The 144,179-nt window shown below is 37.0% G+C and overlaps 6 protein-coding genes across 8 annotated transcripts in view; 4 read left to right on the forward strand and 2 right to left on the reverse strand.

The window, feature by feature from the left end:
- The first annotated feature begins 5,314 nt into the window (after positions 1-5,314).
- Positions 5,315-83,450, forward strand: LOC121429391 (serine/threonine-protein phosphatase 2A regulatory subunit B'' subunit beta-like). 2 transcript variants are annotated; one of them, XM_041626370.1, is made up of 14 exons: positions 5,315-5,420; positions 11,960-12,472; positions 33,719-33,913; positions 39,809-39,912; positions 47,340-47,442; positions 48,517-48,591; positions 64,367-64,453; positions 68,799-68,955; positions 69,595-69,646; positions 70,583-70,669; positions 80,223-80,367; positions 80,970-81,119; positions 81,910-82,034; positions 82,823-83,450. In XM_041626370.1, the coding sequence occupies exons 2-14, from the start codon at positions 12,116-12,118 to the stop codon at positions 82,968-82,970; spliced, it is 1,785 nt and encodes a 594-aa protein (XP_041482304.1). In that variant the 5' UTR covers positions 5,315-5,420; positions 11,960-12,115; the 3' UTR covers positions 82,971-83,450. The 2 variants fall into 2 exon arrangements, with proteins under 2 accessions (XP_041482304.1, XP_041482303.1); XM_041626369.1 differs by lacking the exons at positions 5,315-5,420; positions 11,960-12,472 and adding an exon at positions 26,486-28,680.
- An 8,573-nt stretch (positions 83,451-92,023) lies between these two features.
- On the reverse strand, positions 92,024-96,927 carry LOC121429909. Its single transcript, XM_041627169.1, has one exon. The coding sequence runs from the start codon at positions 96,710-96,712 to the stop codon at positions 95,438-95,440; it is 1,275 nt and encodes a 424-aa protein (XP_041483103.1). The 5' UTR covers positions 96,713-96,927; the 3' UTR covers positions 92,024-95,437.
- Positions 96,928-97,037: 110 nt separating this feature from the next.
- LOC121429911 (propionyl-CoA carboxylase beta chain, mitochondrial-like) lies at positions 97,038-113,757 on the forward strand. Its single transcript, XM_041627172.1, has 16 exons — positions 97,038-97,242; positions 100,355-100,474; positions 101,313-101,381; positions 102,352-102,522; positions 102,923-102,983; positions 103,934-103,983; positions 104,410-104,451; positions 105,495-105,561; positions 106,031-106,151; positions 106,808-106,889; positions 107,352-107,475; positions 108,000-108,107; positions 109,072-109,172; positions 109,917-110,015; positions 110,764-110,863; positions 111,671-113,757. The coding sequence occupies exons 1-16, from the start codon at positions 97,048-97,050 to the stop codon at positions 111,790-111,792; spliced, it is 1,632 nt and encodes a 543-aa protein (XP_041483106.1). The 5' UTR covers positions 97,038-97,047; the 3' UTR covers positions 111,793-113,757.
- Positions 113,758-114,510: 753 nt separating this feature from the next.
- Positions 114,511-116,534, reverse strand: LOC121429910. The gene is made up of 2 exons (XM_041627170.1): positions 116,105-116,534; positions 114,511-115,523 (listed from the first exon to the last, which is right to left on the reverse strand). The coding sequence occupies exons 1-2, from the start codon at positions 116,358-116,360 to the stop codon at positions 114,691-114,693; spliced, it is 1,089 nt and encodes a 362-aa protein (XP_041483104.1). The 5' UTR covers positions 116,361-116,534; the 3' UTR covers positions 114,511-114,690.
- Positions 116,535-124,759: 8,225 nt separating this feature from the next.
- Positions 124,760-135,708, forward strand: LOC121429835. Of its 2 annotated transcripts, none has more exons than XM_041627075.1 (4): positions 124,760-124,867; positions 130,027-130,532; positions 134,239-134,320; positions 134,907-135,708. In XM_041627075.1, the coding sequence occupies exons 2-4, from the start codon at positions 130,044-130,046 to the stop codon at positions 135,113-135,115; spliced, it is 780 nt and encodes a 259-aa protein (XP_041483009.1). In that variant the 5' UTR covers positions 124,760-124,867; positions 130,027-130,043; the 3' UTR covers positions 135,116-135,708. The 2 variants fall into 2 exon arrangements, with proteins under 2 accessions (XP_041483009.1, XP_041483010.1); XM_041627076.1 differs by having other exon boundaries at positions 134,239-134,314.
- Positions 135,709-139,888: 4,180 nt separating this feature from the next.
- LOC121429632 (kidney mitochondrial carrier protein 1-like) overlaps positions 139,889-144,179 on the forward strand; it is a 20,035-nt gene continuing 15,744 nt past the window's right edge. Inside the window, exon 1 of the mRNA XM_041626770.1 lies at positions 139,889-140,019. The gene's annotated coding sequence lies outside the window, so the exon portion shown is untranslated. The remainder of the gene's footprint in view (positions 140,020-144,179) is intronic.

Below are 144,179 nucleotides of genomic sequence, written 5' to 3' on the forward strand. Positions count from 1 at the left end.
AACACAAAAAGCGTATTTCACAGCATTTGCGCCGTTACCAAGGACACGAGTTGGATGATGATCGCGTGACGTCACAATGCATCAAAGGCTTATGATGCGCAAAATGCACAATATATATATATCAGACAATTAAATCATCATCATCAATCGGCAGATAAGACTTTTTTTTTTGCTGTTATTTTTTTTTCTCAAATGACATCCCCCTCCCCTAGAATTTTCTGGCTCCACCCCTGGTTTTATTTCACATTATCGTGTTTATATGAATTAAACGTTTCTTCCAGATGTACACTCTTAAAACAAATCAGTCAAATTGACTAGACAAGTAGTCAGCTGGGAGCAACTGATATGGCAATCACTGATATTCACATTTCTGACATATATTGTAGTCAGAAATAACTCTGTTCTAGTAGAATATGACTAGAAAATAGTCAAATATGACTAGAATAACAGTTGCACCCAGCTGACCCTATTAACTAGTTTTTACTGATTTACTGAGTTTTTACTGATTTGTTTTTAGAGTGTACAATAGAAATGGTAATAATTTTATGAAATATTTCGTACAGCGCTTTTCTAAGCGCTGCATACTATTACCCCGGCTTTTAGCACGGCTACCCTGATCGGCGCTCGAGCATTCAAGCAATTTCTTCCTGCCAGATACCCATTTACTACACCTGGATTGAGAGTGGTGTCCTCAATTTTATTTCCTGAATATGCGCTTTGGATATTTCAAATACATAAATGAAATATGATGAATCTGCTATATTACAAATGTGAACAAAATGGAAAAACAACAATAAATGATCAACAAACGAATGAAATATTGAGAGGGGCATAAATACATTCACAAAATAGGGCTCGCAACTCTAGTTGACTCGCTAAACAAACTTATTTTTCTTTGTTCCGTTTTTCTTTACAAGCACCTATTAAAGAAAATCGAACATTCGACTCCCAGTTGATATACGTACGCATCGGAATGTTTGGTCTGTGAGAGAAGAGCGTAGGGGGACCGAGAGTGCCCCCTAAAATTTTTCAGTTAGTAAAAAAGAGATAAAATGAAAAAAGGGGGAGGAAGAAGAGTAGGCCTATTAAAAGGAGAAAATACCCCCTTTATTCAATTGAGAACAATATGACATCACAACTAGGTCGTCATGACCACGCGCCGCCAGCCAACCAAAATCTCAGATAGATTAAATCGCGTATGTGAACTTATCCAAAATCAATGTTTTGGGCCGTGGTACCAAATATTGAAATAAGGGATTAATGTACGTCGTTAAATAGACCTTTGTCTACAGGGGCGGTATTCTGAAAACGTTCTTATCTTAATTTTGTTCTTATCTACGTCACTTTCTTAAATTGGTATTCTGAAAACGTTCTTATCTTTTTCTTATCTTTTGTTCTTATCTTTGTTCTTATCTTGCTCTCCACCCAATGCTGAGCGCGTAAATTTACAACTCGCGCATATAATACCTAAGCGCGCTAAAAGATAAGAACAGAATGTAGATAAGTGGTATTCTGAAAACGTTCTTATCTTTTTTCTTTCTTATCTTTCACGATATTTAAGATAATATTTAAGATAGCTAGAGGGTTATCACATCTCACGATGTCCGCGTTTTTTCTTGCTCAAAATCGATGGCCTCTAGTAGTAACAAGTACCCACAAGTATTCCTCCCACCATTTATTTCATTCACCCTTTATTTTGCCCGTCTCTTTTTTCTATCCCTTCTTTCTTTTCCATTTTTTTTTATTCCTTTCTATCTGTCTGTCTTTCTTCCTATCTGTCTGTCTTTCTTCTTTTCTTTCATTCTTCATTTATATCTTTACTTTTGTTCTGTTTGAATCTTTTAATTTCTATTTTTTTTCTTTTGCTTTGTTTCATTTATACTTCATCTTTCTTCCTTTTTTATTTTCCCTTTTCGTTTTATCCCTTTCTTTTTTTTTCTTTACTGAGTCTTTTTTCTGCTTTCCCCCCGTTTCTCTTCCTTTTCTTTCTTTTTCTTTTTTCTTTCTTTCTTCCTTCACTTGTTTGTAATCTTTATTTTTCTTCCTTATTTTTCTTCCATTCTTTCGTTTTTATACATGCTTTTCCTTTTTTAATCATTCATTTCATTTCCCCCCTTTTCTTCCTTCCCTTTAATAATTCTTAATTTTTCTTATTTTTTTATTTCTGCTTTCTGACACTTTTGTGTCTTTTTTTACTTTCTTTCTTTTTTTCTTTATTTTGCTCATTCTTTTTTCGTTCGTTCTTTATTTACTCTTTTTCTTTACTTTCTTTCTTCTCTCTGTCTTTCTTCTATTAACTTTTTCTTTATTCTTTCCATTGATTTTTTTTCAAAACTTTTTATTTTCCCTTTCGTTTTCTTTCTTTCTTTTTTTTCTTTCTTTCCTTCTTTCTTTCTTTCTTTCTTTTTTTTCCTTCTTATTTCTTTTTTATATGAATTTACCTTTCTTTCTTTAGCTTTTTGTAGTCTTTATATTTGCGTCAAATTTCCTTTCATTTTTTTCTCTCATCTTTATTTCTTTGTTTAATTTTCTTTTTTCTCTCTTCCTTCACTTTTTACATTTTTATTCCCTTTTTTCTCTTTCTTTTTATTTCTTTCTAACTTTCTTTCATTCGTTTTTTTTTTTAGACTTTTTTTTCTTTTTCGGTTCCTTGTTAATTTATTTTATCTTATATTAGTTTGACCTTTTTCTATTTTTGTGTGTATTCCTTTTAGTTAATTTCTTTTTTTTCCTTCATTTTTGTTCCTTCACTTTATCATGGATAATTGTTCTATTTTTTCTTCCTTTTCCTTCTTTTATTCATTCTATTTTCTTTCTTTTTTATTTTTGAATTCTTTTTGCTTGCTTTCTTTCGTTTACTCTTTATTTTTTCATTATTTTCTGCTTTGTCCCTTTCATCTTTTTTTTCTGCTTCATTCTGACCCTTTTCTGTCTTCTTTCTTTCATACCTACTTTCTTTCTTTCTTCATATTTTGTTCTTTATTCGTACCTGCTTTATTTACTTTTCTTACTTTTTTTGCACGTGGACGTCTCGAAATAATAAAATCAGTCATTGCGTATAAAATGCCTATTTCGCGCAATGCGCCAGAAACGGTGAACGCGCAGCGCCCATGATATTCTCTTCACATAAGGAACGCTTCTATTGGTTAAACTGCCAATATAAAGCGCATTTTGATTGGTAAAATCTAAAAAATGGGCGTGTTGGAGATAAGAAGGGGGCAGTCCTTACAGAGATAAGAACGCGTTAAGAAGATTTTCAGAATACCGATTTGCAATGATTTTAGCGTCTTCTTATCTCAGTGAGATAAGATAAAAGATAAGAACAAAGATAAGAACGTTTTCAGAATACCACCCCAGGTTAACGATTTGCCAAAGGACCCGAGTGCACAGGCGGTGCACTCTTAAAACAAATCAGTCAAATTCACTAGACCAGTAGTCTGCTGGGAGCAACTGATATGGCAATCACTGATACTCACATTTCTGACATATATTCTAGTCAGAAATTACTCTTTTCTAGTACAATATGACTAGAAAATAGTCAAATATGACTATAACAGTTGCACCCAGCTGACCCTATTAACTTGTCAATTTTGACTGATTTGTTTTTAGAGTGTGGGAATCGAACCCCAGGCCCTGTGGTCCAGAGTTAAGAGACTTATCCACTGAACCACAACACCTTTCTCTAAAGGTCTTACAATCAATTATTCTAATTAAAGTTTGACGAAAGCTGTATATGGAAAATGGCATCAAACTTTCATCTGAAATCGTTAATCGACTCGTACTTCATGCATGCTCTGGCGTATTAGATAGGGATGACGAGACACTTGAGCCCAAAAAAGTTCCGAGAGAGAAAATGAGAGAGGGGGGGAGGGTGAGAAAAAAAGAGAGGGAGAGAGAGAGACTAAAATGGAAAGGAAACACGTAAAAAATTATATTATTTTCTGATGATTGTGTCAAAATCTATCAGAAAATTAGACTTTAATCATGTTAATTCAAAAAGCTATAGCTTTTACAATTTTATTTTTTTTTAAATCATGAATGGCCTTAAAAAAAACTTTGATCGTTATTGCACGCGTATATACGTGACTTTTTTTGCAAGGAACAAGTAATGGGTATCGCAAAACAATACAAAAATTGAATTTGGCAGAAAGAGGTGGGTTTCTAAATCTTTAAGATTTCACTCTAAAACAATTTATCATTCAAAAAACTTCATTTCAGACAAAAAAGGCTATCCATTTTGTATATGAGATAGATAGATAGATAAATGGTATTTATTGTGATAAAAACTCAATTAGCAGCCAAAGGCTGAATTACATGAATTTGTACAAAGTAAAATTTCAGTAAACAAACAAAACAGTAAAAAATGTAACAAAGCATATTAATGTATAGTATTTGAAAGGGGATGCAAAAAGAAAATATACAGAGGGAGAAGTAATGGCAAAAGCAGGAAAGGGGAAAAGTTAGGAGTAGACTAAATGTATAAACCTTTAACATAATGAACATCTTAACGTAAATATATAGGCAATATGATAAATCGTGTAGATTAATACTTCAAATTTGAGTATCTTTTAGTGTGTGCACATTATCATCAGTACAGTCCACCATATATGAAAAGCACTCTTTCCCTAGACCTCATAACACAAGAATTATAGACCTGCATTGAAATGAAATTGACCGTATACATTGAGCTCAGTTCAAGTTTATTTCATTGATTCCATATCCACACATAAAGGATTACAATAAAAGAAAATCAAAAATTCGTACAATAATCAAACAAAGATTACATTGATAAAAGAAAGTTTGTTTTTCAAAATTAATTTCGCACCTGCACCCTTACGTTAAGATATGTTCGATGAATAATAATTATTGTTTTCTGGGGCTGCCACGCAGTCAAGCTTAGTTTATAGTAGCAACCCCTTCAACCTTCTAACCTTCTAACAATCGATATATATTAATAGAAAATGCAATTGTGTTCAATGATTTGCTTGTCAGTTATACGTATATTATTATTATATTTTCTTTGTTCATTTGTTTATGAAAAAGTGTTGCAGAAACCAATAAATGAAATGAAAATTAATTTTCGTGTTTTTTTTTTTTGGGGGGGGGGCGCCATCCGTATAATGGGAGATTTTTTCCCCCCGAAAGTGGGAGTTCCTCTCTCTATCCCTGGACCACTGACTTGTTTGGATAAGGACCCTTATACATAATTCATCGAACAATAAGAAAAGAAAATTCACCCTGACTGGCCTGACATCAATAGCTATTTGGTTTGATATAGCAGAAAATCGAAAAAGTTCAATTTTCAATGGACTGTGAATGAAGTAGCAGACGACATTTTACCCACAGTGCATTTTCAATACAAAATACCATATCCATTTCCGGTTGCCAAATACAAACATCAACGCCTTTTTAGGCAAGAGGTAAATTAATATGGAATTATTATAGTTTTGAGTAATGTTTTTATGTTCTTAATGATAATTAAATATCCATAATAAAATTATTTTCTTTGAAATACACTTGGTTCCTACCTTATATTTATATTTGCATTGGATTTCATCTTAAGAGTTCGTCATTTTCATGAAAAGTTATATGAGCAGTCCCATACGTTAATATTTGTGTCGGATCACACCGAAATTATTATTATAATTAGACAAGTGGCAAATCAACTTCCTCGGAATTCGACAAGCCAGTAAAAAATTGAAGATTTTCTTTTTTTATTTTCTGATCGTTCCATGTTTCACAATTACTCTGTAAAAATTGAGTGAAATCAATAACGGGAAAGTGATAAAAAAAGCAGTGTTTCTGCTAGACAGCTGGCAGCCGTCTGTTTCGAGGAGTTTTTTAACATTTTTTAATTTCTCCTCGTCGACAGACGGCTCGCTAGCGTGTCCCCGCCATTAGGGGAGGTACAACTAGCCTGGGGCGTTTTGGGGAGTGAAAGTTATATACTGTACGTATGGAGTCACTCCCCACTAACGCCTGGGATTCCTCCCTATACTTCCCCACATACGGGTACAAAACCAGAAACTTTCGCCCCCGAGAATTCTACTTTCCCTCTAAAAGATCTAGCCCTAAAACATGTACATGGGGTCCAACTTCATTTCCAACACTTCAGCGATATTGATTTCATTTTTAAAGAAGAATTCATTAAAAAAACGAGAGATTTGTTTTGAAAAGATGGAAAGAGCTTACTTCCGTGTTTACGTCGCCATCTTGATTTCTTTGTCTTCCGCTTGGCGACAGCACGCAAATCGCGGGATTTGCGTGCTGTCGCCAAGCGGAAGACAAAGAAATCAAGATGGCGACGTAAACACGGAAGTAAGCTCTTTCCATCTTTTCAAAACAAATCTCTCGTTTTTTTAATGAATTCTTCTTTAAAAATGAAATCAATATCGCTGAAATGTTGGAAATGAAGTTGGACCCCATGTACATGTTTTAGGGCTAGATCTTTTAGAGGGAAAGTAGAATTCTCGGGGGCGAAAGTTTCTGGTTTTGTACCCGTATGTGGGGAAGTATAGGGAGGAATCCCAGGCGTTAGTGGGGAGTGACTCCATACGTACAGTATATAACTTTCACTCCCCAAAACGCCCCAGGCTAGGTACAACGCAAAATCCCCCGGCGGGGCTCATCGATTTTTAACTTAATGAAAAAACTATATATAAAAAGAAGCTTACCAAAAATCAAAATGCAGCTTGTTATTTCCTCTAGGCATTAATTGGCATCCAAGTGGTAAAAAATCAATTCGAAAGGAACAAAAACAGTGACTTTCCTCGGCTGTCGTGTAGCTCCCAATTCACTCGTTCCTCCGAAGTCGATAATGTACACAAACATATGAGGTGGGATGAACTTCCGGGTCAACTGCTTATCGAAACCGTTGGCCAATCAGATCATCTCTTTTACGTCAGGCTTATGAATATTAATATTCTTTTCCTTTTCAACGTTTGCTCGCGCTCGCCAGGCAAGCTGATAAAACTTCAACATCCGGGCACTGTATATGTGTGACGTAAAGGTCATGGGGCGGAGTCTAACTTTCGCCGGCCACTTTTCATGAATAATTCATTATCAAGATGGCTGCCCACTCTCCGAGTCGCAAGTGTCAACTTTTAGAGACAATCCTCTGAATGCCAGTTTCAAAGCGGGAATTTAGGGTAAGAAACTGTCGTTACTTAAACATTATCACCTAAAGGTGCATATGAATGCACTGTTTGTGTAAAATATCACGGTATTGAGGAGAAAAACAAGAAATTAGCCGTGGCCATTGAGCCCCCGTACAGACGACGGTTAAACTTCGGTCTATGTATTTGGTGAGTGAAGCCAACGAAGTTCAGCTGAACAACCAACATAACAGAGACCGAAGCTTTTGGTCTATGTTTCTGCAAGTGTTTTTTGGGGGTCAGTTCGAAAATTTGGCACGCTCGATTATTGAATTTGGCTTCATACAAAGCAACGTACACTATTATTGATTGGCTATTCATTTAAAATCTTGTACAGCTGGCGGCTAGTTCGATCGATCGGTTCAATCATACAGTTTTAAAAGAAAGATAAAAAAGTATCTGGACTGGGCGTTGTGGCGTGCGCCTGTAATCCAAGCTGTGGGGAAGTTACAAATTGATGCAGAGGTTCGAGCCCTGGTCACGTCTTTCGGATGGTGGCGTTAAAGGTCGGTCCCAGACATAAATAATGATATCTGATTGATTGATACACGTCTGACGAAACTCAAATACACACACCGCTTTCAATACCTATTTTGAAAGTTTAAAAGGGGGGCTTCTTGACAAAAGTTAACAAACGGGATACAAATTCTAAAGGGTTATTTTTATGGTGATAATGTAACCAGGGAGCGCCTTCATCCATATAATCATGGTAAGTGCATAATTTCTAGGGCCAGTGATTTTCCGCGATTGCGGAAAACGGACGGACTTCACGGAAAGGGCCTTTGAAACGGAAAGTGGCATTTCAAACGGAAAATCACAGAAAAATTTTTTTCTCAAAATACACACAACAGGAACAGAAATTACTCCAAAATCTCAACAAAATACGAATATTAAATGGCCACCAAACCCCAGAAAACACGATCTCACTTCACTTTAATCATGACAATTCACACATCGTGACTGCACTCGATATCACCACACTTGATCGTACCCGGCCGGCCGGGTGGGCGCCGGGTTGGGCTTCACATGCACACATACTTCATACAACACGGTCGTGTGTTGCTGCCCTCTACGTTCTAAGATGTAACAGCACGATATCGAGGTCTCAAAATCCAAAATGGCGGATTGGAGAAAGTCGTTGACTGCGGATAACGATGTCCAAAAAAAAACCAAATTATCGATGAAATTTCATTTAACTGTAAAATAATGCTAATGATGTGAAAGGTGAGGATGTGTTCATGTTAAATATGTTTGTCAAAATGTTTTGTGTACCCGCATAAATCCGATTAGAACGGATTCTATTGCGTTGTTGGTACAGTGGCAGATACAAATTTTGACCAGCGTGAGCGTTGTATTGCTATTCAATTGGTAAACGGAATTGTCACTTTTCCGTGTGTACAAAGTCTATGGGGAAACAGAATTTCCGTTTTCTGACATGCTGAAACAGAATTTGAGATTTTCTGAAATGGAAAAGGCAATTTTTTTAAATGGAAAATCACTGTCCCTAAATTTCTGTTTTCACAATTTATCTTGCTAGATATTTTGACCATAATCTACCCTTGTCCCGTGAGTACTGGTAAATACATGGTGAGCTCCTTTTCGCGGGCCGGCGCTCCCTGGGTTAGTAATAATTGTACCATTTGTGCAGGATCTCTCTGCTGATCTCCGAAGCTAACGGAGGAAGAAGAAGATAGATTGGGGCAGTTCCAAACAAAAGTGGACATTTTCCAAATATTTATATTAGCTCTATTTCAAATTTGGATAAAAATTTTCTATCAAAACTCATGTGGAATTTCATGAATACAAAAGGGGAGCATAATTAGCCACAATTTTTTTCTCTTACGCATCTCCTTACAGGAGAATCCGAACCATACAAGAAATTCTATACATGGGACTACATATCTTGTTTTTTACAATTTAAATTTCACAGAAAACTATTGCCTGTTTTGTGAAATTTTCTTTTGGATAATCTGAATGTCATCATTTTACATCAAATCAAACAAAAATTTTGAAATATTTATAAGTTCATTATATGCTGCCCGTGAGTGGTTATTTCTCATGTCACTCTGGCCAGTTTGCCCTTATGATACCTCATACTTTTCAGGGCACTAAGGCCAAAATCTTTTTCAAAAAAGGGCATCAATGGCCAATTTTTTTTAGCACCAGCCTTTACACAATAACTATTACTAGAAGAATTGCTCTTACTGAAAGGTCCACTCCCCCCAATTAGAGTAAAGTTATGATGTACAGATTGTTTTGGTCAAGCATCCAAGCTTGACCAACACCTGTTAGGCTGGAGAGAGTCTTGACCAGACCAATATAAAAGGAGTTCACTTCTGAACCCAAGTCAGAATAGAGAATTGTTTTAGAGTTTGGTTCCCGCATGCAGATAGATTAGAGATCGAGTTTTAGAGCTCCAGTAGAGTTACATATTATATTACATAAGTTATGTAGATTCGAATCAGTGATAGGTCAATACGCCATCACGTGACCATAGCTGCGAGGATCGCATTTGTTATATTCTAGGTTTTGACGTCACCTCAGGGAATATACTGCGTTGTATTTTCTATTGCGGCGTTATATTCACTAAGGTGACGTCACTCAATGCATACAAGTTGCGTAACGAGGTAGTTTATTTGATGTACGCGCTAATGTTAATGCGTCGATTGCATGAAGAACGCGCCAAAATCTATTATGACGTGGATGGATCAGAGCTGTAGCAAGAATTTCGGGTTTGAGCCAGATGATGAATGCAATTTCTGATGGCGAATCCACATACTATTAAATATAACAGATATTGCCTGGTCTATCGTTTTAAAAATAAATAACATTTCAACTCCCCTCCGAAGCTATATTTTTCCCTCGGGATTATATTTTCCCTCAGTGCTGCGTGCTTCGGGCAAAATATAATCCCTTGGGAAAAATATAACTCTGTCGGGGAGAGGAAATGTTATATTCAAACTCTAGGCAGGCAATATCTGTATAATATTACATCGGTTCTCAGAGTTTATTATCTTCATCTTCAGAGTAGAGTCACCATCAGACCATGGATCCTACTAGGATCCATGATCACACTAAGGGTGTGTTTATGCTTCCATTGCGAGGACAGAATCAGCGAATTCAAACGTCGATTCAAAACGCCGATCGTAAACGTGGTTCTGGGAGTGCTGTTTATGCTTAACTTTTCAGAGCAAATCATGGTCTCCAGCTGGCTTCGCATCGTAAAGCGAGGTCAATTGGGCGCGCCTTTTTTCGAAAGTTTTTTATCCGATTGTTGTTATTACGTGGAGATAACATAGAGCAATACGACTGTATTTGCCCGCGGATTTTCATCTCACCGGAAGCATGTACCAAATGACGTCATTTAAACACGTTTACGATCATGGTTCTGTTTATACTTCCCCAGAAAGCCTGATTCTGGTCAAACGACGTTTACAAACGCATCTTTTTGTGAGTTTACGATCGGCGTTTTGAAACAGCGTTTAAATGAAAGTAAGCATGGACGCAACCGTGTTTTGGACTAATCACGTTTGGAAACGCTGATTCTGGCCTGAAAAGTGGAAGCATAAACACGGCCTTACTCATGTATTTGTCATCAGTTATATACATCCTGCTTTGATTCGTCTCATTGAAGTCTGGTTGAAAGCAAAAGTGCAATATTGACCCAACGTTAACATTACACAAGCTTTAAAAACAGAAATTATTATATTTATTTTTGTTCGTAATGACATTGAGATGTGTGGCAGGCGGCCGAGTTTAATGCCATTGCCAATGTTTTTTTTTTTTTTTTTGCCTATGATGATTTCATATTCGTTTGAATTGGAAAAGCTACTTATTAGTATAGAGATTTTATCGAGTATTTTACTGATTTTATATCTCAACCTACTTTTGTGAAGATTATGTGACTGTGTAAGAAATTGTGGGAAAATAATTATTTGGTTGGTTTTGAAGAACATTAGTTTTGAATTTGACCATCTTTTATCAACATCAAAAGGTTACTTGTACAGTCTTAATCAAGGATATGATTTTGAATTTACAAGATAATTTTACAAGTGTAGTAAGTCACATGAAACTTTTATGGATGTTTATCAAGTAGCAATAATAGATGACTTTAATATATTCAGGTCACTAGGCCAAGGTCATTGCTGGATCAGTATACTTGTGTCACCTTAAAAACATTTTAAAACTAAATCTTAAAAATCTACTAAATTTGAATTGAGTACTTATCAGACTCAGTACTGGTACTTTGAAAAATAATGTATTTCACTCTTTGTTTCCATATTCCATTAAACTGGGTATCAAGTATCGGTCATTTTATATAAGAAAACTCTTAGTTCATTGGATTAATGTAAACACCTGTAAAGATGTTTCCAGGAAAAAAAAAAACTTGGATAAGTTGATATATTTTTTTACTAATTTTAAAAGTATAGTCATAGCCATTCTTTTGATTCGGCCTATGTCTCTCATCTTTTCAACATTTTTTTTTTTTAGTGCATATAAATTTTAAATCAAATTTCAGGCCTTAAACAGTTGCAAGGTGGAAATATACAATGTACTCCATTTTATGCTCCCTCATACAGTGTTCGTCAATAGTGCAAACAATTACACTGGCTTCCTGTAAAATCTTGTATTGAATACAACATATGACTCCCACATTCACCATCTTTTCTTCTTTCTTTTCTTTTTGAAGTAAACAGAGATCAGTGCAGCTATACTGTATATAAGCAATTTTATGAGAACTTCAATCACTTTCAGCATTGTACATGTACATGTATTCACTGAATTTTAAACTTCATATCTTGCAGGTGATCCAAAGATGATGTCACAGAAACACCCCGATCTCCAGGTACCAAGGAATTTACTCACATGTGCCAATTTAACTCAAATTCAACAGCAGAATTGATCTTGGATTGCAGGAGATAAAAAACTTTGCCTTTATATCTTGGTTGCCCCGATACCCGATGGTGCTCCGTCACCAATCATCTGCCGCCATGTCGTCGTTGCGCCCTGTCCTGAAGCTGAAGGTGGATGAACTCTTCTTGAGATGGCTCAGTGAATCGGACACCCAGAAGGCCCTGCGGGAGGACCTCAAGATGGTGGTCAGAGGTGACCCCATCTTGTCCTCGCCAGTGTCCACCGGGTTTCCGTTCAAGAACCACGGGGGCAGCCCCGCCTCGCCTCTCCTGAGGAGCTCTTCGCCGACCTCGACTCCACCCTGTTCCCCGCCCCCGACGCTCTCCGTGAGCCCCAGGAGCCCTAGGAAAAGAAGCAGCAGTTCAAGACTTTCCAGGTCGCTCTCATCGTCATCAGCTTCTCAGGTGAGTGCAGTCCTGCTCCCCCCAAAAAAATAAGGTAAAACTTTTTAAAAAATTGAATTTAATTTGCAATCATTTACTGCTTGTTGTCCCCCCCCCAAAAAAAAAAAAAAACAGTAAACACACAACATAATTCATGAGAACAATTTCTTAATGTTAGAGAGCCATTTTTTTTTAGATGCCAGAACAATTTACAACAGAGAAGAAAATATAATTTGAGACAGATTCATATTTTTTTTACTGGTCAGGTTGGACCAGTAAATCTGTTTCTGTTTATGGTAACTCCCATAGGAACTTGGCAGGACAGCATTTTGCTGGAAAACGCCAAGCTGGTATATAACCAATTACCTAGAAAACATTTTACGTCTAGGTTAATCAGTCATAGTTGCTGACCTTGTATGATAAATATTACATTCGGGCATATTTATCAAAGTGTAAACAATGGAAGAATGGGGATTCAAACTCACAATCTTGCGATTGTGAGTCCAATTTTCTAACCACTGGACCACACGATCCTTAGCTATTTCTGAAAAGTTACTGACCTGACAGCAATTTTTACCGGTTTGGGACTGTCGGACCGGCGCCAGTGTCACGCACTGGCTTGGTTTAGCTCTCTAGACCTGTTTTCAACTGTACACTGTATATCTCACCATAAACAAGAAAGTCGCCAGATTCACATCACACAAAGTTGTTCATATATCAATGGTTCTCTCTGTATTATGATTAAACAGCGCCATCAGTGTTCCAATGCTGTACCTTCCATGGCCTGGATACAGTAGGTGACCAAGGGCAATGGCATTTTGATTGGTTGTGTGTCGCAGTGTGTATCGATATCAAGTGTCAAAATGACTGTCTAATTGACATTTCAACATAACTCTCTTTCATGTGGTATGTGCACACACAGAGAAGTCTTTATAGCGAAACATAGTTTCTCAAGAATGGCGATTAGTCTAACTTTATTTTCATATTCAGTCATTGATATTTTCAAAGGAATTATGAAAAATTTTATTCCAAAGCCATTTTTTCAGGGGGGGAAGGGATGGGATGTTCATTTTATTACATTCAAGATTTCCTTTTCACATTAAACAATAATTTTAGTGTTATTCTGAAAAAAAATTCACAAATTCTAATTTTGTCTTTATACTAATTCAGGATTATGTTAGTGAAGTTTTTTTATTCTTTATTAGCTTTTATCTTTCAAATCTGCAACATTGATAAAATAAAATAATTTTACCTTTTATGGTGGTAATTGAACGTGTATGTATCTGAAATATATACAATATAGATTGATAAAGAAGGTCTTTATTAGTAAAGAAATTTGCCAATTTGGATTGGGAGCAGGGATTTTTTTCCAGATTTTCCAATGCCAATTTTAGGATTTAAAGGGGAATGAAACCTTTGGAACAAGTAGACTTGTGTTTAAATTGAAAAATCAAAGAATAAGAACAAAGAAATTTTGAGATAGATCGGACAAATAATGAGAAAGTTATGAGCATTTGAAAATTGAAATCACTACTGCTAGATGGAGATCCTCCTATTGGCAATGCGACAAGGATATGTGATGTCACATTTGAACAACTTTCCCTATGATGGACTGTAAAATACCCCCCAAATGTCTGTATTTGCTTTTTCTTATGGTGATACAAACTCTTTATCCATGATGTATTCTGTAAAAATCTGTATTACATGCCCTCCTATAGAAAGAAAACATGATCTAATGATAGATGTGATAAAAGAGGCAGTTTAAGTGAAATATATACTAAAGTAATGGGGAGAGTTGTTCACAAGTGACATCACACATCTTTGTCCCATTGCCAATGCGAGGATCTCCATAGCATTAGTGATCGCAATATTCAATTGCTCATAACTTTCTCAAACTTTCATTGATCTGTTTCTTTGATTTTTCTGTTTTCACACAAGCTATTTTGTTCCAAAGGTTTCATTCTCCTTTAAAGAAAGGGAAATTCAAGTGGGCAAAGTACATGCATAGAGCTATAGCTCCATGGTACATTTACAGTGTATGTGTAGTAAGAACTTTTTCTTTCTTCAGAGTTTAGATGAACAGTATATTGCATGATTTTTAGCATCCCACATTTTTCATTTAATTTCATTTATTTTCATATTTCTCTTTGACATTTGACTCGCATAAAAACAACAATAATGCATTTAACAGTTAAATTATAGAAGAAGTACATCAACATGTATAAGTATAACATAATGTGAGTAATTAGTCAAGTTACATGTATATAAAAAAAAAGTTGATTTAAGTCGAAGAAATATGATGGGACCTACTTAAATAGCAAGCTTGTAAAAACGCAGGCCCCAAAGAGATAAGTTGTGAGTAATTTGGATGATTTTTCAGATTTCAGATTTATTTATTTTCACACCTCTTTAAAATACACAAAAAATACATAAATACAAATAAAATTCTTATACAACAGAACAAATATTGACAAGTATAAATTATAAGTAGTCATAAACAGATAGTAAAACACAGTAAATAAAAATGATTTCCGCTGTACGGCGGATGTGGGGGAAAGACAGAAAGCCATTGGCCTATCAAGGTCTATCCCCCTGATTACTGTACAACAGGAAAAGGCTTACACAGTTTACAAATAAAGAGAAAAAACAAACAAAAACAAAAAACAAACATAATGCAAGAAAGGGAAAAACAAAGGAATTAAAATCCTAATTAGGATGTCATACAGGACAATTTGACATTTTATATCTTTTTGACATGAAAATAAAAGAATATTTTTTTGGTTTGATAGTGGTCCTCAAGTGGTATCACAAAGGAAATAAGACCCAATCTGAGTTAACTTGATTGAAATATATTCTTTTTAATTGAAGTGATATATAGTACCATGTCGCAAGATACACAAAATAAAAGAAAAGAAATAAAAAAAGCATGGAATCGCCCATTTGTTTTTCTTTTTACCTCACTATAAGGTCACTGTGTTCTTCATTGGTTGGTGTTGCGCAAAGCACCGAGAGATGATAAGTTCCTGTCCTTCTCATACATGAGCAGGCAGAACTTGCGGACAATCAAATCTAATAGCCTTTTATTAACCTCCCAATCATACCATATCGCATGTACATGTGTTGGCCGACATAATGTAGATCATTTGAAATGAAAATGATATATGATATGAACGAGATACCTTTCACTGTTAACGAACCCGGTCGTAGAAATGTCATATGAAAGGTCATTCCTCTCGTCAATCATCAATGTACACCACAGGCCTGTAGAGTTGCATGAGGATTTTATAAGTAGGGCCTATAGGAGATCTACATTGTACTCAATCGCAATAGATCACACTGATCTACTCATTACTGTTTTAGTGAATAGGCCGACACGTAGATACATATCTTGAAGTGGCTTGTTTTGAAATTAAAGTTTACTCATTTCTCATATAAACAATCTAACATTAAACATATATGTTACTAGACATTGTATGTACGAGAACAAAAATAAAGCCCCAATTAACTGCACGAATAATATAAACGAAGGCTCAACATTTGCATGCACTTGGTACATACAATGTACAAATTATGAAATTTATGATTGTTGATAAAGAGAGAAAATTGTTATATTGCTGACCTGCAAACTGTTACCAGCAAGACAAGTGAATTACAAATTTGAAATCTGATATATAATTCTGAACATTTTTATACTCTGAAAAGAAAGGACCCATTATGTGTGCGAGAGATGGGAAGAGAAAGAAAAGAGAGAGCTCGGGAGAAAGAGTGTATGAGGGCTTGACTAAACAAAACTAGAGATGAGTCATCTTGAAAAAAAAGACTTGCCCAAATGTTTGAAATATAGAACATTCTCAGACTTAAGTCGCTGTCAATTTGCTGTCAAAAAACAATTTGAATCCAAACTAAAGGAACATTGTATTTCAAGCATCATTTACATTGTATAACCAATGGGAACCACAGCTCAGCAAACAAAATGATAATCATTTGAGAAAATACTGTAAATCTATCAATTTTTTTTTCCTTTCGATTTCCAATCAATTGTTAGACAGTTAGAACTTGTTATAAAACTTGTGAAAGGACAAACCCACCCCAACAAAAGGTTGATGTGAATAAAAAGAGCAAATCAGACAGCGCAGTGCTGAAAAAACTTCATCAAAATCTGTTGTCAATAAGAAAGTTACGACTTTTTAAAGTTTTGCTTAATTTCACAAACAGTTTAATACTAGTAATTTGTAGCTGTATGCACATCCTGGTCAGTTTGCAAATGAAAGAACTGATGATGTCATCCACTATTGTTTTCTGTTATATGAAATGTGTAATGTTTTAATTTTCTCATTATTGTAAAATGTTAAACAAATTTTTATTCCTGAACATGAGTAATTGCAAACTTGTTATCTACATGTATTGTGATTTGATTAAGAATTTCATTTTTGTCAAATCTCCAAAAGAAAGTGAAGTATTCTATGATTCAAACAATAAAATACAAAAAATAAATATCGAGTGAGATCATCAAATCTCTCATTTGCATATAGCTTTGTTGTATTGCTGTTTAGGTATTAATTTAAAAATTTCATAACTTTCTTGTTTTAAATCCAATTTGATGAAATACCATCATACAGCATTATGCTAGTTTTATCTTTCTCATTCCAGTTTAATCAACTTTTTGTTGTATACATGTAGGGTAGACTTAACCGTAAAAAGAATCATCATTTTCAAAATTCAATTTGACTTGATGGAGGTATCCTTTTAATCGCAGCAATCAACCACAAATTCCTTTTCTCATTGAACCCTGGGCCCTATGGGAAAAGCACAATCTGCACAATAATGATGATAATAAAAATGGAAATATTTTATATTGTAGACAAAAGAAGTAGTGAGTATGTGACATCATCGGCTTCCTCATTCGCATAGTACTAAACCAGGAGGTGGATATTTCTGTTTTGTGATGAGTGAAAACTAAGAAATATCACTTTGTTATTCTACAAATTCTGATTTAGATGATATTCTCTTTGTAAACACCTTACACATGTTTTACAGTTCTTTTATTTATTTATTCATTTATTTTTTCAATGCAGCCAAAGGGCTGAATTACATTCAGTGTACAATGGCTTACTTACACACACATATATATATATATATATGTATATATAATAAAAAAACATACCCTAGAATGAAATAAGCAAATACCAAAATTAAATGGTTCTTCAAAATAATAATAGATATATGAAATTAATGGAAATACCAGGCATATTTATGACCAGAAGGTCTGATACCCCTTTCATAAACCCAATTACTATGAATTAGGCGGCTAATAGCAGCATAATTTGGTCGTAAAATTGGAGGAGGACAAGAGTTATCCGCATTACTCTGATGCTGCTATTATCCGCATAATAGCGGCATCGGGATAAGATTTTGAGTTTATGAACGCATTTCCAAATAATGCGGATAATTGCCATGGTGCGGTCACAAGGTCACCCTTTTCCAACACAACGGCATCGGAGGGGGCGTGTCCAGTTGTCATGGCGATTATCCGCCTTTTTCAGGACGGGCGCTCGTAAAAATAATGCGGCTTATTTTCGGAATTTATGAACGCAATTTTTATTGAATTATCCGCATTACTCTTAGGCGGCTAATTGGAGGATAGGTTTATGAAAAGGGTATTAGAGGTAGGGCAAAGAAGATAGAGCATGTTACGAAGAAAGAGTCAAAGTGGAAGAAAGGGAGACAGGAATAAAGTGAAAGAGATTGGGTATATAACTAAAAGATGGAGAACAATTATCAGAAATAGTAATTATAATGAAACAAATGGTAAATTAAGAAAGAAACAAATGAGATTGTAATTCGGTACATATTTTCAAGTTTTTGTGCGAATCAACTCTTTACTTTGGTGGACTTGGGTATTTGCGGCACCTGAAGAGGCATCATTTGCTGTCGATACTGATATTACAATATACTGTACGTGTAAGTACTTGAACTCTCACAATTCTTTTCACCAGCATTTTCATAAATGTCTTCTTTGACATTGACAAACATAATTTGTAAACATTTCAATACAAAGTTCATTTAGCTTTATGGCAGTTTGGACAAGAAAAGTTTAAAACTAAAGTGAAACGAGATGTCCCCCATTATAACATAGACACCGTTCTCATTACGCTTTCTAAACCTAGTTTACTGGAAACCGGTTCAGGAAACCAGTTTGGAAGATCACTTTGCTAGCGTTCTCATTTGATCACCGAAAGTGGTTTTCAAAATCACTTCATGAAAAGCGATCTTATTTTCTATGGGAATGCTCTCAGTGAGTTGACACGTTTCATGCAAAAATTGGAACCACAGCGTATAGGCATTCTATATACAGTGTGTGGAGTAGTGCGCTCAAAATGTGCGAAGATCGCTTCCTAAAGAACAGTTGTGTCCTCAAGCTAAAACAAAATTAACGAGCGATCTTGAAAACTACATCGCCAGGTGGTTTTATGAACCGGTTTGGAAGATCGCTTCGACTGTTTTCATTACACATTTAAAGGGGAATGAAACCTTTGGAACAAATAGGCTTGTGTAGAAACAGAAAAATCAAAGAATAAGAATAAAGAAAGTTTGAGAAAAATTGGACAAATAATGAGAAAGTTATGAGCATTTGAATATTACAATCACTAATGCTATGGAGATCCTCCCATTGGCAATGCGACAAGGATGTGTGATGTCACTGATGAACAACTTTCCCTTTGGTGGACTATGAAATACCCTCAAAATGTCTCTTTTTGCTTTTTCTATGATGATACAAACTCTTTATCCATGATGTATTCTTAAAAAAATATGTATTACATGCCCTCATGTAGAAAGAACACATGATCTATGGATAGATGTGATAAAAGAGGCAATTCAAGTGAAATATAATATATACTAAAGTAATGGGGAGAGTTGTTCATGAGTGACATCACACATCTTTGTTGCATTGCCAATTTGCTATCTCCATAGCATGTGTGATCGCAATATTCAAATGCTCATAACTTTCTCATTATTTGTCCGATTTTTCTCAAACTTTTGTTGATCTGTTTCTTTGATTTTTCTGTTTTCACACAAGCTATCTTGTTCCAATGGTTTCATTCTCCTTTAACTAGTTTCCACCAAACTAGTTTTAGGAAGGTAGTGAGAACTGAGAATGGTGTCACTGTTCGTTTTACAGAACTATAATCCATGAATTTGAAACAGCTTGGAGTCTATCAAATAACCTACTTTCTTACTTTCAGTGCTGACATGCAATGATCAAGAGAAAAGAATAGTGCTAGAAATAGACAGGTCAGCAACCTCCTTTGCATGAGTGGCAGTCATAGGGCCTTTTCACACGTGAATCTTGAATCATCATTGTAATGATGATTGCTATTGTTATCGTGCCTGTGATTAGCTTTTGTGATTCTAATCATGTTCTAGTTTGGTTTCACACATGCTAAATGTTCGTCATTAGCCTTATTTTTCACTGGAATCATTATTCAAATTAACGATTTTTACCGTGTGAAAGGGCGAATAGAATGATCAAGGAGATATATCTCACTTAGAGTGATTGGAAGAAATAATTTGACTGTGGTTATAAGAAATATTTTTGTTCTGGTTAAATGTTAATGTCACAAGACTGCCACATTGGGAAACTTGTTTGTGCTAAGAATTTTGAATTTGAATCTCATTTATTCACCTTATGAAAAATAATTTAGAATACAATACATAATAACATAATACATGTGTTCTTACAAATAAAATGCAACAAATAAATAACATAAGAAATCAAGATATGGTATTAAAGAGGCAACGAAAAAGATTAAGATCTTTTAGGCAGGTGCCCCTTGACAAAATATAAAGAAATTGCAATTTTTCATACTTTTCACTATCAAGTATATATGTGAATAATTAATATGTAGGCATGCAAGACTCCAAGTAGTCAAGTAGTCTACACTTTGCATGAGAAATTTAAAATGGGTAATATCACACCAGTACTTTCCCTTTAAAACACAGATGGGTTTTCCAACCACAATCCAATTGTCAAAACTCTTTCTGCTGGATTCCTGATAACAGATTAGATGGTGATGCGTAAACGTAATTTATAATTTATAGCCAGCAACTAATGTGTTTGACAATTTTTTATTGTTTATTTGATAGGAATGAATGAATTTACTGCTAGCCACCGTATGGATGAATCTGTTGACTCACGTTCATTTTTATCATTCTTTGTTTAACGAGGCTGCCAGACCATGGAGTTAATAGCTCTATGGCCAGACTGTGCTGAGCAGTAATATGCTGTGAGATGCTTACTTTAAAAAAAAAAAATTGAGAAGTTTCACATCCATCAGGTCACAGGAAATACCTGTTATTTTCTGATTGGAAAATATACTAAAATCAGAAAATACCAGATATTTTTGCCTGTGTGAAAGAGAAGTACTTTGTAGCTAGTATATAATGTACCCTCAAATAAATGGTAGGCCATATTTCCAAAATTACCAGAAATTTCTGAAAGGTCGCTGGGATATTTGCAGTGTAATTAAAAGCAATATATGAGAACGTGATGTGGAAGACGAAAGATACTCAGCCTGTATGGTATGGGGATGTGGAAGAGTTTTACTTCTGGCTCACAAACACGTTCTCCGTGTCAGGCAGTTGTGACTTCATGAATATATATATCATGGAGCATTTTTAGGTCTGAATAATCAAAAGTGATTTATGGGTATTTTTGTGATTGGATTGGTGTAAAAACTCCTTTTTTATATTGTTGAAATAAAACATTTGCTATTGCAATTAATGTTGTACTTTGGGAATTCTCACCAAGTAGTACATTTTCTAGAGATGTTATTAAATACATTTAAGAATGAAACTTGGAGTTTAATACAATTTAAAGAATTTTTTGCGCAACCCTGATTCCTCTTACATTCTGAAGACTTTTAACTTCTGCATTCCATATCTAGATTTTCCAGTATATTTCCTCCCATTGAAGATATTAAATGTTATTTAGAAATGTGTCTAATATCTTTTGAATAATCTATTGACAATTTGCAGCTTGAGCATTCTGCACAGTGGACATTTTTGCGCCTGATAAAATGCATTTTACCCCAATTATTTATTTATTTATTTATTATTTAGTCATTTATTCATTCATTCATTTATTTTATTTATTTATTTAATTGCTTAGTTATTGATTGTTCATTAATAATGCATGTTTGATTGAACATTTAACTATTAAGTAATGGTAAAATTAAAATAACTGAACTTCACTTTATTAGTTATTTGAAATCTTGGACTGTTTTATGATACACTGTACATTTAGAGGGGACCCATGTACATAGGCCTACATCACATGGTGAGTGTGACTTGGAACATAGGAAAATAGCAAAAGGAAGGATGTAGAAGATCAAAGAAAATTCAATTCAAAAGGCGATTACTAGTACATAAATTAATGAATAAGAAGTTTTGCACATTGATTTAGAGGAGTCAGGAGGAAGGATTTGTGATATACAAATCAAAGAAATGAGAACAAATTTAGATCATAACAAATGAGAAAGAGGTTGAGGCTAGTTTCTGTAGATGCATTACATTCAAAACTGGAGATTTATCTGATTTATTGCAAATGAAACACTTTTCATGTAAATCGAAACCGTTGCATGAATGAATGTCAATCTCACTGCTAGATGGATTAAAAGGAGACTAAAAGGGGTACCCAGCAGAGGCGACCGCTGCGCCCCTACCCAGCTAGTACCACATTCCAGTCTCGTCTCCTTTTATGGTGTTTAGAGACAGCAGGGACCCGCTAGTCTTGCTCCCCAGCCCCTTAAACGAGTTTGCGATTTTGAGGGGAGGGATATTGGTGAATATAGTGTTATCCACTGTTTTTGTGTTATTGGTGTTTTGTAGAATCTAATCTTTGAATACATTAATGTGGGCAGATAACTTTATATGGGGTTGAAAACATGATTTAAAAAAAATTGAATTAGTTATTGTTGTGCAACTTGTGCTCCAACCTATAGTTATTAGTTTGCGATTGTATGTTGGAAATTTGGGAAAGAAGTTGGTGACCTCCCCTGTTTTCGTATTGTGGGTGCATTGCAAATCTTTGTATTCACTCGTAATGTTGTCAAATAACTTTCTTATGTTGTGATTGGATTGAAAGTATGTTTTAAACCGAAGTTTGCACTTAGGAGCAAAATGACTGGAATAATGTGAAGAACTTGTTGGAGAGTCTGGAGTGATAATTATTGTAAACACTTGACTCTAGAGGTTATTTATGTAATACATGTACAGTGTACATGTACATTTGTGATGTACAAATGTTATGTATTAACAACTGCATAGAAACAGAATATTGTCTTTTTCCACAGTATTAAAGCAGTGTTAAGAAATAATATTTGCATTAAAAATGTATGAATGACAGACTTTAAAAACAGCTATTGTTTACAAACACTTCAGATTGGCCATGCACTCTTTCCAAGCCTGAAATACAAGGTTGATAGTTACCACTCATCAAATAATTGTGGTTTGAGTGTCATTCACCTTTGTAACATTTTATTATTGTGAACAATAGAGAATTTATTGAAGCCTTGTTATTGTCCAATGGAGACCAATGCAAACTTATTTGAATAGCAATTGAAAGCTATTGTTGTATTAATGAATGATAATGGAAAAGCTATTTGATGTTTATGAATGCATTTTTGGTTTTGCCTATAATAAAGTTGCATTGTTCAGATGGAATAAGTTGTTGAGGCAAATTGTTTTCATTCAAAATGCAGAATATATAATTAACATTATTAAAACTTGAAAACAGATTATGAAAGAAGGTACATTAAAACCCTTCTTGATATTAAAGACATCATACAGAAAAAGGGCACTGCGCATATTTACATGTATGGGTATACATGTACACTCTATAAATTCCAAGGATTTATAATAAATCCAGATCGACTGTGAATATTGACCAGCCAAATTTTGAATTTACTTTCAATCTTAAGGATTAGCTTTAGAATCTCAAAAGACTTCAATTTAAATCATAGATAAATCAACAAGGTTTAAATCTAAATCTAATATTCGGCTGATCACTATTCACAGCCGATCTGGATATATTTTAAATTCTTGGAATTTAGAGTGTAATTTTTCCTTTGCCAACCCTCTCAATTATGTTCTTATTAAAAGATAGGCCCTTCAAACACCAGAAAGCAATTTACAGTATACTACATTAAAGATTGTGCTGTGAATCGTTTGTCCCAGTGATCATTAAAGGTCAAGTCCACCCCAGAAAAATTGTTGCTTTGGATAAATAGAGAAAAATCAAACCTGCACAATGCTGAAAATTTCATCAAAAATCGGATGTAAAATAAAGTTATGACATTTTAAAGTTTCACTTATTTTTTTTTACAAAACTGTTTATGCACAACTCAGTGCATAAACTCAGTGCATACTGCATACAATATTTCATTTTTTACAGATTTGACAATAAGGACCAACTTGACTGAACCATATACATGTAGTATTAAACAATAATAATTCCATGAGGAGAAAATTAGAATATTTCATATAATATACAAAAGAAATAGTGAGTGGATGACGCCATCAGTCTCCTCAATTGCATATATGAACAAGGCTGTGTATATTAACTGTTTCGCGAAATTATTAAAACGAAACTTTAAAATGTCATAACTTTCTTATTTTACATCCAATTTTGATGAAATTTTCAGTGTTATGCTTGTTGGATATTTCTCTTTGTATTCAAATCAACATTTTTCTGGGGTGGACTTGTCCTTTAAATGTAGGTCTTCTCTGTAGATATTTTATCACAGTTATTCCATACTTAATCTGGCTCTGAGTCCATTCTCAAATGTCAGAGCTGTAATTAATTTTGGTTCAGAGTTATGAAATAAAAAGCAGAATCCAGAAAATGGTAGGCTAATGCTGTGAATAGAGCAGATTAAAGCCTGTCTAAATCTGTGGTAGGGAAACTAGAGATTCAATTTAATGTGAATTATGCGGGTGTATCATTCTAGCTTTCTAACCTTAGAAAAGTACAGTGACCAAGTGTTGTATCCAATTTCATCCAGCAGCAACTTAGAATTTGATTTCTCATGTGAACAGATTTACAGTGTATAGCACCCATTTTTTCCTGGTATTATCCTTATTTCCTTCTTTATAAACCCCTCAAATAAAGTTCTGCAACTCAAGTTTGAGTGCTAATAAATTTCTTAATGTGCCATCATCATATGTAAAAGTGGTATCATTTGAAAGCATGATTATTCTTCTTTACAATCATGTGTCATTTGTAATGCTAGTGTTATCATGAAATACACAGGCATGATAATACGCAGCAATGTTAGAAATTAAATGCGTCGTTTCCAATAGCGAATTTCCAATTGTTTCGAGGATGGACCGAGTGCATTCACTGTCACCTGCATGGTGGAAATTCTATAGAAATGGCATGGACTTAGTAGGTCCATGGAAATGGAGACTCTTGTTAGAAATCAATGCATTTTGCAACATTTCACTTCTAACTTTTCTCAATGTTCAAGGTGATTGCATATTCCATGATTACATAATCACAGCAAATGGCATGTCACTGTTACCAATTTTATCTTTTATACTTCATTAACCAAAAAGATATCATCCCCCAAAACTGAGTTGCAAAACTTTTTTTGAGGGGTTTATAATGACCTTCTACCACCAACTGGATGCACAGATTAAATCCTGAAATGCTTGTCCTGGGCATTCCTTTCTTGAGAACTTGCTTTATTAGCAAAACAACATAACAATTTTCACTATATTGTCATAATATTTCAAGATATATTAACATGTAATTATTGCCAATTTGAAAAATTGTTCAATGATTGATGATTGATTTTCCCCAAAAACAAATTAATCAAGAAAGAATTTGTTATGGCCGCATGATTTGAATCAGTCAATCAAAAAATAGTGCAAAGTGATTAATAAAAGGAACGAACACCTAATGAGCACAAATAGTTTTGAAATTCATTGTGGTTAAGTCTGTGGTTTTCAAAAATATGAAAATGACATATCCAGATTGTTCTGATATTGATAGCTTGCACAGGCGCATTTTGAAGCCTGGGGTTACGTTCTTCAGCAAAAGGCAGGGGCAAAAAGGAAAGGAGGGTCTTTAAACTTTCAGGTTTAAGATAAAACATAACAATACCAGGTTTGGTACACTTCTAAATCATTTAAGTGTTTTTTATATTTACCTTTTTTTATTTTAGGTATTTAAAAAATATATAATCTGAGATGGTATTTACCCCCCTCCTCCTTTTAGTGAAAGTTAACTACATTGGTGTTCAACTATGACAGGGTAGAAAATATTTTTTGTTGGTTTTAGGGGCTAAAATCTTTTTTCCACATTTGGTGCAATCGCAGAATTTTAGGGGCTATTTCGTTCTTTTTCATGGCTACTTATTAGGGGCAACAATCGAATAAACACAGTAAATGCAATTATTATTCTGCCATTGATTTTCTATTAATCTTCAGTATTCTTTATGACGGATCTTGGGGCGACTCAAGCAAGAATGGTTGCCCCAAACATGCGTTTGGGGAATTTTAGGGCAAAATTGCCTGTATTTCCTACTCTGAACTATGAATGAAATATTAAATTGTGAAAGTTTCTTTTTTCTTCACCAAGATTGTTCATAAGAAAATATAAATCGTGAAAATATCAGGCTCCCTCTTTTCTTGCTAACTTTGGTAATTTGGTTAGGCTTAATAGACAGATTTCCACATGATATCCTTTTGCTTTTTCCCAACACTTGATATGACTTTTGCTGTTTTGCAAAGAAAAATTTCTATCACTGACTGAATTACACACAAGAAATGAATAAACTTCTAAATATTTACCCACAGTTATGTGCTGTACATATTTTGTTTAAGTTTTATTTTATATATCATTATGGAAATGAAAATATTGGAAATTCAAGTCCTGTTAAATATAAACATTCGCAAACCAGGTCTGCACATGAGACTAGCCAATGCCTGTTCCAGCGTTTCAAAACACACTTGCACATGTGCACCGCTTCGATTCACAGATGCGTTGTTGGTAGTGTGCTCGGAGCAAAAGCCAGATCACACCAAAAACCTACCAAGCAAAAAGGTCGCTGATGGACAATGCAATAAGAGGATTTACAAATTGGGCAGAGGAGAAAGATCTGCCTCCGCCACCCGCTCTTTCATCTTTGATGTATCGCTAACGACATCGAAAAGAGGGATGTTGCATTCCTTGCGAGATGGTTGCCAGGGGTGATGCGAACTGGCTTGTCGTAAAGGACACAAATTTACCAAAGTGCTGGTGACATTCAATATTTCTTTGGTAAGCGGTTAGGGGATGCACCATTAATCCGAGTGAACTCCAAATGCACCTGTGCATTTAAGAGTCGCGTACAGTCGGAGAAGGGGACATTGACGGTACCCGGGGAATGAACTCGGCGGTGTGTTCAAAAGATTACCCCATCGTCGAGGCACTGGTTGTGAAACCCGAGCCTGATGCTTCGAGGAAGAGGAAAGAGGAAGAAAAAACGTGTGGAGTCGATCTGAGAGAACAATCGTGGGATATCCCCCATTGTCTGGGGTAGTTGATGCAAGGCGGGCTGGTCCTCTCGATTGGAGCGGAGTCCCCACCAGAGAAGTGCGAGGGAGGGAAAAAAAATTAATTACCTCATGCGTCGGAATGCCAGCAGTCTGAGGACTTTATTGACTCATTCTGAGGACTAGATTGAACCATTCAGGGTGATTCTATTTGATTTGTAGAAGAGAGTGTTAGTAGGGGAGAGACCCTGTCGGATACCAATCGCATGACTCATAGCATAAGGAGGATATACACATACATGTGGATATAACAAAATAGTTTTGACATTTCCAAAGGATCATCATATTCTTGGAATATATGTATATGTTGCATGTTTTGGGGCACGTAAGGCGAGAATTTATTGTGTGATGACTGATCCTTATGCATCAGCTTGCCTGCCGGAATCATATCTCTGGAATGCAGGCCTACTTGTGGCGCTATTTTGGATGTCGGAGAAGACATTAATGGCTAAACATCGTGTCCAATTACTGTTAGGATTATTCGGGGGTACTGTTCTGATTTGATTCCAGTATGTGCAGAGTCACTATCTACATCTGTGACTACACTCAATTTCAAATTGACAACTGAAGTCTCGAGCATTGGTCTTTTTTTTATGTCAACATTCTCCTTTCAATTTAGAAAGGTCTATGATTTGTGTTTGGAGATCAAATTTGATCTAAGGAAGGTGTGATCTATTGTTTGTTTAGACTAGCTTGTGTCCCGGAAAATGATATTGCAGGATCTTCTCAACCAACAGAAAAGGAAACATTTGTGCTTGGCGTGACTCAGTGAGAATATCCGTCATGATTCGTCGAAGATATCAATTAATCGTGAAACGAAATATTCTCAAGTGATTTTGATGATACCATTACCTTCATTGAGGATGTGTACATACTCTTTTCTACATGGGTTTAGTATACTTAGCATCTTTTGACTTTTGATATATCCATTTAGAATTTCGTTTGTAATTCTCTTGAAACGGGAGGTTATTGTGAATATAATGCCGAAATGTCACCCGACCCTCAAACCTGCCAGCTACAAACTCGTTGCTTCGCGTGTCATGGTCTACTCGAGCGTGCACGTGGACCAGAGGCATGTCCGTGCCGTCCACAACTGTTTTCTCGGCTGCCCATTCAGCCCAGAGTTTGCCCGCGAATGCGAGACGAAAACCAAAGACCCACGGCCGTCGAAGTTCAATGTGCAGGAGCGTGTGCTCGCCGAGGCGCCCTTCATATGTCGCGCCATCCACTACGGGTTCTGTACCGTTGTCGCGCTACCTCCAGGCATTGTCCCACGAGGTGACGAAGACATCACAGAGAAGCGAAAGAGCGATGAACTCCTCCCAACATGGCGAAGGGACAAACCAAAGACAGAGGACAGGAATTTCCCAGACTTGGCCCTTAAAGCAGAGCCGGCCAAGGCTGAGGTCAAGGTCGTTAAGGAGGTCCCCCTCAGCAATAATCTACCAGACCTTGTTACGTGTAATGACTTATCTGAAATAGAGCGAAAAAAGACAACATCCACCGATCTTGCCAATAATAATGTTGTTCATATTGATGCACCACCTAAAAAACTTGTGAATATTAGCGAGTCAACGAGGGCAAAAGCCGATCTTCATCATTCTCAGGATCTTGCTAAGCCAAAACCAAAGGTAAATCTTTAGAAAATTAAGATTGTGAGAGGTAGAAGTTCTGTTGGGTTTGAACATTGGGGGGTTTCAAGTTGTAAGGACAAACAATTATCTGTTTAGTTCTAATTGAGTAAAAATATAGGTATCAAATGTTTTAAGTTGATGAAAGGTTGCAGCTTATTGAGTTTAAGGGTTTATCAATATTTTATGAACGTAAAGTGATAAAATTAGCAATAAAATTTGATGGTAGAAGAGGAACAGGGGTGGGGGAGAGAGAGAGAGGTTGGGTAATTATTGTAAGGCTTTGTATTAAATTCATTACATACAAAGTACTCAATTTGAACTCTGAAGTTACCTTTTCGAATTTGTTTTGCCAAACAGAACTTCCAATACATGATGCATCAAATTTGACGAATGAGCATGAATGGCAATCTCTATTGAACATTGATCACAAGTTAAATAAGATGAAAAATGTAGTGTCAACTCAAACTATATCAAAGTGTAAAATCGTGCGGAATCTAAGTAGCAAATATGCATGCATGTACATGTAATAGCATTGAGTCAATGATGTAGATGTAATGCACAGTATGACTTGTCAGCTGACATTCAAGATCGAGGAAAAACCCGACTTGTTATGAAGTCTGCACAGTACATACATGAAATATATTCTGGTTTTAAAGGGGGAGTGAACTTTGCATGGTCTCTCATTGACTGTGTGTTGTAAATACATCTAGTCTTAAAATTCACGTTTTCAGATATTTACTAATACCACTGAGAATAAATTGACCTTTAATTGTATTTTTATAGCTCTAGAAATCAAGATGTTTTGAGAGGAAAAGTAATTGTTTTGCTACTTGGTAACATAATTATCGCGGTATAAATGTATTTAATAGTTAGCATGTTATCATTCAAGTGGGTCTATATTAGTAGACTACACTAGCATTATGGGTCAGGAAACTGGCCAGGTATGAGTAGTTGAGGACTCGAGTTGGTGATATTGGATCCTATCTGCTTTAATACTTCAGTGTATATGAACTATTTGGTTGTTTTTTTTAAGTTTAATTAGAGTTCTATAAACAAATGTTTGAAATAATGAAAATTTGTAAACATTGTTCAACTTTTAAACAATGAATATTAGAATTTTAACATTGCTGTTTAATTTTTTTCCTGTAGATTTGATTTAACTCTAATTGCATTACCTGATCTGATGGATTCATAGAGTAAAGTAGGTTGTTTGAAGTGTTTTTAATACAGTTTGGGTAATTTATGGGAAAAAAAGCTGAAAAACTGTGTTTCATGTTTCATTGGTAAGTCTTGGTGCTGTTTCCAGCAATCCACCAACCACAATAGCATTATCATTTGATAGTTAAGGGCATCGGCTTTAAGGCAAATCACATACCTCCGTTCTTCCAAACGAGTTTGAAATTGAATCGGAGGGGAATGTCATGGAGATGCAAGCGTGAAATAGAGACAGTTAGATGCCTCCCCTTCCATCTTTGTTCAAGGTAAATTGGTAAACAGATATGCCAAGGCATAACGGATGACACGTATTGCGACGATTCGCAGGACATGGTATTAAAGTGGTGGTTGTGGGTTTTGTTGTCTATAGGGGTAAATAATATGGGAACTATCTCATTTCTGTATTTTAGAATGGTAAGTCTTGATTTGAAAAAAAAATGATTTCAGAAGTAACAATAAAATGAAAATATTTTCTCTAACTATAGACTTTGAATAAGTTGATTTTAATGAATAGATTTTGATGAGTATATATCATTAATAAATTTTGTTGCATTTTGATAAACAGATTTTCTATGAGTCATAGGGTGTGTTGCAAGAAAATTTTTGCAATCAATCGCAAATATTCCGTTGCAATTTTACATTTCATTGATCACTTTAACTATAGCAAATCAGATTATAATCCTTGTTTCATGGAGCAGATTAGCAATCAATGGCAAATTTGCAATTATTGCATGGCTTATGCTTGTTTTCTGGAACGAAAATATACTTTCAATATAGGCATTTCTTGAGTACTGTACTGAGTGGATCTGCGTTGTATGCAAAATATTATAATTTGTTTTAAAATGGCGGAGTCAAATCTGACTCTTAGCTGGGAGTCATCTCCATTTGGGGGTAAAGTGACCTGGATATCTGACTTTACTTTATTAGCTGAGGATCAATAATTTTTAAAACAAAAAAAAAGACCCACTTGTTAATCTTAGTCACTTTCAGAGGTCATTACACGTTTTAAGTTTGATGACATCTTTCAATCCATAGTGGGATTGAATAAAATGACTTTAGCCAGATCTAAAATTAACTTGGAATGATCATAAATTTGATTGATCTTTATTTTTCACATTACGACCCCTTAACATACAGCAAAACTGAGGGATCAATCATGAGGCTGCTTTCTACTATGATTGAATTGATAATAATGATGATGATAATGATAATAACAATGATAATAATAATAACGATTATAATAATATAATGATAATAATAATAATAATGATAATAACAATGATAATAATAATGATAATGATAATAACAATGATAATAATAATAATGATTATAATAATATAATGATAATAATGATAATAATAATAATGATAATAATAATAATAATAATAATGATAATAGTAATAATGATAATAAGCATTTATACGGTGCCATTCATCTAAAAATCTTCTATTCTGTGGTGCACAAGAAAAAGAAAGAATAAGAGAGTTTGGATGAGTGTCAAAGTGCCAAAAACTATCACTAAGATATGAATTCAACTTCGATTTGAGAGTCTCTGGTGATGATATACATGTACTTCTTATATTGATTATTGTGTATAGTCAATGGTACAAATCAGTCCCGCAATCAATTATTAAGCTTTATGCTACAGGGCCCTTCAGTTTGAACATGAAAGAAATGCACTTGATTATGTACCAAGGAGTTAAATAATCAGTCTTATGGCACTGCTTGGAGGAAGGCTGCCAATAAATGTGATGATGTCATGAAATGTTTGAGAGATGATATCATTGTATTCATGTTTTACACATATGTCATTTTCTATCTTTGTCCCTCTAACACAAATAAGAATAATTTTGATCTGGTGCCAATATAGTTAACTTGTAAAAATGTTTAAATATAGCCTTTAGTTTATATCTTGTTTGTATTTAATATTAGAAATGATATACAGGGATTTTTTTTAAATTTTGAACAAAGATATCATGGTATATTTCCAGAAAAAAATATGACAGAGATGTGCCATGATGAAAATGTTGGAATAATTTTTGACAGAGTTCTACAGGGGATTCATACAAGTTGTATTAAAGATTACTGAATCTAAACAAATCTTAATTTTGAAATTTGGTCAGTAATTCGTGATGCATTCGACAAGCCATTTCTCCACTCTGCCATTATATATTCTGACTACATATATCTGCATTTCTTTCCTGTGCCTTCTCACTTGTTTTACATATGAAGATGCTCATGTAGAAACATTTAGCAAGTCCCCAGCTTTAAGAAATGACCTATCAAAAGCAGAACAGATATGACCTAAAGACCGGCCTAACGTTTTGACGTCATTGGTGAAATTCTTCATCCTACACACAGAGTCAAGTTTATCCATACAGTTGTGTTCACACTCTGAACATGTTTATTCTGATTGAAAAGAGGAAAAAATGAAAGAAATGAATCGTAGAAATGAAAAAGTGAATGAATAAATGCACATGTGAACGGATAATAAGATAAATTGATAAATAATATACCCTATATGAATGAATAAACACATAATATGATTATTGCATTTAAATAAAGTGGTATTTAAAACATACAAAATGGGTTTAATGGATCAATCAATGGATTTGAAACACATTTGTGAATACCATAAAATAACAGTAAAAATCACATTTGTTTTAATAGTGAGTCATGCGATTAATTTGTGAACATTACGTTTTGTTGAACATATTTTTAAAAGAATGTGTTAGTAAGGATTTATTACAGGGATTATCAAATAACTACAAGTACAAAGCAAAAATTCATTCAGAGAAATTTTTCTCATGTATTGAAAACATAGCATGATTCAAAATCAGTCCCCTAGCTCCCCCCATCCTCTGTCCCGCTATTCCCCCACCCCCATTGGTATGGATGCAACCCCTGTCATCATTGGTGGAAGGATGCCGAGCTACTGGTCAGCTAATGTCTGTCATGCCGTGCACCAAATTAACCCTAATTCTTCGTGTCCAAGACGAGATGTTGAGAGAGTGGTGCAATTATAGATAAGTCGTCCATCCGACGCGGCTCCGTCCCCAGGCGGGCCATCAGAAACAATTTCAATGATTATAGATAGCTGGTTGTTAATGATTGGAATGTTTTTATTAGAAATCCGATTTAGAGTTTGATTGTGAAATACATGTATGTTGTGTTGACATGTACATTTCCAATGATCAATAGTTGTAATAATTATCAATTACTTTTCTGTGGATATAGTACCTGTACAGTATAAATGTAGGATATAACGAAGTTTAAAGTTTATTTGCTTATTTGGATACCTTTTGATATTTGGTTGTAAATAATAAGAAAAAAAGAAGAAATTTTATTTTGATCAGGAGTAATCAGAATCCTATAAAGTTCCAAATGGAACACACGTCTGTTTTATGTATTGACATAAATGACATGAATAAAATACCGGTGTGTTGGCTCAGTTGGTAGAGCGTCCGTCTCACAACCGGGAGGTTGGGGGTTCAAATCTCGGCCGCGTCAGACCAAAAGACGTTAAAAGATGGGAGTTGCTGCTACCCTGTTTGGCGTTCAACGATTAAAGGGATAGAGCCTCATCGATCTGGCGCTGCACAGCAGCTGCCGGGCCCACGATCAATCGGGCAAAGCAAATTTTCTGAGTATTTCATTTCATGTCTATTTCGAACAATAAATTATGGATTTTCATTTTTCTTTTTTTTTTCATGTCTTATTCAGTCTGTCATAATACTTCTTATTTCATTTTGTCTATCTAAATTAGATGTGATATTATAAGTTAATAATTGTTAAACTCTGATCCACCATCCTTTTTCAGTTGTTTCAAGAGCAGAGGGAAGCCAACAAACATCAGAAGACCCAGCAGATTGTCAACGTGCCTCAGTTCTATTTTCCCTTCGGCAAGCCTGGAGACAAGGAGGAGAACGAAGCCGTGCTCCAGCGACTGACTGAAATCTTCAAATCACTGCCAGATCAAAAGGCTAGCAAAGAAGACATGGACAAAGTCACTCAGGTAATGTGTATCTAAAAAATGATTTGGGAAGTTTGTCCCTTGTCCATACCCTGTATGCCAAATTATTTTTCTTACTACATTTTCTTCACGGCATCAAAGAATTTGTCATGAATATTCATAAACACAAATTGTAAAGCTACAAAGTAACTGGCAATGACTCGAGCAACTTGTCATCATGACTTTAAAATGGGATAATTCTTGCGCTTACAATGGCAAGGTTGCGGGGTTGAATCCTAATATAGACAAGAACTTAACATGAAAAATTTCTCCTCTTTTTAATAAAAATTGAGGCGAGACTGAACAAACTACAAGTCAAACTCTTGGAGCCTAATACATAAACTCCAAAATGGCTTCTCTGTGGTGCAGAATGATAAAATAGCTGAAAAGTTACATAGAATAAACAATTTTGTACCTCGGATAGCTAGGATTCAAGTTGTTGAATTCCACATTCTAGCTTTTTAGACTTTGCTGCACATAAGAATGTTACAGAGTAGGGGTTGTTTTATAAAGCTGTTTTTTAAGTTAAAGGAGAATGAAACCTTTGGAACAAGATAGCTTGTGTGAAAACAGAAAAATCAAAGAAACAGATCAACGAAAATTTGAGAAAAAATCGGACAAAATGAGAAAGTTATGAGCATTTGAATATTGCGATCACTAATGCTATGGAGATCCTCAAATTGGCAATGCGACAAAGATGTGTGATGTCACTTGTGAACAACTCTCCTCATAAATTTAGTATATTACACTTAAATTGCCTCTTTTATCACATCTATCAGTAGATCATGTGTTCTTTCTATAGGAGGGCATGTAATACTGTGAACAACTCTCCTCATAAATTTAGTATATTACACTTAAATTGCCTCTTTTATCACATCTATCAGTAGATCATGTGTTCTTTCTATAGGAGGGCATGTAATACAGAATTTTAAAGAATACATCGTGGATAAAGAGTTTGTATTACCACAAGAAAAAGCAGAAAGAGACATTTTGGGGGTATTTTATAGTCCATCAAAGGGAAAGTTGTTCACATGTGACATCACACATCCTTGTCGCATTGCCAATGGGAGGATCTCCATAGCATTAATGATTGCAATATTCAGATGATCATAACTTTCTCATTATTTGTCTGATTTTTCTCAAACTTTCTTTGTTCTTATTCTTTGATATATCTGTTTCGACACAAGCCTACTTATTCCAAAGGTTTCATTCCCTTTAAGAGAGTACAAATCTAGAAAACCTAAACTTCAAGAGTCCACCAGATTGGCATAAGATCTTGTTCAGTGGAGAGTAGTTGCAATTAAATCTCTGAAATAGGGGGAAATGCTTGGATAGAGATTTAGTGAAGTGAACTTCCTTTATTTAAATCAATTTGCCAGAACATATTCAATACAATTCTGTTATTTTCTGCTTCAAGGGGTTTGTAAGAAGACAAATTGCTGAGGAAAAATCAAGCAGCCAGCTATTGCCGGAGTTCACTGGACTGTCTCCTTCGATAACCGTGTACCGCGTAACATCATCCATCATCTCGTGCTGCATTTTGAAGCTTATCAAAGCTGATTAATGATGGCATTCTTTCGCTACCCATCGGCTTAAAGTCTGTGCTTGAGCTATCCCAGCAAAAACAAAATTATTAGATCATTACGGCATGGGCCATTTACCCGTCTCCTGTTCAGACTAGCGAATTCCCATCGTAAAGCTAATTAAGGGACCATTTATACTGTCTACAACTCTGTACAGCATTTAGCATGTTCTGGTATAAGATTCAATGTCGTTTAATGATTGCTGGAGCAGAAAATATTTTAATAGGTACGATCAATGGGGATTTAGAGGCGGGCAGAGGAGGAATGCCATGATTATGGCATATTTTTAATAATGATAGCGCTATTTCAATATCCCCCACAAATGAAAATCTGTTAAAGTTAAATCTAACGAGATAGAATGTCCTTCATTGTTTTTTTTTTAAGAATAATTTCTAACTTCGCTTTTGGAATACATCTTTTGGCACCACTACATTCCTTTAGTATTAAGACATTATCAACACCACACAAACAAATTATTTGTGATTAGAATTGGTACAAATTAATCATAAACATATGTTGTTACACATCATATGGGAGAGAGTAGCTTGCCATAGTGCACCACAAATATTAAAAAAGAGATAGACATTGAACAGTAATCCAAATGGAAAAAAAAGAATTTATAAATTGCAGTTAAGTCTCTAATTTTTCTGATGTTCTTTTGTGTCTCTTGATTCTTTAAAATTAAATATACATAAGTTAGATTGAAACTACATACATAATTATACATAATATGAATTGAAACTATTCAATCCAGGCATTCCAGGGTCAACTTCTCCTTTAATGATGATTACATCTCCAAAGAAGATATACATGTACTCTAAAAATTAAAAGGGTATTAATGATTTTCTTCACATCTGTATTTGCTCTGGAGTGTGCTGATACAGGGTATAGGGACCAAGGCAGTTGAAGCATAAAAGTGACATCGTTCTGATAATCACCTTAAATCAGCTTGACGGGGCAACGACGGCCTGACCAGTTCAGATATTTGATTGATGATCGAGGGCGATGTACATGCTTTTCACACTGGCAAAATTTCAGGGGGTTTGATAGCAGTTTCCTTTTTTCTTCGCATTCAGTTTATATACCAAAGTGTACTAAACCTTTGAATACGTTTAGGACTTTTCTCACCAAGGAAAAAGAGCAGAGTCAGCACTCCAATTGCATTGCTAAGCATTTGAATAAAAGCTTTACTTCGGAGAAATACAGTGTATTATTATTCCTTGGAAAAAGACCAATGCCCTGTCTTACAAAGAGTTATGATTGATCCCAATCAACTGTAGCTATATGGAAATCCATTAATGTCGTAATGTCTACTACATGTACATGAAACTTGCACAATGCCCACAATGTAAATTAATAGAAGCACACTGAATTTTTAAGAAAACAATGAATATATAATATTCATCATATCTGGAAAATGTTTTGACCAAACATGCATTTTAGATGTTGACGTTGCTGACTTTCCATAGTTGTGGTTGATTGGATCAATCGCAACTCTTTGTAAGATGAGACCCTGACATTTGGCTCATTTATGCCATGCTCATTTTGCTTCCTCAGAATTTACACAATTTTGAAGCAAAATTTACACAATTTTCCCAGAATCCTTTGCCATGTGTTTTTCGTTCACATTATACAGACACTTATACCCCTTTCATAAACCCAATTATGCGGCTAATAGCAGCATCGGGACCAGATTTTGACTTTATGAACGCATTTCCAAATAATGCGAATAATTGCCATGGTGCGGTCAGAAGGTCACCCTTTTCCAACACCACCGCATCGGAGGGGGCGTGTCCAGTTGTCATGACGATTATCCGCCTTTTTCAGGACGGGCGCTCGTAAAAATAGTGCGGATTATTTTCGGAGTTTGTGAACGCAATTTTTATTGAATTATCCGCATTACTCTTAGGTGGCTAATTGGAGGATGGGTTTATGAAAAGGGTATTAGATGGCCATATTATTAGATTCTGTGCATTCTGGCATTTATCTTTAAGGATGATACAGGGTTGAAGATAATATGGAACGAAGAAAACTGCATGTGAAAAGCGTAGTTTGTTTCTTTGTACACATGCATAGATCAGGTGAATCAGTGGCGAATTAGTGTGGCCTTGCTCGCTAATTCTTTCTCGGTCGTGGGCATCACACCCTCTTAAGACAAGTTCAATCCCCAAATCCATCTCTCAGCTGCTTAGGCCGGGTCTCTCTCCAAGCATTTTAATCTTCATATATAAAAAGAAAAAATTCTAGCAAAGATGAAATGTAAATCTAATCTGTGAGTGTACCCCTTCTCTTATCGCATCTTCACTAGTTCGAATCAGTTCTAAGCTTGAATTAAGTTATGAACTGATGAATTGATGGATTCCTATAAAACAATATCATTTATATTCTGTTTTTCATAACAAATTTAAAGTTCAACATTTAAAAGATTTCAGACAATATTTGAAAAAAAGTAATCTATTGGGAAGCACAGCTTAAATCAAGGTTCCTTGAAATCATAGAATATCAATATTTTTCATATCTTAGTTTTCTTCAAAATTCAAGAATATTAAAATCTAATGTTAAATTTAAGAGCACCCAAAAGCAAGTGACTACATCATTGAATACAAAATCTGGTTAAAGGATATGAATGCATGTTTGTAAATAAAATGTGACTTTAATACTGGATAAAATTATATTCTTCAATGTGTAAAGTTTTGGTATGGTTGAATGGTAACAGGATGCCAATATGTAGGGCATTTGAAATTTTGAGTATTAAATGGTTGTAAAAAGATATAGGCCTTCCTTTTCAAACACTATGTTGGAATTGTTGTTTATACAATATAAATGTTATTCAAATAGAAGTTATGAATAGAAAGGGAACTTTTATGACTGATGTTGGACTTCAACTGTGAATACAGTATTTATGTAACTTATTCAGTCATTATGAAAGGGGTGCAAAATAAATGCGAACATGCGTCTAGGGTCTGCATTACAGATGTTAGCAGTAGTATGAAAGGGGTTGCAGGTGAGTTTATAGATTTCAATGACAAGAAATAACAAACAAGGTGGCTCTCATAACATACAATAATTGATGTTCAATATTTACTCTGTGTTTGATACCTTTGGTATACAGTAAATGCTCATGTAGATAACAGTCGTACATCTCTACATTAGGCTTGTTATCGGCCAGTCTTCATATTACTTGTCATCATTCAGAGATAATTATTTTTTCGTCATTTAGTTACACATTACAAAACTCTTGTTTTTAAAAATTGATACCTGTTATGAATATAAAAAAATAAGAGATATTGAAGAAAAAAAATCAAATTCGTGCATTCACTTTCAAGTAATTTGTGACTAAAAAAAACCCACTTAATTTGTATGTGTTCATTACATTGATCGTAAGAAATGTTATGTATGGAATCGATTTGGGATGTTGTTTGCGGTCACCTTTTATTTTCACCATTTTACAGCATGAAATAATGATTTTCAGATGCAAATTTTTTTCAGGGCTTCTTTTTTCATATCATACCACAGACAGAGGTAACCGCTTTTATTTAACTTTCGATTTCTTGTGAAAGAGCACAATACTTGACAAATTAGTAATTCAATTCACAGGTGAGGATGCACTAAAGGTGGTGCCATAGGATTATTTATTCATAATCCTGTTCAAGTATGGAGCATAATGTGACACCTACATGGTTTTTAATTTCTGTCATTTGCTTTTTTGAAATTCAAATCAACTATTTGTTGGATGGACTTGATATAAATCAAAGCACCACTTCTTCTACTGCAGTTGTACATTTTTTCAAGTTCTTGAATATATTTGCAGAAGATCCCCTTGACTGTGCAGGTAAATGTACATGTAGCTCCCTGAAGAAATGTCATGAAGATGCACTTTTTATTACTGGATGTGTTTCCATGGTTATATCATGATCTTCTGTTTTATTCTCTCTCTGTTCATACCCTCTCTCCTTTCTCTCCTTATGTTTCTCACCCCTTTCTATTCCTCTATCCCATTTCTCTTTCCATTCACCCTCTTCCCCTTCTTTCTTCTTTACTCACTCCGGTTCTTTCCTTCCTTCCCTTTCTTCCTCTCTCCTTTCTGTCTTTTACTCTCTTCTCTCTCCTCACCCTCTCTATGCCCCCCTTCTATCTTCTCACTCTTCCTCTCTCTATCCATCTCCCTCCCCCTCTCTATGCCCCCTCTCTTCTCTTTCTCCCTCTCGCCCTTTCTATTTTCTCCTCTCCATTCCTCTTTCTCCCTCTCATCACCCTTTCTCATTATCTCTCCCCCTTTCTCTTCCTCTCTCTATAATCCATCTCTCCTCCACAGGCCTGTAGATGTCCCAAGTACTGGAGGGTACCCCTCTACAACGCAGCAGGCGGTGAGACGACGGAGTGTGTGTCAGCTCAAGCTTTCATGGCAATGTGGAGAAGGTATACAAAACTTCTTTTAAACTGTAATTTGGATCATTGGTTTAACTTTGAATTGTGGCCTTTTTTAAATGAAAATCTATGTAATAATAATAATAATAGTTATTTCTTATTGAGCGCACACACCGTCCAGAGATGCTCATGGCGCTAGAAATATAAATGTAAATTAAGTCAACAAAGAGATCTTTACGAGTACAGTTTTGCATCATCCACTGAAATTCCTAGCTTATTCCTGGTGGGCTCGGTGCCCTCCTGCTTGCTGCTCCGCTCACCGACAATTAGAGTAGTGATAGTTTTTTGGCATTATCCATTATTCTGCTTTTATTCTTTCTTTTTCTTCCCTCTGCTTTCTAACCGTCGTGGGGCCAATCTGTATGCCAATGCGGGGGGGGGGGAGGGTGGGGGGGGGGGGGGAGAGTATTTAAGGATATTCAAATTATTTTTTTTTTGTATAAACTGTCAATAGCTAATGGGTACTATAGTCTTTTTTATTTTCCATTGAACAACATGAAAACAGAAGTAAAATAAGAAGACAGCCCTGAAAGCTCAACTGCTGGCTTAATTCTTCCAGTGTATATTTGCAAAAAGTACACCTCGACTCCTCGGTTAGCTTTAGTTCCTTTTGGCCTTACACACCAATAGTACAGAGTTAAATTCATATGTCTTTCTGCTCATCATCGTTATGATATCCTAATGATATACATGTACAGCTCTAAATATAGAATGGTGGACATATGAATGCATTCATTCATTCTCCTTAAAGCTCATCATCATCACTTTGATGATCGCACCGATCTGTTCAAACTATCCCCCATCTCAAATCAGGCCAAGCACCGTTGCTAGTCTCCTCAAACAGACTTTTTACTTTCATAACAACAACGCGCACAGAGATTCTGTGGCTTTTGCTGTAGCGATGATTGCTGCTATGGAAAATATATAAATCTCAGGGTGAATTTGATAATGAAAGGCATTCTTGTATTGCCATTTATTTAGAAATAATCTGAGGCGCACTATTATCATTATCTCAGCTTTAGCTCGAGCTGCATTCCAGCTCAGTGCATTGATGGAATTAATCAAATAAGGCTAGAATCATGTAAATTATCCCAAATCAAAATGCACTGTTATTTCGGGACAGCCGTTAATTTTTGTTCAAACATCCAAGTCCACCCATTACAGACGAGTGTTCAAGTAAGGGCTAGAATACATCAAATATTTAAGAACACAGACGAGCAAGAGAGCAAAGCGACCAAGCTGAACATGAGGGGATTTTTAGAATTTAGTCAGATTGGAGTTAAAAATCAAAGGAAAGGTTTTATAGTTTCAGAGGACATGGGGGTGGTCATTGGATGAATACCAAAGAATAACATCAGCAGATGGGTGTAGATAAGCAATAACCAAAGGTGAAATTGGATTGTAACGATTAAACTTTCAAACAACCGAGTCTGTGATAGCAGACTAGGTTTCATTAACTGTCCACATATGTTGGGCGCTAATTGGTTGCAATGCCTAGAATGAGTGCTATAGTTGCTCATCCGACACGCTCTCGCAAATTACCATCCGATCCGATTGTCACCTCCCGACCCCTATCACCAAATATAGTTGGCTTACAAATAGTCATTTAGATTGTCTGTTTCTTCGTGAAGAATGAGACCCACTTCTTAGAGGTCACTGGATATCTTCTCCCTTTCCATGTATTTTAGTCTGAAATAACCAATAGGCAATTGATCTATCACTACTTTTCATCAACACTTTTTTTCAAGAAAAGATGCTTTCAGACTCTCCTTCCTGCACATCTCCATTTAGAGGCCCATAAATAATTCACTTTCCATATGATCTTGTTGCCATGGTGATGAGATAAGTGTAAACTAATAGAATGTATATCCTCACTTGAAAGAGCCATTGAAGGGGTTATCAATGATATTCAAAAGATCAACATATCGATCTTGATTCTTTTAATTCTCACCCTTCTTTAAAAAGAAAAGGTGACATTTTAATCTTCAAGCCTTGTGTGCCTCACCAATTAAGCTGAGTAAATGCTGTAGTCCCACATATATATTTGTGGGTGGTATATCATGGGGACGTGTATGAGGCCCAGACTAGATTTATTGCATTCTGGGTTTTCCTCATGAAGCATCTTATCTGAGATAATTGGGCTTGGAGATGTTTTAAGGAAGATGACCCCAGAATTATTTTATCTTCCTCGTAGTGATTGATTGGAGAAAGATCAGAGGATAAATGGGTGTGTTCAGACGATTCTGTGAAGCAAGAATCACAAATGTGAATCCCAAAAATAAATATTGAGAGCATTGGAAACTGCAGATGGTCTCATGAAGCTTCCTGTTAAACAGTGTTTAAAGACCAGTGATGAAATTAACCTATAGAGATATAAAAACTTGATAAAAACTCAATGAATAAATAAATAACTATGATTTGGAGTTTGTGCAATGCAAGTCCAAATTGGAAGCATTTCAATATGATGGCATCTTGAAGGAGATATCCATCATGTCGAAGCAAATTTTAGCAACCAGGGTAAATACAAAAAGTACAATGTAGCTTGTTTTTAGTGCTTCATGTTTTTATTTTTGAAAGACTATTTTAACATTCAATAGAAATTCAATTAAATGCTCCCTTTGAAATCACCTGTTGAGGCAATGGAATAGCAAGTGACAGCCAATAAGGCAGAGATAGTTGAATTATTATATTTTTTTATTTTACCTAGAATACCCTATGCCTTGGCCCAAGATCATGCTTGAACACTCATTCTTTTGAGAGATATGTCAGGCAAGACATTGCATTGCATAAAGGCCACTATTTATTAAGATCTTTCACACCTATCACCCTAGTGACTCTGTGTAGCCGCACCAAGTATTGTGGAGATCGGGCTCCCTGCAATGTAGCCCCAGTTTATGTGGAATTCGTTCAGGAATTTGAACAATCTTAAGACATTCCAATCAAGTGTCAAACATTACCTATTTACACAAGCATATTAGAGAACTTATTTATCGTTAAGTTTGATGATTTTGATAATTTCCAATGTTTTTGTTTATTGTATATATAGCGCCTTGAGTAATGATTCATTCGAAAGTGCGCATTAGAAATACTTATAATTTAATATTAAATACTTTGCATTTTGATGTTTTATTTGAAATTTCAGTTGAGTGACTAGGGCCCTGTAACATGGAGCTTAGATATTGATCACAGCTCATATTTCTAAGATTGATTGCATTGATTATTGTGTATGATCAATCATAAGAATCAGCCCTATGATCATTCGCTAAGCTTTATGATACAGGGCCTAGCTCCTTTGGCATTGTTTGTGTCAAGAAGTTCAGCATGTAGGAACTCAGAAGCCCCTCATGCTCCTGATTGCAAACATTTGCTTGCCAAAGATAGTCTGTAAGCATGTAAACTATCCCCCATCGTTTTTTGTGATATATTTTATTAAATCAAACTCGATCTATCTTGTTTGGACTATTGCCATATCAGCCTTAAAGGCTGTGCTTCAAGCTGAGAAAAGACCACTAATTTGTTAGGTGTCAGTGAAATATCTTGTATAGTTTTTGTTTTCTTGTGTTGATGTTGCTCATGGTCAAGTCCAACTGCAAATTACATGTAGGCCTACACGTAGGTTCCATCTTGTGTTGGAATCTTTATAAAGTTAAATATCATACTCTAATGCACCTCTTTATTTAATTTGATATCACTTTGAGTTTTAATAATCACTGTACTACTTGTGATTTAAAATTTAGGGCCTGAAAATCATAGTTTTCTGTGAAATTCATGAAAATTTGGTAAAGCTTGTCTGTATCGCAGAATACTTGAGACTTTCTCTGAGTTTATGCGAGCATGGATGGTGCTATTAGCTACATGCAATTTGTGCATTAAATAGCACCGTCTGCGCTCATATGGGAACTTTGATAGGTGAGTTTGTGTTGGACTTTGCTTGGAGTCAAGTGATGTAAACAGGTAAACTAAACTGATGCAGAGAAAATGTATTGATTGTGACAGTCTGCCTTTTTGATAAAAGGACAACAAAAAATGAGGGATATGTGATGGGACAGGTAGAGTGATTGGTGAAATGATACAGAGAGAGAGAGAGGACAAGGGAGAAAGGAAGACATCTTGGAACAAACAACTGAGAGGGGGTGATGGAGGGACAGAGAGAGAGAAATGGAAAAGGGAGAAAGAGCCAGAGAGAGAAAGAAAGAGTTGGTGAGACAGCTACAGAGAGAGAGAAAGTGGATGCCTAGTTGCAGAGCTGCCAAGTAAAACTCGTTTTCATTAAGTATTACTGATAAGTGAGAAAAAGAATACTGGTAGTTTCATGCCAAATACTGATTTCTAAAGTTTCAGTTTTATGTGTTGTCCAATGGTATTTATGTGAAAAAACTGATTTCTTCAACAAAATACTGATTTTCAGCCTTTAAACTACTGAAACGTTCTTGATCAGGTTGGCATCTCTGTGGATGAAAGAGACTAAGGCAGACTGTTTTCAATTTTTTAGGATCTACGAAAAAATAAAATGAGAGAGAGAGAGTGAGAATTTTGTTTTTAAGGATGCCAGATGTTGAAAAACAATTTAGATAGAGAAATAAAATGGTTCATAAGAAAGAAGTCAGATGAAATTGAATTTGCAACAGGATTATACAGAGATAGGCAAGGTAATGGCACTTTTGAGATCTGGAATTTTAGGGTGATATAAAAGTGGTAAATTGTTCAATACCATCATGAGAGATTTGTAAATTTGCAATTGGGAGTTTAATTCCCATTGCACTTTACGTGTGCAGGAGTGATCGTTGCACTTTTTGAGTCAATATCCTTTATAAATCGATCAGAATTCTGCAACAAAAAACACACTTTTCCCTATTTACTTTTAGTTCTCTTAAAATATACTGCAGTGTATGAAATCATGAGTTTTGAATAAATTCTTTCAAATTTGTTTTTGAGGCTCCATTATCTAGAGCCCATTAAAGTTTAAACTTTTATAATAACAAATGAATTTAATTTTATTGAATATTCAATTTTCTGGCTTGCAATAAGTAAATAAGCCATGTAAGAGCTGTGGTGTAGTGGTTCTGACTCTCGCCTTGTAAACAGAGGGTCGTGTGTTCGAATCCCACCGCGGTCTAGCGTCCTTTGGCAAGGCATTAATCCACACTTTGCCACTCTCGACCCAGGTGCTAAATGGGTACCCGGTAGGATGCTTGATGTTTGATTTCGCCAGCGCCATAATGAGGCCAAGGTGAATGCAAGGAATGCTCCCCAGGGAGTGGAAATTGTGCACTTTTCATGCGGGATTAAAATGAATCCAATAACCGGGGTAATAATATGCTGTAACACGCTTTGAGCCATTTTGGGAAAAGCGCTTTATAAAAATTGGCTATTATTATTATCTTATCCTTGATCTGAAAAATAAGTCAGTAAAATCTTGGAACCAGCTGGATTTGAACCTCTCACATACATGTACTGATTGCCATGCAGCGACTCTACCACCAGGCACTCACTGGTCCATGGCACAGGCATGATGATAGAAGAACAAATACTTCATTACAAATACCTCTGATTTTTAATCTGACTTAGTCCGTCAGTGGTTGTAGTCGTCAAATTGGTACGATTAAACAATTTCTTGAAATAAGGATGTTTTGTGTAAAACTTGCATTTTGATTTGTGATTCTTTTTTGTAGTTATAGACTTAGAAATTAAATCAAACATAGCCTTGGGGAACATTATGAACAGACATATGCATTTGGATTGCTGACACCATCAATTTATCACTTGCAACTCTTTGTGAGACAGGGTCCTAATGTGTCAATCTCAACGAGAGTGAATTTGCTGTCCTTGACCGAACATAGGAATCAGAGTTTTGCAGAGTAAATATTGGAATGATTTTGGCCTATTCGATATCCATTTGCAAAAAATAATTTTTAAAAATAATTATATGTATATTACATACATTATAATGTTCTACGAGTACATCTCCTTCCAGCTCTATATTTTGAATGTCATTTTGCTCCTTTCTTTTTGCATCTTTCCTTCTGAGCTTTAGTATTTGTGTAATTATTTTTCTTTATTTTTGTGATCACTTGATTTTTATCATATAATACACCCATTCTGCCTTTTTTCTCTGCATCTCTCTTCATCTGTCTCTTCCATGTCTCTCATTCTCGATTCATCTCCCACCCTCTATTTCTCTCCCTCTTTTTCTATTCCACCTCTTTCTCCTCACCTTTTTTTCTTTCTCTCTGTTAATCTTTCTCTGTCTCTCCCTTGGCTCTGCCCTTTGATTTTATTGTTTTGTTATTGTTTTTTTCCCTTTTCACTTATTTTAAAGTAAAAATGTATTATGAATTAATCAAAAGCTTGAATACATAGAGAATGGTGAAACAGTTTGTAACAAAATGATTTTACTTTATTTTGCAAAAAATCCAATGATAAAAATCTTTCAGCTAAAAGAATAACAATGTATGTTCTCTAATCTTGCAACATGAGCTTATTAGGATGAATAAATACACATTCTAAAATGACAAATTATGTTATCACTTGCAGCTTTCCATAGTCGCAGCTCTCCATAGTTGAGAATGGTTTGAATCTATCTCAACTCTTAAAAGCCATGCTCACCTTGTTGATTAATGTATGATCTAATTTCAGAATGAAAAAAACATTATGATATGATTGAACTTTAAAGCATGGTACATGTATATGCTGCTGTTTCTTATAAAACCAAAATCAATTCACAGACATGGTGACATTATAGCGATAGTACCATCTGCTGCAATTTTAGAAAACTTTGGTCTTTGCTCTCAACTGTAGGCTTGGAGTTGATCAAAAATTTTATTTTAGTGTTTTGATTGAGAGTCTGAACCTTTACATTGAAAAGGATAATTTTGAATATTCCAATTCTTCACAAATCAGTTCGTATACCAGTTGTGTTATGACCATCATAGCACTTCCCACAGTATTCTGAAGTCAGGTTTTATTTTAAACTCTGGTATAAAGTTGCTGTCAACTATGGATAGCCAATAGTGACATAAATCTCTAATAGTAGAGGGTCAACAAATCCGCTCATACTATTAAAGAATTATTTGATACAGATTTAGACCATGTAGTCTTAAAACTGACTTCAGAATACAGGCCATAGAGTTTGAATATTCTGACTAAAAGCTGTTTTTTAAGTGTCAATGCACATGATATTCAATAAAAATTCTCAGTAGTAAATGCACAGAAGCACATCACAATAACTTAATCTTGCCAATGTGATGGTGCGTTGTATACAGCACATAACTCACAATTTATTTGCAATTTCAGCCAGAACTTAATCTTTGTGAAATAAAACTATTGAAAGCTTTGAAAATACATGGTAAAAATATGATATATGGCTGCTTTCATATTTTCCACTTTTTTTCTTTCTCTTTTCCTTGCATTTCTTTCAGAATAACAAAACAATGTCACGATGATGCCTCCCGCTTCTTCAGGTTGCTGTCCAGACCGGGTGCGAACCATCTTTTACCAGAAGACTTTAACCCTATAGTTCAGGTTTGTACATGTAATCTCTCACCTGAAGATTTAAACCTGGAAAATCTGGGTCCCATTACATCAAAATTATTTTAATAGTAACTTTGTTTATATCCAATGGTAACTTACATGGAATCCTTGATTTTGATTGGCTGTTGATCAGTGTTACCATGGCAGTTACCATTGGATGACAAAGTTACCATAATAGAAATGACGCTGCCCTGACTTTTGATAAGGTGCCCAGCCTTCATTGTTCAGGGCCTTCAACATGAAGTTTTTGCGATGGATTGCGATTATGAAAGAGCAGTGGTGTTGAGTTCCTTGGTTGGTGATAAGAACCGATGGCCCATGCAACAATGAATATGATTGGCCTTTGGCTTTTAGCAATAGATTGAAAACTTTTGTTCTATAGACCCCATGGGAGCGTTTCCTGAAAGGACCTGTCAGACCTTTTATCTGTCAAGTCCTACTTTACCCGACAGTTGCTTCTCAGCCAATCAAAATCAAGGAAAGTTGTCAGATCTGGCAACTTGTCGGACAACAAATGTTGATGTAACACTCCCTTGGTGGCTAGAATCTCTGACCAGAAAATGTTGACCCGTAGGTTTTAATCTCCAAACAAATGATTATAAAATCATAAAAATTTTAACTTAAAAATTATAACTTGCAATCTCTTCCCATAGGATTACAATATTTATAACAGATGACATAATTTGCAAAATTAAGAGAATAGTTGTCAGTTCCACCAACACTATTTCCTGGCTATCATGATATCTATGAATATGAATGATATGTACATACAATCTGGCTGCATATGTGACCTTCCATTTATAAGTCAAATAATCACCTCCAACTCAAGGCATTAGTTCCAACCAGAATATGCAAAACATGTCAATAACATCTTTTAAGTCAGAAGTCAAATTTTGCCCAAGTGAAACAGATTTCTATGGCCTCAAGAGATATGATTTATGGCAGAGTATATACATATGTTCAGTCTTTAATTCATGAAATAAAATGCAAATATAAATTCAGTATTTTCTTGTCTCTGAAAAATATAGAAGTTTAACTCTTTCTTTCATTCTTTCTTTTTTCCAGGATATAGTTGATTCTCATCCTGGTTTAACATTCTTACAGGATGCCCCCGAATTTCACTCCAGATATATAACAACAGTAAGTATCATATATGAAAAGAGTGGTTTTCTACTCTTAAGAGGCATTCCATAATCTACATTTCAAGTTGAGTTAACAAATTGGAACTGTGTGAATTGCCGAAATGTAGGCCAATTCTTGATGTTTTTAAGTATGACTATTAAAGTTTCTTGCTGAAGACATTGCCACATTTTCAGAGAATCTTTTTTTTTCCAACCAATTTATTTAGATAACCAGTGAGAGCTTCATACTTGAAGCCCTTAAGTGGAGAGCACTAAATGGATAAATTGCTGGTTGGTCTACCACTGCTTTGTCTACTCGCTGATTGATCTCATCCCAGTTGGTCTTATCTCATATGTCTATAACCAGGACCCGCATACATTCTAAATTCCGAAGCTTCGTTATTCCGAAGGTTCGGATATTCCGAAGGTTCGTAATTCCAAAGGTTCGTAATTCCAAAGGTTCGTTAGTCCGAAAAGGAAATGAGATTCGTAATACCGAAGGTTCGTTAGTCTGAAAACGAAGTGAGGTTCGTAATTCTGAAGGTTCGTTAATCCAAAAAAAGAAATGAGGTTCGTAATTAAGCAATTTGCATGTTTCGGAATTACGAACCTTCAGAATAAAGAACCTTCGGAATTACGAATCTTCAGAATTACAAAGTGTAACCACCAGGACCAGGGGAGGGGGGGGGTGATTCACAAAGGTTTAATTATGACTTAGAGTCGCACATAAATGCCTACTTGCGTGCATTATAACAGGGCGTGACCGCATTGGTCAGATTATGCTCTGAGGATGCGCACCACTGCATATTGATTAGATTGCACGTTACATATCATATACACGTTGGCATTCAAGTGCGACTCAAAGTCATACTTACATCTTTGTGAAACACCCCTTAAATCATTTGATAAGCTTTTGGTGTAATTGCAACTTTTAGAAGCTGCTTGTGAAATTGGACATTAGACGAAATGGGTATGGCCTAATTGGAAATTAGATAAAATGGTAAATTGGCTAGAAAATGGCAATGGGACCCAGGCAAGAATCCAGCTGGATTAGACACAATAACATACCATTTCAGGGGCCATATTGTTTTTGCACAATAGTTGACCTCTCAAAACTATTGTGTCCAGATCTGCGCCTGATTGGACCAAATGGTTAGACGAACTGGTTGTTGGCAAATAGGATTAGACCATGTGGGACGACCAAATGGAAAGTATAGGAAACAGATGAAGACCAGTCGACAACTTGGCATAGCTTAGATCGCTTGTAATGCACTGCAATACTATTGCATCGTGACGTATAATTCATCAACGTTTTGCCAAGAAATAAACGTGTAAATCTATTACAGATGGTAATAGCATGAGAATAATGCGTTTACTGATCACCACTAGTAATTGATAGAGCTAATATTCATCGCAAGTTGTCATTATGTCAGAAAGCACCCTCGTGTCATAGGATACAATGCTGAATTGATGAAATAATATAAATAATAAATAATAATAATAATAACGTTTTATTTACCCAGGGTAGCCACATCAGTTAGGAAACTGCTCTACCAGCGGGCCCTGCATAACATTATATGTTATTATTACCCTGATATGTTATTATTACCCTTCTCCAATAAAGAAATTATTTGCGATTCAGCGTGATGGAGAAATATCCACACCCCAAACTTTGTGAGAATTGGCTTGTGGGGTCAGAGAACATAAATACCCAGCTCCATTGAAATCAGTGCAAATTGGCCTGGTGTGTGTTTCATAAAGCTTTTTGTAAGATACGAGCGACTTTACAAAAAACGACTGGTGATCCTTTCTTAGGAGCTGAATCCACACAATTGAAAATTTGATATGCATAGTTTACCCCAAGGAAGGATAACCAGTCGTTTATAAAATTGCTTGTAACTTATGCACAGATTTATGAAACACACACCAGGATCTGAACATTATGAACTAGACAAATTAACTAATCTGATTTCAATGAGGCTATCAGATATTTATGTGGCCATCCTTGATGAGCCAGCATGAACTGATAGTCGACAAATTTGTTGTTTGGACATTTTTCATCGTGCGCTACAGAAATATAGTCCTGAAAATACTAAATTGCTGAATAGGAAAGTGATGACTTCGCACTTTAGTAGTTTTCTAAGAGCCATGTTTTTACACTTTCCCAATATATTGCATTTTTAGACACATGTTCAAGGTTTGGTTAACCCTGCAGTGATTGTGATGATACCTGCACAGAAACATTCTTTTTCGTAGCATATAATTCTTTACAACATACAGCGGCTTTTGACCATCTTTGGTCCTATCAAACAATAAGTTTCACCACAGGCTATTATAGTCTTTGCAGGACCAATTGAAGCATTGTTTTTTGATGAATAAAGTTTTTCAGTCTTTTTCCTTCACCTATCTTCAGTTCTGTAATTTCCATGGCTTAATCTAAGTTTCAGTCAAAATGGTTTTGGTGGAAGGGGGTGATATTATGTGCAGGACCGATGCAACTTCCGTTTTGGTAGAGAAAGTTCAAAGTATATCAGTCGCCCCAGTGGAACTTGTGTTTTGGTAAAAAGAAGTTGAAAGATTTTCAGTCATTTTCATCACCTATGAACAGCTCTGTAATTTCCACTGTTTCTGTGTAAGTTTCGGTCAAAATTGAGTCTTGGGGAGACGTGATCCCTTCACTAGCAGGGGTCTCTGTTAGAGCCGTATTACTTACTGTTTCATTCAATTGGCTTGTTTCCTGAAGTGCAGATTCTGCTGTTGTGGAAGGGTCTACAGTGTCATTTAGTGTAGCATTGGTGGTGTTCCAAGCAGAATTGACACTGGCTGGTGTGGACTCTGGACTAGCCTGTGTAGTATAATCCGGACTATCTGATGTGTCCCCAGCACTGTTGAGTGTGTAATTGGAACGGTCTGGTGTTGTTTCAGGACTGTCTGGTGTAGAGTCAACATTAGGTGTATAACTAGGACTGTCTGGTGTAGCCTCGGCACTATCCAGTGTATAATCAGAATTTTCTGGTGTATAATTAGGACTGTCCAATGTATAATCTGGACTGTCTTGTGTAGCCTCAGCACTATCCAGTGTATAATAAGAATTTTCTGTTGTGCCGGTATAATCTGGACTGTCTTGTGTCAAACTGACACTGCCAAGTGTATAATCAGAACTATTCATACTAGAACTTTCTGGTATAAAATCAGACCTGTCTGGTGTATAATCGTTGCTATCTTGTGTGGAAGATGAACTAACTAGTGTAGAATCACCACTGTCTTGTGAAGAATCAGAAGTGTTCATTGTGTTATCAAAACTATCTGGTGTATAATCTTCCCAATCTGATATTGATTCGGAGATTTCTACCATAATATCAGAACTATTCAATGTAGAGTCGGAACTATCCAAGTAATAATAAAAGATATCCACCATCAAATCAGAACTGTCTGGTAAAGAAGCTGAGCTGCCTGGTGTAGAATCAGAACTGTCTGGTGTGGAATCAGAACTGTCTGGTAACGAAGCTGAGCTGCCTGGTGTAGAATCAGAACTGTCTAGTGTCGAATTAGAAATGCCCAGTATGGAATCAGAGCTGCCTGGTGTAGAATCAGAACTGTCTGGTGTCGAATCAGAACTGTCTGGTGTAGAATTAGAACTGTCTGGTGTAGAATCAGAACTGTCTGGTGTAGAATCAGAACTGTCTGGTGTCGAATCAGAACTGTCTGGTAAGGAAGCTGAGCTGCCTCGTGTGGAATCAGAACTGTCGAGTGTCGAATCAGAACTGTCTGGTGTCGAATTAGAACTGTCTGGTGTCGAATCAGAACTGTCTGGTGTCGAATCAGAACTGCCCTGTAAGGAATCAGAGCTGTCTGGTGTTGAGCTGTCCAGACTGTAATTGTTACTGGGTAATGTATAGTCAAGACTTTCTGATGTTGAATATGAAGTGTCCAGTACATAATCAACTCGGTCCATCGCAAACACAGGAATGTGTGATGCAGAGTCAGAGCTCTTTGTTGTCCAAGCAGAAGTATCCACTGTGGAAGCTGACCTCTGCGTAGTAGAAGTGCTATCAGCAGATACAGCACCATCGCTTTCCCTGATCTGACTCTCATCGGAACCCAGTGCGTCGTCACTATCCACACCGTCAATTGGGCTGGCATCTTTCAACAGGGATCCCTCTCCGTCGGATTCTACAGGATTGTCATCAGACTGGCCATCGGTATCAGCCATCACAAGTTCAGTATATTCTATCACTTCCGTGTTGACTTCCGTAATAAAGGGTTCTGATGATGGTCTGTCCAGTTCGTCCAGTTGGTCACCCTGAGGCATTTCATCCTGTAAAGCAGTTGTTGAATTTGGTTTATCCGATGAAGTCGCAGGCTGTTGAGCCTGGGATTCTGTTAGTGTTGCATATATAATTGTTGAAGCAGCTGAATGCTCTGTAGATGGAGGACCGTCAGTGGTAGAGGTCGGGCCAGTTGGTATGGCACTGGCATTTCGTGAGCGTGGACTAACGTTGTAAGAGACATCAGGATGAACTGTATTCTCCTGCGTACTAGTGCCTGAACCGACTGGTGATGATCTAGTACTTTGTTGAGTTGAGTCACTTTCTTCTGTATGATAACCTTCTGTTGAAGGCATAGGTTTGCTTGTTTCTTCCGATAGTGATGACTCACGTAAGATAGTTTCATTTGATTGGGTATCAGGTTTTGTATCAAGTAATGAAATCTCAGTAATTTCCACAATTTCTGTGTAGGTCTCAGTGACATATGATGCAGAATATAAACTGTTTTTCACATGCTGCTGTAGTGATGTGCTATCATACTGATCTGGTGTACTATCATACTGATCTGGTGTACTATCATACTGGTCCAGTGTACTATCAGACTGATCTGGTGTACTATCATACTGATCTGGTGTACTATCATACTGATCTGGTGTACTATCAGACTGATCTGGTGTAGTATCAGACTGATCTGGTGTACTATCATACTGATCTGATGTACTATCATACTGATCTGGTGTACTATCATACTGGTCTGGTGTACTATCATACTGATCTGGTGTACTATCATACTGATCTGGTGTAGTATCAGACTGATCTGGTGTACTATCAGACTGATCTGGTGTACTATCAGACTGATCTGGTGTACTATCATACTGATCTGGTGTACTATCATACTGTTCCGGTGTACTATCATACTGATCTGGTGTACTATCATACTGTTCCTGTGTACTATCATACTGATCTGGTGTACTATCATATGGCTCTGGTGTTCCATCAGACTTATCTTGTACACTCTCATACTGATATACAGTAATTTCATATTCCTCTGTTTCACTATCAGTGATTTCAGATGGCTCAGGTGTATTTTCAGACCATTCAGATGTTCTATGTTCCTGCTGTGGTGTAATATTTGGAGTTGACACTGGAGTTGGAGAAATCTCTTCGGGACTTGAAATATCTGACCTTGAACTGGAGCTATTTTGGGCAGAATCTCTTTGCCCTAATTCTTGTATTGAGGGGGTGTCAACAGACTCAGATTCAGCTTCAGACATAACTAGTTCTGTGATTTCCATTATTTCGGTGTAAATTTCTGTCACCTCTGGTTCAGGAGGTGCAGCAGAACTTGTTGCACCAGATACATATGCACTTTTGGTGCTTGCCCCATTCTCTGGTGTTACATCAGATATTGGTAAAGAAGGATCAGTTGATGTTGGTGTAAGATTTTGACTGTCTAGTGTAAAACTGGTGCTGATAGTTTGAGGAGCTGTCATGTTTGGACTTAATTCGGTGTAAGGTGGTGTCATGACCACCCTGTCTGCAAAGATGAGTGGCTCAGTTCTGGAGTAAGAGATTGGTGGGATGGTGCTTTGATCAGCGTCGTGTGGAGTAGATCTGCTGATGGCTGGTGAAGTGTTTGCCAGGTCTTGAGACATATCAGCCATGTTGTCCCCTTGCTCAGAATCTTCCTCATCTTCAGTTGAAACGATTTTATCAGATTCAGAATCTGCGTCTTCTGAATCTGTGTCAGACACCACAAGTTCTGTCCTGTCAATAATTTCTGTATAAATTTCTGTCACATATGGTTCAATAGATATTGTTTCTTCATTTTCGCTGGGCTTTTCATGATGGCTTGTTGGCTGATTAGCTGTAATCAGCGTCAAATGATGAGATGTAGTTGGAGGTGTATGGTGTAAAGTGCTAACTGTTGAATGATGAGTTGTAGTTGGAAGTGTATGGTGTAAAGTGGTAGCTGCTGAAAGATGAGCTGATGAAGGTGTTGCAGAGTCTTCATCTTGTTCTAAAACATGTGATCTTCCATCCTCACCACTTGCGCTACCTTGTGGTGCAGATCCAGTGCTTGAAGCGGTAGTGTTAACACCATCATGAACTGCAGCTGCGACTTCCGACTCTGTGTCAGACACCACAAGTTCTGTCCTGTCAATAATTTCAGTATAAATTTCTGTCACATATGGTTCAGTGGATGCTGTTTTTTCATTTTCGCTGGTCTTTTCATGATGGCTTGTTGGCTGATTAGCTGTAATCAGCGTCAAATGATGAGATGTAGTTGGAGGTGTATGGTGTAAAGTGCTAACTGTTGAGTGATGAGCTGTAGTTGGAAGTGAGTGGTGTAAAGTTCCAGGTGTTGAATGATGAGCTGGTGGAGGTGTTGCAGAGTATTCATCTTGATTTAAAACATGATGTGATCTCCCATCCTCACTACTTGCACTTTCCTGTGGTGTATTCCCCAAGGTGTTTTGTGCTGAACCAGTGCTAACAGAACTGGAAATGGTGTTATTAGGCATGACATGGGGTGTAGATCCAGTGCTTGTAGCCATAGTGTTAACACCAACAACTGCAGCTGCATCTTCTGAGTCCTCGATTTCACCAGATGTGGCGTTAGTTTTGGATGATGCAGTGTTAAGACTGTTAGCACCTCCAGGTGTATCAGTTTGGTGTAAGGTGGTACTGGTCCCAGTGTTGATGATCTGTTGACTATCACCTTTGGCAATCTCAGCGGATGGCTAAATGATGCAAAGAAAAAGTGAAAATTGTGGGCTTACATGTTACCATTTACAATACGGGAGATTTTTTAGTGTGAAATATAGCATGATATTGTGCATTTATCAGCGAAGTAATTGCTATCACTGTGCAGAAAAGAAATAAACTGTTATCCCTTATGAGTATTCAGTGCTTGAAAAGGTGTAAAGTGCCCTTAAGCAACATCCAAATTTTATTCCCTATTACTAGTTCTTTTGCAGTTATTGTCCCCAGCAAATTAATTCAGTGATTATTTATCAGGTACAGGTAACTTGATTTTTTTTTCTTCCTGGATATTTTGACATCCATATAAACAATACTAAATATAACACAGAACAAAGTTAAGGATTTCTTTTTAAACAGGGCCTATGAAGTGTTTAACCAATGTCCTTAGAAGTAATTTTGTTTATTGGTTGATTTTAAGCTTAGTAATAAGGTAATAATTATGGTGATCAAAATCTATCTACTTGGAACTAATAATTTAGAAACTCTTGTTAGGGAAATGTTTCATAAAAAATGTATCAGTAGTTTCACTGATATCTATAAGATATGATATAAGTTACTGCAACTCCTTGCATATGATTGGCTAAGAGCAAAGTAGTCAATGAAATTCAACACTTGGCACAGCCCTTTATGAAATGCTCCCCTGTCATACTCACTTCTCCAGCTGTACCAGTCAATGGCCTCTGCTGTCTTTCTTGTGTAGCGCCATCTGTGTCAGAAGATGGCACAGTCTCAGTTATAATCTCTGTGTATGTTTCCGTGTAGAACTCTTGGGCTGTGGTTACGGGGATTGGAATAGCATTGTTCCGTTCCACTCCGCAGCACACAAGAAGAAGCAGAAGAAATGGAGTACTTCTGTGATTCCTGCAGGGAATTGGAAAAGTCTGTTGTTTAAATTATTACTTCAAAGTTTTTCAGTAACAAGTCTTAAGTATTGGAAGTGTTATTATTTGTGCAGTGGATTTAATATCAGATCAATTAATACCCCCTTATATAATAAATTTTGAATCCATCATTTTCCATTAAAAAATTTGAATCAATTACATGATATATGGGAGGCTTCTTGCATATGACATCACAAATTAAAAACTTTGAAAATTCATAACTCTTATTTTGTGGTAGATTTATATCAAAACTTGACCAATATTTTTCTCAAATTTTTCTGGTTTGTTTAAACCAACTTAAAGTCAGGGTGAGCTTCCCACTTAAAGCCAAGATGCCACAGCCTCTTAAGCGATTGACCAGCGCCAGCTCAAGACATAAACTACTTTGACAGACCCTTGATCATACCCAGGATTCAACAGTTTCATCACTTAGTCTTGTGATATATACCCAGTTAAACAATAAGTAATTTCTTATCCCAACACCATTCCTACAACAATATCAATATTCCCAAAAACTAAAATATTTATAGTACTTTTCCAAACATCCCAATTTTTAATAAGGATCGAATAGCAATAATAAATTATCAACCAAAATTCACAATGTATTTCTGTTCGTTTAAAGGTCAAGTCCACCTCAGAAAAATGTTGATTTGAATCAATAGAGAAAAATCAGACAAGCACAATGCTGAAGATTTCATCAAAATCGGACGTAAAATAAGAAAGTTATGACATTTCAAAGTTTCGCTTATTTTTAACAAAATAGTTATATGAACGAGCCAGTTACATCCAAATGAGAGAGTTGATGATGTCACTCACTCACTATTTCTTTTGTTTTTTATTGTTTGAATTATACAATATTTCAGTTTTTACAAATTTGAGGATTAGGACCTCCTTGCCTGAAGCACAAAATGTTAAAATAATGGAATTCCACGTGTTCAGGGAGGAATGAAACTTCATTTCACATGACAATGACAAGAAAATCAAAATAAAAACAATAAAAAACAAAAGAAATAGTGAGTGAATGACATCATCGACTCTCTCATTTGGATGGAGCTGGCTCGTTCATATAACTGTTTTTGTGAGATGAAGCGAAACTATGAAATGTCATAACTTTCTTATTTTACATCAGATTTTGATGAAATTTTCAGTGTTATGCTTGTTGAATTTTTCTCTTTATTCAAATCAAGTTTTTGTTGGGGTGGACTTGTCCTTTAATGAGAGGTTATAGGTAGCAAGACTATCCCAACATGCGTAAACCTACGGCAGAAGATTCACTGTGTGCAACATCTCGTAGTTGGGTTACCTTCCCTCTTTAACTGCATATTTGACCATCATAAAGGTGGGGAGAGTGGGGCCTTCATAAGGGTAATATAACCCCCTAGAATTTAGCGCATAAATTCCGAAGCTTCATTATTCAGAAGGTTCGGTTATTCGGAAGGTTTGTAATTCCGAAGGTTCGTAATTCCTAAGGTTCGGTAATCCGAAAACAAAATAAGGTTTGTAATTCCGAAGGTTCGTATTTCCGAAGGTTTGTAATTCCGAAGGTTCGTAATTCCAAAGGTTCGTTAATCCGAAAACAAAATGAGGTTCGTAATTCCCAAGGTTCGTTAATCCGAAAACGAAATGAGGTTCGTAATTCCGAAAAACGAAATGAGGTTCGTAATTCCCAAGGTTAGTTAATCCGAAAACGAAATGAGGTTCGTAATTCCGAAGGTTCGTTAGTTCGAAAACGAAATGATTAACTAACGCTATTTCGTTTTTGGACTGACGAACCTTCGGAACAACAAACCTTATTTCGTTTTCGGATAAACGAACCTTCAGAACAACGAACCTTATTTCCTTTTCGGATTAACAAACCTTCGGAACATCCAACCTTATTTTGTTTTCGGATTATCGAACCTTCGGAATAATACCACAAATGTTCGGATTAACAAACCCTTTTACGTTTTTGGATTAACGAACATCGAGGTATAGGCAATTAACGTGTTTCAGAATTACAAACCTTCGGAATAAAGACCCTTCAGAATTACGAACCATCGGAATTACGAAGTGTAACCGAATTTAGAATTAACCCTCATAAGTTAAAGGAAAATAAACCCTCATCTGGTTTTCAGTCCTTTTCAGGACGTAACTCACTGTCAAGAAAAGAATACATCTAATTTCCTCTTTTTATCCTTTCTTGTCTTTCCATTTCAATTTTTCTGCCTGTATATCCTTCCCTTCTTCATATCACAAATGGTGAACTGTAAACCTTCTCCACGTTAACCCCTGTTTTTTTTTCTTATATTCATCCAAATATTGATTTTGATTTGTAACAAAAATGAGTGACTAAAAATATCACCCTTTTCCAATTTAGAATGCAGTCGAAAACTAGATTTAAATATGTCAAGGGGGTGTGCAAATGGCACTGTTAATTCATTAATGTCATTTTTAAAGCGAAATCAACTACAAACTTACTTTGACTGAACAGAGAAAAATAAAACAAGCATAACCCTGATTTTTTTTTCAAAATGAATGTGAAATATTTACTTTTTTGAATGCCATCTCCTACTTGTGCTGCTCTAAGATGATCATCAAAATTTTATTAATTGCTTTGATCTGTTTTGCATCACTATTTTCATTCTTTGTATTACTGCATTCTTACAATAATTTTTAGTGCTATTTTGAGAGTAATGATCAGCAAAGTACAAAAATTAATAAGTGCAACCATGGATATGTCAATCAATGCTCGCTTCATAATATATTCAAATTCTACCCATCATACCTTGTGATATGAGAATCATGAACTCATATTCTGTTCTTAAATAGGTAAACAATTTTGCTCAAAATTTGAATATAGTTATCCTAGACTACCTGTTGTCATAATCAGCATTACCAGTGAGTTCCAAGATTTTGACAGTCAGATTGATACCCCAGGAAACAGTTTAATAATAATAATAATAGGCATTCATATAGCGCTATCTTTCTAGAAATATTCTATTCCAAGGCGCATTGTTTATTTTTATTATTACCACGGCTTTAGCTCGAGTTGCCTTTCAGCGCTCAGTGCATTCAAGGAATTAATCCTGCCGGGTACCCATTCACCTCACCTGGATTGAGTGCAGCAAAATGTGGATATATTTCTAGCTGAAGGAAATTACGCCATGGCTGGGATTCGAACCCACGACCCTCTGTTTCAAAGTCAGAAGACTAAGCCACTGGGCCACAACGCACCACGTCATCAACTCCAGTATCACTGACGTAATTTTGTCAAAGTAGATTAATCCGGGGGGGGGGGACTCGACCAAAAAATTGGTGGGGGTGTGCCGTGGGCGAGACAAAAAACGGGGGCCTTGGAGCGGGCTTATTGTAAAAAGGAGGGTCCTCGGAACTACAAATGTTTGTGTAAATGGGGGTCCTTGGTACGGATCACCAGCGTGCCTTGAGTGCATATGCATCCCTCTGGAATGGGTGTGCATGTATGATGCAGCTAGCCCGGCGGCATGGCCGCCGGGTGCGCTCGCGCAAAGGCGATGGTCGGACAGTGCTCTGCGGCCGCTTTTCACCAAAATTGCAGCTCATTGTATCAGATCAATGTAACCGGAACGCGGTAATGAAAAATATGCGAAGCTTTGGAGCGGACTTCTTCTCTTCTCGATAAGAAAAAAATGCAATGCTTTGGAGCAGCTTTTTTTGTTCTTTTTCTCAATAAGACCAAAATGCTATGCCTTGGAACGGAAATATGAGTGTAAAAATTGGGGTCCCCTCCGCGGCACATACCCACTATGCATTATATACTGAGTGCCTGAGTCCCCCCCCCCCCCCCAGGATTAATCAAACTGACAGTTCAGAGGAAACCAGTGTATCACTTACCCCATTTGACTTTACTCTTTCCACTATCGATATTGAATGTACCTGGTGCTTACTGAAGTTCTTTAAAAGTCTCCAAATATCATTTCATGAAAGCGGTGTGAATGTTTTTGCAGCTCACAATCAGCAAAAGAGGTCCAAAATCAGATTGCAAGTTGCTTCCTCAAGCTTCCCAAGTACTTTGCTCATCAATGTTTAGGTTTAATGTTGTATTTTTAGGAATGTGTGTTCATTTGGATTTGATTGGCTGAGAGTCGACATGACTCCTCCCGCTTGACTTTATGAACCAATGGATGACATAGCGTGGGTGGCACTTGGGGAAGCATTGGCCTAAGGAGTGTGGGGTTGGGGTGGGGGGCGGAGAGTGTGAGGAATTTGTTATTAGCTGGAAGATATGTACATAGTTTGTTTTTATGTCCCTATGGTAACAAGAAAACTTTTTGTAAATGTTGATGGAAACAATTTTGGGAGATAAGCAAGAAGAGGTTAAGATGAAAAGTGGTATAAGAGAGAGAGGTTGGAAAGATAGAGAGAAGGATTGAAGGAGGGTGTTGTGGGTGGAAGGATGAGGGGAGGGAGAGGGATGAGGGAGGATAGTGATGGGGTTAGAGAGAGGGGGGACAGGGGTAAAAGGGTAGGGTGTGAGGAGAAAGGGGTGGAGGAAGAGAGATGGGTCAGGGAGGAGGGGCATGGAGAGGGGATGGAAAGATAAATGGGAAGAGGGGATGAGGGATAGAGAGGATGTGGGGAGAGGAGAGATAAAAGGTGAGAGAGGGTTGAGGGTAATGGGGTGGAAGAAGAGAGGGGTTAGGGAGGAGGGATATGGAGAGGGTATGAAAAGATAAAAGGGGTAAAAGTGGAGAGGGGATGAGGGATAGAGAGGGTATGGGGAGAGAAGGGGTAAAAGGTGAGAGGGAGTTGAGGGTGATGGGGTAAAAGGTGAGAGGGGTTAAAGGGAAGAGGTGTGAGGAAGAGAAGGGTCAGGGAGGAGGGATATGGAGAGGGGATGGAAAGATAGAGGGTGAAAGGGGGAGGGTATGGGGAGAATGTGTGGAGGAGACATGGGTCAGGGAGAGGGGGTTATGTAGAGAGGGATGGAAATATAGAGGGTTAAAGGGAAGTGGGGTGGGGAATGAGAGGGGTGGATGATTAGATGGGTCAGGGAGGAGGTATATGGAGAGGGGATTGAAAGAAAGAAGGAGGGAGAGGGGGTTGGGGAGAGAAGGGGTAAAAGGTGAGAGGGGGTTGAGGGTGATGAGGTATAAAAGAGAGGGGTGGAGGAGAGAGATGGGTCAGGGGGGATATGGAGAGGGGATGGAAAGATAGAGGGGGAAAGGGGAGGGTATGAGGAGAAATGGATGAAGGAGACATGGGTCAGGGAGACGGGGGTTATGTAGAGAGGGATGGAAATATAGAGGGGTTGAAGGGAAGTGGGGGAGGATTAGATGGGTCAGGGAGGAGGGATATGGAGAGGGGATGGAAAGAAAGAAGGAGGGGGATGGAAAGAAAGAAGGAGGGAGAGGGGGTTGGGGAGAGAAGGGGTAAAAGGTGAGAGGGGTTGAGGGTGATGAGGTATACAAGAGAGGGGTGGAGGAGAGAGATGGGTCAGGGGGATATGGAGAGGGGATGGAAAGATATAGGGGATAAAAGGGGAGGGTATGAGGAGAAATGGATGGAGGAGGCATGGGTCAGGAAGACGGGTTATGTAGAGATGGATGGAAAGAAAGGGGTTCAAATGGAAGAGGGGTGGAGGAAGAGAGGGGTCAGGGAGGAGGGATATGGAGAGGGTATGGAAAGATAAAAGGGGTAAAAGTGGAGAGGGGATGAGGAATTGAGAGGGTATGGGGAGAGAAGGGATAGAAGGTGAGAGAGGGTTGAGGGCAATGAAGGTGGAAGGAGAGAGGGGAGTAGGTATAGAGGGGTAGGGAAAAACAGAATAGAAACCAAAGGAAAAGAGACATGCATGAAAAAAAATTCCATGGACATGTAAAGGGTCAAATGGGGGTGGAAAAAGAAAGAAAGAGATTTAAAAAAAAAAAAAAAAAAAAAAAAAAAAAAAAGGTAGCAATAGTTACCGCTAGAAGAGATGGATAGACATAATGAAAGCATATGAGAGAAGTGGTAAAAAGGGATATGCAGAGAGCACCCCCCCCCCTCTCCCCACATCCACCAGCCTTGAAAAGAGAAAAAATGAAAATTGTAAAATTTATATACACTATCTTCAAGTAAAACGAGATATCTACATGTAGATTTGATAGGCCTTCTATTTTTAAAAAAAGGAGGATTTTTTTTAGAGAAAGAGTTCAAGGAACTTTGAAGTCAGGGTAGACAAAGATAACTAGAGCAGTTTAAAGTTGAAGAGTTAAGAGAGAGAGAGAGAGAGAGTAGATCGGGAGGAGAAAGCAAACAGGAAGAAAAATCTCAAGAAGGAATAGTTGTAGGAAAGGAGAAAGAGAGAAATAAGAACGCTTTTAGAAGCTGTCTAAAAGGAAAGCACTTTGGGTCATTTTAGCACTGAGAAAGAAATAATGGGGTGAAATTCAGGTCAGCAAAAGTGTAAATGATAGGAGATTTTGCACTTTTCTGACTTGTCGTGACTTTCTGAGAGAAGCTTGTTAAGTGTTTGTGAAAGCTGATAAAACTTTCAAAATACAAATATGCAATTGTTGTGGATTCAGATATGTCCAAAGTGCCAGACTAAACATTGCTTTTGGATAATGGAATATTTTGGGAAAATGAAATATATATTTGACACTTCTGACATTATGTGCTTCATTGATACTTAATAGGAAAAAGGGTTATATTAATGTTAACCACTGATTTTTTTTCTTTTGCTTTTTTTCCTATAAGGCCACAAATTTATCCACATTTGGTGACAATTTTAATTGAAAATATCTAATATGATAGTCAAGGATACCTATTGAAAGATACTGACATAGAAGCATATCTATTAAAACTTGCATAGTCCCTTGTATGCATTTGTTTAGAAGCCCCATCTTTAAATGAAATGAGTTACTAGTACAGTGTTAAAAAGCCACATATGTGCAATGCATGATAGTGTCATCAATTACCTTTATTTTTGCTATGTACCTTACTAAAAGGCAGAAGGTCCTGAAGTACAGTGCATCCCACAAAAAACGAAACTGAGATTTATCGATGATTTATCATAACTTAATCACAAATACAATAGACAGATGACCTACCATTGTAAAGCTTAGAATCTCCTCTTTCATCTTAAATTACTTAGATTATTTCTCATTCAAGCATGAGTGAGCAAAAACAATTTGAAGAGGGGATACCCAAAAGTCATTTGGCGGGCTATTTCTGGGTTTCAAAAAGAAAACCACATTTTTAAAATTCAATATCTGCTCTTTAATTTCATACCTCATTTACAGAAAATGGTCAAGAAATAACAAAGTTATGGTTATTTAAAATAAGGCTTGAATTTCAATAATTTCATAAAATTAAGGGGTGCTACAGGCTAGCATTCAAACTCACTTGACACTCCCGTTTTGTTGACGATCAGCCATGCATTAAGTCTTTTGTTAACCATGCGATAGCTTATGTCACGTCTGTGGGAAACCAGTGAAAACATGTTTATTCAATGAAATTATGGAAATACAAGCATTTTTTAGAGGGAACATAACTTGTTTACTTCTTGACTATTTTTTGTGATTAAGGTATCAAATAAAAGAGCAGATATTGAACTTTTTAGGCACGTGATTTTCTTTTTGAAATTCAGATACCCCCCGCCAAATGAGTTTTTGGTATCCTTTCTTCAAATTGTTTTTGCTCACTCATGCGTGAATGGGGAATAATCTAAGTAATTTCAGATGAAAGAGGAGATTCTATGCTTTACATAGGTAGGTCATTTGTGTATTGTGTTTGTGATTAATTTATGATAAATCATCGCTTAATCTTAGTTTCATTTTTTCTGGGACGCACTGTATAGTCTTTCATGATTTACAAACAGCTGCATGAGACTGGCCCTTGGTAATTAGACTGATTAATAAATTTCTCTTTGTTCCAGGTTGTATCAAGAATATTCTACACCATCAACAGATCATGGACGGGGAGAATAACATTACCAGAACTCAGAAGGAGTAATCTACTTTCGGTAAGTCAAATCTTAACCCCGATAAGACAGGTACCGTGTTTACACGCTGCCCTGCAGATTATAAATGCAGCGCAGGATAACCCACGAGCCAAGTCTGCACCGGTTATCCTGCGTTGCGTTTACATGTTGTCCCAAGCTTGCGAATCAGACTCCGCTCCCAGGGCATAAATACAGATGTCTGTCGTGAGACGGGGCAAGTTAATCACATTTACACACATAAAAAAGGCGAGTCTGGCCCGTCTCTGGCAAATTTATCACCCTTCCCCCGCCCCTTTAACATATTTTGTTATAAATCAATTACATAAAATTTGTGCTGCATTGTTCATTGCATAGTCTTGCACAGTTCTCGAGATCAAATTTGCGACATCCATGTTCGTAGTTCAAATATTACACATGATTTTTTTATTGCAAGTCGGACCTTTCTCAAAAATGTGATAAGGTAATGTTTACTCCAGAGCATAGAATTAGACATTTGATATCAAGTTTTATAAGTTGTGGGTACCTGAGAGATTTCTGAGAGAAGCAAGTTAACTATTTCCCACTGTGAATTATTGTGGGTTAACTATGATAATATGCAGTAATGCTTTATACAATGTTTCTAAGCATTGCAAACTGTTACCCCAGCATTAGCATGGCTGCCCTGATTAGGTGCTTGGGCATTCAAGGAATTCCTTCCAGCCGATACTCATTTTACTTCTCCTGGGTGGAGAGTGGCAAATTGACATCTTGCCAAAGGCCATGAGTGCTGCGATGGGATTTGGACCTGGACTTTGTGGTTCATGTTCTGGAGACCTGTCCCCTAAGCCACAACACATGTATGCATTGGGAGATCTGTTCAGAAATCAAATGATGTAATGATAGACTGATATTCTCTTCACAAATATAAAGACGATGGTGCCTTTGGTTTAGTGTGTTATCATTTTCATTGACTATCTTTCAGAAGGGTGTGGGGGGACTAAAATGATTCCACCAGGCAATCACCTGTCGTCAAACTCCATCATGGCTACAGGAAGTCAAGGGTCAGCGGGGGGTCAGGTTATCCCTAACAGAACCCTCTCTGTCCCGAAGCAAATTACGAGGCTATTTAACACTTCTTTTAATGAGAATCCTGAAGCCTGGAACGTGCACCTGTGCAACTAGCTGCAGAGTTTATCTCTCCAGAAAGCCAAACTTTGTCTGAAGTTTTTCAAAACATAGAGCTGATAAATAATTGAAAATGGAATGGAGCACTTTCGGTCCCAGTCAATGCCCTCAGACCAAAATGAAGTAGATCTATTTAAAGCTAAAGTAAACTGATGTAGCTGCAGCAAACAATTATTTAATGAGATAAAGTAAATGAAATCAAGGTCAAATGTTACCATATCATTGTAGATCCAGGTTGGTGTTTCATAAAGCTGTTCATATGTGACGATTGACTTTACAAATGACTGGTGATCCTTTTTTAGGAACTAGATCAATGCCAATGGAAATCTGGCATGTATCATTTACCACAAGTAAGGATCTCCAGTCATTCGTAAAACCGCTCGTATCTTACGTACTGCTTTTAAAAAACACCCACCTGGGGCCCGTTGCATAGAACTTTTTACCTGAAAAAACTCAGGTTGTTTTAACCGGAGTTTTTGCCCTGTGTTAAAGTCAATGGCAGAAATCAGACTAACCTTAGTTTTCCGTTTTTACCAGAGTTTTCTCAGGTAAAAAGTTTTATGCAACAGGCCCCTGATCTAGTAAGTTTAAAAACAGAAAACTTTAAGAAGTGATTAAATTTATTTGCTGAAATACCAGCAAACTGAATATTGATACACTGGGAATAGCATAGCTTTCTTACTTCAAGGAATAACTTCCTGCCCGGTAACCATTTTCCTCACCTGGGTTGAGTGTGGCAGATGCTGTGAAATATCTTGCAAAAGAATGAAATTGCGACAGCAAGATTGGAACCCTGTACCCTATTATCTATTGTACAGGGACAAAACCACTAGACCACAAAAACTTGTACAGAGAATTACAGAGATACTATCTTAGGTCTTCCAGTACCATGATTTTAATCATTTTATATCATGATATTTAGTCATGATCACTGTTTTGGGAAATCTATTTTCCTGTTTTGAATTGCTTTCGTTAGTTTACAAACTTTGAACACTGACATCAACAAGCCAGCATTTTCATACAATATACCTTGTCTTGTTTTTGTAATTGATATCTGGTATTGACACTGAGTCATTGGAGTTGTTGCAATCATATAAAGAGGATTGACATTTTGCACATTCTAATATCAAATGATTTTGTTCTGGTAAGAGAAGCTTAAAGGACAAGTCCACCCCAACAAAAACTTCATTTGAATAAAAAGAGAAAAATTCAACAAGCATAACACTGAAAATTTCATCAAAATCGGATGTAAAATAAGAAAGTTATGGCATTTTAAAGTTTCGCTTATTTTCAACAAAATAGTTATATGAACGAGCCAGTTACATCCAAATGAGAGAGTTGATGACATCACTCACTATTTCTTTTGTATTTTATTATATGAAATATGAAATATTTTCATTTTCTCATTGTCATGTGAAATGAAGTTTCATTCCTCCCTGAACACGTGAAATTCCATTATTTTAACATTTTGTGATTCAGGCAATGAGGTCCTAATCATCAAATTCGTAAAAATTGAAATATTGTATAATTCAAACAATAAAAAACAAAAGAAATAGTGAGTGAGTGACGTCATCGACTCTCTCATTTGAATGTAACTGGCTAGTTCATATAACTATTTTGTTGAAAATAAGCGAAACTTTGAAATGTCATAACTTTCTTATTTAACATCCGATTTTGATGAAATCTTCAGCATTGTGCTTGTCTGATTTTTCTCTATTGATTCAAATCAACATTTTTCTGAGGTGGACTTGACCTTTAAAAAGGGGAGTATCAATTCTCTCTAGAATCCTGTGACCCAGAAACTAGTAAAGGTAGTCTTCGTCAGTCCAAGTTTGTTCCATCTTAAGAATACAGATAAATGCCAGTTGTGGTAACGATCTCAGAATGAGTTTGAACAGAATCCAATAAAATTACCAGTGTTTGTATGTATGAATAAAAAATATGTGCCAAATGGCTCTGGAAGAAAATGTGTAATTGCTGAGAAATTAGCAAAATAAGCATGGAATTCCATCAAATCTCAGGTATTTTTCTAAGCAATATTAATACTTTGTCCCACATATGCTTTTCTGTGTTAGTGATCAACAGAATTTTCGGTTTTGAGATTTCACGATTTCACAAAGATAAGTTTACATTAATTGAACCAGATCTAGATATATGATAATATGGTGAAAATTAATATTGATTTAAAGACTTTCTCACGAAATAATTGTTTGCTGCAACTACTTTCTTTTACCTTTAAAGTCCATCCAAGGTTAAAGTTCAAGTCCATCCCAGCAAAAATTGATTTGAATGAAAAGAGAAAAATTAAAGTAGCATATTACTGAAAATTTCATCAAAATCAGATGTAAAATAAGAAAGTTATGAAGTTTTAGAATTTTGCTTAATTTCACAAAACCCAGCATGCACATCCTGGACAGTGTGCAAATGAGCAGACTGATGACATCACCCACTCACTATTTATTTTGTATTTTGTTCCATGAAATATGAAGTATCTTAATTTTTGAATAATAATAATACTAAAAATAATGGTATATTTACCCAGGGTAGCCACTTCGGTTCCGGAAACTGTTTTCCCAGTGGGCCATGCTATTCTCAATCATCCTGCTTTTTAAGCTTTGACTTACATTTAAAATGTAGGATTGCCATTATTGTAACCTATTTGTGATTCATGCTTCCTTGTAGTCAAATCTGCAAGTATTGAAATATTCTGTTTCATATATTCAAATGCAAAAGATAAAGTGAGTGAGTGACATCGACACTCTCTTTTGCATGCTACTGTGTTGTTACATGTATCTGTTTTTTCATAAATAAGTGAAATTTTAAATTGCGACAACTTATTTTGCATCCGATTTTGATGAAATTTACAGTATTGAGCTTGTTTGCTTTTTCTCTTTTTGATCTACTTTTTGTTGAGATGGACTTGCCCTTTAAACTCAAGAGTATTGTCTCTTAATTTAAGCACAGCAGTTAGTCAGGCTTAAATGATTATGAACCCCACACCCCCCCCCAAAAAAAAAGTGAACACTGATGTTGACAGGTATAGAGAGATATGCCTACAATCAATCATAATATTTTGTTTGATGTAAAAGTACAGCAAGAATTGCACAATTTAGGTCATTAATTTACATGTATGCTAGAAATTGTACACTTGTGGTTTTTGTTTGGATTATATACCATTTAACTTCCGATCTATTCACCCTAGGTCATTGCACTATTAGAGGAAGAAGATGACATCAACCAGATCACAGATTTCTTCTCCTACGAGCATTTCTACGTCATCTACTGTAAGTTCTGGGAGCTCGACACGGACCATGATCTTTACATCGACAAGAAAGATCTGGCACGACATCAAGATCATGGTGAGATGGAACTCATTTCTCATGCTGGGAAGGATTTCACAAAACATTTTGCTTTGAGCCAATCAGATGCAATGATTTCAGTAGCTTATAACAAATAGTGAAAATCACTCATAAGAAAGATCTAGTGCAACATGAAGACAATGGTACGATAGGGTCGTAGTGGGAAGGGTTTAAAGAAACATTTTGCTTTTAGCCAGTTAGATGCAATGATTTCAGTAGCTTATAACAAATAGTGAAAATCACTCATAAGAAAGATCTAGTACAACATGAAGACAATGGTATGATAGGGTCGTAGTGGGAAGGGTTTCAAGAAACATTTTGCTTTTAGCCAGTTAGATGCAAGCATTTCAGAAGCTTATAACAAATAGTGAACATCACTCATAAGAAAGATCTAGTACAATATGAAGACAATGGTAAGATAGGGTCATAGTGCAGAGTATTTCAAGAAACATTTTGCTTTTTAACCAATTAGATAGAAGGATTTCACTAGCTTATAACAAATAGTGAAAATCACTGACAAGAAAGATCTAGCACGTCATTGAATCTGTGGTAAGATAGATTCTTACTCGAGAGCATTTCATGAAACATTTTTAACCAAACGGCACATTGATAATCAAAATGTTTCTTGTTTTATTTCAGCCATTTCTTCTCGAATGATTGACAGAATATTTTCTCCTGGAACAGTTCTCAGGTAAGCTGACTCTCCCATTTCATGAAGATATTTTTCCTTTAAGTAACAAATGATCTCTGGATTGATGGGTATTAAAAATATTGATTCCATCAAAAATTCCAATTACTGAGAATGCTAGAAAATCCTGTTTAAAATCCTGTAAAAACCATGTAAAAATGTTTCCAAAATTGCAAAGAGGGATTGCAAAGTCCTCTGTCCTCCTGTTACAGGTATTTCCAATGCTTTTTCACAAAGTCTAGGGTCATCAAATGATAATTCACTTCACATGAAAACTGATGCCTATCTTGACATTATTAAGTCTTAATATGAAATGGGTCCAAGGGCCAGTATTCAATTAGATACTAAAGCCAAATTTTACTTGGTATTTTGTTTAAGTAAAATACTTATCCATCTTTGATATTCAATTACATTTTGGGGCTAAGTATTTTGCTTCAATCTAAGTCATACGTCTGCTGCCTACCAGACTTAAGTCCGGCTTGCATGCAATTCATACATTGCGTGTTATTTGGTTCAAACTTTATGATGTCACAATGGTTATTAGTAAGTATTTTTACTTAAATTTGGCTTGATAAAGTAAAATACTTTGATGTGAATGTAAATACGAGTTAAGGCATTTTGCTTAGCCAAGTATAAATGCTAAGTGAAATACTTACAAAATTGATAACTTTCAATTGAATAATAGTCAGGGGTTACAAAGATTTAAGCATGACTTATAGTCGCACTTAAATAACTAGTAGCGTACGGTATGAAAGCCATGGCTGCATTTGTCAGATAATGCAAAGAGGATGCATATTACTGCGTACCGATCAATAAGATTTGCGCTTTGCATATCATGTATGCGTCAGCATTTAAGTGCGACTTAAGTCATACTTAAATCTTTGTGAAACACCCCCCAAGTCTTCATATTTCTTGTCTTCTTCTCTCTTCCTCTAACAGCCCTGCATCCATCAGAGAAGGTCGGATGAGCTACAATGAATTTGTTTCTTTTCTTTTATCGGAGGAAGACAAAAAACAACCAATCAGGTACTCAGACCCACTAGACATTTGTAAACATTGGAGTTATTTATTGATCAAAACATGTCATCCAGCCAGTGAAATAATGACGTTGCCAACTTTATAAAGTGCACATTAATGAGCATGATCAAATATTACAAAATTCCTTAGAAAACATGACAATTATATATACATGGATAGCAATCCAAAATATACAGTCTACTGAAGTAAAGAACTTGAATTTAGAATATTCTAAAATCATGGGATATTATAGTGCAATTGTTGATAAATTTCCAAAATTTACATCAATAACTGGGATATACCCATTTGATTTGCTAGTTCATTACGATGAACCTGCGTGCCGAATATAGAGTACACAATTTTTCCTGCGCGCGCGCTGCATCTCCCTACCAACGCACTATCCCAAGATCGTCGCGCAATTTGGCGTCCATTTCCTCTTTTACTTTCGCCTGCGGTCGAGTGCAGTCGCAAGCTAAGTACACTCTCAAAATTGCATTTCTGTTTTCCGTTTGGATACTTTATTGTGCAATTCTTCCCTTATTTCAATCTTATTTTCTCTCATCTAAGATTGTTATAGGATTATCACGTCGCGCGGAGCTTCCGTGATATTATTTTAACGTTTCTTGTCCCTCTTCGTGAGTTTGTTTTTTAAAGATACGTTTCTCACAGGCGGGTTGTCTTCACCTCTCCGCCCCATAGCTCCGCGCCTTCCTGCTCGGGCGTTGTCTTCGCTCCTTTTTAATCCTTTTAATTCTTTTTATTCACTGACTTCTTCGTTTATACGACTCGTCGTGAATTTAATTGATTTATTTCTCCACAGATAGGTTCTGTAGGACGTTAGGAGCGTCGTATTCCAGCCTCGTTTCAAGTTCTTTGTCTCTTGTTTCGAGTTAGTTGATTGTTCTTTTGTTTCAATCAATCCTTTGCTCTTGTATTTATTAATTGAATTAATTGGTTAATTGATTAATTAATTAATTGATTGATTCTTTTAATTCTTGACTTGCTCCTTTGCCTCGATTCAAGTTCTTTGTTTCTTGTTTCGAGTTAGTTGATTGTTCTTTTGTTTCAATCAATCCTTTGTTCTTGTGTTTATTAATTGATTAATTATTCAATTAATTATAAAAAAAAAAAAAATATTTTCTTTCCTTCACAAGAATACTTAGAATTTTTTTTAGGAAGCCGTCTCCTGTCAGCGTTCGTCGCCTTTGACTCGGCCTTCCTTCTCGGGAAAGCTATCTTTGTTTTTCCCCCCTTCCTTTTCAAGTCAGCTACCGGTCTCTGGACTTATACTTTTTTTTTTTCTTAAACTTCTTGTTTATAAAAAAAAAAAAAGAAAGGGAATCTTGCTCCCCTTTTTTCCTTAGCTGATCCTCACCTCAAGAAAAATTTTTTTTTTTCTTTTGAACAGGTGGACACAACAAAACAACAAAAAAAAAAAAAAAAAAAAACTTAGTGTTTTCTTCTTTTTAGATGCTTCCCCCCTTCCTTCTTTTCAGAATTTTGGCGGAAGCAGATTCTTGTTGTGATAATCAAATAATTAATTTTTCTAACGGACTTCAGGGACAGTGTCTCTTAATAATTCTTAATTATTACTGTTTCCTTTGTTCTGGGATTTTACCTTGTATCATCCTTGTGAGATCCGTTTTTGACTCTCAAAAGTCCGCTTTTTGAGGTCCTTGTCTTCTGGGTTGGGGTTTGTTACCCCCCCTACCCCCTTTGCTTCTCTTTTTTTTCTATCTTACTACTAGATCACCCTACGGCAATAATGAGCCTTTCGGACTCTCTTTCTGAAGAGCCTCAGGCGGCTGCTGTTTCGGGGCCCGACACCAGGGTCTTATCCCCCACCACAGGTAGTATAGATAGCGAGAACAGAGTCAGAGCCCCGTGGGCTCTCAAAGGGGTGGAACCGTGGACGCGCGTTCACGTGCCCCGCTTAATAAGGGTGGAACCGTGGATTTGCGACCACGTGCCCGCACGGTGATGGCCAAGGCTTCCGTCCCGGAACCTGAACCTTATTGGGGAGCGTCGCACTAGTACAGAAAACGGCGACTCCTCTAGGGCTGTCAGACCCACCGGCCATCGGGTCACCTAAAGTCCGGGGGGAGAGCACGGGTCTCTCCACCCGGCAAAGACTAGGCTCGATGCCGTGTAAGACCCCTCTAGGGAGCGTCGGCAAAGGGCTACCAGCCCCTAGTCGGAAGAGGCACCTGAGTCCGACCGTGTCGGACTCTCAATTCAATCTGACGCCGTCAGATACGGCCGACGCCTCCTCTCGCTCGGCTAGCTCTCCCCGTGGGAGAGCTAAGGAGAGGAAGACAGGCGCAGCCCAGCCTCTTGTCCCTTCTTCCGCTCCGGCGCCGGAGCAACCGAAGAAGAAGAAAAGAAGAGGAGAACCACAGACGTAAGCCCCGCTCCGTCGGGCGGTCTGTCCTCTGATTCTTTTGATGGCCAGGCCTCTCAGCTTCTCAAGCTAATCTAGAGTGCCCTCCAGCACTGCGGGTTTTTACCCCCAGGCTTGCCTGCTTCAGCCGACGGTACTACCAACCGAGCGGATCAAGCAGACACCGGCCATCCAACACACCTCGGAGAGTCACCGGCAATATCATGTTTCGCCGGCTCACGCACCTGCAAGGGAAATTCCCGCTAATACACAGGTGCTATCGACATACGGGCGTCGCCCGCCATTATGTCACCAGACTCCCGATCATTATACCCTCTTCTGCCCCCCGGCGGGGGCCGCATAGAAGAGGAAGAAGAAGAAATTCTAGGTCGCTAATCCCGCTGTGCGGGCAGACCTTCCCTTCTGATTCTTGTGCCGACGGCCAGGCGTCGTAACTTCATGTTACAACAGAACGCCCTCGAGCACCACGGATCTTCATCCTAATGCTCTCTGTCAGCTAAAACCGCCGCGTCGAGCACTAGGCAGGTCAAGCAGACAGTCGCCGTCTCGCACCTCGGAGAGTCACCGGCAATATGATTCGCCGGCCCACGCACCTGCAAGGGAAATCCCCGCTAATACACAGGTGCTATCGACATACGGGCGTCGCCCGCCACTATGTCGCCAGACTCCCGATGATTGTTCCCTCTTCTGCCCCCCGGCGGGGGCAGCACAGAAGAGGAATAACAAGAAGAAAGTCTAGGTCGCTAATCCCACTTTGCGGGCAGACCTTTCTTTCTGATTCTTGTGCCGATGGCCAGGCGTCGTAACTTCATGTTACAACAGAACGCCCTCGAGCATCACGGATCTTTATCCTCATGCTCTCTGTCAGCTAAAACCGCCGTGTCGAGCACCGGGCAGGTTAAGCAGACATTCGCCATCTTGCACCTCGGAGAGTCACCGGCGATTTCATGATTCGCCGGCTCACGCACCTGCAAGGGAAATCCCCGCTAATACACAGGTGTTATCGACATACGGGCATCGCCCTCCATTATGTCACCAGACTCCCGATATTTTTGGGTCAGGCGTCGCACATACTCCCATGAGCAGTGCGGGTAATTCACCCAAGCTTCATATCAGCTTCAGCCGCCTTGCTAAGCACTGTGCGGCTCAAGCAATCACCTGTCCTCTCACACCGGGCATTTATTGAAACGCTGTTCACCTACACGGTGACCCCCGTTTCTATGCAGGTGCTTCCGACATACGGCTTTTAAGCATCAATATATCGGCAAGCTCTCGATGACCGACGGCTGGACTTTGCATCCGTTCAGGCTGCATCTATGCGTCCCCGAGCATTACGGGTTCTTATCCTCGTGTTCTCCGTCATTATAAGACCGCCGCGGTCTTATTGCTGGCGTCGGGTATTGAGCGGATTGAGACTTCTCTCGCCAACCCGCACTCCGGGGAGCCATCGGCGAGTTACCTGCATGGGTATTCCCCTTTTTATGCAGGTACTCCCGAATTCGCCCTCTACGTCAAGCCCACGTACGGCGACGACTCCTTCAGCGGTAACTCTCTCCATTCTACCCCCTAAGCGGGCCCGTAGATTGGAGGTAAGAATCTCTTACATACCGCATGCCGCACTTCTCTCGTGAGAATGTTTGGCTGCTTTGAGGGGGCAACCTATCACGTCCGCGGTCCGTCCGCCCAGGCGACGGGACCGTCGGTTTCTGGCCTGAACCTCACTTTCTATTCGAAAGTAAGGGTGCCCTGTCTTACTTAGCTCCTACCCTTGCAAGGCCAGAGTCAGGGCTAGTACAGACACCCGTCCTCCAGCGATCGCCGCTGAAGAGAGGGCGACTCCGATATGAGCACCATCACCGCTCAGCGGTATGTCCAACTACCTCATAGCTCTCCGAACTTATGAGTATGTATATCGGATCTGAATGTCACGGCGATTTAAAGTTCTCCTGTGCTTAGTAATCGCTACGCCTTCACCACCCGGTGCATTATGGTTATGTTAACCTATTGTCTCGTATTCGGGCGGCTCGTTCGAGCCCTGCCCGAGCTGCAATCACCGGTCGTCCAGCCGGACACCGCCGAAAGCACCCGCACCGAATACCTGGAGGGAATCAGCTTTTCATATGCTAGATATCCCTCCTGTTGACATTCACAGCTGTTCCCCGAGTCCTTCCCGGTCGGGTAAGCATCATCTCGGAGGAAAGAAACCGCCGTACATCTCATGAGATTATTGGCTATGTACGTGCGTTCAAGCTTGTTTAAAGCCCCAGACTTCTCTGTCGGCATTCTATGCCTATTTTCTGGGCACACCCACCGTACCGGGTCGGCGAGTTTACACCAAACAGTACGCCTTCAGACCATCGGTCGAGCTCTAACAGTCTATGTTATAGACTGCTCTCTATGTGGGTCAAGCTTGCGGGCGTCTCCGCCGTTTCCTCCTTGTGTGGAGTGGTCTACGGTGGATGTCTTACCGTGCCCATTTGTCGAATCGTCTTCTTATTTAGAAGCTTTTTCACTCGGCACACTCGAGTCGCCTCGCATGCTGCTTTCATCCTCCCTCCATGCAATGCATGTGGCCATGGTCACCGCACGACCGAGGATGATGTAACCGTGGATGCATGTATGCTTATGCCTACCTAACCACAATCACTACGACCCGCTTTTTCTCGGGCCGACTGCGGATGAGTCTCTCCATGTAAGTGATTTACTTCACTGGAGTTCTTCTTTTAGAAACTTAGATGCTCATCCCCCACTGCTTAGGGCGTCATTTTTGCCGCCCCCCGCAGCTTTTTGGAACTCCTTATTCTCCGATATCGGACTGTTCCACGCTGCCGCAACCGGCGCCGGCGGTGCTTGCTCTTACGATCACCTGAGAGACCAGGCCTTGTGGCTGTTTTCATAAACAACTGGTTCTCACCGCAGACTGATGGAAATTTTTGTGTTTATTTTCCTCAAGTCTCCCTCCTCCGCTTGTTTCTTCAAGCGAGGACATCGACACTCTTAGCCAGTTTCCGTCCCTAACTTGATAGGACAGGGCCGTTGCTACCTCATTCGATTCCGTTGGGAACGTACTGTTGAGGTATCATATCTGGCGATGTCTGTTCGTTAGAACATCTCTTGATTGTCACCTTCACGTAGGATCATGACAGAGACTTTTCGCCAGCTCCCTCTGGAGTACACTTGCTGCTGCTAGGGATTCCCCCGCCCGGCGGTCATCCATCGCAGCCTAGCCTCACGGGATCTCTCGGCAATGGTGGCTTGAGCCAAGCCACCTCTTCCACCGCGGGCACTGCACCCTCAGATGGGTGCTTCGTTCAGTACGGGAGAAAGGGGATCCTGAGTTCTCTCTCGATCACTCGGTCTATCACACTTTTGTCGTGATGTGTACCGCGCTGTTTCTCTGACACGCCCGGTTGAGCTATTTTAACCAGACTGCTTTATTCTACATAGGCAGCAGGTCCGCGGTATTTCTTATTAAAAGGATGGCACTCAGTCGCTTTCTCGACCCTTGACTGCCTTACGAGTGGTTTTCTTCTTAAATCCCTACTCTCCGTCGTTCCTAGTCCCCTTCGGACCGCTAGTAACTTTCTGCCACAGCTCTCTATCAGAATTCTGCAGATGTTCTGCCCTCACGCATTTGAGACGGATATCGAATTCTGGGCGCTTTCTCCCACGCGGAGGCTTCTGAGATCTCTCGCCTTCTCAGATTGTTCGATGGATCACTTACTGAGCCTTAAAGCTACAGTTTTCCGATCACGATTCTTGTTGAAAATTTCAACAAATTCCGAATTTTACGCTCTAGTCAGCTGGTGATGTTGTTCTCCTGACACTAGGCCGAGGGCCCATGATACTTAGTATCATTCTTCTTGGGCTCTTTCTTGGAATCGTCGTTCACGACTTCTCGAGGTACGTCTATTGACGCCCCTCTTTCCTTCACTCCTTGCTCTGAAGGACTTCTTCATATGAGGCTTTATCGCCTCCCCTGTCCGTAAGGCAACGGCCTTTGTGTCTTCATCTCCCTATTTTAACGCACTTCTTAGTCTAGACATGCCTCCCTTCACGTTGAATCCGTGTTGGTCTAGCAAATCAAATGGGTATATCCCAGTTATTGATGTAAATTATGAAAATACTTACCATGATTTTCTTATTTACGAGATAACTGGATATACCCATTTGAACCCTCCCTCCTACCCCTCGCCTTGTGTGACAACATGTCTTGCCCGCAGGCTCATGAGAGGAAATGGACGCCAAATTGCGCGACGATCTTGGGATAGTGCGTTGGTAGGGAGATGCAGCGCGCGCGCAGGAAAAATTGTGTACTCTATATTCGGCACGCAGGTTCATCGTAATGAACTAGCAAATCAAATGGGTATATCCAGTTATCTCGTAAATAAGAAAATCATGGTAAGTATTTTCATATTTTGATATACTCATTTAGGCTAAGAGAGAAAAACAATGTGTATATTTTCAACTGGTCATGAATGAAGCAAGTCAGCCTATGTAATGGATGTTGACAAGACTTGCCATTTCAAATTACGAATTTAAGTCTGATTAATCATTGAAAAAAAAACACTAAAAGCAAATAATTCAGATCAGTCCCCCTCTCCCCTCCCCCTCCCCCAAAAATGGTCAAAGTGCATGTACATTTGTTTAGTTTATCACCAAATATACATTTTATACTCCGTTTCCCTCCTGAATGCCACACCTTAAAGTAGTATAAAAAAAATTGTACCCCCCCATGCCTTCTTTCTTCCTTTCCCCATTTTAAAGGTACGATGGGAGGAGGGTGTATTACCAATTGCAGGTCGTAAGTTGGAATTATTGTGAGCATCAGATAAAGGAAAAGCCCACCCATTCATATTCAAATGTAAAATAGTTTGAAGATCTTAGTTGGTAATATTGCTCATTCCTGTATTGACAACTCCACTTTGCATACAATACAAAGCTAAATATCAACACCAAATATTTGTGGGAGTGGCATATTTGAAGCCATAATACTGTACAAACCGGATGAAATGTCTAGCAGTCTGAGAAAAAAATGGTGTCAAAGATGCCCTTTTATCTAGTTTCTTGGTTTGATACTGCAAATTTTGCCATCATTGAGTAAAAAGTTACTCTTTCAGATAAGCTGATATTTCTCCTTTTGATTTTTAAAAATCCAAATCACTATTTTGGCTTAGTACAGAGAACCTTGCTCAGGGACTTAGTGTTGGTTTTTGAGGTGGATGGCCATATTTGATAACATTGTGTAATATTAATGATAATTTTAATCTTACTTATATCCCATCTTACACTTACTTGTATATCAGAAGTCTGTAATTGCTCTCCCATAAAGTAACATAATTACTCTGGCTTTAGTGGAGCAGCTTTTATTTGAGGAAGGGAGTTAGGACAATATACAAATATATTCATGATTGCAATGGTGCGAGATTTGGCATGAGGTGAAAGAAAGATGCTCTATTCAATGAGGCGTTAGCCGAGTTGAATAGAGCATCTCTTTATTTTACCGAATGCAAAACCTTGCACCATTGCACGAATAAGAATATTCGCTATTTGTGTTGTACAATGCATCAAAGCGAAAATATGAAAAAAAGCAAGAGTTTTTCCCTGAAGTAATCTATGAAAATGGAGCAAAAATATGAAAGCAAAAAGCAAAATTCCACAAGCGCAAATGACCTCAGGCAGCATTGCGCATTTAGCCAGCAGGCTTTACGCGTATTTCACCTTCATTTTTAATGAGCGAAATGAATTGAATCGTATTGTGACGTCACCTCCTATAGCCGTGCAACGATACATTTTGGATATTACATCGAGTGTGCAACGGTACAAATGTTTTACATTCAGCCTTCCATGCAATGTCTGTTAGTGCGCAGTAAACACAGCCACCTTCATATTAATCTAGGACTAAACCCGCTATATCTGATTACCACTGTGCAATCTCATAAAGTATCTTTGACACCGTTCTCATTACGTACCTAAAACTAAATTACTGGAAACTAGTTTAACGGGTAGTGAGTTCGGTCAAAGCAGTCTTGGAAGCGATCTTCCAAACCAGTGCGGAAAACCACCTTGTGATGTATTTTTGAAGATAGCTTTGCCTAGTTAAACTGGTTTAAGCGTAAGTGAGGACACAACCGTTCTTCGGGAAGCGATCTTCACACATTATGAGCGTGCTACTCCACAGGACAGGTGTATAATGTCTACGCTGCAATTTCGAATTTCGCGCAAAACGTGTCGCCCCACTGGGAGCGTTTCCATAGCAACAAGATCGCTTTACGTGAAGTGATTTTGAAAAACCACTTTCGTGTGATAAAGTGGGAAGGCTAGCACAGCGATCTTCCAAACTGGTTTCCTGAATCGGTTTCCAGTACACTAGTTTTAGGAAGCGTAAGGAGAACGGCCTCTATTTCCAACCCCCAATACGTAGGACATTCCTCAAATAATTCATCTCTGTTTTCTAATTTATATGAAAGTTGTGAAGCTCTCATTTTATGAAGTGAAGTTAAACAGGAGAGATATGGGGGACAGATGTACAAAAGGTTGTTTTGTTAATGAAAGTTTCCTAATTAGGTTAAAGGGGAAGTTCACCCTGAAGAAAACTTTGTGGTAAACATAGCAGAAAAAATAATAAAAAATATTGGTGAAGGTTTGAGGAAAATCCGTTAAAGAGTAAGAAAGTTATTAGAGTTCAAAGTTTTGGATTTGTGACGTCATAAACGAGCAGTTGCCCCATGTATTATGTAATATAAAATGCATGAATTTCAAATTTTGTATGGTTCCTGATGACTTAATTTTGTTTTCTATTCATGATCGGGTGTGAAATGATTTGTCTATTGATATACAAAAAGTACAGAGAAAACCTTGTTACATTTTTGAGATAATGACATTTCATTGATTTTTTACCATTCGCTATGTAGGAATGCTGCTCGCATATGACGTCACAAATCAAATAACTGAAATTCTAATAACTTTTTAATTATTTGATGAATTTTTCTCAAACCTTCTGCAATATTTTTTATTATTTTTTCTGATATTTTTACCATAAACTTTTTGTCAGGGTAAACTTCCCCTTTAATACTACCTGATACTTTACCTCTCTCCTGCCCTACCTTCTTATTTCTATTTGAGTATTTTCTAAATCTTTGATATTATTTTGATTCACAGTATAGAGTACTGGTTCCGATGCATGGACCTGGATGGGGATGGCCTTCTCTCAATGTTTGAGCTGGAGTTCTTCTACGAGGAGCAACTGAACAAGATGGAGAGCCTTGGTATCGAGACCCTGCCGTTTGAAGACTGTTTATGTCAGGTATGTCTGTCCTTGACAACAGAGGGAGCTCTTCACTTAATTTCAGACTGGTATTGATGATGATGATGATGATCGTTGGAGAGTGAAGTCATTGAAAATCATTTGTTATTGTTGTGGTAGAGTCCCAAGAGCAATCCTTTGCAGTGGACAACACAGAAGTGAATATTTTGGACCACATGCAAATTGTCAGCCTAATCATTCAGCTATTGTCAAAATTAAAATCAATATAATGGAATTTGATGAAAGATTGTTGGCAGAAGAACATTTTCATGCTATTCTCACTATCATGAAAACAATCTGCAAGTGCAGAATCTTTTTCTTTTTTATTTTCCACAGCTAAAAGTATGACAATCAAGTCAACCCCATTAAAGTGCTATTGCACATATAGTATGTAAATGCATAATATCTCACTCAGTTTTATGCACTGACTGACCATGATGTGGCCAATGCAATGAGGTAATACTACACTAACCTGCTACTGGGAATTTAAGTGTTTATTTTAAAGTCATACTTAAGTCTATTTTGTAACTATTTTAATTCTGAAGTATTGTTTTATTTAATAATCGTTTCCTAATATCACTCTTTTTTATGGCTCTCGATAGCTACTGGACTTGGTGAAACCAAAGAATCCAGACTTCATAACGTTGCATGATCTCAAGAACTGCAAGCTGGCTTACATCTTCTTTGACACGCTCTTTAACTTGGAGAAATTCTTGGAACATGAGCAGAGGGATCCTTTCGCAAGCAATAGAGTAAGCTTGTAGCCGATTAAGGGCCTCTCACACCTGGCATTTGGAGAGTTCACCCTCACCTGACAAAATGTTTATTGTAAAAAAAGCAGAAAAATAATAAAAAAGTATAAGTGGTGAAGGTTTGAGGGAAATCCATCAAATATGATGAGTGTGTGCGCGTCGTGGTCTAGTGGTTCTGACTCTCGCCTTTCAAACCGAGGGTCATGCTTCATCTGAAACACTTGATTATGCATGCAAACAGTTAAAACACATCTCTTCAACTACAAAAACTCACCTGCATAGGCAAAATTATAAGGAAATGGAGACTCTGGTTAGAAAAAAAATGCATTTTGCAACATTTCACTTCTTACTTTGCTTTTAATTTAGGGTAAATGCACGTTCCATGATTACAAAATCAAAGCACATTATTGTAAAGAGGAATAATGAAGATTTTTTATGAAACCATGCTCACATAAGATGATGACACACTAATACCGCTTTCATTAACTTGCTGGTCCGGACCAGGCCTGTGCTAATTCATAAAATTTAGGAAACTTATTACCCCCTCAAACTTGAGTTGCAGAACTATAATTTAGGTGTTTACATAATTTGTTATTTTGTACAACAAATCCTTTGTATCCTCCACTCCCTGGAATACTCCCCAGGAAGTGGAGGATGTGCACACTGGAATGACTGATTCAATCTGATGACCGGGGTAATAGTGTATCTGTAAAGTGCTCAGACACGTCGTTCCGATGTATTAAGCGCTATATAAAAGCGTATTATTATAATTATTTGTATTTTTCTGTAGGACTATGAGACCGAGGGTCCAGAGCCGACAGACTGGGAGAAGTACGCTGCCGAGGAATACGAGATGCTGGTAGCAGAGGAAGGAGGACAGGATACACAACAACACTCACAGCAGGAGGATGACTGGTGAGTTTCAGGCAAACCCCCTTGACATCTTTAAAGGTCAAGTCCATCCCAGAAAAATGTTGGATTTGAGTAAATAGAGAAAAATCAAAGAACCATAACGCTGAAAATTTCATCAAAACCGGATGTAAAATGAGAAAGTTATGACATTTTAAGTTTGGCTTATATTCACAAAATAGTTTTATGCACATTTCAGTGACATGTAAATGAGACAGTCGATGATTGCTTTCACTTACTTTTTATTTTGTTTTTTATTGTTTGAATTATAGAATATTTCATTTTTTACAGATTTAAATGAAGGACCAACTTGACTGAACCATAATCACATCATACATACATGTGCACAGAATAACACATTTTGTTATCACATACATGGAAAACATGCAATCAAGTCTCATTGAAATCAATTCTTTTCATCACGAATTTTCAAACGAATCCTGGAATTGTATAGCTTCATTAGAGTTACCTTATCAAAGGAGGTAATGTGACTAATTGGCTATTTCAAGAAACTTCCTGACACAGTTACGTCAATTAGGGATCCCCAAATCAATGACACTGTATTTCTTGCAATTAATCGCACATTTGTTGCTTTATTTATTGCTGATCTGTTTCATGCAGAAAGGAATGTAAACTGTCAAATTGCAGTGCTGTGTATGTATTATTATTTTTTATTTATTTTGTAAGTAAAAGATCTGATATGTGTGTTCAAGTGAATACAAAATTTAGAAGTCATCATCATTGCAACTACTTGCATTTCAATGTGATTCTTCTCTTCTTAATATTCCGTACAGTGACTACACGGACGACTTTGAGCCTGAGGATGACATCATCACCATCGACCTGCGACAGAAGGCCACCATCTCCGAGCCAGGGGCGGAGCCACCGCAGAGGAACAAGTGGATCGGGGAAGGGGGCGACGACTCGGGCAAGGGGTTATGACGATCGCCCCCAGACAGTGTGATTCTGTAACCTTGATGTACCTTCATGTAATAAAGAGCTTCATTTTTAGGTTTTTTTACAGATGGCCCCATCCCTCGTGAATGGTCACCTCTGAATACGGCACCACAAAAGTCAGTGCCAGGTTTGGTCATGTCTTTCAACTAGAATTCTGTGAGGCTGCGTCATCAACTGTTGAAGTCTGAAAAGTTGCAAAGACCTGACAACCTTCCTTGGTTTTGAATGGCTAAGTTGCCCAGGCCACGTGTCTGGCTGTTACTCTGCTAACAACCACCCTATGTTCTTATGGAATTACTGAAAAAGAAACTGACTTGGATCGAGATAAAATGGCCTGAAGATCATTAACTATCACAATTGAGGTCAAAATGGAAGTGTTGTGTGGCTGTTCTGACACTCGCCTTTTCCACAACGTGAGGTTCCTCGTACTCGTGGGCATATCCTGTTAATAGGGTCCTGAGCCAACAGACTAGGAGAATCATGCCGTTACGGAATGTTAAGATATAGTGGAAGTATCTTGGTGCAGTGGTTCAGACTCTTGCCTTGCAATCATTGGGTCATGTATTTGAACCCCACTGCAACCTTGCTTCCTGTGGCAAAGGCGTTAATCCACACTTTGCCTCTCTCCACCCAGGTGTTCAGTGGGTACCCGGGAGGATTGCGAAAGCCTTTGTAAGTATGCCTAGCAATCCAGGTCTTGGAACTGTTGTTGGAATGCTCCCCAGGGAGTGGAGAAAGTGCAAACCTTGTGACCATGCATGCATCACTGACATATAATGCAGAATATTATTGTTAATGAAATACTTACAAAAATGAAAATGACTTAGAACTTTTGACGAGTATGACTAGTATTCCTTTGAATAAATTGCTTCCTGTAGATAATCTGCAGTGAATATCATGCCTATATTGTGTCTTTTGGGCTTCAACTTGATATGCATAACTGTAATTTGCAATAATTTCTGATTTGGAATCAGTTGTATGCAGGTAGTGATATTTCAAACAGTAACCCGTATGGAGTCATTGCATGGATATTCTTTGCTATTGATAATGATATCAAATATCAATTACAAATTTTTTATTGATAGATCAATTTTTGTTAAAGCAAATCAATTGATGCTTTCAGTGCCAAGAGCAGAAATGCCCCCCCCCCCCTTTGATGGGAGAGAGTGCATATATTGTGTGCATGCAAGCCAGAACTCAGTGACTGGGGTAATAATACATCTTCAAAGTGCTTTAAGTTTGTAAGAAGAATATTAGGATCACTAGTTTACAGATACCGTTTTTACAACAGAAAAGACAGTAGTGTAGTAACCTGCATTTTTCCTCTTTTTTTAATACCAAGACTACTTTCATTGTTTGATGCTTCTATATACTTTAGATGCTGCACTCATACAAATTGCTCAGTATTCAATAACAGTCTAGCTTTCTTTTGAACAACTAGAGATGGGTATTCTATCATGTTGCAGCTTGCTTTTATTATTTTTGTTCTGCTATTCCGTATTTCTCAGAAATCTTTTTGATACCTCTGTAGCCTTACTCCAGCTTGAGTTTTGAAGATGCATACTTCATTGGTGTAGGGATGCCACTTTACAAAACTGGTTTAGAAGATCGCTTTGTTTAAGCATTCACATCATAATCTCTGAACTAGTTAAAGCTAAAAGAAAGTAGTTGCAGCGAACAATTATTTCATAAGAAAGTGTTGAAAATCAAGGTTAATTGCCACAATATAGATCTAGATCTGGTACATTGAAATCAACTTATCTTTATGAAATCATGAAATTTGGCTGAAAACCTATAATTCTGATGCTCACTGACACAAATAGGTATATGTGGGACAATGTATTAATTATAACTTGGAAAAAAATACCCAAACTCTTATGGAATTCCGTGCTTGTTTCGCTCATTTCTCAGCAATTAACCACCTTTCCAAGAGTCATTTGGCACATATTTTTTATTTATACATTCAAACATTAGATTCTGTTCAAAATCATTTTGAGATGGTTACCACAATTGGCATTTATCTATAAGATTTCCAGGACCACTTATAATTATTTTTAAGATTGCTTCTAAGAGTGTTCCTACTTCAGGTTAAACTGCTTTCCACTAAACTAGTTTGATAATATAGATGAGAATGGGTCTTTCTTTACTCATTTATCTATATTATCTATATTATTTCAATGAAGTTTGGAGAATTTCATAATTTGGATGTTGTTTGTCAAAGTGATGATGCAGTGATTCTAGCTGCACATTGAAAGCAATATAATACTAGCAGAAGATGTCTGAGCTTCATATGAACAAATTAAAATGGACTTTGTCGTGAAATTATAAAGTTTGAATGTCTTGCAGTATCCCCCTCCCCCTTCTCTCTCTCTCTCTCTGGTTATAATCTTCATCAAAGGTTTTCTTCCTGTGGCATAAATGTTACAGGAAGAAGGGGAAAAAAAATCATTCTCAAGAGAGGGCGCTAAATTAGATTCAGTCATCAACTTCGAATTTTCACAAAGAATAAACTAATGGAAAATTATATCATTACCATAAATATTTGAAGTTTAGAATATTTAATCCAGTGTTTTCAAATTATTGAATCTTTACCCAAACATCAGACATGGGGTGGTCCCCCCCCCACCGATTTTATTCAAGCGTGCTTGTACTCAGAATCGTGTCCAGTAACAGTGTTTCGTATTTCCGTAAGAGCTGAATGAGTCATGTGCACTTATTCTGTTGTGTATATGGTGGTCAAACTATTCTTTCTGGTTTACACCCCATTCATTAATTCAGGCCATGTATGTATTGTATGTTCTTTTAGTGTCATTTTTCCAAAGCAATACACCAAGGGACTTTGAAAGTCATCTGTACTTTTATTATGCACAGCTTTATCATACACAACTGGAGAATGATACATTTATTCAAGTGGCGGATCCAGGCAGGGTGCAAGGGACAGGCACTCTCTCTATATTTAGAAAATTACTCATTAAACATAGATATTCAGAGCTAAATCTGAGGAAATTGTCGTCTGTGCCTCCACTATTTAGCTCTTTGCAGTTGTATATTGTATTGAATTTTTGACATTTTAAAGAAAAAAATACAAATTGATCTTTGCTTCCCCTCTGTTTCAAAATCCTTGATCCGTCACTGCATAAGTAATAATTGTTGCCATTTTAGAGATGGGTTTTGTGAAGCAATCCGCCATGATGCTAATAATCAGAATGTTCAGTAATACTGTCTTTATCTATATTTCTAACAATATTTGTCTGTATATTTTGCTCTAAAAAGCTATCTCAATTCAATTTGAATTATACAATGAATTTTGCTGTAGTACTACTTATATTGACACTTTAGGATGTGTCAAGAATTATAAGTGCACTTCTTTCTCTGCTTATTGCGAGGATTTTTTTCTTTGTTGTAAAATTGATATTCAGGTTGCCTTTTCAATAGTCTAATATTTATTGTAATAGTTGTCTATTATAGGACTTAATTATCTGTGAGATTATTTATTATGTACAGAGGATAGATATTGTTTATGTGTATAAGAAGGAATATGAATTATATGAGAGAATGCAAGCTTGGCATATAGTGTCTCAACACTCAAATGAAATGTGATATGAATTATGGATTATGTGTAACAAGGGTCATGATTATTGAATTGTTTTTAATGTGACTGATGGATTTCAGGCGTGCGTGTAGTTAAAATGGCAATGTAATTCTTTGATTTATTACTTGAATAAGAATGCGCACTTCAGATTCTCAGATACAAATTAGTATGTTTACTCTGAATGCATAAATAGTAACAATTATATTCCAATCTACTTTTGGAATTTTATTTCCCTCTGTAGTTATTGCTTGTATCAAAATTTAAATGTGATCTTCATATTAATTGATTATATTTTTTTCTTTTCCATTCTCAGTTTAAAATCTCAAATGATCCCCCACAATAGATAATGTACTATAAATATTTTCTAACAAATATGCTTATAAATAGCATCTACACATGAATTTTTTCCATGTATGTATGGCATTTTATGATGTCATAACAAAGTCTCCCACTCCCCCCAAAAAAATAAATAAACAAAACTTTAATAGTACCTGTAAAATAATTTTGATGATGAGTAAAAAAAAAAATAATCAAAATGAATAAAATAATGATAGATGGGCACGCTACTTTATCTTTCATAATTCATTTGAATTGGTGATTTGATACCAGTGTTGTAAAACAAACACCAGTTACTTCAACTTTGAGCAAGCCTGGAGTTTGGATTTGCACCACATGGTTTTGAAATTATACCAATGAAATTTGTATCTATGACACTAACACTCAACACAAACACTGAACACCATATACTTACAATCACTCAGTGTTTGTGTTATTATCCATGAGTTATGATAGATTTCTGGATTATAGCAAACCTAGATGCTTCTTTGATCCAGGCATTATTTTATTATTTAATCTTAAATCTGTCATTGAGGAATAGTGCATTATATATTGTGTGCTGAAAGAATTACCCAAGTAGGCATTGTAATCTGTTAACTAGAATATACAACTTTGTTTAAAATGTTAATTTTCAAAATAATACCAACTTCGGTGATATCTACTTCAGACCTGCATTAGTAGATAAATAGAATAGTTCGATGTGCCTCTTGCCTTGATTTTAAAACTAGGAAAAGAGTAACAAATGGCATAAATATTAATGGCCTGCAATTACTTCAGAAAGTATTTGATTTAAATGTATGAATGCATTATGTGAAACATTTTGTGATATTATAATTATGTGTGTTTTTTTTTCAATGAACAAAACTTGAATGGTGTAAAAAAAAAATCATCTCCAGGGCGATTTTAGTAAGTTAAAGACATGGATCCAGGAGTTTGGGCACAGGGGGCATGTGCCACCCCCTTCTGTAGGCAAGTATTTACAATGTGCCCCACCCCCACCCCAGAACTTTTATTATATTATTTTTAGTTGCCTCCCATTTTGAACTGAAAAAATTCCCACTTTTTTGCAAATTAGATTATCCTGAAAAAATTCAACATATTTTGAATGTAATTTTTTTCCCCTACAATTTTATGTGCTCCACCTCTGACATCATAGATACGCCCCTGTTTTGGTATTGTGTCAAGAGTTGTTAGTTTTTGGTTGAAGAGATGATAGGGGTGTAAAGGTCTTATATTTAGTGTGCTTGATTTATCAATCATTTTAATGTTGATTCTCTGGGAGATCAATTGAAAAGGAAAATAGATTTTCTGCAAAAAAAGTTATTATTAAAAAAGAAGATATTTGCAATCCTAACTGCCAAAGTTTGAATTCTGATTATTTGTGGTGGATACTCACTCATCTTGGAATGGAGAATGGTAGAGGATGAGAGCAAGGGCGGAAATCTCTCCCCAAAGGAAGGGAGGACCAGAGGCTGGAAAATTTGACAAGCCCCCCAAAAAGTGGGTCATCTCGACCAAAATTAATTTGACAAGCAAAAAAAAAAGGGAAAAAAAATACCCAAAATAGTAGGAGGGACATTTGATATTGTGCCCCAACTATTTTGGGCAGGGGGTTCTCTCCCTTCCCTAACCCCCCACCCCCCTGGGATTTCCACCCATGGATGAGAGTGGAGAAGAGAGAAAGAGATGAGATGGGAAAGTAGACGTCAGTGGGTGTAACAGCTAGGAGGGGGAAGGGGCATAAAGCTAGCACTGGACCAGCCCCAGCCTATTTTTTTTACTCAAAATGTACTTATTACTGCTCATTTTAAAAAATCCCATCCAAAAATATACACCAATCGTGTAATCGGCTGTTTTTGAACAATCGATTATTAGTATCTTTAAACCCCCTCCAAAAAGTAGAATAATGCATGCAATCACGAGAAGGGTAAAAATTAAGGGATAAGAAGAGAGTGGTGATGAAAAAGATGAAGAGTAGAGCTGGATCGTTTGGAAGTAATAAAAGGATGAGAACATTTGATACTCGGGGGGAGGGGGAGCAGTGCCACGGGGGTTCACAGGGTGACCCCCCCCCTTATGATTTTCAATGTATTGAAAAGTTAGAACGGAAAGATCTGGGCCATTTGAGATACTCTGTAATTCAGTTGAGAAAAATATGACTATTTCAAGCTTTTGTTGGAAGCAAGTAACAGACTAGTATTCTGTTCTTTATAACGTATATATACAAGAGACGTTTATTTTAGGTTAACTGCAACAACATTTACTGCGACCATCTTGGTAGGAGCCAGTGCCCGGAGCCAGTGCTTCTTGGTAGAAGTGTTCACGTGTAATAGTCTACGCTTGCAGACCTTTATCAGTTATCGCCACAATGACGTCATCTGTAGATCGTCTTCCCCCCCCCCCCACCCCACCCTAGCTCCAGGATTTACTCAAGGATTTCTTTGTTGGTATTTCATTTTAAAATACATAATAGATTCTCTCTTTGGGGCGGCGTTTCCTTGAAAAGAAGGTGCTACCGCTGCTACAAATCCCCGGGCAATGCCCATAAAAGTTCGGTGTCCTCAATTTTATTTCCTGAATATGCGCTTTGGATATTTCAAATACATAAATGAAATATGATGAATCTGCTATATTACAAATGTGAACAAAATGGAAAAACAACAATAAATGATCAACAAACGAATGAAATATTGAGAGGGGCATAAATAAATTCACAAAATAGGGCACGCAACTCTTTGACTCGCTAAACAAACTTATTTTTCTTTGTTCCGTTTTTCTTTACAAGCACCTATTATAGAAAATCGAACATTCGTCTCCTAGTTGATATACGTACGCACCGGCATGTGTGGTCTGCGAGAGCAGAGCGGAGGGGATCGAGATTGCCCCCTAATATTTTTCAGTCAGTAAAAAAGAGAGAAAATGAAAAAAAGGGGGGAGGGAGAAGAGTAGGCCTATTAAAAGGAGAAAATACCCCCATTATTCAATTGAGAACAATATGACATCACAACTAGGTCGTCATGACCACCTCCCGCCAACCAAAATCTCAGAGTACCCCCTATAGATTAAGTCGCGTATGTGAACTTATCCAAAATCAATGTTTTGGGCCGTGGTACCAAATATTGAAATAAGGGATTAATGCACGTCGTTAAATAGCCCTTTGTCTATAAACCAGGCGGTAAAGCATAAAAATGGCAGTTGTGTTTCTAGCCAAAATATATGCACATTGAGAGAGTATACCCCTTTCCGTCATTTATTCAGGGGATATGAATTTCATGTGGGGTTTCGGTGTTCGCCGGACTCATTTTGTTTTTATAGCTTATTTCCTCACTCTCTTTTTTTGTTATGTAACCTATATGAAATTCCCGTAATAGTAAATAATTGTGTGGAATATTGGAAGTGATTTGGTTGTGATTTATAAGAAAAAAAATCAAACGTGTTTTTTTTTATTTCGCATACTTCAAGCCTTTAACAGAGAACATTTTATTTGTCGCTTTATATTGCGGGTGTTTAACAGCGCACGGATAGGCTGACTAACTTCATGTATCCATTAAAGAAATACCAGGCAAAAGAGCACGATAAGCTCTTTTATACCAAATCTGTCATAATATGACAAATATTTATGGAGATTGGTAGATTTTACGATTTTGACAAATTTGTGCACCAAATACTTATCAAGGTTCAAAATGCCATGGCAAGTTTAATCAGCACGTGCCCCCCCCCCCCCCAGTCAGAATTAATCCCGGTCGCAAGAACCTCACAAAATATGTCATGCAGGGAAGTTCAACTATTGTGCGATATATATGAAGAAATATTATTCAGCCTCCAATAAAAATGTAGATAGGAATATGAGGAAGAATTGAGAGAGGAGGAATATAGAATAGAGGGGTTGAAGAAGGTGGGGGTGGTATATTTATCAAGACTGTAGGAGGGGCAAGACGACGCCGGTAATGAAGTCATCCGTTTTGTTAATTGAATAAAAGGGGAATTGAAATTTTTTTTTACTCGTCTCTTCCTTTCTTTCCCTCTAAACACTATTTTCTTCTTTTATTGTTCCTTTTTTTCACTTTGACTTGAAAAACCATTAGGGCCGTCACCCCCTGAGGTAAAAAAAAAAAGACTAAAAAATATACACTGTACAAAGATTCCTCTGCGAGAAAGATACTGCAGAACAATTCCTGTAATTATATAAAATAGATAATAAATCTCCTTTTATGCGTACATTATAAGCATAAAAGGAGATTTATTGATTTTCTTTTATATTTACATTTTAAAAAAAAACAACAGATTAATCATCGTCAAATTTGTCTTTTCAACAATGGATCGAATGTATGAATGTATACCTAGACTCCCAGGGCGCAATGTATATTTGCCAAGGAAAGAAAAGGTGAAAATGAGTCACACGCTTCAATAACTTCAGAATAATCCGGAGACATCTGGACTCCGATTTTATTTTTTTATTTAAATCATTCTTCTCTGCCAGATGTTTTTACCTATCGTTTTACCGGGCAAAACATCATCTGTCGTTTTCAATGAATCTAAATACGATTATCTCACAAATTGCAGGTACACGTATATAATTTCTCGACATTAATCGCTAGCCTATTTCTGTCCAGGACTTTTATAATCTATTATGGGTTAAAACCTGTTGTAAGTCTTTCTTGTGCAGTGTGATTAAAATGTGTTATTTCTTTCCAAAGACAAATTTACGGTTTATCTATTATCGTTTTCAGGATCGAGAAATAAGTGTTAATGTTACCGCATAGTAGTAAAATACTGAAGCATTTCGACATGCACTCATCGGAGTAAAATCGCATAAATGACAATTTCGTAGCGTAGAGTTGAAATGCAAATGTTTGTAAAGTTGATTTAATTTCAAGTTTATCTTCATTTAATATTCATTTGGTTTACTTTGGCCATTTTGTTAAAGAATTATCTTGTAACATTATAATATGTTTTGTACGGTCCTTATAAAAAATCAATACCATGACCACCCATGTAAACAAGTCAAGTAATTAAATAATAACATTCGTCATGATAATACATTCAGTATTCTAGAAGAATCACAAGACTAGATAAGTCAAAACTTAAAATGAACATCAACATCAAGAAATCTCATAATTTTCTGCATGAATATCAGCAGAGTTTTATTTATTCAAATTCAAACACAGAGAGACGAAACGCCTATAACATACTAGCAAGTAGTAGTACAAATAACTTTACAAATTCTACAAATTAATGCGCTAATTGAAATTAAACAGGCTTAGCCAAATTCACCTTTTTAGAGGTTCGAACGAACTTGAAATTGTATACCATACCAAAAAATATTTCAATAATAATGATTTGGACATTTATTCACTGAGGTCACACACAATGTTTTTAACAAGGAATAGTTTCAAACGATTACGAAAAGAGCAAATGCTTCAATTTCTTTTCTACGCCTGTATGAATTTGAGAAAAGGATCAAGGATAATGAATTTTATGATTGCTTGTAAATGGTAGATATGGAATTATGGAAAGGGAGTTTCATATGGATTTCACAATATCGGCAGCAGAATATTAATTACTATTACGTCAAAAATCTATACAACTTCTTATACAAAACATCAACAATAAGTTAATTCAATAATTCGAATTTGAAGATAAAAATTCAGATTAGAAATATGCAAACTTTCTTCCTAATTTAGCTGAATATTGAAACCATGATTTTTAAAATCAAACGCTAAGGAAGAGAAATGCAAAAAAAGATATTTCAAAGTAAAACTATTTTTTATAGGAATATCACTATGCCTAAATCTAAAGCTTTGCTTTGAATTTGGTCATCTCTCCCTTCTTGTATATTTTCCAACAATGATAATCAATCTCTGATAATGATGATCTTGGTGATATAAGTCTCCTATCCTCTTTACGTACAATTGGTAACAGAATGATCTCCGATGACACTGAATAAAAACTGAACAATTAATCACAATTATACTGAAAAACATAATTTTCTATTTGATAGTAGTAGCATGGAGCTCTAAGCGGTATAAAATAAGGTCAAACAACACTTAACACAATCAATTATATTCACTTTCATTGGGAAAGAACAGACTGAGCGGGTTATAAAGCTGTAATTTGCAAAAATAATGCCCACATAGAAGACTTGATAAACAGAGCAGAATAAAGAAATGAGGGATGACTATACTAAGCCATGCAACATGATTTAATGTACATAGATCCTGGGTTAAAATATGAAAATAAAACAAGCTCTTACAAGCAGTGATATTTTGTGCACTACCACTTTGAATCGATTTTGATTTACATTAAGGTTAATATCCTTCCAATGTAAGGTCTTGTGCTTTATTATGGTTATGAAAACTACCGAAAAAAGCATATTCAGAGAATGTATGCAAACAACAATAAAATAAATAGAAGAGAGGGATGGAAAGAGGAAAGTCTTAAATGTATTTTTTTTGTAAATTAATGTTAAAAGGAACACAAAAGGACACTTCCTTGTGATAAAATATACAAAACTGGAAAGTATAAAATCAATTGACAGATAAAACATTATCAATATTTTATCTGGCGAATGAAATAATCGTGATTACATTGGAGGTTTATCTCCGAGTATTACAGAAAATAAGGAGTAACAACCATTATGAAGAAAAAAAAATCCTAACTGTCTGTCATCTGTTCAATCGTTAATCTTGCTTGTGGACATGGCATACTATACAGTCATCAAAATGTTTCCTATGTACAATATTTACAATTTTCACATTCCTATGGATTGGTATTTACAAAAATCAGTACAATTTCAACCAGTGAGTTTCGACTATATACACGTTATAAAAATAAGTTAGAATGTACATTACCCGCATTAAGATGACTTAGTGAAGTACACTTAATATTTACAATATCTTACAAAGAGTACAATACTTTCAGAGAATTAAAATTTCAATTGAGGATAATTACTTATTGGGGGAAAGGGGGTACATTTGGAAAGAATGGTGAAAGGGGGGGGAATCAAAGTCATACAATATACCTATTGAAAGTCTTCAAAATCGCCTACACTGCAAAAGAATTAGTCTGCAGACAGAGACAGCAAGACCTTTGTTTTTTCCAATTCGCATGCCATAGTGCAATGCAGAGTCTGGAGCTGTAAGACTACTGTAGATTCACTCATGCACTCTGGCTGCTTTTCCTTACAGGGGGCGGTTACAGCCCCCACTTTTTTCCAAAACTGTGTACAAAAACATAAAAATTACCGTATGATTGTGATTTTTTTTCATGGTCAGCCCCTCACTTTTTGCTCAACCCCCCCCCCCCCCTTTGAAAACCGTTCCACAGCCCCTACCTTATGCAGACATCAAGGAGTTTGGAATCTACATGTATTCTCTAACTCTAGACATGGTATAATTGGTGTCATATTTGAGTCTCTGCTCGCAGACTAGCAAAAAGTGGTGTTAAAATCATGTGCATCACCATTTAGTGTAAACAGAGGGCCACAACATGCATTTTACACCAATTTGTAAAGCTTGGTGTTAGTTCACATTAGTGTTACTTAGCAGTTAGCAATTACCACATATTCTGTTATTTCAATAACTAGTGTTAGGTGTTATACATGTTCAAATTCCATTGTGTATTTTTAACACTTCAAAGAGTGGTCCAACACTGATTGGTGTCATTGTAAACACAATAGTTTTTACAAAAAGTGTATGAAACAAACCAATCGCATGTCAGTGATCACAATGTATACATGGCAGCTGGATCCTATCAAAAAGTAAAAAGGTGTTCTCTGAAATAAAAAGAACAATTCTTTATAAGTACTCTTCTCATACAGATCCATAATTAGTTACTCTACAAGGTTACTTAAATGTTCACCATGATCAATTTGTTTATCATTATCTAATATTATTATTTCATTATTTTACTCTCATAACATGACTACAGAAAGTTTTATCATTATTATTATCATTATCAATTATTATCACTTCTTATCAATTATACAAGCAACTCTGATAATTCCAATCTCATTTTTTCTGCACTTAAACATGGTTCTCAACTGGAAACAAAGTCTTTGGTGCAAATTTTTGGGGAACCTTATTGGTTATAAAATTCAATTGAAAAAAACAGGAGTGATTAGTCTTATGAAATACTTTCAAACCATTCTACTTCAAACCTAATTTCTTTTAATTTACTACAAATAACTTCCTTCAAGACCTTCATCATCCTAATCTTGAAGAAAATGAGACATGAATAAAATCTTATAGCCGTGAAAATTCAATGAATACCAATAAACTGCATATTCTTTATATAGAAAGAGTAGGATTGGATAAACAAATCCAGCACATGTACTCAAATTCTAATCCTAAATACCACATTATTAAGTACTAAACAATTAAGTCAACTGACAACATAGAGCAGTGAGAATTTAAAAATAATTACAAGATTCAGAACATAAATTTTTTCTAGGATGCACAAGAGAGACCCTACAGAACAGAAAATTCTAGATTTAAAATCAATGATTAAACCGAATTATTGACAACTACATATCATTAGTATCAGTGTCCAATTCATTTTCACCATGAATGTCAGTCCTGAAAGAATGGCGCTGTCTCTTCTTTGGGCCAGGGATCTCAGGGGGAGGGATAGGGTTCCGACACCCTTTACATTTGCACTTATGACAGCCTTTCTCAGACATAAAGCAAGGGCATCTATTTCCTCTGCAGGTGTTGGCTCCAGGAGTTTTTCCCCAGGTTCCGCAGCGGCATCCCACGACTGTCGGTAGAATTCGTCCCATTTTCAGCAACTTCGCTCTGTGTCCAGAAATCACGACGGATTGCTTCCTTGGTGTTTCCTCTTCAGGCGAGCTACATGTAGTTGTGCAGTCCCCGTTCACAAGCTTCTCCTTTTCAGAGTCAACTGGACTTTCTGATTCATCGCTTGCCTTTCGATATCGATGCCTCCTCCTTTTCCTTTCATTCCTGGCTTCCCGATCCGATGTCCGCTCTTTAATTTTGTCATGCTTCTTTTTCTTCTTTTTGATCTTTAATTTCAGCTCATTACTTAGTCGCTTGCGTTTGATTTTGATCCGAGGTGAACCACAAGAAGAAAATGATGCACTGTAAATAGAGTGGTCACTACTCATATCAAACTGATCTGAACTGTCTAGGCCATTGCAAAGTCCATCTAATGGCGAATCCAGCGTATGGGATAGAACTTCCGGGTTCTCAAATTGATGCGGGTTTGGGGAAGCCCCCGAGCCATCTCTGTCCCGTCGGGGACGCCCACGGCGTCTCCCAGGTGATTTGGTGTCAGCGTTCCCAGTTTTCTCGCGATTAACCCTCGTCAAGATGTCCAGAATATGAAGATTCTTATCCGGACCGGCGCTGTTGTTTCCGTGGGTCGCGTTGATCGCCATTCCCTCTTGTAAAATAGTCAAAGTGCTGTTCGATTCGCCGTTCGCTCCAATAAAGCTTCGCGCGATGGGTGTGGCAGCTATGTATTCGCATAGTTTTTTGTAGCAAGATAATAGTATTCTGAGTTGTCGCACCTCAGCAAATTTGTCATAATTTTTGCACCAGCTGCAAGATGGCTTCAGCAGCATTTTCCCACCAACACAAGTCCGGCAAACAAAATGTTGACAATTCGAATCCGTTGGTCCCCTAGGATCGTTCAAGAGCGACCCGCAAACGCAACATGACAAAGACTGTCTTAGATAGGGCAGTAAGCGGTAAAGATCGCCCCAAGATTCGCCATTTTCGAAATCCGCTTGCAATATATACCTGCATGTAGACACATAAAGTGCCGTAGCATTCATATCGATACTTTGTTGGAAATAATTTGAGTTAAAACCCGCGTTATCGAGCGTTTTTAGCGAGCAAATCTTGATCAAGCCAAGAGAAGCGTCACATACCAGAAAAAAGCTGTAAATCGATGTTTACCGGTGCTATTGACGTCACGATCTGAACTTTGACCCAGACGACCCTTGGAAATAAACAATGGTCGTGTTGATTTTGGTACAAATACTAATGAAAATGTGATCAATATTTTAAATATATCTATTCATATCGATTTTGGACAACTTTGTAACCCTAGAAAGTGAATTTAGGTAGATATATGCTGTTTATTTCTTTCAACCGGAAGTGAATAAATATGGCCAGTTCTCACGTTTCAAGAATCTGTTTGGCCGTCAAAAACAGCGTTATATTGTCAAGATGGCCAGCTATCTCAAGACGTCAGTGCAGTTCTGTGTCTGCGATGACAGATGTCATAGGAAGAATAGAAGAAAAGAGGCAACAAGCTTTGTTAGGAGGCGGAAAACATAGAATAGAGGCCCAACATAAAAGAGTAAGCTTTGTATTGTGGTCCCATACGTAGGATTCTGTGCTGTGCATATATTGAATCATTGATGCTGTCATTTGATGATGGTGGCGAAAATTTTGGATGATGATGATAATGTTGATGATGATGTTGATGATGATGATGATTGATGAGATCTTGATCATGTTGATGATGATGATTGATGATGACTGATGAATTCTTGAAGATGATGATGACGATGGTGATGTCTTCTGATCTTGATCCCCAAGTTGATGATGGTGATGATGATGATGATGGTGATGATGTTGATCAGGCGAGTACGCAGAATTTTTGAAAGGGGGGGGTTTTCGAGCTGATTTTTTTTTAAAATCTCCCGCCCAGTCTCTAAAAAGTGATGAGCAGGGGGGGAGGTGATGATTTTTTTTTTCAGCGCTGCAAATAAGACAAGAACATTTAAGTGGGGATGGGTATGTAACAGTGCGGTCATGACCCGCGAGCGAGCAGAAATGTTCTTGTTTTTGCGTTGAAAACATAACCTTTTTGTCAATAGTTTGTTGGAATCATAGTCGATGCTACATGTCCTTCGGATCGTAGCACTCATGATATGGCCAACCGCGTAGGAGGTTGGAGGGGGCGGTAAATGCACGCGAAGCGTGCCAACACTTACAGAGCGCGCGAAGCGCGCTCCCTAGGGGGTGGGTGCAGGGAGGGGGAGTTTCCCCCTCCCGCGCGAAGCTTTTAGTGTTTCATAAATTAAAATGAAAAGGAGCCGTTTCTCTTGTCTCTAGTACCTCCAATTCGGTTGACTATATTGCGATTTTGAACCTTGTTTTCAAAAGTGATTGTAAACGCACAAAAGAGGTATACAATGGAGGAAATTAAAATGATAATAACTCCGCGCGAAGCGCGGAAGCTATAGTGATTTATCAATTTTTCTTGCCATAAAAAGGTCCCATGAAAAGGGATATTCTTAAAGATATATTGAAACTTTCTTTGGAAAGATCAGATTTGATTACAAACAATTTAGCATCAGTGCATATTTTTAACTCGCAAAACAGAGGAGAAGATTGGTAGAGGAAGATATTCCTCCCGCGATGAGCAATGAAACTCTGAAATTTCAAAGGGCGGACGTTTCATCAAATGTAGATATCTCTAATACCCAATCGTCTCTAATTCAATTGATTTTCTAAGATTATTGAACTTCATTACAAGGAAAATAGTGCGCATAAAGTTGAAACTTCTGTGATTTATTGAAATTATCTATCTATATAATAAAGGATGATTAATTTTTTTGACTTATCCTGAAGCGCTTCATTTTTAATATAAAGAAACTTAAGTGTCATTCAAAATTTCAAACTGAGGGCGCAAAACAGGACAGGAGATGAATGTATACAGGGAAATGACATGAAGTTTAATACAATTTGATAAAAAAATATTGTACTTTTTTATTTAATACGACACAAATTCCATACCTTCCTCTTTTTAAATTAGGAACCTGTTTGCCCCCAAATTATGGTTGTTTATAGTAATGAGCTGAAAAGCGGGAGAAGCTGACTTTATGGAGGTGACGGCAGAAACTGATATAAAGATTTTACCCGCTCGGAGCCGATCAGACCAGAAGTTGCGCGATCAATTGAAAAAAAAAGATAACTTCATACATTTACTTCGGCCTAACCTTACTCAAATTCATGCCCTAATGTATACAATTTTAACTTTAACTGGCAAGAAGCACATAGCTGAGGTGGAAAAACAGGGTTAGAGAAAAGGTGGGGGAACAATGGAGAACTTCAATATTGTCATTTAACCGCGCACAGCGCGGAAGCAAAATTCATATATGAATTTAAAGCAAGAAGAGTGAAGGAGTTTCTCTTTTGAGAAAAAAATAAAGAATAAATAGAAAAAACACAAAGCTACCTTTCTTCCCTTTCCTTCCTTCCCTTTTCCTTTTCTCCTCTCCTTTTTTCCCTTCTTTTTTTTTTTCTTTTTGGGGACGTTTTGGGGGGGGCGACCACCCCCCTGGCTACGCGCCTGGATATGGCCTTGATCAGAACACTAGAAACTTGAGAAATGTCATGAATAATTACGAGCGAGCGGAGCAAGCGAGCCGAAATGTTTGCGTTTTTCCGTCAAAACATACAATTCTTCTCAATAGCTTGTTGGTAATGATTACATATTAGTTGATGATACATGTCCTTCTGCTCGTAAGTCTCATGATATGGCCTTGATCAAGAGACTAGAAACTTAAGAAATTTCATAAATGATTACGAGCGAGCCGAAATTTTCGCGTTTTCCCGTCAAAACATACATTTCTTGTCAATAGTTTGTTAGTAAATCAAGTATTAGTCGATGCTACATGTCCTTCTATTCGTAACACTCATAATACGGCCTTGAACAGGAGACTAGATACTTATGGAATTTCATAAATTATTACGAGCGAGCGGAGCGAGCTAACCGACATTTTAGCGTTTTCCGTCATTTTGGTTTTCATATTGGTAAAACATATTTTGTAAGAAAACGTATGTCTTTGTCTTGGTTCACTTGTATTCATAAGTATACATCATGATAATCATGTATGGCCTTGTTAATGGCGATACCGTGATCATGTCGGCGACATGCGGAAATAAAAGATATAATAAAATGGAGCGAGCGAAGCGGGCAGAAATTTTTTCTGTGTTTTTTCGATAAAAATTTGAAGAAAAAAATCACCAGTCATCTGTGAGTAATTCAATGTTCACGTTCACTTTAGTGATTCCAGTTATACATGTAGTCCAATGTCATTATAAAATAGTTATTAAACAACTGCTCACTGCTGATTGATAACAATAGTGATACATAGAATTTCTTTATAATTCTTCTCATCATAATGAGATGCTTAGCTCAAGGAGCTTAAGAGCAAATTAAAGAAATTTGAGAAATAAAAGGGGAAAAAATGTTTAAATTAGATTTGATTGTTACAAAAGTTTGACCCAGCCTCATTTGTGATCTGAAATTTCAGATAAGTCTAAATTGAACTCTCATGGCTTTTGTTTTAGTCCATTGATATTTTGTATCAGAGCATTTTCTGAAATAAGTATTTTAAAAAAAAATTTGTATGACTGACCAGTCCAGAAGTAAATCTTAAGTCCATTTTCTTTTACAGGGGAAATTGACTGCACGAGAGAGGGTGAATTTGCTGTTAGATCCTGGCTCTTTCATCGAGTATGATATGTTTGCAGAGCATAGGTGCTCTGATTTTGGAATGGACTCTGATGACAAAAAGGTAGGTGGATGGTTGAATTTTATTTGCTGATTAAGTTAACGAGTCAAAAGATAATGCATACTTATTGTGATCATGGGTATATTTTGCATTTTTTATGCAACGTACAATGAACTGATATAGGCCTAATATGAATGATCTTATTTTTCAGAAAATTAAATTAAAGGATATAGTGAAAAATTGTGCAAAAATAAGAATTTTAGTAATATATTGCTATGATGATTTGTGACATGAACTGAGAGTTAGTGATTATTTATGGCAAGAATTAATGATTATTAAATGGCATTGGTAATAGAACCAAATGGCATATGGTGCTGATTTTCTAACTGTTTAAGAAAGCATGAATGCTTGTCAGCAAGCAACCATAGGATTGACAGCGTAAGGTCGTCTCCGAGGTACCTGGTAATTAGGATGAATGCCTTACCAAGGAGCATTAGTGCACGAAGTGGGAATCAAACCCAGATCACCGGAATCCCAAACCCCTGGCCCTTCTCTACTGACTGAGCTATTACTCAAATAAATTTTCACTAACTATTTTGATAAAAGACATTTCATTGAGTAGCTTTGAAAAGTGAAATGACCAATCCCCGTGAAAAATGAATCTTGGTTAGTATTTTTATTAATGCATCTTTTTAGTAGTATTTCACTTCAGATTCTCTGAGGTGGTGTAGTAATAAAAAAGTGGCTAGCATTTGCAAGATTTCATTTAGTTTCAATGAGCTGGTGTAAAAAGAAAAGGGGGTAATATTTTATAAATGCATCTTGTTTTCAGTTTGCAGGAGCTGGTGTAGTAAAAAAAAGGGGTAGAATTTGCATAAATACATCTTGTTTTCAATTTCAGTTTCCAGGCGATGGTGTAGTTACAGGGCATGGTCTCATTAATGGAAGAATCACCTACATCTTCAGTCAGGTAAATATGAAGAATTATTAGAACATTTATATTGTTATTTGTATTTCTATACTACTACAAAATAATGATATTTCTATTCTAATTCAAATATTCATGTGGAAATTTCTTGAAGCGACAGAAATGTGGACCTGTGTCACATATTAGTCCTGAAAAGATTATTATGTTGCCTCTGTGAGACGAAAATATGAAATTTGGGACTTTGCTGCTGTTCTGCACAAAGAAAATCACACATGGGATGATATAATTATGCAATCAAACATGGCAAAATGGGTCTGCTTAAAAAAAATAGTGACCCTGTTTTGTCTCACCTTCATGGTATATAGGCTCCGCTTTTCCAGCGGCGACGGCGGCGGCGTCAACATCAAATCTTAACCGGAGGTTAAGTTTTTGAAATGACAGCATAACTTAGAAAGTATATGGACCTAGTTCATGAAACTTGGACATAAGAGTAAGCAATGATTTTCATTAAAGATTGAGCATGCGATCTTAAAGACATAGGAGTAATGCTGAAAATTTGTTCACAAATTAAGAGTAATCAAGTATCACTGAACATCCTGTGCTAGTCTCAGATCACATGACCAAGGTCAAAGGTCATTAAGGTCAATGAACTTGGCCATGTTGGAGGTAATTATTAAATTGCTGTCATAACTTTCAAAGTTGATGAATATACTTTAAGAATTGTGGACATAGGGGTAATCAAGTATCACTAACAAGTCGTAGGTCACATGATCAAGGTCAAATGTCATTTAGGGTCAATGAATGTAGTATTATATCATATGAATGGTGTTTTTTTTGTGAATAATTATTTTATAGTAGTTTTCAAAGTCAGCACTGCTGCTATATTGAATCGCGTATTGCAGGTGAGACTGCCAGAGGTGCTCCACTTGTTCGTATTTTAAGGTCGGATGAGGGAAACAAAATTTATTTTAAGGCTGAAGAAGCCACTATTGTTATTATCTCTCCCATTCAGGATTTTACTGTCCATGGTGGGTCCCTTTCCAGCGCCCATGCCCAGAAGATCTGCAAGGTCATGGACCAAGCCATGCAGGTGGGGGCTCCGGTCATCGGTCTCAACGACTCGGGCGGGGCTCGCATCCAGGAAGGGGTAGAGTCTCTGGCTGGTTATGCTGACATATTCCAGGTAATGGGCTTCTCGGAAAGATGTTTCCTTTCGTAGCAGAAGCAAGACATATGCACCATATTTCTGATGGTGGCTGAGATGATTGTAATGACTGGAACAGTTGTTACAAATAATTAGAATGCAGATAGGGATGTTAGCCTGCACCAAATAAAGATCCAATAGCAAAAGGAAAACATCCTTGAGCTTATAAGCTTTCAATTGGTATAGGAGTTTTCAGTTTCACTCTTTGCTTCGGTTGGTGTCTTTAAATCAAAGTTTAAAGTGCATCTATTTGATTTGACCGCTTGAATTTTTAATAAGCTCCTGGCTTCTTGCAGTGTATTGCGATGCTAAATGCTTCACACATTTCATAGATGGATTATTCGGTATTAATTTTTATTTTTTATCATGCTTTCTACAGAGGAATGTGATGGCCTCCGGCGTTGTACCTCAGATATCCCTCATCATGGGCCCATGTGCAGGTAGGTTGATGGAATATTGTTAGAAGGGAATGAAGGTAGAATAGGAATGGCTGTTTAGGAAGTGGAGAGAGAGCAACACACTTGTTTGAAAATGTGACTGATGAGACATTGTGGTGAAATGGTTTTCATTCATTTGGTCTCTAAGCAGGCGGTTCACTTCTCAGATACTGTAGTCCAATTCCACATGGACTGAACCCATTTGGTCCACTATCACTTAGTCTAATTGCCATTTAGTCTCAAGCCTCAATGATCTAACTGACATTTTTGGTCACGTGTCAAAAACGTCAAAATTGATGTTTGGTTCAATAGCAGTTCACGATCATATTATAAACTAAGTGGTGTTAGACCAATTTGACATTAGACAAAGTGGGTATAGCCTAACTGGATTTTAGCAAAGTGGTAATTATATCAAATGGTTACTGAGACAAACTGGTTGTCTATAGACAAACTAGAATTAGACCATGTGGGATGAGATTATTAGACCATATGGGAAGTAGACCTAGTGGCTACAGACCAATTGGCAATTTACCATTGAGAAAGCTTATGCACAGTGGCTAACACCAAAAGAAATCTCTTGCAATCTTAATGGGTGATTTCAAGTCCGGTGTTGGCGTTGATCTCGGTGTTGGAACTTTGATTGCTTCCCCTAGCTCAGAAACGGATTCTGAATTTGTAAAACTGATCCAGATCACATTATTGACATCTCAACAACTAGTGAGTGACTTTTCAGGACCATCTTCATTTTATGTTTGGTGTTATATTGACCTAACAACAACACCAAAAGGTCAACACTGAACTTGAAATCACCCAGTATGTTTTTTTTTTATCTTTAACAAATCTGTGGTGGGGAGAAATGATTTATATACTATAATTGTACTTGTTTTCTTTTGTTTTTTAATTGATTTTGATTTATTTTTATATCAAATTCCCCCCCTCCCATTATTTTCCAGGTGGTGCTGTTTACTCTCCTGCTTTAACTGATTTTACATTCATGGTAAAGGTGAGTAATTTGTTTATGAAACAAAACATATCTGAGAATATCAATAGTATCTGTAGCAGAATGTATGGTATTGATAATGTAGTCTGAAATGAGCATGTATATTTATGTTCTGACATTTTTAATCAAATTACTGTATCTATGTCTACTTTGCACTTTGTCAAATGAAAATGTGGTTCATAGTTCGTCTAACTATGTAAACTTAGTGGTTTTAAAGTTAGGTATGATGTGCCTAAAGGCACCTTTCAGCCATAATCTTGCATCTTTTCATGAGTGATCTTCACATTTCATCAAAAACAATTGGGATATGGGAATGTATAAATGTACATGATACCTTACCCTGTGAGATCTTGACAGGATATTTGGTATGTGAGAACAGTATTCTAACTATTATGCTTCTTTATTTCATATTTATTTATTTTTTAACAGGACACATCATATTTATTCATTACCGGACCTGATGTGGTAAAGGTAAGTTTAGGAAATAAACAAGAGGGGGGATTTGACTGACCGTTCTGTCAATAATGATTATAATGAAAATAATTTTTAACACATATCCACCTTGTTAGGTGGTCAAGGTGCTGCTATGTTACAGAATCTAGTCTACCAATTTCTGTTTAGGAATTTTTCTGTCATTACCCATTGACTTCTCCTGAGCCGAGAGCAGCTATGCATGGTGTGGATGTTTTTTTGGTTTTTTTTTGACACAGAGAAATCAACTGAACTTAACTTACTATCTTCATTCTTTGATGAAGCTCAAATTTATGGGCAGTATTCTGAATTCGGGTTTAATTAAAACCCTGGTCTTAAGTTGTGGTTTAACTATGGATAGCCAATTGTGGCAGAAATCTCAAACAGTAGAGGTTCGTAGTATCGGCTCATTTGACTCTCAAATCATTCTTAACTATTTGGTAAGGACACGTAAGATAATTGTCTTGACCATGAAAGAATAAGAATAAAACACAGTTAACATTAGTCCAGATTTGATTTTGGGATAACATAGAGGGCACATGTCTCCCAATCTCTAATTCATTGGAGGTGCCGTGGCCGAGTGGTCTAAGGCACCTGGCTATACATGTAAAGTCCGAGGTTCGATCCCCGGTCGCTGCACCTATTCCAGCGAGCAAGGCATTTAATCTATATGGCTCTTTTACCCTGCTTTCAAATAAATGGAAATGCTATGTGCATTATTGGTAACTAGGTGTGCACTTGTTTTTTTTTTTAATTGCCACAAGGAGGGAAGATGAGTGGATTGGCACTGGATTAGAGATTTGGAGACATGTGCCCTCTATGTTAGCTTTGGGAAAGGGAACTTCCTTATACCAAGATCAAATGTGGACTAAGTTAACATGAGAAGCATACCATGCGAACAAAGTTTGGCATGTTTTGCTTGCCATAATTTTAGCACAGAATTAGTCCACAGTCTAAGTTAAACCCGAGTTTAGAATACTGGCCAATGGTGTTCAGAGACAGTATGCAGAGTGATGGCTTTATTTTCTTTCATTATGTTGCAGGAAGTGACGCAAGAAGAAGTCACCTATGAGCAGCTAGGAGGAGCCAAAACACACACAGCAGTTTCAGGTTACCGGTAGTTCCTTTGATAAGGAAAACAATGTTGACGCCTTTGACCTGAATTCACAAAGATCTTTTGACTTCAACTCAAGCATTATATCGTGTTATTTGACATCATTTTAACCCTCGATTTTTTAAATTTGCAATTGACAAAGGTGGGTTAGATTAGTCCATGGATTAAAGTTAACCCCAGTTTATGAATTTGTATTTATAAACTCACATTCTTGCTAGAATGTTAATGATTTTTACACTTCTTCAAGCTCTTATTCCAAAATCTTACTCCAGATTCTCCTGGGAAATGATGTTTCTTTCTATCTATGAATTAAATTATCCCTACTTTTCAAAAAAAACATTTGGGGTGTCTATGATTGTTGTCATTTGAATGCTTGTAATTGAGAAAGATCTCTATGATTTCATATTTGAATTCTTCTGAATATTAAATATTGCATTTCAATTATTGCCGATCTTGGTTTTGCAGGTGTAGCACATGGTGCCTTCGAGAACGACATAGATGCGTTGTCTAGAATGAGACAACTCTTCAGCTACCTACCATTAAGCAACAGAGACAGTGCTCCTATTATAGAATGTGAAGATCCAAGGTTTGTCATTTCCATATATTCTGAGGATTTAGCTTCATTGGATGGTATTCTGATAATTATGCTTCGGTTTAATTCCAGGTGGATGTTTAATAAAGCTTTTCTTAAAGGTATTGTTTAACTATGTGAGCAGCCGATTTAAAAAATTCTCAAACCAAGATGAAACATGTGTACAAGTGCATGTATTAGACCTAATAAACCCTGAAAACAACCATTATTGAGAATGAAAAGCTAAAACTACAAGGCAAACCCCGATTTTGTAAATAGGCGTCTTATAGACACCTAAATAGTACACATAAGTGTATGAGATGAAGTTAAGATGGTGTTTCCGGTCACTTTATATTTCAATTTTTGAAGCACTAAATAATTATACTTGAACGCAATTTTTTCTGGGCTTCATTTTTGTAACATTTCACAGACACAGGTGACAAGTGTGACCTTCTAGCTCAGATTTTTGAAAGTCAAACCAATGTTAACCAATCACTTTAACCTAAGAAGAAGAATTTTATTTCCTGAAAGAAATCTGTAATTCATCCATCTAGCCACGATTGATTTCTGTTTAATTAACCATTCATATTCTATTTTTGCTACTATTCTACGACTCTCTCCTTGTTCATGTATTCTTATTTTTACTCATTTGTTGTCTTTCTGTCTTTCAGGGATCGTCTTGTACCAATCTTAGATAACCTAGTACCTCTAGAATCCAACAAGCCATACAGTATGAAAGATGTCATCTTTGCAGTAAGTTAAGAAAATATCTAGTTGTCACATTAATTACATTACTGCTGTTTGAGGGTTTAAGTTCAAACTTGGCTTACCGGTATGTATTAATATGGAAAGGATGATGATCTGATTGATATGGGGGGTCATGAGGTCAAAGGTCACAGAGGTCATTACGTAATTAGAATATCTTGTTCTCGTGCTAACTGAAACCTATTTGATTTTTATCTTCAACTTATGTTATTGATGGTGATGAGTTAAGATTTTGGGTCACAGGTTACAGAATTCATTATTTGACAATTCTAGTAGTTAGAGTCAATATAAGTACTAAATGGATGTGACAATTTTAGAGGTACAAATTTTGACTGTGCAGTTGAAATCCATATATTTGTTTATATATAATCACAAACCCTCAACAGTTCATGGATAGTTTCAAGGCATATTTCATAATTAAGTGCTCATATATCTTCTTTCAATCTTCAGACGGTTGACAACAGACAGTTCTTTGAGATCATGCCAGCCTATGCAAAGAACATCATAGTCGGCTTTGCCAGGATGAATGGACGCACAGTGGGCATTGTGGGTAATGAACCCAAGGTCGCATCAGGTCAGTGTACTTATCTTTTCATTTTACATTTCTCACAATAACAATCAATAATTTGAGCGAGTTTATGAAATGGAAAGCTTGCACAATTGCTTTTACTTATTTATCTTACTTTTGTTGAATTCTAGTTACAATTGGTTTTGTTGCATACTTTGATCCAGTTGTTTTGTGACAGTTGCTTTGTAACATACTGCTGTATTAATGAATTTTAAATTCAAATCCTTGAAAAAGAAAAGACAGATAACACTAAAAACCTTTTTTTTAATTCTGTTTTTATTATAACAAATTAAAGTCAATTACAAAATTTACAAATGATTATTAAGTGATTGCAAAGATAATACTAAAAAGTTAATACTCAAGTGACCCTTCAGAGAAAATCTTGGAGTAAGTTAAAATCCAGGGTATAGTTTTTTCTAATTCTCTAATGATCTTAATACTTTGACTGAACTTGTGAACCATCAGTTGAGGAGCTCCTATTTTGATAGACAACGAATCTAACTCCTGTATGTACATCAATTTTTCCACAGGTTGCCTTGATATCAATTCTTCAGTAAAAGGAGCCCGATTTGTGAGGTTCTGCGATGCCTTCAATATTCCACTGATCACATTTGTTGATGTTCCAGGATTTTTACCCGGTGAGTGATTGTAAGAACCCCTCCCCTTTCACCTACCCCCTCCCTGTCAATTATCTTGTCAACATTGGGTGATTTCAGTTTTGGGTGTTGGTGTTATAAGCACAATTCATGGAGTGTTGCAAGAAACTTGCGATCAATTGCAAGTCTATTATGTGTCTTGCAATTAATTGCAAATTCGTGATTGATTGCTAATCTTTTCCTTGAAACAAGGGGCCTGTTGCATAAAACGTTTTACCTGAGAAGACTCTGGTAAAAACTGAAAACTAAGGTTAGTCTGATTTCTGCCATTGACTTTAACACGGAAAAAACTCCGGTAAAAAAAACCTGAGTTTTCTCTTGTAAAAAGTTTTATGCAATGGGCCCAAGGAGTGTAATCTGATTTGCTACAGCTAACGTTGATCTGTAAAATTGCAACAGATTTTTATTTCAGTTGATTGCAAATAGATTGCCTTGATTAGCCCCAACACCTAATCTTAGTTTAGAAATATGATCCTATTCTTGTTATTGATTACAAAACATCTAGTTGGAATCTTCCCAGGAACTGCTTCATTTTGATGCTGTGCTGATGTTTAAAACAAATCATTCTAACACAAACACACCGAAAGGTCAACAACATACTTTGAATCACCCATTGATGTTTATCAAGTGTTGAAAAAAAATATAACCTTAATTGTTAATATCGGCAGTAAGTTTGAGAAAAGTAATCCAATGCTAAATCTGAATTTGACACCGATTCTAAATTTAAACCCAAATTACTGGGTTTTTTTTCCATTTCCTATTGATATGTATTGGATCTCCCAATTTCCTTTGCAATTGATTGTGGTGTCTCCCAATCAGGAACAAGTGAGGAATATGGTGGTATTATCAGACATGGTGCAAAACTAAATATGAAGTCAAATGAATGTGGACCAAATCCTAAGGACATTTTTTCATTTCATATTGATGTATGGTGTCTCGGAAACAGGTACAAGTCAGGAATATGGTGGTATTATCAGACATGGTGCCAAGCTCCTCTATGCCTACGCTGAAGCAACTGTACCAAAGATCACTGTTATCACTAGGAAGGTAAGAACATTCTACATTCTTCCTCGAGTTCTCATTTTTTAAATCTTTTTTCTTAGTAGGGAAAGTTTGTGAGATGTCATTGGTATAGAAATAGCCACCAGGGGCAGAAAAAAAAACTTGTTATTGAAAGTTACAAACTTCTGTTTTAAGCTGATATTTGAAGGTTTGCATGGAGGTACAGATAGCATAGAAGAGGTAAACAGTGTACTAACCTATTTTAGGCTGCATTAACTTTTTTCCCCCAGATCACCTCGATTTTCAAAGACAGGGGCCCGTATTCTGAAGTCGGGTTTAACTTAGACTCAGGTTTAAAGTTGTATTAAGTTGTATGTTTCTTATGTTTACTGTGCTCTTTCCTGATTCATCGATGGGGAATACAATCATATATTTATACATCCTAGACAATTATGAATGATTTGAGAGCCAAATGAGCTGAAGTATGATATCTCTACTGTCAGTGATTTATGTAACAATTGGCTGTTCATACTTCAACCACAACTGTAAACCTGAGTTTAAGTTAAATTTGCTATCAGAATACGAGACATGGAGTTGAATTTGATTTTAAAAGAACTGGGGCAAACAGCGTGATTGAACGCTCCCAAAATAAATGTGCTTTGTATTTGCATTTGAAGTTATTATTTGTGATTCCAATGGAAGAGATTTGAATGAATAAACTGTTCATCCTCCAGGCTGGATATTTTAGTACCTTGTGATCACACAGCAAATGTATTTTCGGCGTTACAGGCGTATGGTGGTGCTTATGATGTGATGAGTTCCAAACATTTACGAGGAGACATCAACTACGCCTGGCCCACTGCTGAAGTAGCAGTTATGGGAGCAGCTGTGAGTATAACTGATATTTTCCATTTAAAGATTATCTGGATTTATACGAGGCAGGGCCCACCTGGGCATAAACGCATCAGGTACTTGACCTGAATTTTGCGGGGACCGGCAGGTGCAATACACCGGGTGAACACCCTACTCTTTTGATGAATGGTGTATTGGTTTTAACGTGCATAGGTTGTGACTCTCCTATACACGGGACCAACATTTGCGTCCTTTCCGATGGAGGGAGTGTTTTCCAACTGCATTCACACCTGCACTGAATACAGTGGTGAGGCATGCTAACACAACGCTATAGCATCAGACTTTTTTGCTAGAGGCATTCCGGCATGAGCAGGACTCGAACCCCTCACGTTGATATCTACGATCATATCTGAAACATGTGCTCTAACTGACTGAGCTAAGCTGCAAGAAAAAGCATAATGTAGGACTCAAGAGAAGAAATAGTTTCAGTCAGTAATCAGTTAATTTCTCAAGTTTGTTTTATATCAAATACAGTTAAACTTGCATGAGTCGACCTTCCATGAGTCCAATATTTACCCAAGTCAAAGCAATTTTTTACACAGATCATGCAAATCATGTTGTATACCTCTTCTTGTAAAGTCAAACAGAATTTGTGTTTCAAAAAAGGTGTGACTTAAGCAAAGTTATCTTTGTCATTTTATAATTCTGTTTGATTTATGAAGTTGAATGAAGGTGATATTTGAAAAGATCGAACTATTTTGTTGCCTTCTTCATTTCTCCGCAGGGTGCAGTAAAGATCATCTTCCGAGATGGCCAAGAGGCAGCCGAGAGAGAGCGGGAGTATATCGATAAGTTTGCTAATCCTTTCCCTGCTGCCACTAGAGGTAAGTTGCCTAGTGTTATCCTGAAAAACATTTCCAAATGGGTATCACCTCTTTCTTTGGTAGATGAAAGAGACAAGCAAATTTGACTTATGAAGTGTCACAAGAAACTTAAATTCGATTGCAAAATGGGTTATTGTATACGTACGAACCGAGACAGAAAAGTAGCTGGGTCGAAGTGTCAGCTATATTTAGCCACCATTATTTACAAATTAAAATTTATTTAAAACTTTTTGATTTACACACAACTATCACTTTCTACGTAATAGTTGTGATGGTAATAGGGAAAATCTATAAAGTCCAGAAGAAGAAAATAAATCTTGTTTCACACCAGTTACTGGATAATGTCAGTTATTAAAATAAATTTTTGGCTAATGGCTCTACATGTCTATTATGCATTATAAGTATACCTGCTTTGAGCTTTGAAGGTTTGCATGGTGGTAAGACTGAATATAGAGTTTTGTGTAACACCATGTAGGTTAGTCCTGAAAAGGACTGTTTGTTTATCTTTCTGGTTATAGTTCTGAAAAGAACTGTTTTCTCGACGTTTCAAGCAGATCCAGACTCCTGATGAAGAGCAAAGCTTATCTGCTCAAAACGTCGAGAAAACAGTTCTTTTGACCACATGGTGTTACCGCAAAACTCTCTATTATACTTTCTTTATATAACACTTATTTACTTTATCAGAAGTCTCTGAGCGCTCTACAGTAATGCAGCATAAATACTCTGGTACATTGATAAATTGTTTGAATGATAATACAAGTGCAACCCTTTGTATTTCCTTCTTTTTCTTTGTTTGCCCAATGATAGGATTTGTTGATGACATCATTCCTCCAAATGTGACCCGGAAGCGAATTTGCCGTGACCTTGACCTGTTAGCAGGTAAACAGCAGAGCAATCCACCCAAGAAACATGCCAATATGCCCCTCTGATCATTAGAAGCTTCTATTAACGACAAATCATTTGGCAGATGGGGAAATCAATCAATGGAACTGAAATATATTGGCAAGTCCAGGATATGTGGTCATTTGGTGAGATGTTGGTAACCATGCCATTTGAAGCTTGGGGGAGTGTTTCATCAAAATTTGTTGTACTCCATTTTGATTGGCTGAGAAGCACAGGGGATATCTGACTGTTGCTATGGTAACAATCTGATAAAACAGGAGCACTTCATCAACTTTTTCATCTGACAAGTTGTCAAGAAAACTTTCCCTGATTTTGATTGGCTGAAAAGCTCTGTTGCTATAGAAACTGTCAGATGCAAGGGGACATTGTCAGATAAAGTGTTAAACATTACCAGCTACTACAATTTCAGTGAAATCCTTGGTTTTGGATAGCTGAGGAGCACTGGCCTCTGACTGTTACTATGGCAACTGTTGGATAATGACAAATCGTCATTTACTGACAACTTTCATGAAACATTTCCCAGGTTTCTAACTGCTGCTATGGTAACAATCTGATAAAATAGAAAACATAAAACATTCAAGAATTTCTTTCATGATACTCTCCTCTGGGCATCTTTTCATTAAGGTCAGCACTGATAAAATTATCAGCTCCTACAATTTCAGTGAAATGCTTGGTTTTGATTGGCCAAGAAGCACTTGCCTCTGACTGTTACTATGGCAACTATGGGTTAATGACAACTTGTCAATGTTGACAAGCTTCATGAAACATTGACCTGAACATAACAAATGTCACCTATGTGTGTATTCGATCAATCCTTGGAGGTTTCAGTTTTGTAGGGCTACAGATTTTGCTGCAGTTTGTGGAATATGAAAATTATTTGAAGGGGTTTCATTCTTTATTGTATTAATTTGTGAAAAGGGATGGTGTGGGTTGGTATAATGAACAAAATACTATATTTAGCAATAAGAGCAGTATACTAGACTTGGTAATTAATTTTTTAAAAATGCGTCATTGTCAACATTTATTAAGTCTGCTATTATAGATCCTGTACTGAATTTTGTCATTTCATCTGATGACGAAAACCCTTATCTTTTACAAGTTTAACAAATGATACTGAATCAATGACATACAATATGGAATACTAAATTGTGTTTGACTGTACAGTGTAATAAACTAAAGATGGCTGAAGTATAAGTTGTTTTATACATTTATGACAATGGAATGCAAACAATGATCATTAATTACATGTGACATGAAAAGTCATTATAGAAATTGTGTATAATGGTTACAGAATAGTTGCACTTACCATCATTAATAAAGTTACATTTTGAAAGTTCAAAAGCTCAAATCTACAGTTAAGTGCATGTAAGTAAAATTACTGTTGATTTCATGTCCATGTTCAAACTCTCAATTTTCAATAAATATATTTTTGGACTTCACTCCGACCAAAAGGCTACAGTGAAGCTGAAGTTAGCAGTACTCCAAGCATGGAATGAAATAATTTTACTTGTTTGAATTTTCATATTCAATGCAAAATATTATTTATTCCAAATTGCATCACAGTTGGATCACATAAGGCACTTACAGGCATCCAAAATATGTCATACTGTTTTATCCCATGTCTTGCTGGAATGCTGGTTAAGTTCATACGTGTGCTTCTATCATATGTATGTAAAGAAAATCTTTTAATATACATTTTGATGGCTCATAATATTTTTTTTATGTTGGGTATGTAGGTATTATTTCATTTTCAAAATTAAGTATTCTGTTCACTTAATTATTTCAGTGTATGACTGATAGATCAAGACAAAAATGTCATATATAGTGGTAAATTGGTATTTGTCATTTCATTGTTGACATTCTGTATTCCATTCACTGATTTAAGTGAATGACTTGTAGATTAAGACAAAATTTCGAATATATATTGTATCAAGTTCCAAACTTATTCAAAGATTTCTATGTGGGAATAAATTATTTTATGACAAATGTCATGATATCTGATGCATTGACTCCTATGTAAATTACTGTGAATTAATGGTGTGAGGACTATAGCTTTTTTTCCATACTTGAAAATGAATCGTTTCCAAAACAACTTTGACATTCAAACACATTCTTGAATGATATACTGTAGATCTTAAAAGACAAGTCTACCCCAACAAAAACTTGATTTGAATAAAAAGAGAAAAATTTAACAAGCATAACACCGAAAATTTCATCAAAATCGGATGTAAAATAAGAAAGTTATGACATTTCAGAATTTCGCTTCATTTCACAAAAACAGTTATATGAACGAGCCAGCTACATCCAAATGAGAGAGTTGATGATGTCATTCACTCACTATTTCTTTTGTTTTTTATTGTTTGAAATATGAAATATTTTGATTTTCTCGTCATTGTCATGTGAAATGAAGTTTCATTCCTCCCTGAACGCGTGGAATTCCATTATTTTAAAATTTTGTGCTTCAGGCAAGGAGGTCCTAATCGTCAAATTCGTAAAAATTGAAATATTGTATAATTCAAACAAAAAACAAAAGAAATAGTGAGTGAGTGACATCATCAACTCTCTCATTTGGATGTAACTGGCTCGTTCATATAACTATTTTGTTGAAAATAAGCGAAACTTTGAAATGTCATAACTTTCTTATTTTACATCCAATTTTGATGAAATCTTCAGCATTGTGCTTGTCTGATTTTTCTCTATTGATTCAAATCAACATTTTTCTGAGGTGGACTTGACCTTTAATAGGTGATACAACATTGTGAAACCAGCAGTTGCGACTACACACGCTACTGGATGGGCTTGAACTACAAAGTATTACTGAAGCCCTCGAATCCCTGGATCCGCCAATGAAAAAAAAAGTGTTTGGTTGCCAATATAGAGCTCAACATGTCTAAGAGGTGATTAATCACTAGGCAATCTTTTGGCTAGAACAAAGGCTGAAACGTCCTTTGATCGCGTTGCTTCCAGAAAGACACGGGCGTGCTTGGATAACGTTCATACCACTTTGCAAGTTTCTCCAAGGCTTCGTAGTCAATTTCCACTTCCTCCTCATCGCTTTCCTCTTTTCTTTTGTTTGTTCCACTATAGTTTTCCCTGATGCTCAAATCATCTCTTATTGAGGTGGTGTCAACATATATGTCGGGCTCATACTCGAGGTTCCTCATGATCCCGTTGTCATTGTCGCCATCGTATTCATCATTAGTCCTATCTGTTGGTCTGTTATTGCCACCGATCACACAGGCACCGTCACCCTCACCCCTGCTATCAACATTCATACTAAAACTTTTCATCCTATCTTTCGATCGCCACTTGAAAAACCGCGGCGTGCGCGGGATCGATCGTTCGATACGCTCCAGCTCGCAGTAGATACACATCCCGTGCTCCCAGACTTTCGATATATCGCACAACCCTGACGGGTTCCCCTCCAGGGTTTTAGGGGTGCTGTCTGCCGGGCTCCACTCTTTATGCGGGAGTCTATAATCTATCGTTGTGTCTTGCGGTGTCTGGCGGGAGGTGTTCCCATACATGTTAGCAATGTTGATGTAATTTGTTTCCAAAGTTCCTCTGAGTGGGGGAAGTGTCGTTGGTTGTTTCTTTTGGCGGGGACTTGTTTTGCAAGGTTTCCGCAACCGTGGTGGGACACTTGATGGCCATTTAAGGTTTGCAGGGGGAGAGAGGGAATTTGATGATGATACCGAATACAAAGAGACCTTGGAGGGTGCCGTGGAGCGCGAGTTGTTCGATGATGGCTTGAATGCTGTAAACGTGGATAAGATAATGCAGAGATTCAAACAGTTATATGATATCTTCTTATTGCATTCTTTTGAAAGGGAAATTAAATAAATCAGCAAGGAGTGATAGTCATGAGACTTAAAGTTTAGTACATTGAGATTCCATGTTATAGAACAACTGTTTTACTTATTTTCACTCGAGACAATATTTTGTGACATGCATCATAATGATTGTTGAATGGAAAAGAGAGAGAGAGTAAATAAATCTTTAATCCTTGAAGTCCGCCATTGCTAACTTGTAATTCCATATGTTCAAAGTTCTTATATGCCTTGTTAAAGTGCCTTGCACCATATTGCACGTACCATTCTTGTTCTCTTTCTTATTGGAATTATCGTTTGGCCTAAATAAATAACATGATAAATTATCTTTCTTGGTACTTTCCTGTAATGAGTACATGTACTTTACATTCGCTCTATTTTTTAGTAAACCTATATCATTATCGATTGCCTACTTTTTCAATGCTCTTATTATATTATGATGTTATATCCCATTTGGGTCTTGCTTTCAATAAAATCCCTTAAAAAAAAAGAATATAACAATATCAACCTGCTGGTGTCTTGGAGACCGTCAGTGAATTGATCTTCGACTTTCCCGGTCCACCCGTCAGCTGCTCCCGACGGTACTTCTCCAGATCGTTCTCCCGCTGCTTCAGAACATTTATCCGCATCACTTCGGCATCCTTCATGCACTTCTGTCTTCGACTGTGTGCCCGGGTGTATAGGTTCACCCACTCCCCGCTCGGCCTCGATACCGGTGAAGAGTCCGCGGGAAAAGAGGCCGATAGCTGCTTGAAGTTCGTCATGCTGTTTTAAACCCAGCAGGCATTGATGCTTTCGGGATTAGCTTGTTTGAATCGAGAGGATGCTCTCAACTTCTGCATGTTCATCTTGATTTCTGTAAGAAGAAATGTGGTTTGTTTGTTCATACAACTTGACATTAGCAACAATCTCAAAATTTGCGTGCCGCTATTTCATGTACCTACCTTTTGTATATTTTCTTCTTACAATTTATCACAAGGCATATTAGCAACAATCTAAAAAATGTGCCTGCCGCCATTTCATCTGAACCTTTTTACTTTGTTTTGCTTGAATATTTCAACTAAATGTAATCAAGATAATATCAGTCAATTTTAAAGCTTGAAATAATCACGTTACAACAAAATTTAATGTGCAATTAAGATGCAGTTCACGATAACAACAAAGATCTTTTTCAGGAAAAGGAACTATAAACCGATGATCATCGATGTTTTTGTCATAATATAATCACAATAATATAAAATGAATAACACAAAGTTGTCAAAGGCAGACCTTCCTCGTATTGTGTAATTAGTGTTGATATTGTGTTATTCTAAGTAATTCGTTATGTTGTTCAATTTTATTTCTGTAAAGTGTATTGAGGGTCCTTGCATGCAGGTCTTAAAAGCGCTATATAAGAACTTTATTATTAGTTGCACTGTTTAATTTGGCTTCCATTACCTTACCACAAGTGAGTGAACTGAAAATGGTTTGAAGAAATATAAAAAAAAAATTGACGGGCCGTATTTGAATTTAAAAGAACACTTTAGTTACTTCTATAAGATTAAAACCTAGTAGTAAAGGAAAAAGAAATAAGACGAAACGAAACAGAAGATTAGCAAAAATAGACGTCTGGGCTGTCTTACTTCTTGTATTCTCCATCCTTTTTTCTTGTTTTCTTATTGCATTTTATCTTGGGTAATCATTACGTTCAGGCAAAGAACAATTCTTGATTGGGTAATCGTTCAATAGAAACACATTTTATTCAAAACCCCGACTTAACGTTTAAACAGCCTCATCTCTCCAATTAGACATAAGCGCTAAAAATAGAATAGTTAACACAAAAAAATAAATTACCCAAATTCATTACGGCGTAACTTTTTATTTGAAAATGAAGGTTTTGAGTAAAAGTTATGGCCAGATGATTCTTACATAATAACCACTGGATAAAAGTTATATTGATCCGGTGTGTCACTAAGTTTGTTGATAATATTTTGTGTTCATAATGTCAAATATTACTACGGTACAATAATTTTTTGTATATATAACAATAATCAGATTGTTAATCATGTACGATATTGTAATGCCGATATTTATCTGATAATGATCATGAGAAATACTACCGAACAAAATGAAACTTTGAACTTGAATCTATATAGTATTAATCATATAATTTATTTTTAAAATTTTATACTTACATGGTCAATCATGATAATGTCCACCAGCCCACAATAGTGCGAGATGAAACTTCATCATCAGATGAAATAAAAATTCTCCGATTTCAAATTCGATGTAGATAATTGATTAAACATATATCACCAAAACTCTATTCTTCCGTCTCATGAAATACCCAGATGAAACAGTCCCCGGATGATGGGAACATCAAATATTCTGTTTACAGCTTCAATTAGAGATTCTCTCTCACACAATTAACGTTTAAAACATGATTGCGGCACTGATATACATTCATATAAAGAGCAGACGTCATTAAATAACGATCCCTATATCGATAGATCGTTGCGGTCAATAATTTTCGCAGGTAGGAGTCGCGCCAAAAAAATCTCTTGCAGGTGACGGAGACAATGACCGGTAGAATGCGGCCGGCCTTGCATCGATCAGATCACTTACAGCGTTGGCAGAAACTATGGTGGAATATTTTGATATAACTCTTCGATCAATATTTGATAATGTCTCATCGCACCGCAAATCGAGCTTATTACAGTCGTGAACCTTATACTCCCAAACTAATGGCCTTGTCAATCCGCATGTAGCTACGCGACAGCGCGGACTAAATACTTCGTTTTATTTACCTTCCAAGTCACACTTAAAACTGGCTCCTTGTAAACTCCGACAGGCATAGAAAATGAAAAATATATTGTTCTACATAATTTGATCGAAAAATCTATCCACAATTTTATATTCTTATTTCATGTATTATGAATCGTATTAAGACATAAAACAATTTTAAGAACAACAATATAGAGGGGCATATAATTTTCATTTCAATCCGGGATAAAGACATATTTTCGTGTTCTTAATTGAGTAATCTTAATTGATTTAAGTTTATTTTCTGGTCAGGTGTCAATCTTGAATCTTTTGGATGCTTATAAGTTTTTTGTTTTTTTTTGTTTGTCAATATGCACTCCCTATTTAAATTTCCATGCAGTGTATTCGATGATGCAATTAGCAAACTTGTATAAGCGGCGCTGTAGAAAGACCAAGATTTGCTTATTGTATGGGGCACCCGTTATGAGAGTGTGAGAAAAGGAAGAGGAGTGAAAGAGGATAATTTGTAAGGAAAATAAATATGTGTTATAGGGCATTATCAGTTATCATTCCCGCCCATACTGTGTTTCGCTTCTCGATCAGTTCCTCTCAGGTGTGACTGAACCCTTTCCATTCATTTGGCCGGGGAGTCATGATTTGGTGATTTGGCCCACACGGATTTTACCACAATATAACGTTCAAGGATTTGAAGACAGATTTCATTCCAAAGATCATACACTATTGATTGGATTTGTTTCTTAAAGGCGCCCCTCTGAAAGCAACAGGGGCAGCTAGGGGACAACCAACCATTTAATTTTGGGGAGAACAGAAGAAACGGGTATCAAAATGAAAGGTTCATAGGCTGTATAGTCTGTGTAACTCTATAATACCGATAGAATTCAACTGAGAAAACAATATGACATCATCTTTGAGTCGTCCCCACCACCCCCCCCCATCAAAATATCCTGGCGTCACCCTTTTAACATGTTTAAAGTGCATCATAATGCCCACCCTCCTGACCATGCAGCTCACTCGCTTTGCTTCCTTGCTTGAACGCTTATCTTGAAAATTTATTATAATAATATTGTCCCCCTCCACGTGCAGGAGAAACACTCCGTCTACGCCTTCATGGACTTGTGGTCACTGAGTTTTGTGATCGTTTCCGGCTATAGTATTTCTAGAGCCGCAGAATTTCTAATGAAGCTCCAAAAAAATCTAACGGAGCTCCAAAATCAATAATTGATGTTGATTGAATCATCATTTTGTTTGAATGTGTGTGAATTTGTGTATCCATGATAAACAGGTCAGATATTGATCAATCATTTACTTTTGTGTGATGTAGACAAATGAACCGAGATTTGATTTAACAAAAAATAATTCTCATCAGCGAGCCGTGTATTAGCAGATTTTAAGATTATTAAGCGGGTTTAACAATCGCTCACCAATATTTTCATAAGAGAGTCGCAAATAGTAAAACACCCTTTTCAAACATGAAGAATATTTTGATTTAAAAAGTCATTCAGTGGATGTTGAAATCAATCATTGTGAATGTGGTCACCGGTCAGTAGGCCTTATAATATAATTTTTGTAGGACGATGTTAATTATACGTAATTCTCACATAAAATGAATAGCGATAATGACGACGCACATATTATGTGCGTCGTCATTATCGCTATTCATTTTATGGAATTACGTATAATTAACCTCGTTCTACAAAAATTAATGAAGTATTTAGGCCTATATTGATCTTGTTAAATAAAATGTATCCATATGCTACATTCGTATATCGAATGTGGCATCAAAAATAGTCAAATATGCCTTAAGCTATGTGAAAACCAACTGACCCAATTCACTGAGTCAATTTGACCACGTTTTTTAAGAGTTTGGCTGTATTCAGGGCGGTGCCCGTGTTATTTTAAATTTTAAAGTTAAGGGGTGGGGTCATATTATTTTTCCGCAGTATATCAATATCGGATACAATTACACACTGCATGCCCTTATGTCTCTTTTCACGTATTTATACTCTTCTTCTCCTTTTCTTCACTTTCTCCCTCTTTTCCTTATCCTCTAGCCCCCCCCCCCCCTTCCTTCACTACCTGAAATATCAAGGGCTGAATTGCTTACAAATACCCCCTCTGTCATTACCGCGCTTTAATTTATAAAAATACTGCAGAACTATATCACTGACACAACGTGGCACTTCAAAATGTCTTTAAATAAAAATAGACTTGCATGAGATGATAATGGAACTAGACTTGAGATCATCAAGCAATTCCCTCCATGATGATCAAAGTCTAATACTCGCATATTTATTTCATTCTGTATATGTTTAAAACCATTATTTGTTTTTGGCTTGATTCTTATCAACTCAAAGCGCTTCTTACATAACATTGTGCGTATATTTATGATTACAAAATTCATTGTAATCTGTTTTCAAACCGCTGTCGGGAACCACTGGCTTTATTCATTACCTGAAAAAATGTAGGGGCGATGTCTTCACCTATACCCCCTCGCACCGCCAAGGGCGGAAATCTCTCCCCAAAGGTAGGGGGCAAGGGGCTGGATAATTTGTAAAGCAAAAAAAAAGGGTTATCACCCCAAATGTAAGGTCATTCCCACCCCCCCCCCCAAAAAAAAAAAAGAATGACCGAAAATAGAAGGGGGACATTTGATTTTGTGTCCCCCTGGGATTTCCGCCCATGCGCACCGCCCTTGTATATAGAAGGGCACACTTTTTTTCTTCTTTGTTTACTATACAGCAACATGCTTGTAGCCGGATACACTCTTGAAAATGAAGATCTTAAAAGTTAACATAGCAACGGCATGTCCGAATATTTTAGTGGTTCAGTAATTGTTGTCATGGTTACCATACCACAAGGGGATATCTCCGGCATTTACCATGAAGATGATTATTTTTTTATAGCAGTATTTTTCTTTCAGTGATTGATAAAAAGTGGAGATGGATATTACTCACCTTACTATATTCATGCAATATACATCAGTATGTTGATTTATTGTTGATTTGTTGGTTTGTCTTATTTTTCAAGCATTTTTTTGCTTACTATGCCAATCCATCTTCTGCTATTAATTTTATGCTAAATGATTTATACCTGATTTATTGTCAATATAATTATGTTTGTTATATCTATGTTATATTGTATTGTTATGTAGAAGAAAAATAAATTCAAATAAAAAAAATCAAATTGTGACCACATATTGCTATTGGCAAATTAATTGACAAGAAAAGACTGCTAAGAATATACCTATTGTCATTATATTCAAACACTAAAGCACATGAAGTGGGGCTTACTTATTTTGAATGCACAAAGAGCAAGAGGACAAAATTCAAGAGATTTTCCCCATCGGTAAAACATGGTTGAATATTGAGGACATAGAGTTAACTGGAGTGGCTTTGTCAACACTATTTTTTTTTTCGATTTTAATCCTGGAGCGGATTATATTGGCCTTTACAGAAAACATGACAGGATGATAAACACTCGAACCAGATGGAAGGAGCTATCTGTTTGATCCTCCATTTGTTTTGAAATGAGCGTGATTTTGGGACAGTGTCACGGTTGCTTAAAATACTATTATGGTAACTTTACCATCCAATACCATGGTAACAATACTCAACAGCCAATCAGAATCAAGGATTCCGTGAAGGATATACCACATAATAAATATATGCCACGGGGCCCAGGTATATATATCATGTATATAGGCAGGAAAGATGAAGAGGGGTATTTGGACACACACGAACAGAAAACGTATAAGAAGTATACTGTTTTTTTTCATGGTTGAGACACTGTTGGGGCGTATCCAAATTCTCCCCGACCAGCTGATCGGCTGCTAAGGAAGCTAAAATGTTGAGATCTTTGGGGTACATTATTTTCACTTACAAGCCTAAATGTATTTAATTAAATAATGCGTAAATATTTCATATTCATGCGAAAACGTGAATTGTTTTTGTTTACATTTTATTATCATGAGCACTTTATACATAAACACTCATTGATAATGCACAGTGACCTAAAAAAAGTCTTATGCAAGTAAACATGAACAGCTTATAGTACCAGCGTGAAGCGCGAGTATATTTTATTTTATACCGATTTAATAAAAAGGGACTATTTTAAGCATATTTAGAAGAAAAAGAAGTCTTGATGTGATATCTGGCAATGAATAATTCGTGCACAGTTATCATGTCCATGTATGTAACATGGGAGGGCGCTGTTGAAAAACTGCACTCTGCCAACCGTGTGCTTTCATTTTCTGAGTCACCCACAGCTTCATTTTATGTTATGAATTTTTCATTTTTATCATTCATTTTTCATTTTTTGCTTGGCAGATCTATCCTCTATATCTGGGGGCTCAAGAAATCCTAGTGTAGATCAATAATATAGGCTCAGAATGCTAATATACGTCTCTCCATGGGGGGGGGGGGGCATTCGGATTTGGAAAGGGTAGGGTCTTTGGGTAGGGTGCATGCGTAGCGCCCCCCCCCCCATTTTTGAACCATTGACCCTACCCTTGAATTGAAGTTGTAAGTTGAAAAAAACAGAAAAAAAATCATTAATAATTGTTGGTAAAGGTTTGAGGAAAGTTTTTAATCTGTGTCGTTATATACGAGCAGCTGCCCCTGGCCATCATGTCGGCTCCCTAATATAATCCTTTTTTTAATGGTTCATGATGACGACGACCAATTTTTTTGTTTATTTCAGGAGCCGGCGTGAAAAACTGAATGTCACCATTTTCAATTTTCTGCGAAGAAAACTACATTTTTTTAATACCTTACAAACAAGGGGAAGCTGCTCGCATATGACGTCATAATTTTTTTTTTTTTAATAAATCTTTGATGATACCTTCTATTTTTTTCTTTCATTTTTTTACATTAAACTTTTCATCTGGGTGAACTTGTTTTTTTAAGACCTAGATATGGCCCTCTTTAAAGGACAAGTCCACCCCAACAAAAACTTGATTTGAATAAAAAAAAAATCAACAAGCATAACACTGAAAATTTCTTCAAAATCGGATGTAAAATAAGAAAGTTATGGCATTTTAAAGTTTCGCTTATTTTCAACAAAATAGTTATATGAATGAGCCAGTTACATCCAAATGAGAGAGTTGATGACATCACTCACTATTTCTTTTGTATTTTCTTATATGAAATATGAAATATTTTTATTTTCTCGTCATTGTCATGTGAAATGAAGTTTCATTCCTCCCTGAACACGTGGAATTCCATTATTTGAACATTTTGTGCTTCAGGCAAGGAGGTCCTAATCGTGAAATTCGTAAAAATTGAAATATTGTATAATTCAAACAATAAAAAACAAAAGAAATAGTGAGTGAGTGACATCATCGACTCTCTCATTTGGATGTAACTGGCTCGTTCATATAACTATTTTGTTAAAAATAAGCGAAACTTCGAAATGTCATAACTTTCTTATTTTACATCGGATTTTGATGAAATTTTCAGCATTGTGCTTGTCTGATTTTTCTCTATTGATTCAAATCAACATTTTTCTGAGGTAGACTTGACCTTTAAATGGGGATGCTTGACATGATCGAGAACTGATGCATGAAATGAGGGATTAGGAATGGGGGCGAACTGGTTGAAAAAAGGGGGTGAAAATGGTAAGCTTGAGAACTGCTGGTAATAGGCGTAAAAGGGACCCCACATAAATTATGTCATTATTAGGGCAATGATCTCTGAACTTAATTTCCTTGCCAACATCTTTTAAGCAACCTGATCATCTGCCTGTTGTTGTTTTTGTTGTGGTTCTTGTTTTGCTTCATCACAACAATGAATACCCCCTCCTGATCAGTACAATATTTTCTCAATTTTCATCATGGTAAAATGTGTGAATGTATTGATTATATATTTTCGGCATAGCCAAATAGGTTATTCTAGTTTGTGTTATTATCATAATAGGCCTATATAACACATGCCCTAGCTGGCCTTTATATTAGTCTACTGATATGAGGCGATTTTGAACGGAGTAGACAGGGAGGGGGGCTGTTTTTTTTTTATAGATCAAATTGCTAAGCATGCGGTGGGGGCAGTTTGCATCAACGCGTGGTAAATTATTTTAACAGTCTAATTCACAGTGATGACTTCCACAGTAACATTTCCCCTTGCACGTTTTATGTGCGGGATTTATGAAAATGTGGGGGCGCGGGGCTGATCGACCCCGGCCGCATACACTGAAGTCCTCTCGCTCCCCCCCCCCCGTCTGCTGTAGTCTGTAGGCACAGACCGCGTAAGGTTGGTCTTTTGTGGTCTATTCACAAACAGGACTGCTCACAAATACTATGAGTCATTAAATACTATCACAAATAAAATCGCTTTTTCGATTACAGGGCCTTTTTTTACACGAGTCATTAACAGGACATTTTACACAGATCACTTTCTTTGAGTGAAGGGTTTGCTCATAAATATCATCACCTGAGGCCGGCTAGCTGGGAAGAAGACTATTAATCAGTATATTGCGGAAAATCGTCCCACGTGCGAAGTTGTTTACTAAACTTGTAAGTGAAATTTTCTGATGTAATTAGGGTACCGTAAGTTTTTATAGTGAAGTCCAAATTTACTGAAGATGTGATATTGTCCTGAGTAGCTGTGTTTAGAAATTAGTGGAAAATGAGGCGTTTGTCCGGCTCCGGCTTCGAAATGAGGTCGAGGGCCATGCTCATGTCGCGGGAGCCGTGCCGCCGGGCACCGTCGGCGTCGGTCGGAGAAAACTGCAGCGGCTTGAACTTCAAGTTGAAGGAACCCTGTCTGGCCTGACTGGCTGGAGCTGTGCTGAGCTGCGACACTGCACTCTGCGGCCATTCCGTGCTTTAGGAAACTGGACACTTATTTGAACCGGGATCTACCTTACCATGATATTCTAAGGAAATCCTCGCTTCAACAATTTTCAAAAGATCTGATGCGAAACCTTTTGTTCCCGATGCGAAACTCTCCACACAGAGCAGTCGCTTCTGGTTCCTTGCTCCTCACACAATATTCTATTGAACGACTTTTACAGCGAGGGACGGTTTTTCAATCGACACCAAAATATAAATTAAAATCATTATTTGACAAGGTTTAACAAGCTTTTATCTAGTCGTAAAATAGGACACCAAAATCAAAAGTAAAATCGGCATGCCGTAAAATCATTAGTTAACAAGGTTTAGCAAGCCTTAATTTACTCGTGAAATTGGACACCAGTCTGTAGAAACGCACTGAGAAACCAGGGTTGGCATATTTCCCGCTTCGGAGGCTTATTTCCCGGACGCCGGGAAATAAGCGGTATTTACCGGTATTTACCGCTTTTTTCCGGTATTTACCACTTTTCACCGGGAAATACTGGGAAATATAATTTTCCACTCAGTTTTCTATAGGGATTGTCAAATTTTTAATATAAAAAGAAAGGTGGCCAGTATGGTTGCTCTGGTGTGTACCATTTGTGTGAGTGTGTGTGTTTGTTTGTGTGTGTGTTTGTGTTTGGGTGTTATCTATGTCTGTTATCATGAAATGCTGGAAAAAATAAAATACTAAAAAGATCCCAAATATACATCTAATTTAGATTCTTTTATTTCTCTGTCATCCTCATTGATGTCACTACATTGTATCTCTGCTATATCTTTCTTCATCATACCATCTCCTTGGTCATACATGTACATGTATATCGAGGATATCCTTGTCTCAATGTGCACCAGACGTTCTTTTGAAATTTTGTTGATCTCACTGTGACTGATTAAAAAGAGAAGAAGCTATTGTAAAGGGAAACAATGGAGCATGCTCCAAGATTGATTTGTTTACAATAGCTTTCAATCAATATGAATATGACAAACTGTACAAGTTATTTATTTTACATTTCCCATGAAACATGCAGTAGCTAAAAGTATGCCAATTATGTTGTTATTGAATTCATTTTATATTTCTTAACCCTAATTCATTCAGGGGGGGGCATTATGCCCCCCCTCGACAATTTTCGCTGTATATCTGCCGCGCAAAATTTTTTGACCTTGCTGCTCACTGACTTTTTACTTTCAAGTCTCACGCATATTTTGATACCAAATTTGTGACGCCCGGGTACACGGTGACGACATTACGCAATATTATGTAAGTGCATGTCAGACCCAAAATTGCTCATAAACGTAATTTCATGTACAAATCCAATGCAAATTGTGTATTTAGCCAAAATTCATAAATGTATCATTATTTCTTTTTTTACTGATTAAACTTAATTAACTTTGCTTGTTTATGATCAGAATTAAGTCTGGAACGATTTCCATTGAAAGAACAGTAAAAAACAAAGAAATACAAGAGAAATTTAAAAAACAATAAAATACATAAGAAATCGCTCTTGGTACCAGAATTTTCTTCATTCACAATTGTTAGGAATGCTATTTTCAGCAAAAAATTGCATTCTAGACTAGTTTAGTAAATCAGAGCAAAAAGTATGATTTCATGAATAAATTAAAATAAGAATACATGTATATGAATTCAGTGAAATTTACCAATGCAACTGCGTAGATTACGTCATTCTCTACCATCATGCAAATTTTTGTGATGGCACAATTCGCGGCTGGAATGACAAGAATCAAAATACCCTGGGAGATTTAGGGTTAAAGGAAAAAGTTAAACCCCGGGAGAAATATGTTTTAATATGATTATTCAATTTCCAGGAACATAATTTGAGTTTGTGTATGTATGTGTGGACTTAGATCCTATGTGTGTTTGGGTACATGTATGTACATGTACATGTATGCAGTACATGGATTTTATCTGTTTGTGTGTTTCTACTATGAGTTTTGTGATTCTAATTATTTCAGAACACTTATTTTCACTTGTTGAGGTTAAAAACAACTAAAATTATTGAAAAAAATAATTATAAATCATATTTCCCGTTTTTTACATATTTACCGGACGCCCATCTTATTTACCGGACGGTATTTACCGGTATTTACCACCGGTAATTACCGCTACCGGTATTTACCGCCCAACCCTGTGAGAAACTCTCCATAGACTTGTACACAGTGGACACCTCTTTCCCCACGTAATTTTTCATGGACATCCAACCACCAATAATAACAAGGTTTAACAAGCCTTAATTTAGTCGTGAAATAGGACACCAAAATACAAATCAAAATCATTATTTAACAAGGGTAAACAAGCTTTAATATAGTCGTGAAATAAATCACTAGTTAACAATAATAATAATAATAATAATAATAATAATACTCAACATTTGTAACGCGCTTTTCCCAAATGGCCCAAAGCGCTCACAATTTCAATTAACATATAAAAGATACAAACGAAAATCAGAATGACATATTAAATAAAGGCAATTGCTTAGAACAAGAGAGTTTTGAGTGACTTCTTAAAAGACTTGATTGTTGGGGATTGTCTTATTGCAAGAGGGAGTACGTTTAACAAGGTTTAGCAAGCCTTAATTTACTCGTGAAATAGGACACCAGTCTGTAGAAACGCACGGAGAAACTCTCCACAGACTTGTACACAGTGGACACCTATTTCCCCACGTAACTTCTCATTGACATCCAACCACCAATTAACAAGGTTTAACAAGCCTTAATTTAGTCGTGAAATAGGACACCAAAATACAAATCAAAATCATAATTTAACAAGAGTAAACAAGCTTTAATATAGTCGTGAAATAGGACACCAAAAACAAAATAAATCACTAGTTAACAAGATTTAGCAAGCCTTAATTTACTCGTGAAATAGGACACCAGTCTGTAGAAACGCACGGAGAAACTCTCCATAGACTAGACTTGTACACAGTGGACACCTATTTCCCCACGTAACTTCTCATTGACATCCAACCACCAATTAACAAGGTTTAACAAGCCTTAATTTAGTCGTGAAATAGGACACCAAAATACAAATCAAAATCATAATTTAACAAGAGTAAACAAGCTTTAATATAGTCGTGAAATAGGACACCAAAAACAAAATAAATCACTAGTTAACAAGATTTAGCAAGCCTTAATTTACTCGTGAAATAGGACACCAGTCTGTAGAAACGCACGGAGAAACTCTCCATAGACTTGTACACAGTGGACACCTATTTCCCCACGAAACTTCTCATTGACATCCAACCACCAATTAACAAGGTTTAACAAGCCTTAATTTAGTCGTGAAATAGGACACCAAAATACAAATCAAAATCATAATTTAACAAGAGTAAACAAGCTTTAATATAGTCGTGAAATAGGACACCAAAAACAAAATAAATCACTAGTTAACAAGATTTAGCAAGCCTTAATTTACTCGTGAAATAGGACACCAGTCTGTAGAAACGCACGGAGAAACTCTCCATAGACTTGTACACAGTGGACACCTATTTCCCCACCACGTAACTTCTCATTGACATCCAACCACCAATTAACAAGGTTTAACAAGCCTTAATTTAGTCGTGAAATAGGACACCAAAATACAAATCAAAATCATAATTTAACAAGAGTAAACAAGCTTTAATATAGTCGTGAAATAGGACACCAAAAACAAAATAAATCACTAGTTAACAAGATTTAGCAAGCCTTAATTTACTCGTGAAATAGGACACCAGTCTGTAGAAACGCACGGAGAAACTCTCCATAGACTTGTACACAGTGGACACCTATTTCCCCACGTAACTTCTCATTGACATCCAACCACCAATTAACAAGGTTTAACAAGCCTTAATTTAGTCGTGAAATAGGACTCCAAAATACAAATGAAAATCATTATTTAACAAGGGTAAACAAGCTTTAATATAGTCGTGAAATAGGACACCAAAAACAAGGTTTAGCAAGCCTTACATACATGCGCACGAGCGACTAAATAAAGCTATATGATGACATCATATCATCGAGATCAGACGAGAGATTGAGAGCTAGAGTACGAGTAGAGCTAGAGGGAGACATATCGCGGCGAACCGAAACTGAGCCTTAAATAAAGGACATGTTTTTCATTTGGTAAGTGTCCGGGGGAATTAGGAAACTGGACACCTATTTCACGATAATGCCCGCTCTGCAATATGCAATACACACTCAGCTCTAGATAAAGTCCACAGCTACCAGTCAAATTATTAAGTTTCTTGTTTATATTTTCAAAATTTACTTGACTGGATCTGGAACTGGAAGTGGATTGGGTGTAAACTGTAATTTCAACAGAATTTGAAATGTCCATACCGTCCATAGTCCGTGACGTGGCTGACTAAAAAAGAAAATTAGGCTTGTATTGTTGTAATGGATTTCGAACCCGTACCATCACTGTAGCATAGAGCTCTGGCCTGATGTGACTGGAAAACGGGGGGGGGGGGGGGGGGGGGGGGGGGGGGGGGGGGGGGGAGAGGGAAAGAGTAAAATATGTATTTTCTGAATGTTACCTATGAGAGATTTATTACTTTTTAGGAATAAATTTTCATTTGAAGAAGGTCACAGAATTTTCTGCGCTGGTGTACTTTTCCTTGGTCATGTTTGTTAACCACAGAAAAGGACAGTGTCATGAATGTTGACTGTTGTAGAGGGAAAATACTATTGCCATGATTACTAACCTTGCAATACGTGTGAGTGGTAGAGGGCCAACATTGCCTTGGTTGTAAAACTATTAGTTTTGAATTGTATATAAGCAAGACAGAATACTCCAACAAAATCAATCCTGATTTTATGTTTGTTTTATTTTTCTCTTTGTTCAGGTTTTGGGTTATCAGCCATGGCTCAGACGCAGCAAGCGATCAGCCACTGGAGTGTGGGTCGAGGTCGGGGTCGAGGCAGGGGTTCCCGTCAACAACAATCCTACACTCCGTCCAGACGTCCAGGAGAGGCGTCTACCCCATCCAAGGACCAACCCTCCTGCAAAGTAGCACAAGTTGAAAAGGATCTTTCGGCTTGTAGTTTAAACTCTGTAAGTCAACCAGAAAACAAACATAAAACAACCTCAGGCTCCTCACCCGCAGGAACAAGGTCATCAGGGAACACAAGTGCTCCATCTGCTGGAGGACTGAAAACTGGAGTCACCAAACTGAAGGCCAAGTACAGCTACAAAGCCAACTTGGATAGTCCTCTAGGAGAGAAAGAACTCACTGTGAAGCAGGGCCAGGAACTGGTCTTTGTTGAGACCTGTAAAGACAATGATATGTGGTGGAAGGTCCAGACTAAGGATGGCGATGAAAAGGGCTTTGTGCCTTCTACCTATCTTGAGGTTAGTATGTAAGGTGATTGGTTTTAACCCATTACCTACTGAAATGGTGTAGCCCCTGTACTAAGCATATGGGAACTACAAATTCAGTAGTCAACAGGTTACAAGAACTGTCTCCAGCTTTACATTGGAGTTGATGCTAATTGGCTCACATGAAAGCACTAAAATTATAGAACATGAAGCTGTTGAAACGGCTTCTTTGGGGGTTAGCCATTTAAGCTTTAAGGACAAGTCTACCCCAACAAAAAGTTGATTTGAATAAAAAGAGAAAAATCCAACAAGCATAACACTTAAAATTTCATCAAAATCAGAAGTAAAATAAGAAAGTTATGACATTTAAAGTTTTGCTTAATTTCACCAAACAGTTATGTGCACATCCTTGCTTGTATGCAAATGAGGAGACTATGACGTCATCCACTCACTATTTCTTTTGTATTTTAGTATATGAAGTATTCTAATTTTCTCCTCTTTGTCAAGTAATACAACGATTAAGTCTTTCATGAACATGTGGAATTAGCATTGTTTAATACTTCATGGTTCAGTCAAGTTGGTCCTTATTGTCAAATCTACAATAAATGAAATTTATGTAAGTCAAACAATAAAAAACAAAAGAATAGTGAGTGATGGACATCATCGATTGACTCACCTAGTTGTGCATATCACTATTTTGTGAAAAATAAACGAAACTTTAAAATATCATACAGGGATGCCACTTTTCCGTATTTATACGGAATTCTGGCTTTTTTCCTGCTATCCGTCTTATTTCCGTATTTCCGACTTGTCCTGTTTTTGTGTACATATTTAAAAAAATCGGAAAGTCCTCCTTTTTTTCTCTATCTCTCTCGATTGCGATGCATGTCGATCGACCAAGTGAGAGATATTTCCCGAGATATTGCTTTTTATGCAGTACATAATTTATAAACGCGCGCACTGCCCACTACGTTCATTGACTTATGCTTTTATCAAGGCTTTTTTATTCGAATTCTCGATATCCTTCCAAATGCACGCACATGTAGACAAGCACAAAGCAGCGGCACGAATCCCGTTATAATAGCGACTGGTAAATACGTCTGTAAAGATGATGACGTCACACAAGATGGCAACTTACTATTACCAACGGAAAAAAATCGAGGATGACTAAGTTTTGATCGTCATTTGAAAGGAATTAGCGGTAACTGCGGTCTAAGGTACGATGTTTCTGAATTTTATATATTTTCTCGTAAGTTTGGATGTAATTATTTTTTTATAATGTGACATTTTATGTACCAAAAAACGATCTGAAAATCGGGTTTCCGCTGAATGTTAGATCTAGTTAACGTTACTGTAGGGACAGTGATTTTCCGTTTCTAAAAATTGCCTTTTCCGTTTCAGAAAATCTCAAATTCCGTTTCAGCATGTCTGGAAACGGAAATTCCGTTTCCCCATAGACTTTGTGTACAAGAAAAATTGACAATTCGTTTACATAGAAAACCAATACGCAACGAGTAGCGATGTCAAAATGCTAGCGCTGCTCAAAATTTGCATCTACCAATGCACTAACATCGCTTTAAAATCCATTTTAATCGAAGAGATTCGAGCTAAAATAAAAATTAGGGAAACATAATCAACATTAATATATTCTCACCTTTCATATTATTAGCATTATTTTATTGTTAAATGGGATTTTATCGCTGATTTGGGGACTTTTCGGACATCGTTTTGAGCAGTCGACGACTTCCGAATATCCGCCATTTTGGATTTGATGAATCACAGTGATCATTATATTATGACCGAACGCAGAGGGCAGCAACACACGGCCGGATTCTGCCTTCTATGCGGACGTAAGTGTAAACTAATTTGGATACGATCGAGTGATGGAGAGGCTCGAGTGTAGTTACGATGTGTTGATTGTCACGATTGTTGTTGCAAAGTGAGATCGTGTTTTTTCAGTTGATATTAGTATTTTGTTGAGGATTTGGGATAAATTTCTGTTGCTTTTTTGTGCATTTTGAGAAAAAACGTGTTTTCCGTGATTTTCCGTTTGAAAAGCCACTTTCCGTTTCAAACAGCCGATTCCGTGAATTCCGTCCGTTTTCCGCGATCGCGGAAAATCACTGTCCCTATTACTGCTGCATGCTGATACGGAACCCAGGGAGCTCCGGCCCGGGAAGCGGGCTGGAGCTCCTTGGGTTACGTACCCGTATCAGCTAGCCATGGCCCAGGGAGCTCCGTCCTGCTTTGCGGCCGGAGGTTCTTTACGTACGGGCCAACAACTCTTCAGTCCATGTATATTGATTCACGAGCAAACGCAGTTCAGCTAAACAACCACTACAGAGACTGAAGCTTTTGGTCTGGCGTTCTATGAGAAACACACAAGAACTAACTACCGTCAGTTTTTCAAACCTCGACTTGAAGGTCATCGATCACAAACAGGTAAAAAGTCACTTGGTCCCCCCATAAATTAGAGGTGGGGGCGGACCCCCCCCAAAAAAAAAAATTAAGTTGGACCCCCCTTAATTTTTTTTTTCTTGACCACTTTCCCGGCCCGCGATAAGTTTCAGTATTTTTGGAGGACACCTAGTGGCATCCCTGATCATAACTTGTTCATCCAATTTTAATGAAATTTTCAGCACTATGCTAGTTTGATTTTTCTCTATTTATTTAAGTCAGCATTCTCCTGGGGCGGACTTGACCTTTAAGTACCCAATGTAGGAATTCCCTTGACATCTTAAGACCTTATTGGGAGATGGGTGGACTACAGTCTGAAAACTATTCCATTCTAGTTGGTGAACAACAACCGAAATCCAAAAACCGACGAAACTGATTTTGTAAATTTACTGAAAATTTTCACAAAATTCACTAATATGTATACAAGATCCTTCAGTTTCACTTTCAGGCTTGGTCCCATTGCACGTAACAGATGCAAAGAGGATGTAAAACGGAAAAGAATCTTGCTATCCAATGGAAAACGTTATGTATCCATTGTGTACTCTTAGCATACGTGTTTCATACGCTCTATCCATCTAGCATCCGTCCACCGATTTCATTGTTTGCCCATGTTGTCCATTGTCTGGAGCGGATGAAAACTGATGGAACCAACCCGAAATTTTGCTTGTCCGCTGTATACGTTATGGATACGGTTTGTGTCCGTCGGCCAGTGGGACCTTTACAAGGTCGCTTTGCTTCAGAGTTTCAAAAAGTTTTACTTGTCTTTCTGCATATGGCCATGCATGTGTGTTGGAGTCTTGAATAGAAGTTCATGAATATATTGTAGAAACTCTATCCACAGTCTAAATAGATTCCAATTGTTCTATTGATAGTTTATAATCTGAGGCTGGTTGCATATTGTGGTAACGTTGCCATCCAATGGTAATACCTGGGTAAAGATGCTTAGCACTCGCAGCCAATCAAAAAAGTTACCATTGGTTGCCAAAGATAGCTCTTGTCACTGACGGATCCAGGGGGGGGGCAAAGCCGGCCCGTACCCCCCACCTCTTTGAGAGGCACAATTGAAATTCATAATGAAAAAATGCCATTAAACCAGAAGTGTGCCCCCCCCCTTGAAAGTGAAGCCTTTTTTTTCTTTTTGCATGTCAATTTTTTTCAGGAATATCTGCCCCCCCCCTTTTTGGAAAATCCTGGATCCGCCACTGGCTGAGGTAGGAATATTCATTACCTTGGATAGAATTTTACTTTAATACATAATCACTTGTTTTCTTCTCCTTTATAGGTGGTTACAGAAAAATTAACCCAACTTCCCTGGCTTGCGGACAAACAGTTAACTGAAGAGGAAGAGTTACCGAAAGGTAAACGTAAGTATGACATCAGAAAGGAGGAAACGTTGTGGAATGGTTTTGCAATCAGGAAATAATCGATTGTAGTTGCTATTAAAAGGGCAAGAAATACCTGAATGAAATATCTCCTTAATTAATGTAACTGCAGTTGAAAAAAATGTGATGACTTTGTTTACTAATCAGGAATCTACTATAGTACCATTTTCTGATCAATCACCTCCAAATGTGAATACTTTGTTGTAGTTGGCTCGAAATGGACATGTTGCATTTTTATGAGGTAATTTTGCGTCAAATTATCATGATTTATGCTCATGTCACTGTTCTTCAAGCTAATCTATTAATAATATTGATTAATTCCTTATTTCAGTTTCAAGCAAATTAATCTAGTTAGCATTTGCAGTCATCTGTTCAAATAAATAACCTTTCTTAACATATGATGCTTCACAATCCAAAATATTGCTGGATATTTTCCAGGATATGTTGAGTAATGACTGTTATCTTACAGTACTTGCCAAACATTGATGGAATAAAGCTTATTCCAATATACACATGTATATTTTGTCTTGTGAATTAATTTTTTTTTTGTCTCTACCTCTTCTATTAGGCGAGTGGAAGCCATATGTATCGGCCTACCACAGAGAAGAGAAAACAAGCCAGCCTGCCACGGTGAATAAGGAACAGTACTTCTGCAAGATATGTGTCAAGCAGCTCAATGGCCCCCAGCCTTACAGTGCCCACATGAACAGCAAAGCACACAAGGAAGAGGTTCAACTGGCCAAAGAGTATGGAACCTACACTGAAGATGAACACTAGATACGTTGAGAAGGCAGGAGTACTCCTGTCATTGATGTGCCAAACTTAGCAGCTGAATGGCCCCAATCTTGATCCAGAATACCAATGCCTTTAAGGAAGACATTGTTCTGCCAAAGGGAATGGGATAAATGACTGAAGATTAAACTATTGCCTACTGGAACAAGGAAGTCCTTGTACAGATTCTATGGGGAATTACAGAGCTCAGTAGTCAACAGGTAAACTCTCTCTAGCTTTCCTTGCTGGTTGATGTTATGTAGCACCAGAGGTGTTGGACAATGGTATTGAACTGTCAAAGGGAAAGGGATATGTTAATTAAAGGAATATTAACATGTTGCCTACTGGAACCAGTTGGTCCTTGTTCAGATCTATGGAAATTATAGAACTTGGTAATCAGTGGGTTAATTGTGGCATTGGAGGAGTTGAGCCATGAGGGATGATGATATCTGCTACAGTAATTAAGTCAGTGCCAAAGACATTCTAGAAAGTGTGTGATGTATGTTAAGAGATTTAAAAACCTGCTTTATACTGCTCTATGTAGAATTAACATTCTTCAAATGGTTTTTAGATGGGACACCTCTTGTAGGAGGGCAGCTCCTGGGGGAGCTGTCCCCAGGAAATTTGCTTACAAGGAGGAGTTATTATCATACAAAGATGTTTATGTAGTGGGGGGGGGGGGGCGGTGAGGTTCCCAGATTATCATTTGTGACAGTTTTCAATATGTGAATCAGACTTTATCACAGTTTCTTATCCATAGCATATACATGGTTGCAAGCTACACAAGTGGTGATAGTTCTACACAAGTGGTGATCAACTGCCACTCACTATAAACTTTAAAGGAGCATTCATATGTGTGCTAGTGATTGATAATGTGGTCCATCGTGGTTGGTCATAACTTTTGAAAGAAGGAGGGGCATATTTACGTAATCAATCAATATAAAGCAATGTCAGATCTTCACTTTATGGATTTAATTTGTTTTCTTTTGTTTTCTTAATACCTTGATGTGTGGCCAGTAGAATTCCAGCTAGAGGCTGTTGGGATAGTTGAATGTATTCTGCAGGTCCGAGGAGCGTTTCATCAATATTTTCATCTGACAAGTTGCCAGATCTGACATCTTTCCATGATTTTGATTGGCTGAGAGGCACTGTTCCTATGGTAACTGTCGGATAAAATGGGACTTGTCGGATAAAACGTCCGATAAGTCCTTTCATGAAACACTCCCCCGGTATTCTGATTTTATTTTTACTACCTTTTTATGTGATAAGTATTGATTGATTCAAAAGATTCTTGTTCTGGACTTATCTGTGGCATTAATTGAAACTATTGCTTGTTGCAATTATAGAAAGATTTGTTTAACCCCATGTTTTTGTTTTGTATCATGTCAAATAATGTGTTTATGTATTACCCTATGCTAATCACCCAGTATTAATCTTAGTATTAGTATATAATGACACTACACTATAATTAAGTCTTGCATGGATCATTTTTTCTGTTTGTTTCCGATTTGTACATATTGTCATAGATCAAGTCTACCCCAATGACTACATGTAGTTGATGAAAATAACAAGAATTACTCTGAAAGCTTTGGCAAAATTGAATGTATATTAAAATGGTAAAAAAGGCATTTTAAAGTTTCACTTGTATTCATGAAGCAGTTATACATGTATATACAGCACAAGTGATATGAAAATGAGAGAGCTGATGATGTCATTTTCACAAGTTTATGGAGGAATCAAACCTTACTTTGCATAATACTGATGGAATAATTGTGTGTGACATGAGTAACCTCCTTTGCACACTGCCTTGTGTTGCACAAATAAATGTTTTGTGAATCTAAGTGGAACTTTTATTTTACGTCTGATTTTGATTCATATTTTCATAGTTATCCTTGATTTTTTTGTATTTAGTAAAATCCACTCGCTATGGAGTGGACTAGGCCTTTAATAGATAAAATGTTCTAAGAAGTTAAACATTCAAATGCTACTTCTATTGCTGCTCATACTTCGTGGTGCTATTATATTTAAGGATTGGGTTGGGAGGACAAAAAATGCCATGATTCTTTTCTGTTCTGAAGATATATATGTAAATTGTAATTTTTATTCTTGACTTATCCGGAGTCCTCTTTATATCCTTCTTACAGTCAAAGATTTTCCTCTTATTCCCATCAGAAAAACATTCCTCAAGCTAGTAAACATTTTTTGTGTGTTTTCAGGAAATAATGTTGAATGTCGCACATTTATTCACTTGTTCATTTGTTCAAACTTTGCTACAGTTATCTGTAATGTGTGTCGTAAAATTCATATACATGCTTTTACAAGAATAGTGTCTGTATCAATGCTTTAAAGAGCTTATCCAGAATGATTGATCTTGTAGAGTATTTGATATTCAGCCAGTGGGGCATTTCACGAAAGTTTGTCAGCCTTTTCATTGATTTTCAGTTCTGATAATTTCAGTAAAATCTTTGGTTTTGAAGGGTTAAGAGGTAGGGGTCTCTTCTGCTTCATGAAATAGTCCTGGGCCCTGTTGCATAAAATTTACTATTATGGTAACTTTCCATCCAATGGTAACTACCGTGGTAACAATGCTCATCAGCAATCAGAATCAAGGATTCTATGGAAGATACCATTGGATGGCAAAGTTATCACAATTGTAACTTTTATGCAATGTGACCCAGATTGTGTAGACCAGACAGAATGGATGATTTCAACTTTGGTATTGGTGTAATTGGAAACACAATTCAGATCGTCTTCCCGAGCTTCGACACCTTATCTTTATTTACAAATATGAGTCAAAGCACATTATTGAAAGCTTAGCACCTAGAAAGATTTGTCCTAGGAACAGCACCGTATTGGCTACAGTGCTGTTCTGAAGTAAAATCTACCTTACACTAACACCAAAAGGTCAACACGAACTTGAATTCGCCCATTGTATAGGTTTACAACAATCTTTTTTTACTATGGGGAACCAAATATAGCAACATATTCTATGCTTACATTCCATATTTTTACTGCACTGATGACTCCATGAACAACTTAGTATGGTAAGCCAAGTGGGGTTCACAATATGTGTCAATGTTGATTGGCATATTGACATAATTGTAGTGTATGTTTGCAACAATTTATAAAATGAGATTATTTACAATGTCAGTTGTCTTGAGGCATTTTACTGTCTCCAAACAGTGATTTTGTGTCATATGTCTCGTCTGGGACTGTCCTGGACCCAACGCTGAGTTTATAGAATTGTTTTGCTTTGTTAAAACTCAAGACAAAATTTAAAGCTTACTATTTCCAGGCACAGTCATGTCATTTTTTACAACTCAGGAAAAAACAAGGGCACAATTTGAAGTGCCTTCTAAGTTTATGAATATGGGTCATGAACTTGTTTTGTATGATCCAGTAAGTTAAATTAAGATTGCTGTTGAGACACAGTAGGTATTGCCAGACAGACTTGCCAGTATTTTGCTATGTTTGTCTCACAGGAACTAGAATAGGTGGGTCTTTTCAGTTTTTCTGTGTATGTCCATAATGTTTTGAATAAAAGACATTTTTGTTCGCATTAATACAAATAATATAGATTTAGGACAAGGTTTTGTGAGAATGACATGGATATCATTTTGATCATTATTGAACATCCTAAAGGGGAAACTCTTACTGTGGCAGAGTAAAAAATCAACATGTTTTACAAATATAGTAGTACTGGTATACATCATTTTATTTTTTTGAAATTGTTTCAGTAAGTTACCTTAAATATTTGTCTATATGTTTCATATTGTTTAATCTTTACGTTATGTTAATAAAACCCATTGAAAGTCCACCTTGTTACAGCTCCTATGTATTGTATTTTAAAATTTGTGTGTTTTTTAAAAATAAAATCAGTGTTTTATCAGTGTATTTGCAAGCAAAATATATATATATATTATTGAGATCATCCTGAAGTTGTTATATTAAGTACTGAAAAAAAAAGGAGAGCCATAAATTACAATAAGGCAAAAAGTGTCCAATAATAACTTGAATTTTTTTGTGTGGGGGGGGAGGACAGGACACGTTAAACTTTTTCTAAAATTATTGAAAGTGAGGGAGCAAAGCGACCAAGCTTGTGATTGGGAACTTTGGCATTTTCTGAAGTGAAATTGAAAGATTTCGTGCATGCTTTCGGAGAATTTTTTGAAAAATTTCAGTTTAAAAAAGATGTTTTTGAAAATAAATTTATATTTCAGGGGGGGGGGCAACTACCCCTGACCAAAAATGCCATTTCCTCAGAAAATTAAAAATAATTAATGAATGAGAAAACGGCTTGAAGCATATTACCAACGCCAAAGACTACTAGCCGTGACACCATTGACCATGACACCTCCACAAATGTATTGAATTTCTCTTTTCTCTTTCTGACCCCCCCCCCCCCCCCCCCCCCCCCCCCCCCCCCCCCCCCCCCCCCCCCCCCCCCCGTTCTTCAAGGTTAGGGAAAATCCCCGATCTGTGATGAGTCTATTTTATCCCCCCCCCCCCCCCCCCCCCCCCCCCCCCCCCCCCGTTCTTCAAGGTTAGGGAAAATCCCCGATCTGTGATGAGTCTATTTTTAGCATGCATGTTCACGTGTGGTGTCCATGCACAAAATTCTCCTCCCTCGATGGGCTTTTTGTTCTGTATCAGCCAATCACACGATCCCCCGTACAAAGCCGGTGCAACGGCAGTAGTACATGCGCTGCGCTGGCCAGCGCCAAGTACCGATCCATGGTTGGCCGGCCGGCCGGAAAGAGGCCCCGGTAATTATCGGGCGATTTCATCATATCCAGCGGCCAGCTGTTCGCGAGACAGAATTCGGCGGCAGGCAGCAATTGGAGAAAAAGTGTCGTGTTTGTATAACTTTGACTGAAAGATTCACGGAAAACTCATCATTTTATTTACTGGTAAGCTATTTCGTATGTTTTCGTGTTGTGAATCTAGGATTGAGACTTGTTTCTGCACTGAAAATCATGATCGAGAATAAGACTTGAGACTGAGTCGAGAGATGACACTCATGACACTGTGCCTGGTTTGTGTGACTGTCTTGAGAGTTGAGTGACTGATGTTTGACGACAACGTTTACTAAAAAAGTGGCTATTCTGAGAATGACTGGAGAGTGGAGGGGAGATGTGCAGAACTTGTGTGTAATTATTAGTTGTTATTGTTGTCAACAGTAAAAAAAAATTGCAAAAGCTGAAATGTAAGTGCAAGATATCTGGATTGGAATGGACATGATTGAATCCTAACCTAATTAACTTAAGACCTAATAATATTTGTTTTGTGCATTGACATTGTTTGTGGTCCAGTAGTTGGCCCAGGGGGCCAGTTAAAGATATTTCTGTACACGTGAATACAAGGGTGCAAATGAGCAAATTTAAAACCGTCGTATTTGTTGTTCTCCGATATACGCAAATTGAATCGGAGTCGCCGATCGAAACATGGGAATCTGATCTGCTCAATTTTCTGAACATATGAGACGAAAACCAGGTAAAACTGATAAATATTTTCGCAGATATGATGCTTAGAAAATTAGGTGGTCGATAAGGGGTAGTTCCAACCATACTGTATTTTTTTTCCAAAGTTTTTTTCTAAGACTAGCCATTTTAGCCAAACATTATTAGGCCTTTTAGGATATGTTTTTTCCTTGTTCTGAAAAGTGTTCAGGGGCCTGTTGCATGACGAGATGAGCGATACGTAGGAACGTCCTAGGACCATTCTTCCGAGATAGGAAGATTGGCGACAAATCAGCACTTTCCGTTTCACGAAGGCAATTTTGTCTTCCAAGTCCGCGACATCGTTTTATATCGATAGTATCGGAAAAATATTTAGTCTTCATCGTCACCTGAACCTTTTATTTCGGAATGACGACTTTTCATAAAATCATTTATTTAAATAAAAGGAGATCAAATGATGTTTTATTTATTACTGATTGTAGAATTGATGTATGGGGCTTACTTTATGAGGTAAAAAGAGAAAAAACCTCTAAGTTAGCGGTACTATCAAAGATTCACAAACATAACTGAATAAAATCGAATTTTTCATTATTTCCCTTATTTAGAACACGGTGTCCTTTTAGAGACACCTTTCATTGATATTTCAACGAAAGAGACCCTTGTCCGGTATAAAAATTGATTTAACTAAGTAATTTCAACATTTTATTAGTTCAATATTTTGTATTTTTATAGAATACTTACATTTAATTGTAATTTTGCAAATTATGCGTTAATATGTTATTTGTTGAGGTAAAAATAGGGTTTGAATGGAGTAAACAAAATCAACATTGTCTGATTGTACGAGACTAAAAGGGAAAATATGAGAGGCTGCGTGTGAAAAATCTAATTTATTTATTTGATTTGTCAGATATAATACGAGTGTTTATAGAGTACCTCAGATGCATGATGAGTAACCGAAGACAAGGAAAATATGAACATTGCTGCAAACATGGCCAAGTAAATAAAGTAGTGCTTTGCAATAATAATTAAAACATAGAAAAAGTTGTGCAATCCACAATGGAGAAAATAGTATTAACAGAAATAATGCTAAAAATTACAACGATCATAAACGTTGGTCATATCTAAAGTTGATCACTTAATTTTTTGAAGTTTATATAAGAATATAAGGTTTAAGAATATACAAAATATGTGCAATATTTCAAAGTTAAAGGAGAAAGAAACCATTGGAACAAGATAGCTTGTGTGAAAACAGAAAAATCAAAGAAACAGATCAACGAAAGTTTGAGAAAAATCGGACAGATAATGAGAAAGTTATGAGCATTTGAATATTGCAATCACTAATGCTATGGAGATAGCAAATTGGCAATGAGACAAAGATGTGTGATGTCACTTGTGAACAACTCTCCCCATTACTTTAGTATATATTTCACTTGAATTGCCTCTTTATCACATCTATCCATAGATCATGTGTTCTTTCTACATGAGGGTATGTAATACATATTTTTTAAGATTACATCATGGATAAAGATTGTGTATCATCATGAGAAAAAGCAAAAAGAGACATTTTGAGGATATTTTATAGTCCACCAAAGGGAAAGTTGTTCATCAGTGACATCACACATCCTTGTCGCATTGCCAATAGGAGGATCTCCATAGCATTAGTGATTGCAATATTCAAGTGCTCATAACTTTCTCATTATTTGTCTGATTTTTCTCAAACTTTCTTTATTCTTATTCTTTGATTTTTCTGTTTCTACACAAGCCTATTTGTTCCAAAGGTTTCATTCCCCTTTAAGTAAGGGAGGAGTAGAGACTACCGTGATCCTTTTAACATGACATAGGAGCCGAAAGGGGCCTACCCTACGATTTAAAATGTGCCTCTTTGTATGGATTTTCCATAATATTTTATTTGATGAACTTATCTTCATTTGTAACGATTGTGATGGATTCGTTAGCTAAGCCTAATCTGTATCTTAGAATTTTATTAGCTATTTTGATACTGCAGATTTTTGTTTTGTGTCACTGTTTCACATCTCAAGTTATCCCAAATCCAAGAATTAATTTTCATTGATTAAAATTAATCTCATCAAAAAATAATGTTTAACATCTTAGTTTTGTATCGTTTTTTTTTTCTTTGTTTTTTGCTTAACGCTATAAACATGCCTTTTTTCCTTATATTATTTCTTTTAAAGAAGTTTGTTTTCATGTTGTTGAATTATTTATAATGAGAAAGCATGAGGGGTCAGAGAGATAGTGTCGCCCATTTCGATAGTTCAAGTTTATTTTTTTTATGGAAAAGGGGTGGGGATATAGGACAGAGGGAGAATAAAAGAAAACATATTTAAAAAATATTTGGGCCTACATTACCCCGGAGAAGTTAAAATGACATCCGTTTTTGGTCGTCTAGTCGACGTGAAATTGATGACAACTATATAGCCCCCATATAAAAGATAACTTGGCGCCATCCCAGATAAAATCCATCATCAACCCCCTAAAAATATGTTTAAAGGTGATATGTCAGAGTGGCTTGCCGTAAACGCGTTTTCTCTCAATGCCGACGGTGGCGGGCGGTGTGCAAAGAAGATCATGCCTACGTAGGACATGTCTGGAGGTGTCTTTCCAAGGACCATTCTTCGTATCGCCCAAATCGGCTTTGTGAAACAGTTGAGCGATATCTCGTTCTTACGTAGAATGGTTCTACGAAAGACCATTTCATGCAACAGGCCCCAGGTTCTTTGTGATTGTGGTAATTTAACCCTAACTGCACGGAGGGGGTATGCAATCCCCATGAATATAGTTTTGTCTATATTTAAATATATTGTTAACAAGAAGACAAAACTTGTTGAGGGGTCATATTCTGGTAACAGCTTGTTTAAGGGCCAAAATGTGTCAATAGAGAGATGCCAAGTTAAAAAAAAATTATGCGTCAGATTTTCATGACTCGGCGTCTCTGCGCGTACACGGCAAGTACTTACACACTTGTACGTTTCGAAAAGGCTAGTGCACGATATATGGGCTACACCTTGATATCGATCCATACTACAAATCCATGCGATGCACGCACGTGATTCATTGTATCACGTACTAGCTGTGCGCTGACTGCACTTTTCGTTTGTCTCACGTACCGGGGTGGACGCGACGGCGTGCGAAGGTGGTCGGCCAGTGCGTATAATCTAGCGAATAATGCTACTTTTTTTCTGTCGGGTCCCGATGCGTGAGATAAATGGGTGCCATGCGTGAGACAGACCCTGGATGCGTGAGTCTCACGCACAATGCGTGAGACTTGGTAGCTCTGGTCAATAAAGCCCATGAAAAACTTTGTTTAGGGGATTATTTTGCACAGAGAAAAACTCGTTTAGGGGGTGTTTGGAAATAATTTGGCCACGTGTGTGTGTACAGTAATACATTTGACTGGCCCTCCCCCACGGGCCAGTTGGCTGGTGCGGCGGCAGGTTTATCCAACTAGGCCTAGATCTTCTACCAACTAGATCTATTGAAATGGATACCATCTACATCCACAATCCGAGCGAAAACCCTTGACCTACTTTATAATTCTGTCAAGGGAATTTGACTTTGGGATCTTGCCTTCTGTCTGGTATTTATGATTTTGA

This window comes from Lytechinus variegatus, chromosome 16 (genome assembly GCF_018143015.1).
Source record: "Lytechinus variegatus isolate NC3 chromosome 16, Lvar_3.0, whole genome shotgun sequence".
Lineage (NCBI taxonomy): Eukaryota > Metazoa > Echinodermata > Echinoidea > Temnopleuroida > Toxopneustidae > Lytechinus > Lytechinus variegatus.

What these genes read in the sequence shown, in the direction of transcription:
- LOC121429391 (XM_041626369.1), top strand. Translation starts at nt 28,030, where the DNA reads ATGCCGAAATGTCACCCGACCCTCAAACCTGCCAGCTACAAACTCGTT. An exon ending in TTCATGGCAATGTGGAGAAG is followed by an intron (nt 39,913 to 47,339) that starts GTATACAAAACT and finishes CATTTCTTTCAG; the next exon opens with AATAACAAAACAATGTCACG. An exon ending in ATCCTTTCGCAAGCAATAGA is followed by an intron (nt 81,120 to 81,909) that starts GTAAGCTTGTAG and finishes ATTTTTCTGTAG; the next exon opens with GACTATGAGACCGAGGGTCC.
- LOC121429909 (XM_041627169.1), bottom strand. Translation starts at nt 96,712, where the DNA reads ATGAATGCTACGGCACTTTATGTGTCTACATGCAGGTATATATTGCAA.
- LOC121429911 (XM_041627172.1), top strand. Translation starts at nt 97,048, where the DNA reads ATGGCCAGTTCTCACGTTTCAAGAATCTGTTTGGCCGTCAAAAACAGC. An exon ending in TGTTCCAGGATTTTTACCCG is followed by an intron (nt 108,108 to 109,071) that starts GTGAGTGATTGT and finishes TCTCGGAAACAG; the next exon opens with GTACAAGTCAGGAATATGGT. An exon ending in TTTCCCTGCTGCCACTAGAG is followed by an intron (nt 110,864 to 111,670) that starts GTAAGTTGCCTA and finishes GCCCAATGATAG; the next exon opens with GATTTGTTGATGACATCATT.
- LOC121429910 (XM_041627170.1), bottom strand. Translation starts at nt 116,360, where the DNA reads ATGACGAACTTCAAGCAGCTATCGGCCTCTTTTCCCGCGGACTCTTCA. An exon ending in GGTCTCCAAGACACCAGCAG is followed by an intron (nt 115,524 to 116,104) that starts GTTGATATTGTT and finishes CCACGTTTACAG; the next exon opens with CATTCAAGCCATCATCGAAC.
- LOC121429835 (XM_041627075.1), top strand. Translation starts at nt 130,044, where the DNA reads ATGGCTCAGACGCAGCAAGCGATCAGCCACTGGAGTGTGGGTCGAGGT. An exon ending in TGCCTTCTACCTATCTTGAG is followed by an intron (nt 130,533 to 134,238) that starts GTTAGTATGTAA and finishes TCTCCTTTATAG; the next exon opens with GTGGTTACAGAAAAATTAAC. An exon ending in AGAGTTACCGAAAGGTAAAC is followed by an intron (nt 134,321 to 134,906) that starts GTAAGTATGACA and finishes CTCTTCTATTAG; the next exon opens with GCGAGTGGAAGCCATATGTA.